The sequence below is a fragment of the Ruditapes philippinarum genome, unplaced genomic scaffold (genome assembly GCF_026571515.1).
Source record: "Ruditapes philippinarum isolate M1 unplaced genomic scaffold, ASM2657151v2 ctg1575_1_1_1_1, whole genome shotgun sequence".
Classification (NCBI taxonomy): Eukaryota; Metazoa; Mollusca; class Bivalvia; order Venerida; family Veneridae; genus Ruditapes; species Ruditapes philippinarum.
Window position 1 is genome coordinate 1,162 of NW_026855093.1, and position 144,179 is coordinate 145,340.

The 144,179-nt window shown below is 31.1% G+C and overlaps 5 protein-coding genes and 1 long non-coding RNA gene across 14 annotated transcripts; 3 read left to right on the forward strand and 3 right to left on the reverse strand.

The window, feature by feature from the left end:
• The first annotated feature begins 26,833 nt into the window (after positions 1-26,833).
• On the forward strand, positions 26,834-36,359 carry LOC132742075 (putative tyrosinase-like protein tyr-3). 2 transcript variants are annotated; one of them, XM_060730361.1, is made up of 10 exons: positions 26,834-27,255; positions 28,600-28,724; positions 29,279-29,387; positions 29,935-30,035; positions 31,624-31,900; positions 32,270-32,460; positions 33,148-33,587; positions 33,746-33,832; positions 33,992-34,104; positions 34,434-36,359. In XM_060730361.1, the coding sequence occupies exons 1-10, from the start codon at positions 27,145-27,147 to the stop codon at positions 34,539-34,541; spliced, it is 1,662 nt and encodes a 553-aa protein (XP_060586344.1). In that variant the 5' UTR covers positions 26,834-27,144; the 3' UTR covers positions 34,542-36,359. The 2 variants fall into 2 exon arrangements, with proteins under 2 accessions (XP_060586344.1, XP_060586345.1); XM_060730362.1 differs by having other exon boundaries at positions 26,836-27,255; positions 33,992-34,132.
• Positions 36,360-51,012: 14,653 nt separating this feature from the next.
• Positions 51,013-57,900, reverse strand: LOC132742076 (interferon-induced protein 44-like). The gene is made up of 6 exons (XM_060730363.1): positions 57,632-57,900; positions 56,846-56,916; positions 55,737-55,922; positions 54,400-54,540; positions 53,354-53,528; positions 51,013-52,779 (listed from the first exon to the last, which is right to left on the reverse strand). The coding sequence occupies exons 1-6, from the start codon at positions 57,648-57,650 to the stop codon at positions 52,493-52,495; spliced, it is 879 nt and encodes a 292-aa protein (XP_060586346.1). The 5' UTR covers positions 57,651-57,900; the 3' UTR covers positions 51,013-52,492.
• A 568-nt stretch (positions 57,901-58,468) lies between these two features.
• LOC132742077 (uncharacterized) lies at positions 58,469-62,514 on the forward strand. Its single transcript, XM_060730365.1, has 6 exons — positions 58,469-58,605; positions 58,986-59,051; positions 59,643-59,732; positions 60,187-60,358; positions 61,218-61,457; positions 61,703-62,514. Exons 1-6 carry the CDS (start codon positions 58,594-58,596, stop codon positions 61,918-61,920), a joined length of 798 nt encoding a protein of 265 aa, XP_060586348.1. The 5' UTR covers positions 58,469-58,593; the 3' UTR covers positions 61,921-62,514.
• Positions 62,515-64,253: 1,739 nt separating this feature from the next.
• Positions 64,254-84,329, reverse strand: LOC132742078 (interferon-induced protein 44-like). Of its 6 annotated transcripts, XM_060730368.1 has the most exons (7): positions 84,068-84,329; positions 83,305-83,456; positions 81,826-81,893; positions 79,486-79,671; positions 78,215-78,355; positions 77,559-77,733; positions 75,949-76,371 (listed from the first exon to the last, which is right to left on the reverse strand). In XM_060730368.1, exons 2-7 carry the CDS (start codon positions 83,333-83,335, stop codon positions 76,109-76,111), a joined length of 864 nt encoding a protein of 287 aa, XP_060586351.1. In that variant the 5' UTR covers positions 83,336-83,456; positions 84,068-84,329; the 3' UTR covers positions 75,949-76,108. The 6 variants fall into 6 exon arrangements, with proteins under 6 accessions (XP_060586349.1, XP_060586353.1, XP_060586352.1 ...); XM_060730366.1 differs by lacking the exons at positions 75,949-76,371; positions 77,559-77,733; positions 78,215-78,355; ... (1 more) ...; positions 81,826-81,893; positions 83,305-83,456 and adding exons at positions 64,254-64,553; positions 66,036-66,210; positions 66,701-66,841; positions 68,840-69,025; positions 70,881-71,032 and having other exon boundaries at positions 84,068-84,301; XM_060730370.1 differs by lacking the exons at positions 75,949-76,371; positions 77,559-77,733; positions 78,215-78,355; ... (2 more) ...; positions 83,305-83,456; positions 84,068-84,329 and adding exons at positions 64,254-64,553; positions 66,036-66,210; positions 66,701-66,841; ... (1 more) ...; positions 70,881-71,026; positions 71,651-71,916.
• A 1,890-nt stretch (positions 84,330-86,219) lies between these two features.
• LOC132742079 (uncharacterized) lies at positions 86,220-94,349 on the forward strand. 3 transcript variants are annotated; one of them, XM_060730372.1, is made up of 10 exons: positions 86,220-86,347; positions 86,852-86,890; positions 87,749-87,831; positions 88,256-88,312; positions 90,232-90,403; positions 91,128-91,250; positions 92,322-92,492; positions 93,070-93,179; positions 93,800-93,932; positions 94,136-94,349. In XM_060730372.1, exons 1-10 carry the CDS (start codon positions 86,335-86,337, stop codon positions 94,330-94,332), a joined length of 1,098 nt encoding a protein of 365 aa, XP_060586355.1. In that variant the 5' UTR covers positions 86,220-86,334; the 3' UTR covers positions 94,333-94,349. The 3 variants fall into 3 exon arrangements, with proteins under 3 accessions (XP_060586355.1, XP_060586356.1, XP_060586357.1); XM_060730373.1 differs by having other exon boundaries at positions 86,307-86,400; XM_060730374.1 differs by having other exon boundaries at positions 86,316-86,396.
• A 2,038-nt stretch (positions 94,350-96,387) lies between these two features.
• LOC132742081 (uncharacterized) lies at positions 96,388-100,820 on the reverse strand. The gene is made up of 2 exons (XR_009627389.1): positions 100,165-100,820; positions 96,388-97,385 (listed from the first exon to the last, which is right to left on the reverse strand). It is a non-coding gene; the product is annotated as an uncharacterized LOC132742081 (long non-coding RNA).
• Between the last annotated feature and the right edge of the window lie 43,359 nt (positions 100,821-144,179).

Consider the following 144,179-nt stretch of genomic DNA (forward strand, 5'->3'; position numbering starts at 1 on the left):
GTTTTACTTAACTGCTTTTCCTTTCTGAAAGTTAATATTTTGGCGCCCCGAAATGTCCTAAAGGGAATTATTTTTATTATGTCGTTAACTTACACTATAACTATTATTATCTACTTATTTGTAATGCATAACGACTCTACAAACGCCATTTGAAAACAATTCAATAGATTTTAAGTTCATCTTGACAATTTTCACTTTAAAAGAAAAATATGGAAAAGGTAGTTATATCACTTGTTTTGCTTGAGTCTGTTTAATACGAAAGATTATGGAAAAAACAACACCACTCACGCCCTTAGCACCGTCTTGACCGGTATCTGATTCTCAACAAAGGTCCAGAAAGACCAAAAATATTTAGCATCATTGCACTTATGATCCTCATAATAACGTAAGTGCAACCGCTCTACAACGAATACATGTACTTTCGTTCATATATCATGCAAAAATAAATTGTTTAAACCAATCTTCAAAAATCTATTTTTTCGATATTGAAGTGCATATTATTTTAATGATGTCTGGTGCAAAATACATTTTTCTTTAGATTATGAAACACACCCGGATTTAACTTTAGTTACAACTTTTATATCGAAATGTTGATATTTGCATAAAATATTTTGTTAGACAACAACACATCGCTTTGTTGATAATTCAATGTTTCAGTCAATAAACTTAATTACCGAGTTTTTATCAAAATAAACTCTTCAAAAACGTAATTAAACAGCACTTCTAGAAATTAAATCAATATTGTATTTCATAAAATACATTTATCTTCAACACTTTATTCCAAGTTATTAAAGAAGTAACAATTTATGTGTACAAATTATCATTAAATATAACGTTAAGTTATTTAAATAAAGTTGTATGACATTTTTGTTATCATCATAAACATTTTGATCGATTATCAAACGCACAAACGCAATAATAACCGTTTTATTATTCTAAATTGGCTTCAAATTAGATCGTTATCACAAGCAGTTGTTGGTGGTAGAATATTTTAAGTTGAGAACTGGCAAGAAGTGAAGTTTTTTTTGTTTTTTTTTTACTGCGTTTATTTAAGGTCGCCGCCGGAAAGCCCATATGGGCGACCGTACACTCAAGTCGGGCCATCCTAGAGCGTCCCGCCGAGATTTTTTCGTCGATTTTTTCCAGCTTTATTGGTTGAGGAAGACCCCAAATGCCCCTTCGGGCATTAGTTCAAGCACGAGCGGGCACCTGGGTAGAACCACCGACCTTCCGTAAGCCAGCTGGATGGCTTCCTCACATTAAAGATTTCGACCCGAGTGAGGATCGAACCTACAGCGGTGAGGGACCTGTGATCTCAAGTCAACGACCTTTACCACTTGGCCACGGAGGCCCCCGAAGTGAAGTTTATAATGTGATACCCTTTAATACTTTTAGCTAATAGCAAATACTGCATTAATTTTGCATTAAGCGCAAGCATATATGGATGGTCTTTTAGTACATATCGTGAAATTAGTTTTTGTTAACAGCTTTTAAATAAATGATATTTGAAATTTAATTCGTTATCATGACGGTGTAATTTGCAGTGACATTTCTGAATATACCTGATTTTTGTATACCTCCTGTGGATTGCATGACATCGCATTTTTTTCATGAAATAAAAAAACAACAACAACAACAAAAAATCATATCGCAATGGCAATATTCACAGTTTCAAAGGCTTGTAAGCAGTTACAAAACAGCGAAACTGACAGCAAAAAAGTTAAATAAACCACAAACTCTTCTTAAGACGACTTTTTTCTCAGATGAACTTTATGAAAAAGTAGGCAATAGATGAATTAAAATGATCTCCTAAAGAACAGATCCTTAGTCGTTGTACAAAGAAGATCGGTATCTCACATAGAGCTTTAAATGGTTTCATGATTTGATATCTATCAACCTGTTATGTTCATTAGTGTAATTCTTTTATTTTGTCACACAATCTGAGCATTTTTGTACGTTTAAATACAAATGATACGTTCCATATGTTGCTTCAGCTGTTATATATAGAAGGTAGAAATATTCCAAATGAATAGCAGAACTAAATATAAAGCGGACCATGTATACAAAATGAAATTGTTCAAACAGTAGTTTAGAGCAGTATCTGTGTCAAATACTTTCATCCATAACCCCGCGACCCATAATGAAAGCAAATAATGTCAAACTTAGAAATGCTTCAGGCTTTATTGACCTGCTCTTAAACGGCAGTGATTATTGCAAGCTTTCGTAAACGCCCCAAACACCGGCTTCAGCTGTATTCATTTTGTTTGCAAATGTAAATTTCATGTGTATATAATTTCGTGGCGTTGATCTCTGAGTGAGTCTCCTACATTCTATATATTTGATACTGTTGCTTTTTCTTGAAAATATAAATCACTTACATATAAAGATAATAGATACTTTCATTTAGCTACATGAATATAGTTACATGAATATATTTATTTTTGTAATCTTAATGTACACACGCACTCGTGTAATGTTTTTATATATTTTTTCTAAAATATTTAAATGTCTTAAAATGTTTAGAATGTTTTTTATGGTTTTATATCATAAATATAATGCTCAAATATAGATTTATCAATATTCTAAGTTTCAAAAAGCATTATTTGTAAATATTTAAGCGAATTTATTTCATGTTAATAATGGGAGGTAATTAGAAATTCATTTTCTATAAAATCTAAGTCAATTTTTTTTAATAAGAAATGAATGCATATATTTCAATGTACACAAATATTAGCAGTACATATTTAACATATTCTTCGCTCTTTGAAAATTGTTTTAGAAGCATAATAATACACATAATTATATAAAATTTTATTTCATGTTAATAATGGGAGGTAATTAGAAATTCATTTTCTATAAAGTCTAAGTCAAATTTTTTAATAAGAAATGAATGCATATATTTCAATGTACACAAATATTAGTAGTACATATTTAACATATTCTTCGCTCTTTGAAACTTGTTTTAGAAGCATAATTATATACATAATTATATAAAATTTTATTATTAAAGTGTTGTAACAACCTTAATTACAACATACTGGATATTTAAGCGCAAAATGTCAGTTCAAATGAAAAAATGCAGTGAAGTAAAATTTACATTCACCACTGATACTAATATTGTATTAAAATCGGCAATAAAGGAATTGTAACAGTGATTTATATATTAATCACGATACTTATTCACTTGACAAACTACCACCCTAAACTACAGAAAATAAATTATTTAAATGATGGTTTTAATTTCTCCTTATCTTGAATTAGATTCAGTATCATCATTTTTTCCCTTACTTTATTTAGTAACAGCAATTAATTTAAAACGATTGTACCACAAACCAACATATCGAAAGTCATAGCATTCATATCCAAAGATTATTTGCGTCTTTATTAAGCTCATAAATCAGTAGAATAACCAATGGAAATATAATAATTATGCTGAACTTGTCTATTTAAGCATGATTTAAAGTCGAAGTAACTTAAATTGTTAATGTGATTACAATTAAAACGTTGGTCTAAATATCTAAATATCTCTAACGCACACAATTAAATTTTATATGTGTTAGAACGAACGCAACCCCACACGAATGAGGAGCACAGGACCACTGGCAAGGAGCCCAAAAGGACCCAAAGACAAATGAATACTAGTAGTCTTGTACTAAGATGTCGTGATATCTTGGACGACCTAAATTTTTAAGTACAATTGTCGCAAATTAAAACAAATACATAGTTCTTTGCACATGTTAATAACATTAAAAGTAACACACGTTTAATATTAAATTTAACATTAAAGCAATGATGTCAATATCTTTTATCGGTTGGCCACGAACACTGTAGGTGGTATTTTAGTTTATAATTTTTATAACAGACATCATGCAATGCTAAAATGACCTGGATAGTGCTATTTGGTACTGCAGTGCATTATTCACTTAATTTGTAATGATAAAAAGGCTTACCTTTAATGGTATGCATTAACATTAAAATATTTTTTTTCTATTGAAGTGTAAGTGCATGATCAAAGACATATAGAAGAAATATTTTTTGCCGAAAGTATTAAACAGCTTTTATGTTTAAGCAGCTTCCGGAATAAGTATGCAAATCTAGAATTTTCGCAAACTAAACTAACCTTTCTTAAATTTTTAGAGCATAAATGAAGAGCCTAGTCAAAAATGGATATAAAAATCAACCACAACTTGCCTTTTAAATATCACATACCCATTACAACGATCGAAGATAAGTATCTCACTGAGCTTTTCCATGCTATAGTTGAGTTTTTGCCATATAGTGGAATACCCCATGGGATTCTACTCTCATTTTCATAAAAACGGGAGATGAAAATAATGGGAGAAGTAAAAAGGAAAGAATCCACTTTTTGCCAGTTTTCGGAATTTCTTCAGAATTGCAGCAATCGTTTATCCATACCTTGCAATGCTAAAATGACGTGGGTGGCGACTATACTTGTGACAGTTTTTATTATACCTATGGTTGGAGAAGCACTTTAAATCTAAATATAAAAACATATGAATTATTAAACAATTAAAGACCAAAATTATTTTTCAGTATTCTCAAAAATTCAAACATATGATAACTTTGCTCAATGAAATGAAATATACACATATTGACATCTTAATAGTCATATGTGACTTTCCAAGGGATTTTCAGAAAAGGGTAACATATGACAGGTAGTCTCTAAATACAGTCTCAAAGAAAATTAAATTTTAATACCATCTTTCTGTCTATATACCATTGTGACTTAACATACATAACTTTGTGAAGGAATAATATCTTATCAATTGCATATAAACTTAGTTATTATTAAAGCTTTTGATGTAAATGAAATAAAAATCCATGTATAACAAATACATTTGCATGTACGAGGGGTTATCAAAAATTCGTTAACCTTTTTTGTTGAGTAAAATATATTTGAGATATTAATTAGAAACTCCTTCACTGCTTAGAAGAAGTAATAACAAATAAACACAGAAAAATGCATGTGAGTAGCTTCTAAAATTACAACAATATTAAATTTTACATAAACACATGTCGGCGACAGCGGCGCACTCAAAAAAGCTATTGACGTCAACGACATAATATTAACGTACAACTTGTGCTTCAACGTTATGCAGTCAATGACGGTTACTGCTTCTCAAGGTAATGTCCATCACCAAATTTCTTATGCCACTTCAACACTAATGATCATGAAATTTTCTTTTCTCTGTTCGTCTGCTGATTTTAATTAAATGTTTTTGAAGGTTTCATGTCCAAATTACAACAAAAAATTATGATTATTTATCATTATCATAATAAACTTTTATTTTTTGTATTAAGATTTAAATTGAATCGTTATTGTATAAAATAAACTAGAATTTGAAATGTTGGTATGTGGGTGTATATTTTCTCATTTCTATAGCAATTTATTTGCACACTTGTATCTTTATCTGATCCCTAGTAGGAGAAAGTATAACTTACAAGATATATACATATAATTATATATTTTTCATGAATGATATTAGAAAGATATTTGAAATGACACTTTTAAATTATTTGGTTGTTTATATTTTATGAGAGCTATTATATTTTATCTAATTATAAACAAATTCTCCATGTTCTTTTGTAAGAATCACATGACCATACGTTGTATGTTATCGATATAAAATCTATTAATAGTAACAGATTGCGGATAAGACATACAGGGTTGGTAAAAGGTATGACGGCTGAAAAGATGCAAATCATTGTAATTTTGTATAATAAATTATAAAATTGTTTTAATTAATCAGTTTTATATTTCATAGCATTAGGGAACCTGTATACTCATATTAAACATATTAAAAAAGATCATTTTTTCTTGGTGAAGGGTTAAACTTGACCCTTTCTGTCAAACTTTTGACAAGAACGTTCAATAGTGTAGTTTAAGTTGAACATCATAAAATTATTTTATGCTTAAGATTCACATTATTGAAATATATAATGGTATTCGTTGATTTCATTATATTCCGTCGGTTTCCACCGCGCAGATTTCCAAAACGGTATGACGGTAGGGGTCCGGAATCGTATAAAATTCATAGAAAAATTATATATTACATATTTTTGTTGATATTTTAACGCACTGAAGGGCAATTAAACAGTAATGATATTGTATGAAACGATGGGATTTCAACTAAATTATTTTTTTTTTCGATAGCGCTTAATAATCATGGACAACACTTTAAAGTAGAATTGCATTGTTTCATGCATTAATAAAAACATATTATAATTATATATTTTCATAGTCACTTTGCAAATATTGGATGATCGGTAATTATTTAACCCATACGGATTTCAATGTATAGTTCATCAGTTTATGTATAAGGTAAAATTACAAGTAGAATTACCAGCATATCACTTGCCTTACAAGTCTCGGTGGCAAACATTGCTCAATATACATATTGCCCCCCTTTTATTTGTACTTGAACAATTAAACTGATATTTTCTTATGATGTTTATGATAATACAATTATTATTCTATCCGGCGACTTGATGCTTAATCATTAAAATCTCTACCAAATATACAAACTGTGTACAGTATGTTTTCCTTCACATGATTTTCCTTTCTGAAGGTTAATGTTTTGGCGCCCCAAAATGTGTTAGGGAATTATTTTCACCATGTCGTTAACTTGCACTCTAAATATTAATATCCACTAATTTTTAATGCATAACGGCTCTACAAAGGCAATTTGAAAACAATTTAATGCATTTATCTTATTAAGTTCATCTTGACAATTTTCCTTATAAAAGATATAATGTGCAAAAGGTAGTTACATCCCTTCTTTTGTTTGAGTCTGTTTATTAGAAAAATTATGGAAAATAGCAACAGCACTCACGACCCTAGCACCAGCTTAAACGGAATCCGATGCTCAACAATGGTCCTGTATGACCAAAATATGTAGCATCATTGTACTTATGATCCTCATAGTGACGTAATTAGTACAATCGCGCTACAACGAATACTTTCGTAAATTAACATAAATATATCATACAAAAATAAATTCTTTTTATCTAATCCTTTAGAATCTATATGTGCAATAAAGTGATTTGGAAGAGCATATTATTTTAGTGATGTCTTGTTTAGAATACAATTTTTCATTACATTATGAAACGCACCCGGGGTTACATTTAGGTTACATTGATAACTTTTATACGTTGATATTTGCATAAAATATTTTGTTAGACAACAACACATCGCTTTTTGATAATTCAATGTTTCAGTCAATAAACTAAATTACCGAGTTTTTATCAAAATAAACTCTTCAAAAACATTCATCTTCAACACTTTTTTCCTAGTTATTAAAGAAGTAACAATTTATGTGTACAAATTATCTTATTAAATAAATTTCATCTAGATTTAGATGATATATTTGTTGATAAACCAATCAATCTCTCTAAAAAGAAATATTTATAACATTGAACTAAAACTCATTAAATTAAACGTTAAGTTATTTAAATAAATCTTGTCTAACAAGACAACTTTAAGTTGTATGACATTTTTTTTATCATCATAAGCATTTTGATCGATTATCAAACGCACAAACACATTTATAACCGTTTTATTATTTTTTAATTGGCTTCAAATTAGATCGTTATCACAATCAGATGTTGGTGGTAAAATATTTTAAGTTGAGCACTGGCATGTAATAAATTTTATAATGTGAAACCCTTTAATATTGTTAGATTATAGCAAATTATGCATTAATTTTGCATTAAGCGCAAGCATATATAGATGGTGTTTTAGTGCATATCGTGATATGTGTTTCTGTTAACAGCATTTTAATGAATGATATTTGAAATTTAATTCGTAATCATGACAATGTAATTTGCAGTGATATTTTCTGAATATACCTGAACAGTTTTGTAATAAAATACAATCACATCGCAATGGCAATGTTCATAAACTCATCGAGCAAAACTTGTTAAGCACTTAAAAAAGTTAAATGTACAACTAACTCTTCTTAAGACCACATAACTTCAGATAAAGTGAATTTAAAAAGAAGACAATATGTATTTTGAAATGATAAAGGTCGTTGACTTCAAACCACTTACCACTTCTTCATCTTCTACATAAAGTGTAAATGATTTCTTAGAAAGCTTCAAATTATCTTTGGTTAATTATAACGTACAGAGTTTTTTCCACAAAAGAGACATTTTACAAGGGGAATTACAGCACTTCGACATCATCTCCTTTACCGAAACGTGGCTTAGCAACAATATAGAATCTGATTCGATCTCTTTTGAAAAATTGTCCTCACCTTTCAGAAAAGACAGGATTGTTGATAATCACGGTAGAATTCTGGTATATGTCAAAAGTAATATTCCAGCCATAAGAAGGCAAGACCTTGAGATAAGTGGTGTTGAATGTGTTTGGGTAGAACTAAGGATTCAATATACAAAATTCCTCATTGGTACTTTTTATCGACCTCCAAATTCACCATCACACATGTTATCAAATATTGAACCTTCAATTAACCTTGCCTTTGATACTGACATTAAAAACATAGTCGTTACAGGAGATCTTAATCTAGATATATTAAAACATCTAAAAAATTGTTAGATATAGCCACTCAGTACAATTTGTCACAAATTATAAACGAACCAACACATTTTACCGAATCATCTTCTCTTATCGACGTTGACCTTGTTTCTTCTGTGTGTACTGTCAATACACTAGGTGTTGGTGACCCTTTTCTTGACCAACAACAAAGATATCACTGTCCAGTTTATTGCTTACTTCACTGAAACAGACCACATGCTAAATCATTTAAACGTCTTGTCTGGAAATATGACCAATGTAATTTTGACAATATGAGGTGTGATGCAGCTGCATATAACTTGGATTCTCTAGAAAATAATCATATTGATACCTATGCCAACAATATAACACAGACAATTATATCGTTATCAAAGAAACACATTCCAAACAAAACAGTAAAAATTAAACAATCAGATCCTCCATGGATGCATAACGAAATAAGAAAATGTATAAGAAAAAAGAAAAGAGCGTATGATAAAGCTAAAAAATCAAATAATGAAGAACACTGGAATTAATATAAAACATTAAGAAACAAAATCTGAACATACCAAAAATTTGTCGGGAATTAAGAAATCAAAATCTAAACACATCTGGTTACTGGAAAATCCCCAAACAATTTATTAGGCCAGCAGTAAATAGTAATGTTAAAACATTAAATGACAATGGCAACTTGTTGACATCTGACACTGAAAAGGCAAACTTACTAAATATTTTTTTCCAATTGCAATCCTCACTTGATGATAACAATACATCGCCCCTAACTCTGATATTAATCATTAAAATAATAACAATAACTATCTTGATATAATACATATTACATATGAAGAGGTTCAGGACACTCTAAAAACACTAAGTGTAGGCAAAGCATCAGGGCCTGATAATATTAATAACAGCATTCTAAAGGAATTGTCAGGAGAACTTGCTGTACCTCTATGTCGTCTATTTAATAAATCAATTAGAACTTCAAAAGTCCCGTCACAATGGAAGATTGCCAATGTCTGTGCAGTAAATAAGAAAGGAGACCCAACAAATGTTTTTAACTATAGACCAATATCACTCCTCAGCACAGTTAGTAAAACTTTAGAAAAATCTATACACAAACACATCTTCAACTTCTTCGTCTCAAATAACACAATAACTGCATTGCAATCTGGTTTTCTTCCAAACGACTCTACGACTAATCAACTTGTCTCTATATATAACACATTTTGTAAAGCCCTTGATGATTGCAAAGAAGTAAGAGCTGTTTTCTGTGATATATCCAAAGCTTTTGATCGTGTTTGACACAAAGGTCTCATTTCTAAACTTGAGTCTACTGGAATAAATGGTGTGTTATTTAATTGGTTTCGCAATTATCTTGTTGAAATAAAACAAAAAGTAGTTTTTCCTGGCGGCTCATCACAAATTGCTTCTATTACAGCTGGAGTGCCACAAGAATCTATATAAGGTCCGCTTCTTTTCCTCATATATATTAACGATATTGTCCTTGACATAAATTCATATATCAGACTCTTTGCAGATGATACAAGTTTGTATATTATCGTTGACAATCCTGCTACCGCTGCTGCAACACTTAACTTAGATCTCGAGAAAATTACTGCATGGGCAAACAGATGGCTTGCCACTTTCAATCCAAATAAAACTGAATCTGTCATTTTTTCCCGTATGGTTTATAAACCTGTTCATCCTCCCCTTAGTATGAACGGAATACAAATAAATGAGGTGACTATTCACAAACATCTTGGAGTAACTTTTTCATCTGAAGGAACTTGGCATACCCATATACTGAATATATCAAAAATGGCATGGCAACGACTTAATATTATGAGGTCTTTAAAATTCATCACTGATCGCAGATCATTCGAAACTATATATCTTTCTTTCATCCGGCCTCTTTTTGAATACTCAGATGTAGTCTGGAATAATATTTCTCAACAATATGAATTCGAGTTAAAAAAGATCCAACTTGAAGCCTGCAGAATTATAACTGGTACAACGAAACTTGTTTCTTTCTTAAATCTGTTTGAAGACACATGTTTTCAACCCATAAAAGTAAGACGCTATAAACACAAACTAATTCTGCTATATAAAATGTTCAATCACCTATCTCCACAATATCTATCTTCCATAGTTCCAAACACAGTAGGACAAACTTCAGTATACAACTTACGAAATACAAGTAACACTATAAATATTTTCAGTCAAACTCAACTTTATTCAAATTAATTCTTACCATTTTCAATTAAAGACTGGAATGATCTCCCTGTCGAACTAAGAAATGCACCATCGCTTGCAATTTTCAATAAAAAAGAAGACTAAATGAAGATGTCCAAAAAGTTTCAGCTCACTATTATATAGGTGAAAGAAGATATCAAATAAAACATACATGATTAAGAACACATTGCAGCTCTCTGAAAGAACATCTGTTTTCAAAAAACAAAATAGACAGCCCTTTTGTATATATGGTGAAATAGAAAATACAGAACACTATTTGCTCCCGCTGCCCCATGTATCAAGATGACCGCACTGTCCTTATAAACAATGTATTAGTGAAATCACAAACTGTAACATTGAATAATTTACTATACGGCGATAATTCACTTACCGGTGCTCAAAACGAAACAATTATATCACATATATATAAATATATACAAAAAACAAAAAGATTTGATACATAATTATATTCGTTTGAAAAGAAAAAGGTCCTCCACCTCCATAGTAGTAAAGTGACTTTCTTTCTTTCTCTTGTTCCTTATCCCTTCTTCTCTTCTATTATTACTTCTCCTCCAATGTACATGTTTATAATAATTAAATTTCTCAACATATGAGTCTAATTAACCAATCACTAAACTAAGCAATATATCCCTTTAAAAATGAATTCATACTCGTGCTTATACCTCTTATCTAACAGCAATGTATCTTAAATTTAGTTCATGAATATAATTGACATAAATATAGTATGTATAGTAAGAAAGCAAGAACAAGTCGATATGATATGAATAGTTTAGTTTAGATATTTATACTTTGTTGCCATTTATTTGAAATTTGTTAAATACTGATTACGGAGAGAGTTTTCAAAAAAGCTTTGCAAGCCAATCCGTTCATTTTATTTTATGTAATTTATTACGTAAATGTGTGGATTATCAATAAAATATTGTTAAAACTAAACGACTTGCCCCTCACCGAAAAGAATATGTAAAAAAATGGTATCAGGGCAGTAAAATAAGAAATAAAACGATATCCTGAAGAAGCTTTCTTTTAAGTGAAATTTTAAAAGTATTTATTAAGGGTAAGTATTTTTTACTGTAAAGTTCAAGTACAATGACTTCTCATATTTCACACGGGAGGTTTAAATATATATTGATGAAATATGATATGGAAAATAAATCATGTAGAGTAACATGATCCGCAAACTGTGCTTCATAAACGATGTATCATAAAATTACAAAAGCCGTTGTTGAATATATACATTATACAACCAATCCTCGTGATTTAATGTCTTAACCCATTACTTCATATACACGCCTTTTAACGTCTTTTTCACCCCCTCCCGCCTTTTTGTTGTCTCAAATGATGAAAAATGCCTTATTTAGGCCCCAAACACTTGTTTTTGTTTGAGAAATGTTGTTAAAAAAGTGACCTCTTTTTCGGCGCGGCCCCCAACCAAAAGATATATCAGTGGGTTGCCAGAAGGGGGATGTGCCCCCTTCTGTTTGGGGGTTTGAAGGGGGGGGGGCGGAGTCCCCCTCATCGCCAAGAAAATTTTGGACTTGTGAGAGGCTGTAAATGGCCCCAGATTGATCATAAGGTAACGTGTAACCAACGCTGAAAAGCATTTGACTCTATCTCAATCCATTGAGAAGTTGCAGCACTTTGAAATCAATTTTGATAGAAAAAATCAACGCAAAATAGAGATTTTTGGCAATTTTGAGATGGCCCCTCGTTACCAGGTAAGAGAAAATTTAAGCCTGAGCATTTTGTTGCAAGGGCAATGGTCCAGTTAACATTTGTGCCAAGTTTGATTAGTGTTGAAGCAGTTTTTATAGTATTATAGCAATTTGAACTTGTAACGGGAGACTTTTCAATGAAAACAGCCATTTTTCACAAAATGCTCATGAAGTAATGGGTTAATGCTTCAGTCTGTAAACCGTGCTATATAGTAAAGTATGTGCTTGAGTATAACTGGACAAAATTTGCACTAACTTTAAACATAAAAAGAAAATATTTTACGAAAGTTTCAAGTTTGTAGACTTCAAAAACATAAAGTTCCAACAAAAGGTTTCCTCCCGGGAACCTCCAAAATCCAAGAATGTGTACAAGCGCGATTTCTTACAAAAACATCAATTTTTCTTTCAGAAATGTTTGAAAGAATCAAACATTTTTTCCTTATTAATTTCTCTAACTTATTGCTTCTCATAACTTTATATGACGCCCAAAATGGCACCCAAGGTGGCTTCTATATTCTATCGAAAATGCTATCTACATGTATGTATTTTATAAGCATTGTCACGTTTTCATTGTTTTAGTTTCATTTAATCATATTTTTGAAATGAATAATATTGGCTAAATTATCTAAAATAACATTAGGTGTGGATAGGGTAAACTTAAGCTAAGATTGTTTGCTAAATCTAAAATGGCATGTAAGATGAGTGGCAGCTAAATGAAAATAATTATTATTACTTAAGTTTACGAATCCTGGATTTTAGCAAACTAAACTTACTTATCTTTAGTAACTAGAGCAGAATTGAAGTCGTCACTCAAAATTGGATATAAAGGTAAGCACCGATTGGTCTTTTAATATTACATACTCTTAACAATACTGAGAAGACTATCAAAATTAAGTATCCAACTGAGCCTTAGATTGTGCTATCTAGTGGGATACCAATGGGATTTTACCCTCATTTTATTAGAACGGGAGATAAAAATAATGGGAGAAGTAAAAAGAAAAGAAATTAACATTTTTTATTTGCCAAGTTTTGTTATATATTCAAACGAGTACATCACACTTCTTTCAACTTTATCCTATGTGGCTTTTTGTGGAGTTTCTTATTTAAGAGTTGAGGCATCATAATTGCAGCAACCGTTTATCCCTACCTCGCAATGCTAAAATTACATGGGTGGAGCCATTATAGACTGCGATACTTACTAATTGACTAGGAAAACCTTTACAAATATATCAAATTCATTACATATTGAAGATTATTTTAGTTAATTCGTATGCAATATTAACTATTTAATAAATTCATTCTGTGATTTTAATTTTAATTCTTCCCGCTAATAACTTCACAAACCAACAAGTGGATGGATAAAAGAGCCCAAATTTAAAGCAAGCAACGTGAAAATTTCATAAAAAATTGCTTATTAATTTAATGTTTTGATTTTTTATCTTTCAATTTATTTCACTTAATATTCTTGCAATATTTAATAAGTACATGTTAAACAGGAAGTTAAGAGAAAACATTATATCATTGTATTTGTGTGTGTTGGATTTATTTACCCTCGCCACCGGTATAAAACCATATGGGCGAGCCTATGCTTCATTTATTTCAGGAAAAACTGTATCTAGTTAATATCTGCATATGTGACTAGTGAGTACAATATTTCCTGTCCCAAATATGCAAATAATTGCAGTAGATGAAGCCGGAAAAAGATGGGAATATATCCAACACTTAGATTAAAAAGCTGTATTTAAAATTTAAACTTAAAGAGGGGATGGACTCTTATACGCGTAGGCCTTCTATATTTGGACAAAAACAACTATGTTTATTGATTGCTTTATTTTTTTGCAAACCATATTTATAATATTTAAACCAGTATTGAAGTGGTTAGGGATCGGGAAAGGGGGCGGTAGGATGCTTATACGCGTACGCCTTTCTATAACAGGCAAACGCAGTAAATCACTGTTAATCTTTGACTATAAAACATTATTTCACATATTAAAAGTTTATTAACATAAACCATAGCAATACGCCTGAAAACATAGCTTTTACCTTTCAATTTGGCCATCATATCATATAACTTCTTTTAGTTAGGGAGGGCATTGCAGAAACGAATTTTGACAGATAGCGCCGAACCACGTTTAAGAGGTGAATTTTGATTGGCCAAAAAAAATTATGCGATTGTTATAGCTGATTCAGAAGAAATGAAAAAAATTTGATTGGACGTTAGTAAACAGATTTCATTGGCGCATTTACTATCCGATTTTGCTGTTCAGCTTGAAGAATTTTTATGATCTAAACCACGTGTTCTGTGTTTTGACATTTCTGCACTGTCTCCCTTATAATGTTAAAAATAGTAACAACGGCGTCTATTAGAGGCCAATCACTACACCGCTGTACTGTAATATAAAAACAAAATAGAGGAAAGTACTGATATAATTGGTACATGATCTTATAAGAATAACAATTATATTCAGTAATTATATTGTTATTCTAGATTCTCTATAGACTTATACAAAAAGAATATAGAGAGATATGAAAAAGTTTTAACCCTGAAATGGTTAATAACAATTTCATTGGTTACCTACAATGTGATGAAAGAAAGAAGAAAAGAAGAATAAAGCTGGCTCATACTTGTTCTACTATCAAGAAAAATAAAGTCTGTATTTATATGTGAAAAAATTACATAAGGTTTAGTGTTCTATAACCAAACAAACAAGCATTAAAACAAAAAATTGATTGTCTGCACTAAGCGAGCATTTATTGTGCTTTCAATATAAAAACAGTGTTTTATATGTGATATTTGTATTATAAAGAAAATAAACTTTTGTATGTGTACATCATAGTTGTATCAGTCATGCATTAATAAAAGGCTATCAGATATTCTTTTAAATATGTGCTTAAAATACTCATGTGATGCACTAAAATATATTGCTTTTAAAATAAATGAACCAACCATTATATGAAATGTATAAACATTAGAAAAGTATTAAAGTGTAAAATCCTGGCTTAAACTTTGTCCTTTAAACTTCTTTTATAATCCCTTATCAATAAAGTGTTTAAAGTAATTAAAGAAAGCAGAATGATGCTGGTCTTGAATTTTCTACTGGTGAACAGGGAACTTTGCATTTTCCTGAGAGGTTTAGCATTGACGTTATGAGATAGATTAATGTTTTTTTCGCTCAAAAAAATTTTCATCTTAACCTTGACACAATATTATATTTTCTGACATAATAACCAAATACGTTTTGGATTCGGTTTTACGTCGCACCGACACAATATTGGTCATATGGTGAATCGTCAGTTTTACGTGTCAAAAATGACCTCAGGTACCCAATCCGTACATTATTTCTGTCATAAATGAGCCGTGTAGAACCAACGACGTTCCGTAAGCTACCTTTATAGCTTCCGTACATGAAAGAATCCAAAGTCCTCGTTGGGATTCAAATCCATAGCGGTCAGGGGCAAGTGGTTTGAAGTCAAAGATCTTGATCATTTTAAATAAGTATTGCCTATATTTTTAATTATGATAGTTTTCCGAAATGTAGAATCTTAAACATCCATTCATCAGATTGAAAGGGGGGAAACATGACACGTACCACCCACGCCTTCCTTAGTATCTGCACAAGCATCAACAATCTTTTTACATAAATAATTAAACCTAGGACGAATCTAAATAACTGGAACGTTAAAAAGGATGTAAGTACCTCAGTACTTAGGTAAATTATATAAAAACAGATATTGTATTACTTTTTGTTAATCACATGTTTTTCCACAGTTGAGTTTAATTAATTAATAAATTTGCACGCTCCAGCAAAGCGAACTTAATAGATAAGCATTGAGTGCACTACTGAAATCGGGGTTTTGTTTTCGATTTCACACATATTTGCAATATTTCCGGTTTGTTATCAAATGTAAAATTATAGCTCTCACGTCTTATTGTAACGTAGTATATTTTCATTTAAAAAATAACACATATGTAACAACAATTACTGGTACAGAAATTCAATAAGCGATTATTGACAAAGGTGCCATCAATCTTATATCAACATATGAAATGCTGTGCATTTCCAAACATGTTTTAAGAAAAGATAAAAAACATTGAATAGATATTAATGTTTATGTAATACGATCGTATCTCTTGTGTATAGTGAATAATTGTACTTTAGAAAATGTGGATACAATAGATTTATTATTAATTATTTATTATTTATTATCAATTTATTAATATCAAAGAAAAGATGTTCACCAGGGCATGAGACTAAATTACGTTGTTTTGGGAGGGCCCCTCTTCCGATTAAAAAAAATAGATTGGTGATTTTGTTTAAAGAATAAATTGTTCCTTAGTATTTGTGAATTTACACTGTTTTATTGTTGAACATGTATTTATTGCGATGATGTTTTCATATGAATGAAGAAAAATGGATGCTGTTTGGTAATCAAACTCTTGGTGATACATATCCCTTGATTCCTCACAATTTTCCATTTGTTGCTGAAGGATTGTATGATATTTAGTTATTTGGTGACATTATATATTCTATATCAGGCTATACAGTATTCTGGCCAATCAAAATATTACAAAAAGCAAACAAAATTGTCAATTCAATGTGTATTCAAGTTCTTACTTATAACAACCAGGTAGGCAGGGAGGGGTGCGGGTGGAGTGGGGATGGACAAAAGAAATAACGTTATGATAAAGTATCATGGATTATGCCCTGAAAACCACAACAATAAGTAAGTTATTAAAGTTAGTAAATTGTTTATTATAGTGACAGTATGTATATATCGATTTCATTTACAGAAGAAATTGACGTTTAAGTGACCTTATTAGTCGCCGGTAGAAACCGGCGACTATATTTATAACAGTTTTATATTATACCTATGGTAGGAGAAGCCCTTAAAAGCTGAAAGTAACATTATATCAATTACTGATCAATTAAAGAACACAATTATTTTTCAGTTATCTCAATATTCAAACATATGATAACTTTGCTCAATTAAATGAAATATACACATATTGACATCTTTAAAAGCAACAATACAATTTTCATTTGATGAACAATAATGATTCCATAAGTATCAGTAATTGAATTTAGGGATACTTTTACCATTTTCTATGTGTCAAGCGTTGCTTAATTATAATATATATCAGGAATGATATTTGAAATGACACTTTTTAATTATTTGGTTGTTTATATTTTATGAGACCTATTATATGTTATCTAATTATAAACAAATTATCCCTTTTCATTTATGATTTTTGGCAGAGTTATGTCCCTTTTACTTTGAAAATAATTTGACATTTTCAGTTTCAGTTCATTTTATCCCCAACCGTATTACACATTCAACTCAAACTTGACATATGGGTATGTCAAAAGAATGCGGGGGTCAAGTTCGAATTTGTTTATGGTTCGATGATTTTGCCATAGTTATGCCCCTTTCACTTTGAAAACAGTATGAAATTTTCAGTTATTGTTAATTATTTCCTCAACAGTATTACGCATTCAACTCAAATTTTACATGTTGATACGTGAAACGAATGCGCAGGCCAAATTTGAATTGGATCATGGTTCAATGATTTTTGGCAGAAAAATGCTCCTTTCACTTTGGAATTAATATGAAATTTTCAGTTTCTGTTCATTATCTCCCAAACAGTGGTACATATTCAACTCAAATTTTACATACGGATATGTCAGAGGAATGTACAGGTCAAATTCCAATCTGGTCATGATTCGATGATTTATGGCAGAGTTATGCCCTTTTAACTTTGAAAAAAGAGGAAATTTTCAGTTCCAATTTATTAACTCCCCGACAGTTGTACATATTCAAACCAAATTTAAGATATGGATTTGTCATAAGAATGCACTGGTCAAGTTTGAATTTGATCATGGTTTGTTGATAGCTGACAGAATTATCCCTCTTGAACTTTGAAAAACTCAGAAATGATAAGTTTCCGTTCATTATCTCCCAAATGGTTGTACTCATTCAACTCAAATTTGACATACATATACATCTTAGGAATAGGCAGGAAAAGTTTGAATTTGGTCGTGGTTTAATGATTTTGGACAAAGTTATCTTTCTTAAATATTAGAAAATTTTGAATTTTCAGTTTCAGCACTTTTGTGGAAATGTATGTACCCTTTATTTTGGCTACAAATATGCATCATATTAAATTTACAAAAAGTTAACACTGAATATTTTCAGTGCCTTGAACTTTGTTTAACAATGGTTTGTGTTAACATTGAATAGATTTTTTGGGCTTTGAACTTAAAATGTAAAAAATAATTTGTGCAAACAAATTATGAACTCAATTTTAACATCTGAATTTTTGTTGCTTGCGGGGGCATCCGTGGCATGATGACACATTTCTAGTTAATTAATCAGTTTCTATCTTATTTCATTAGGAAAAACCTGTCTACTCATATTTTACACATTACACATAAACTTATATTTTACCTTTTCTCTTGGTAAAGGGTTAAACTTGGCCTTTCTGTCAAACTTTTGACAAGAACGTGCAATAGTTTAGTTTAGTTTGTCGGTAATTATAGGTGAACTAGTAACCATAAGAATGTCAATGTATGGTACAGCATTTTACATATAAAGTAGAAATAAGTAGAAATACCAGCAAATCACTTGCCTTACAAGCCACGGTTGCAAACATAACTTATTAATAACATATTGTTCCCCTTTCTTTATATTTTAACCATTCAACTGATATTTTCTTATGACCTTTATTATATTACAATTATTTTTCTATCCGGCGATTTGATGCTTTAGCATCAAAAGTTCTACTTGTTATAAATAAACAAATATACAAACTGTGTACAGTTTTTTTTTCTTAAAAGGATTTTCCTTTCTGAAGGTTAATATTTTGGCGCCCCGAAATGTTCTTATGTCGTTAACTTACACTCTAACTATTAATATCCACTTATTTATAATGCATAACGACTCTACAATTGAATGCATTTATCTATTTAAGTTCATCTTGACAATCTTATTTATATAAGGTTGAATGTGGAAAAGGTAGTTACATCACTTGTTTTGTTGAGTATATCTAATACGATTATATAAGATTATCGAAACAACACCACTCTCGTCCCAAGCACATGCTTAAACGGTATCCGATGCTCAACAATGGTCCTGAAAGACCAAATATATTTCGCACCATTACAGTTATGGTCCTCATAGTTACGTAATAAGTACAATCGCTCTACAACGAATACTCTTGTTCATATATCATGCAAATATTAAATGCTTTAAACTCATCCTGTATAATCTATATTTTTGATTTAGTCATTTGGAAGAGCATACTATCTTAGTAATGTTTGGTTAAGAATACAATTTTTTCTTAAGGTTATGAAATGCACCCGAATAACCTTTTGTTTAGATTGATAACTTCTATATTCAACTATTTATATTTGCATAAAATATTTTGTTAGACAACAACACATCACTTTGTTGATAATTCAATGTTTAAGTCAATCAACTTAATTACTGAGTTTTTATCAAAACAAAATTTCAAAAACGTAATTAAACAGTACTTCTAAGAAAACTAAATCAACATTGTATTTCATAAAATACATTCATCTTCAACACTTTATTCTTAGTTATTAAAAAGTGAGAATTTATGTGTACAAATTATCGTATGAAATAAATTTCATCTAGATTTACATGGTATACTTGTTAAAAACCAATCAATTTCTCTAGATATTTATAAGATTGAACTAAAACTCATTAAATTTAACGTTAAGTTATTAAAATAAATCTTGTCTAACAAAACAACTTTAAGTTGTATGACATTTTTTTATTATCATAAGCATTTTGGTCGATTATCAAACGCACAAACACATTTATAACCGTTTTATTATTCTTAATTGGCTTCAAATTAGATCGTTATCACAATCAGATGTTGGTGGTAAAATATTTTAAGTTGAGCACTGGTATGAAATGACTTTTATAATGTGAAACCCTTAAATATTGTAAGCTAATAGCAAATTATGCATTAATTTTGCATTAAGCGCAATCACATATTGATGGTCTTTTAGTGCATATCGTGATATGTATTTCTGTTAACAGCTATTTAATTAATGATATTTGAAAATTAATTCGTAATCATGACAATGCTATTTGCAGTGTTATTTTCTGAATATACCTGACCTTTTTTGGTAGAAAAGACAATCATATCGCTATGGCAATGTTCACAAACCCATCAAGCAACGCATGAAAAACACTTAAAAAGTTAAATGAACAACTATCTCTTCTTAAGACGACATAACTTCAGATGAACTTAAATTAAAAAGTAGGCAACATGTATTTTAAAATGATAAAGGTCGTTGACTTCAAACCACTTGCCCTTAACCGATGAGGTTCGAATCCCGACAAAGACTTCGGATTCTTTCGTGTGAGGAAGCTATCCAGCAAACTACGGACTCTTGGTGGTTTACCTGTCCATGCCTGAAAAATATGCAAGAAAAGGCACCTGAGGTCTTCCTCCACCAGGAAAGCTGTAACGCCGCCAAATGACCTATACTGTGTTGTCATGAGGTAAAAACAAATCAAACAAACAATTTGAGAATTTTTTGTACGTTCATATACAAATGAGACATTCCCCAATGTTACTTCAGCTGTTTTATATGAAAGGTAGAAATATTCCATATGAATAGCAGAAGTAAATATAAAGCGAACCATGCACACAAAATGCAATCGTTCAAACAGTAGTTTAGAGTAGTATCTGTGCCACCCACTTTCATCCATAACCCCGCGTACAAAAGTAAACCGTACTTATAGAATGAGACAAGTTAGTCATTTACATCATAAACTGAATGAAACGAAACATTGTTAGGTACATGTAATAAATATAAGTATGAGTACTAATTTTAAATAAAGACGATAAATCGCAAAGATTAAATGATATAAGCATAGTAAAATTAGAAATAAAGCGATATCCTGAAGAAAGTCTCTTTCAAATGAAATTAAACGAAGTATTTATTAAGGGTAAGTCATTTTTTATTGGAAAGTTTAAGTACAATGACTTCTCATATTTCACGCGGGTGGTTTAAATATATGCGGATGAAATATGATATGGAAATTAAATCGTATAGCGTAACATGATCTGCAAACTGCGCTTCATTACCGGTGTGTCATAAAATTACCAAAGCCGTTGTTGAGTATATACATTATGCAACCAATCCTCGTGATTTAGTGTCTTAATACTTGAGTCTGTAAACCATGATATAAAGTAAAGTATATGCTTTAGTATACCCGGACAAAATTTGCACTTTATTTAAACTTAAACTGAATATATTTTCCGAAAGTTTCAAGTTTGTAGACTTCAAAAACATAAAATTCCAATAACAAGTGTCCTCCCGGGAAACTCAAAAATCCAAGATTGTGTCCAGGTGCGATTTCTTACAAAAACATCAATTTTTCTTTCAGAAATGTTTAAAAGAAGCAAACATATTTTTCCTTATTAATATTTCTGACTTTTTGCTTCCCATACCTGCATATGACGCCCGAAATGGCACTCAAGTTGGCTTTTATATTCTATCGAAAATGCTGTCTACATGACTATTTTATAAGCATTATCACGTTGACGTTGTTTGAGATTTATTTTATCATACTTTTGAAATGGTTAATATTTGCTAAATCATGTAAAATAACCTAAGGTGTGGACAAGGTAAACTAAAGCTAAAACTGTTTACTAAAAATTTATAATGGCATGTAAGATGAGTGCCAGCTAAATGAAAATGATTCTTATTACTACATGTAGTATTTATTATATGTATTTCTTAATTTTTGGTACTAGGCAAAACTACTGCATATATTCCTTTTTTCTATAATTTTCATTACATGCGTTTCAAAGATTAAAGTTATAGTATTTGTTTTAATTAAAAAATAAATAAATATTTAATGCTCATAAACAGAAAATTATGACGAAAAATGTTTAAAAATGTTATAACTTATAGATATCCTGCATTTTTTTCTCTTGCAATTCAATCATGATTTGTTTTCTCCTGAATTATTTGGCAGAAAACAAGCTTCTTGCATTTGATGGCTCTGAAAGTTTCCATTTAATAATGATTCTCAGGTAAAATATATTTTAAGTGGTTTACGTTTAAACTATAAATGTACAAACTTTTTCATAATTCATTATTCTAGTAAGTACTTTTCCTGGTTATTTACAGAAAAACATCTGGCTCATATTACAAATTTCATATATATTATTGGACGTACAATTGTATATTATTGTGAAATATGAAGAGAATATATTCTTTAAAGCCATTTTTTAAAGCCGCATGCCTCCATATGAGCCAAAATATTCTAAGAAAAAATGAAATTTTCAAAATTGATGAACATGCAGATTTTTTAGTAAAATAAAAATATTAACAATTCAAGAATTCGAGTAACAAATTATCAAACAAACATTTATCAAAATGTTAACAAAATTCTTATTATCTTCCAAACCGTTATACAACAGTTATCATATTTGTGAAGTTCTTATAAGACCTTCACAATGGTGAATAAGTAATGTAATGGACAATAAATGGTGCATTTTATGAGATGACCAGTAATTGTGACCTGACTTAAGGGAAACGACCTATAGATATCCGTTTGGACATTGTGTCATGGAGATGATCATTTGTGCCAAAATATTTCTTAATTGTTTTAACTAACATATTTTGGATCAATGTCTTGTTATATCTGCCACCTTTTAAAACATCTCCTTCATTTTGCATGTCTATACATGATATCTTGTGATATCAATATGCAAACGCACATGAAAGATGAACGCGAAAGGACATCATCATGTCTATCTTAAAAAATATTGCACTAGATTTGAAAATATTCAAGATTCATTGAAGTTAACCATTTTATTAACAGTTTAAATATGCTGGTCCATTGTCCTTAATGAACTAAGACATGACTTTATTGACCTAGTATCACTTCTCTTCCAAAAGTTACCTTATGCCGTTAGCTTCCTTCAGACTGGACAAAGGCAATATTTTTTCACCATTTTAAAACAGGGTAATACTGGTGCTCTCCTTCAAACTTGTTAGCAATATCCCTTACATGTGTTCTATATTATTAATTAGAACAAATAGCATCCACCAAGTTCAAAAACCACAATATCTCTATGTGTTACAGAATGAATTCTGCAAAAGACTTAAGTCGACAATGTGAAGCACAAGCAGTAGATCATGAAGATAAATTAGCCCAAAATCTTGCTAATAGGTTACAGACTTGCTTCCTCTTGATTGATTTAAGTAAAGCAATTGAGAAAGCCAGTCACTTAGATCTTCTCTACAAAATTCAAATGTATCACCTCCATTTTCAACGACATATGGCAAATATGCCATTTTCGTCGCTCCTTATACAATTTTTCACACCTCTTTATCTCCAAATCAACCTTGATTGTACGACAGTGAGGCCCTCAAAAGTCACCATGTACTTAGAATCAGGAATGCTATTTTTTATCCTTGAAGATCGTTCAATTCTGTGTTTGAGTGAACTTTTAGTAATAACGTTGTGTTTCTTTTTTCTAAGCTGGTGGTTCCAGTATTCCTTTATTGAATAATGTTTAATCTCTTTTAATATAGTTTCTGTCTTTTGAATTGTCTTTCAACATCCTTTCGGCATTATAAACTTTTTTTCGTGATCATGTTCCAAAATTTAATTTTCTTTAGTTCTGCGCACTGTTATCTTTTTTATGGCATACACATTTTTTACTTGGCATTTATTCATTGAATGACACTTGACGTGTCATATGTACACATTGAAGGTTCTATGATCTCTGCCGTATAAACATATAGAAATTCATAATAATACCGTTTAGAGGTATAAACCTGAATAGAAAGAACTAGTTTGCATTTCTAGTTTCTATTATCGATAGATTATGTCTAATTATGCCACATAACCAACAGATAGTACTAATCTAGCTACATTTATATTTCGTAAATTGTATGAAATGTGGATTTTCAGTTTCCGTGTCCAAACTCCAATTGTGTTTAATTTAATAAAAAATTTCCACCCGTCACGTTATTATTTATATGCATTAACGCACATCATTGGTTAATCATCAACATGTCCGGTATTTGTATATTTTGAGTTACCAATTCTAGAATAGTTTACCCCTTACTCAACAGAAAGGTAAACTTTTTGACCTAAATGACAAACTTTTTTTTAAAGACAGAAATATGTTTAGCATACCTCTCTATTTAACGATTAACAACTTTTAATTGATTTAATTTGATTCCAATGTTCATTTCAAAGGTTAAATGGGCGAGTTCTTGTTAAAAATAGTATGGAAAATATCACGAGTATGATTATACGGTATTTATGACCATTAAACGAAGAAAATGTCGCATCATAATTTTCAAACATAGCCATAAATTTGCGGATGCACTTTAATAAATAAATTCTAAAATTAAAACTCAAAATGCACTTTACGTTTTATCGTCACATGCAGCTGTTAAAAGTGCATCACATCGTTAACGACTTGAATCTCTTAAGTTCCTATACACTTAAATTCATTAAATGTAAGTTCTAAACAATCTGCATTTTAAATGCTGTATGATAAATCGCATAGACATCTTATCGAAAACTTTTTTCAGAATTTCTTTTCGGAGAAAACTGAGCTGTGTCCTAATCCCCTTGATGGCTTTGGCGTTGATTAACCTTTTCGTTCAGGTGTATTTACTCACCAAAGCTAGCTATTCACTTCTGACTTGGTGTTTGCGCTCATAACCACAATGTGACACCTTTAAAAATGACAGATAGCAAACGTTTTTAATGCAGTTAAAGAGAAATAGATATACGGTTAAATTAGTTGTGTAATGGTTTAGCACGATTATTCCGTGTTAACTGAACTTAAAGTGTATATGTAATTAATAGATACGCCGCTCGAGGTTTTGGCATTGCATTTTACTGGTCGTATTGCCAACCCGGCCATCCCTTTAACCTTTGTCAGTCTTAGACGTTTTCTGACTTTAGATAGCCATTATTTATTTACTTACATCAAGATAAGTCAATTGTTTGAGAAGATACCTGGAGTAATTGAATAAGTAAAAACAAGTTTTTAACTTTATTGACAGTTACGCTTTTGATTCTTGCTATCCGTGGCAATACCGAGATGTTATTAATCAAGATAATAGTTTATTGTACAGGATGTGAGCTTCAATATTATTAATTCAGAGATTCAGCTTCCGAAGATATAGAATGTTATATATAATTATAACCGCCAATAAAAGAAATCTACTCTCAACCTAATTTTGTATAAGACGTCTGAAGACGTTAACGTTGTCTTTTACCTTGACAAATAAATGAAAAAGTTAATTATTCAAGAAATGTTGAAGATATATTAAAATATAAGGATAAGCTGGCTTAAATATTGCTTCAAGAGCAAGAGAACTGATATCTTCTTAAAGTGAAAATGTCCATTAAAAAGACGTGTCGTCATGTCCTGTCAGTTCACATGCTGGCATTCATGTAATTATTTCACTTGGTGAAATTGAGTTGCTATTATCAATTAATGTATTAAAATTAGTAAAATACTCATTATGAATCTAGCGAGACATTCGAGAAATCTTATAAACCCAGTCAAGTGTTTTTCTGTTTTAACATTTAAATTTCATGTTCAATCTTGTATCAACTGACCCTTGCATTTTTGTTGATTTTTGATAAATATCAGTTTTTATTCAATTCGTATAAACCATTATATGAAAATAAGAACTTGCGGTCATTATTTTAAATGGTATATATTTATAGAGTAAATGTAGGAAGTGCTATAGTATGATTATACAAAAATGAAACCTGGCTTTAATGTTAAATGAATATCGGTTTTTATCAGATTGCTCTATGCAGCAATAAAACGTCTTTATTCTCTTGCTAGTTTCAAAATGTACATTTCCTTAATTTTTAGGACACAAGGTTTTAAATTATTGTTTCACTACTTTATATTTGTTTGATTCGTTATTGATTAATTCATGACTACTTTTGGCATATTACGCGATACCATATATTCTTAATGTATATGAAAAATAAGATCATTGCGGTAGGGTGCCTGGGCGAAAAGCGATTTCACAATTTTGCACTAAAAAACTGAAAAACGATTTATATACTGATGTTGTATAATCTTGTTATTATAAGCAGAAAATTTGCTTTATTTACACAAATTGATACATTTTGAAAAATAATTGTACAACCACCCAGAGGTAATAAAGATGTAGTGGTTTTCACAGCCTATTAAATATTTTAGAAATTATATAAACGTATCATCACTACGATATAATTGAAGTTAAAATGCAAAAATTTATATATTAGGATAGAGAGAATTGATTTATGAACAAGTATAACATCATATATCGTTTTATATCATTTAAATGATCATATATATTTTATGTTTTTTTCGTGATCAGTATGAATACGGGTTTGTATTATTCAAATCGTATTTAAGTGTAATGATATTAAAAGTGAAGTAAAAAGACCCACAAAAACATCAAGGGTTGCTCTGTCACGGAAATAATTGCAAACGTGAGAAATTTGCAAGCATGTGTAACGGTTCATATATTACGGGACGAGTATGGTCACAAGACTTGTTCTGTAGATATATAAGGAGATACCTCACCGGTTTTGCGGGTATTTGCTGTCAAAATGATTCAAAAGATTGTGATAGCCATTGCGTGTTTTCATGTCGTAGCTGGTGACTTTGTGTTCCATGAAACATTACCGGACACGGTTAACGAATGTTTTGAAAATGCAAAGGTAAGAGTATATTGTGAAATAATTATATTTAATTTATCTAATGAAGTGCGCTATTCTTTTCATGAAGATTTATTTTACTTTTTATTTATTAATAAGGCAGCTATTAATTATATTTTGCTTAACTTTAGCATTTAAATGTTATTATAAAATTGAAACTTTAATCATAAGTTGTTCTTAAGAATCCATTAGTTATAGTCATTTTTAATAAATAATTTTAAATAAGCATTTGATAACATAAAACACAACATGATAATGATATAAATAATATTTTAAATAATTGTGCCTTTTAGGTAGTGACGTTACTAAGGTGGTGAGATCCTAGTAAAAGGTCCGATAATTAAGGCAATTTTCAGAATTAGATAATCATAATTTTTTCATCTTTCAGAAAATGAAAGTTCTGATTAATAATAATAATAATAATAATAATAATAATAATAATAATAATAATAATAATAATAAATTATTATAATAATGAGAATAAAGATAATAATAACAATATATTATTATAATTATTATTATTATTATTATTATTACCAATGATTTTTCATTTAATTTTGCTATCAAAACTGGAATTTTATTTGCCTGATATATATTTTTTTATTTTCAAAAAAGGCATGTACATGTATATATATGCGTAATGTTTACAATGAATCTTATTTTTCAATATTTCTTAGCTTTTTCTTTAGTATTTAATTAAGTAATTTTGCAAAATCTTTCTCAAATTCTAAAAGATCATGAAAGTATATCAATTAAACACTCCTACTCGGCATCTGTTAGCTAAATTTATAATTATCCATATGTAAATGAAAACTTCCCCATTGCTTAGTGAGCTTTTAAAACAAGTTTCAAACGCATTCTGTTTTCAATATCACTACGTACAACTCTTTTGGAAATCAGTCAAATAATATTTAACTCGCTGAAAGCGAATGGTGAAATAATGTTTCGAATTTTACATCGAATGGAATTTTTATTTCTTTTTAAATAAACCATATGAAGTCATGCAAAAAGTTTAAACCGAATTTGATATTCATTTTTATATAAAGTCAGGAAATGTTAGTATCGTAATCACAAGTCAGATAAAAAATAAATCTTGTATTGATACTTTTTTCCTATACGACCTACTAAATTTTGATGCAAAAGTGAAGTTTTACAACTAATTTAAAGTAAAATTGTACATGTACTTACAATAAGCCAATTCATGTTGCCTAAATGAGCAAAGTTCATGTAAACATACTTTCAAGACGAATGGTATATATTATATTATTTCTTTATAAACTAGATAAACTAGTTACACCATTTCGTATTGTCATAACCTAATATTTGATATTATTTTGCCTATTACAGAAAGAGCCAGTTAACTTCCACCGTGCTCAAAGAGCATGTATGTTGGCATACTATACCGAAGTCTTGCAACCTCAAAATCTAACAGACGAGGACAAAAGATTTTTTGCAGAACGACAAAATTCGAGGTATTTTTATTTCTCTATATTGTATATAGAAAAACGAATGTTCTTCGAATTAATTTACTTCATATATTTTTTTCTGATTCTAAGATTATTTTCTCTCTAACATGTTACATGTGAAGTGGTCTTTGTTTAATACATTGTCTTTTGATTAATATTTGATTGAAAAATTCTACAAAGACATTAGTTCATCAATTCAGTTAGTTCATCTAGAATAATTAAGGTCGTACTGTTTTAATTTTTTCTAAGTTATATATATATAAACAGAAAGCAGTAGTTTTTCTTTGTATTTATCAAGTTAAGTTTCAATCGTTCAATTTATATATCAAATAAAATAATTATAAAATGCTCAGTCAATTTGTATACAATAATAAACATTTCAGAACAATACAAAGTTTTTAAGTTGAATTGTCCTGCTGGGCTCTTTGTCGGTTGTCCTGTTTTGCTTGGTTGTGTTGGGGGATGCTTCAGTTTATTAAATGTCACACTTCCTTATTGATCATGTTTTTCATATTCTATCAAGTCAACCATGTTTGAAATGTTTAAAATTTATTTAATAGGTTTATGTTTACTCCTCCGAAGACGGGGTTTCGGCTGCGTCGTGAAATTCGGACATTGTCAAAGGAAGAGAGGCAAAGATTTTTCAAAGTGCTGCAAACTATGTACAAGGTTAATAAAAGTTAATAATTATTAAATTTGTAATTCTAATTTATGTATCGTTTCCTGACATTAAATAATGAAACGTTTGTGATAATGCCATAACTTATTCTAGTTTTTAAATATGCGCTTCATTTTAAATCCAAAACAATGTAATGATTGATATTATGTTCTACAATATTGATGTAATTTTCGTATTTCTTGGTTACCGATGCTTCAGCCCAGCCGCTGCCAGGGAGACTAGCAGATGATTAATGTTAATTATTTCTTCGGTCTTCTGAGTAGCCCCCAATTAAACCAAGTTTGCAATTTTTGTCCTTTTAATTTCATTTTCATTCTTCTCGAGAAAATCGCCATTCTAATTTTCTGTTTTATGTGCAGATCTGATAAACAATACCAGAAGGATCAATTAAATTTGTCTTTAAATTCCAGGAAATATAAAATTTTACAGTTTAAATTTTGCACGATCTGTCTAAATCTTTACCGATATACCAACTACTTTGAACATATTAATTGACAATGTTCATAATTTGTGAACATATATTGTTTTTGTCTGTAGGAAGGGACGATACAAAAATTTGGAAGACTTCATGGACAAACACGCAAGAAGGTCCATAAAGGAGCTGCATTTCTGCCTTGGCATCGTGTGTTTATATTAGAGTAAGATTTAATAAAACTCTTGCCATTCGTTCCTTTATACATAAGATGCTTTTCCAATATGAATTCGGCTTCAAATGCGTGTTTAGCAAAAGAAAATTACATAACTTTTTCTGATAAAATTGGAGTAACTTATAAAAATAAGATACTAATTGGCGTTACGAATCGTACTATTTATTCAGACACAGCTTGTTGAATACAAGATAAATGTAAATGTAAATTCGCTGTAGTGTATATAGTTACATTGTAGGTGCGATAATAAGATAATTAAACACTTGAACGACGAAACACAAAATATCATACCCTACGCTGTCATACAAAACACAATTTATCACATGTTATGTTTTTGATTGTTTTTTTCAGGCAGTATTATCAACAAATAACTATATTTTATTCCTTTTTATATTTACAAACCATGGCCCATAAATTAGATTAGAAAACTTTCTTTTCTTACAAGTTTTAAGTATCTTTAGATTGCCTTCTAGAATGATATGTAATGCATTACCGATGCAATGAATGGTTTTAAATGATAAATTGAGCAGTGTATAAACATTATTCTCAGTATCAAATTTCTCAACTTTCCATTTACATCTTTAAACTGCTCGTAAAAGTCATCGAAATCATTGGAACGGTGATTACCATTGCATGCGAACAAACCGGATACATACTGTTTTTACCCTATCTTATGAGGGCTTACTATTGCCATAAAAGCCAACATTATCATTTTCAAGTGCAAAGCCTTGATGCACACCATTTGAATATAAATAATTTATTCAATAAATTATTACACCACAAAGACCTTGCACAAAACATACCAAATACAATAACAATGATCGGTTATGAAGAACGATTGAATTAATACATTACGTACTGGGGTACAATGGAGGAATTGAAAATAAATCTTAAAGCTGCATGCCTCCAGATTAGTTAAACGAGTTCGAGAAAATCATATTGAGAAAAATAAATTATAAGATTATAGGATCTTACGAAAAGTGAAATAATTAAATATTCAAGTAATAGCTATGCATGTTATGTGTGATTTATGACTGAGTTTGCAGCATATGACTACTGCGTGACTAACGTAGTCACGGCTTTTCCCGCTTATTTTGTAACTTTATGTTGATTGCAATGTGTAAATTACTTTCTTTGTCCACTTCACGATATTTTACTTTTAAGTACATTTTGAAAATCCCAATGAAAATAAGCGTGAATCTAGAGGCACGCTGCTTTACACTGAGATACACGCTTTTAAAAATTAAAAAAATCAGTTCTTATTTGCTTGGTTTTTTGAGAACAATTATTTATTGTTTGAAAAAAATCTAATTGTCATAACCAAACATATAACATTTGCTTGACATCAAATCACATTGTCACTATTTGGATCGTATTTAAGCATTAAAATTTCATCTACTCTATAATGTCATATTACTGCTTTGCAATTTTATCTTTAAAGGACCTGTTGCATAATTTAAGGCACCAGAATCGTCTATTAATATTTCTCAATTCAAATCTGGAAGAAAATGAGAATGAAAGGAGTAAAAATACCAAAGGTCAGGGGTTAAATATAATTTATAATATTCTATTTTATAAGCTTTGAGGAGGAAATGAGGCGCATTGATGAACGTGTGTTCCTTCCATACTGGGATTACACAATAGATAATAATATCACAAAACCATCTGATTCTGTCGTCTGGTCGGACTGTTTCTTCGGCAATGGGGAAGGATTTATTAAAACGGGGCCATTCCGGAACTGGTACGGCGGACACAGTATACAGATGCAACGAGATTATGCGAGAGGTGGGCAATGTCCGCCGAGACTTATTAATAAGCTTGACATCAACAGAATCATGAAGAAGTGCCACTTTACGGTATTTATGTGACTTACGTATCCTTTTAAGTTATCTTATTTTAAATGTAAACCAGAAACTTACTTATATCTTCCTTTTACGTAAGGTTTCATTTGACCATTTCAAACGTGCCACTTAAATTGTTGCAACTGTATGTATACAGCCATTTAACTTTTGATGATTAAGTTAAGTCAATCGGTGGTATCAAATAATCGTCATTTCGGTAGCCATTTATATTATATACACAAACATTCACCCCCGATTTAAGATTGATTGATAATTCACGATTCATTCGCATATGAGATATTTTTTCAATGCTGAAATATTTTGAATTTACTACAAATCAAAGTGTGTAAAAGTAATTAGTAATGATAAGTACTTACAAAACAGGATGTGACGACCGGCAGTGAACCATTTTATGACAACATTAACAATATCGAGATGTTACATGATGGCGTGCATGACTGGGTCGGCGGAGATATGGACGAATTGCCGTTTGCAGCGTTTGATCCTGTTTTCTACTTACACCATGCTTTCATAGACTATATCTGGGAGAAGTTCAGAAATCGTCAAAGAAACAGGTATGAGAAATATTGTGTCTTCAGTTCGCTAGTTGCTTGTAAACTTTCATAGACTATATCTGGGAGAAGTTCAGAAATCGTCAAAGAAACAGGTATGAGAAATGTTGTGTCTTCAGTTCGCTAGTTACTTGTGAAAATTAAAGTTACATTATGGCCATTTTTTCGCTGGGTAAGATTGGATTATAATAGTGATTGACAAATAATTGCCAATGAAAGTATGTATAATACAATATAACTAAATTATATAAAAGGCTGCCCTACTCTTTTTCAAAGAAACAAGTAAAGCTATGTTTTACATTTATTTATGGAAAAAATACAGCGCATTATACTTTGTAATTATTTTCATTATTTTAGTATCATTAAAATATTAATCTACTTTTTTTCTTGATCACCTTTAACTACACATCAAATCTAGATGTAGTCGAAAATATCCTCCCCCAAAAAGAACTTGTTTTGAATCTATCCATTAATGAAAAGAAGCTTTAACATTTATTTTTAGTATGATATAAAACCTTTAACTTTATGGTTTCATCTATCGTACAATAGTTTGTAAACGTCTATATAGCGATAGTTTTATTATAGATCCCGATCAGTATAACGCTTATGAGACGTTAATTAATACACGACAAGAAAGGTCAAAGTAATATATCAGTTTAAGAATAATAAAAGAGCATGTTTTTCCCTCAGTTGTCATATCAATCCAGAAACCGACTGGCGACCGAAAAATGACCTTTGTCAGATTGGGCGTGAGGATCATGGAGCATTTGATACAATGTTTGGTTACCCACACCTCCGTAATATTGACGGAGCTTGGAACAACATGACACAATACTTCTATAACTACGAAGAACAACCGGAATGTCCACACTGTAGTCATTCTGAATATCTTTATTGTGACACAAAAGTAGACAGTGAGTTTCCTGAAGGTATTTGCTTAACAAAGACAAAGGACGTGTGTGAAAGTGGAGAGAGCATTTTAGACAACGAAAGTGAAAGGGGAACTCAATGGAACCTAGACAATCGCCCCGTCCCATTTACTGTTGAAAGGATCAAAGGAATGTCCGGGGATGGAAGAAGCAGGGACATGTCATTTGAAGATAGTTTCAAGGTTTTACAATCTGAAATAGGTAATTTGTTGCCTGTCAAACATGCTTAGAATTTAAGAAAGTTACACTGCTTAGATCACTTCAGTGCGAATTCAGTAAGTCTAAATATTTCCGGTTTTAAGCTTTTATGTGAATATCATTATTCAAATTTGGACGTCCGGGAACTTTTTTTATTCCAGGAAAAGGCACTCCTCGGAACAAGACAGGACACATGAGCGTGACTGCAAAGAACGCACTATTATTTCACTACACAGTTAAGACGTCAGGTTAGTAGTGTTCTTAATTTCTCTTTGCTATCAAATTTCTGAACAGTTTTCAGTAGAATTTCTTTGAGTGTTTTCTATCTTTTGCCATTTTGATAGGCAAAAATCTCTTAAAACATTAGTAGACCGAATTGATACGTCTGATGTGTCTTATAATTTCAGGTGACAAACACGACGATTCGAAATACAATATATCCCTGCATGAGTGTACAAAGGGATGTTTAGGTCTTACTGTCATCGGGGTAGCCTGCATTGCATTGCTGTTCTGTACAATCGTAGGACTCCTTTTCAAACGCTTTTAAAGTATAGAAGTCTGTACATTTGTATAAAATAAACTTAAGTTAAAGTGCACAGAAAATGATTAAAATGTAAAACTTGCTTTAAGTAAATAAATCTGAAAAATAATTTAAATTAGTGCACTGTCAAGGATGTTTGCCCTGAATGTTTTTTTTAAAAAGGATAGAACATTTTCAAGAATAATATAACAGCAATGGTTTTGAAAAAAATGTCAGATACGTATATATTTATTGATAACGAATTTTAAGCTTCTGCGTGATTTGTACAATCACATTATTGTTTACGATATGTTTTTTTTCTTTTTCAGATAATGACGAAAATGTGTTCAACTTCGAAATGTGAAGCAAATTGTTTGTTTCTTATCAATTGTGTAAAATGCAGCTATTATAAAAACAATAGCTATGATAAAATATGAATGCATTTTTCAAGTTAACATTTTTTGAACTTATTGATCTATGGGCTGTTTCACTATCAGAAGACAACATAATTTGGTATATTTTATACAGTATTAGCCACTATTGCCGTTTTTATCAATTTTAAGTACTAGTTTACAAACAACCAAAAATATTTTAAATTCATCTTGTTTAAATCATTGTTTTACTAAAATTATTCTTGAAGTTTATACAGGTTGCACATTGAACCCATTTTAATGTTTTCAATCAATTTTCTATGACCACCATGTCGCCGAAAACCACCATATTTTATATTTATTCATAAACATTATCATCATATATTTTTCATATGAATGCTTTTATTACATATTTACATATACAACTTATATATATATATATACTGCCAATGCAATGTTACTTGTTTTTTTGTAACTTTTGTATAGATAACAACATATTTTTTCCAATGCTTCTTTTTTAATTTGATTGACTTTGTTTCCAAATATTTGTTAAATGTTCAGGCCGATTATTTGCAATTGCATTTTGCTGTCGTTATTGTTTGCTGCTTAAATTTATCATTTTGAACTGTAATGGAGATCAAGTGTCATATTTTTTTTCTGTTATAATGAATGATTGTTAATTTGTTAAGATCATAGCCATAATATTATTACATATATATTAAAACAATATTTATTATATACTTAAAAATGAAATATTAAGAAATACTGATGAAACAAAATGCGTATTTTCATTTTCCATATTTTAACTGTAAATATTTTTTATACATTGCAGTGAAACATATTTCCATATTTTCATTTTTGTCTTGCCGGACTGCTTTCTTCTAAATTCAGCCGATAAATTAACAAAGTTAAGGGGAAGTCTTCTAAAAAGAGAAAATGTATATAATTAACAGAAATTTCAAGGTCTTTTCTATGCCATAAATACAGGATTTATTTTTATCTTGTGATAAGAAAATTGTCATATTTCGTACCACTCGATGAAGATAAATACTTTATTTATAGAAAAAAAGTTGAATATCCTCTATAAAGTATAGGTTATAAATCATATATATATGAATTGCGTATAAATGAAATAGTAGTGACCACTGCACCTTATTATATAAACTATACCCTGTTTATAGTTCACTCCGCCCCTTTTTGTCGATCCATTTCATGTTACTCACGCCGTGCCCATAGTAGGATATTGGCAGTTGCTAAATTTAAGTCGACGACGGAAACGTGTGAATGTACATGTATATATTAGTTACCAATACAAATCCTTACTAACAAAGTATGTAGATATAAATATGGTAAAAATAGTAAATTCATTAAAGTTTAGAATATTAGATGTGAAGATGTTTAAATTAATTATAACTGAATAAACATTTTTGTTCAACCCTTAAACTTATGTTTCTTAAACTGTTTTATTCTAAGGAGGTCAGCAACTTAACGAGTTTTCAAATTCTTAGTAAACTGCGTTTTATGGTTTGGTTTAAACATCATTATTTATTTGAGCTCGATTGCAAAAAAAATCTTGCAACTTATAATTATCCCTTTCGAGTCCGCTTCCAGGACCAAACCAGTACTGGTGTAATATGAAGAAACATGGTCGTGACCCGAGTAGGGCTCGAACCCATTATCTCTGGGTTGAGAGGCAGATACATTAACCACTAGACCACCGCTCCCTATCTGTGTTTTATAAACAATATACCTACATACATGTATTGTATATTGCACAAGCCTGACTACTAATATGTTTATATATTAACTTAGACTTATATTCATTTGTATTTTAATTCCTGTATTTACATATAAATAAATAATACATTGTACTCTAATTTGCAACTAGATGTTCGTTATTGTTTTTGTTTCATTAGATCATAGTACTTGTAGACCTATTCTGCCTACATGCCTAAGAAAATGTTATCATTCTGAATTCTTAAAAATTGTTTATTTTTTGTTATCTTGTTACAGTTTGAAAACATATACTCATCTACCATATATATATATAGCTATATATATATCCCTTTTTACTCTAATCATACCAATTGCTAAAGCTGCAAAAGAATGTTCATATACATATATATATATATATACCGGTTTTTGTTTACGGCAGTTTATCTCAATGACATCTATCAAACTATGAAGTTTCATGTCCATTGCTTTTATATTTAGGAGAAATTACCTTGACAAAAATTAAATATGTAGATTAACAAAGGACAATAACTAAATAATAAAAAAGCACAAAGTAACTATTCTTGTGATCTGCACTTCGAGTTATTAAAATATTATTAAAATTAAATCTGTTTTTCTGTTGTGATCAATTAGCCAAAAGTGTTACTTTTGATTTTTCGGGTACTGTCTTTATTATGCCCCCCTTCGAAGAAGAGGGGGTATATTGTTTTGCTAATGTCGGTCTGTCTGTCTGTCTGTCGGTCCGTCCGTCGGTCTGTCGGTCTGTCCGTCGGTAGACCACATGGTTTCCGCTGATTATCTTGAAAAGTATTTATCACAAAGTCTTTATATTTTACATAGTGATTGGTCATAACTAGTAGATGACCCCTATTGATTTTGGGGTCACTAGGTCAAAGGTCAAGGTCACAGGGACCTTAAATGTCAAAATGGTTTCCGCTAATTATCTTAAAAAGTATGTACCACAAAGTCTTCATATTTCACACAGTGATTGGTCATAATTAGTAGATGACCCCTATTGATTTTGGGGTCACTAGGTCAAAGGTCAAGGTCACAGGGACCTTGAATGTCAAAATGGTTTACGCTGATTATCTTAAAAAGTATGTATCACAAAGTCTTCATATTTCACACAGTGATTGGTCATCACTATTAAATGACTCATATTGATTTTGGGGTCACTAGGTCAAAGGTCAAGGTCACAGGGATCTTAAATGTCAAAATGGTTTTCGCTGATTATCTTAAGTATGTATCACAAAAGTCTTCATATTTCACACAGTGATTGGTCATAACTAGTAGATGACCCCTATTGATTTTGGGGTCACTAGGTCAAAGGTCAAGGTGACAGGGGCTTTAAATGTCAAAATGGTTTCCGCTGATTATCTTGAAAAGTATTGATCACAAAGTCTTCATATTTCACATAGTGATTAGTCATAAATAGTAGATGACCCCTATTGATTTTGGGGTCACTAGGTCAAAGGTCAAGGTCACAGGGACCTTAAATGTCAAAATGGTTTCCCCTGATTATCTTAAAAAGTATGTATCAGAAAGTCTTCATATTTCACACAGTGAGTGGTCATAACTAGTAGATGACCCCTATTGATTTTGGGGTCACTAGGTCAAAGGTTAAGGTCACAGGGACCTTAAAATGTGAAAATAATTTCTGCTGATTATCTTAAAAAGAATTCATCACAAAGTCTTCATATTTCACAGAGTGATTGGTCATATCTAGTAGATGACTCCGATTGATTTTGGGGTCACTAGGACAAAGATCAAGGTCACAGGGGCCTTAAATGTCAAAATGGTTTCCGCTGATTATCTTGAAAAGTATGTATCACAGAGTTTTCATATTTCACATAGTGATTGGTCATCACTAGTAGATGACCCGTATTGATTTGGGGTCACTACGTCAAAGGTCAAGGTCACAGGGACCTTAAAATGTGAAAATGGTTTCCGCTGATTATTTTGAAAAGTATTCATCACAAAGTCTTCATATTTCACATAGTGATTGGTCATCACTAGTAGATGACCCCTATTGATTTTGGGGTCACTAGGTCAAAGGTCAAGGTCACAGGGGCCTTAAATGTCAAAAGGGTTTCCGCTGATTATCTTGAAAAGTATTCATCACAAAGTCTTCATATTTCACCTAGTTATTGGTCATAAGTATTAGATGACCTCTATTGATTTAGTGGTCATTAGGTCAAAGGTCAATGTCACATGGGCCTTAAATGTCAAAATGGTTTCCGTTGATTTTTCCATAATTGAACACTGCCATGTACCCATTTTTGGCAAGTTTCTTTAATAAAATTACCAATTATGTGAGTCAATGGCTAGAAAGGGGGGTATATGTGTCGTTCGACATTCTTGTTATGCAATAACTCCATTACAATGCAATCATTTTCATAACTGTGGTATCTAATGACCGGAATGCGTTCGGTTTAATGAAACTGTAAAAAATATTCAAAAGAAATATATTTTCCTTGTAAAATGCAATCATCCCGACCGTGTGTTTTCATTGTCCTCAAGTATATATAGATATATTTACGCTTCAAGTCCGAAATATACAGATTTTATACAAAAATTCACGCTGGGATTTTAAGAAATATCAGTTTAGCGTGATTTGAGTACATAAGCTTATTTTAATATTTTTGTCATTTATTCGCAGAGCATAACTTGGTCACTATAAGTTTGATTGACTCCAAATTTGGTATGTTGACCTCAAGTGCAGTGTTTAAGAATCCATCACAGTCTTCTTTTGGATTTGTCAGTGTAAAACATTTCCATGGTATTTTTTTGCTTGCAGCCACGGCTGCAAGCCATCTGTTTTTGGAAAAGTTGTTCCGGTTAGGCGGTTTCCTGCTTACATTTGTTAGTGCATGATTGAACGGGAAACCAGCTGCAATCGTGCCAATCGCAACTTTTTGGCCTTTTCCGTCACTCTTCGTATTAAATGATTATAGCCGATGTAGTTCCGTTTGCAATTCCAAATAAAATAAACCATGACTTATTCTTTTCTCTTGTTATCGTATAACATTGTTAACAGTCCGTAGTACGTACAAACTGACCAATCCGATCGCAAAATTGTCCCAACAAAATGCTATAGTCAAAATAAATATCTGATGGGCATTGGAAGGTGACTTTCATAATATTATAGCTTTTCGTAATATATATATATATATACATATATAGCTTTTCATAATACACACACACATATATATATATATATATATATATATATATATATATATATATATATATATATATATATATATATATATATATATATATATATATATATATATATATATATATATATATATATATATATATATATATATATGAAAAGCTATAATATTATGAAAGTCACCTTCCAATGCCGATCAGAATACGCGACATTTTGTATATATATATATATATATATATATATATATATATATATATATATATATATATATATATATATATATATATATATATATATATATATATATATAATACATATATACATATATATATATATATACAAAAAATGAAAACAAGTGCCGGAAAAAAGTCACATATACATAAAACAAAAAACACAGTCCATGAGTTATTATTATTTTATTCAAACACCTGATATATTAAATTTAAATTACAAATATTATACGAGCTGTTTAATTATCTTGTAAACAATTTTTAACTTCCTTTAAGGTGTTTTATATCTTGAAAAAGTTACAAAGTGACCAGGTTATGACAGTGTTCACAATAATATTAACACACCTTTCACAATTTTAAAGACCTTTTTACTGTGAGTTTATGGTCTTTAAACTGTTGTTGTTAGTGAAACTTAATAATAAAATATAATTGATTTACTTTAAAGTACGCTATTTTATAAAAAAAACATGGCCTATGGATGCAGGCTTCTGTCTTTAATAGTTTTATATTTTTTTAGTAACAATACTTTTAGTTTGATTTAAGTAAGATATTATTATAAAAACGCTAAGAGAATCGACATAACAATATCATTGCATCATAGCAGGGATTTTCATGTGCTACGGAGGGCGAAAGAGGAAATAGAGAGAATAAGAAGCCCTAAAGAAAGCCCAAAACGACAAAATTGAAAATGTTGAAAGTCGTAAATTACTGCTTTAATTTAAGCATTACACATCTTTGACTATGACGTGAACATAAAAATGATATTCACAATGTAAAACATGCATTCTTTTAAACTAACTTTACGATGGAAAATCTCAAAAATAACAATAAAAAACCCAAACTCTTTTAAAGACACCTGACGTGTAAAGGGAGATAATTAGTATGAATATTAGCATAATGACATGCCAGGGTTGTCTCTCTTCTAATAGACTGCATTAATGAAATACAAGATTTTGTATAATGCTTATTATGTTTCTGTTAACTAGCCTTAAAGTAATTGCATGAAAAGTACCGGAACGAATATGATATCTTAAATACTGATGTTGTGGGAAGGGCTGCTGCAAATGTTGTAGCCCTAACCATATTCACTACATCTCTTTATGAATATTTGTTTTTGTAATTATTCATGTAATTTTAATGTATTTATGTAAATATTAGTTGCAATAGAATATTATTTAACTAAATCCGTCCTCGAATTCCACAGAATTACAGAGTAATGTAAATTAAACTCTGAGCTATATTCAGTCACGGCCCCACTTTGGGCACCAAATATATTCGAGTGAGAAAAATGTGCATCCTGATCGGAACTCGGGCTGGACCTTCTGAATGCCGTGAAATTGGTACATGACATGACAATTATGACCAACCAAGGGACTGCTCTTAAGTGGTCTTCATTGAGGGTGGTCTAATTAGAGAGTTTAATCATGATAGCCTGTCTAACTTGTTGACACTGTGTTCCGATATAAGGTAAATGAAATTCCAGCCTTATTTATTGGATGTGTATAGGATAACATAAATTTAAGGTTCAATTCATAAAACTTTATTGCAATTACTAAATAAATAGAAAAATATTCAAGTTTTTTTAAGTATAAATAGAAGATTTTTTTTTCTTCAAGTGGTATAAACATATATGTGTCATGAGTGACGGTAGCCACGAATGCGATATGATAATTTTCATATCATAAGATGGAAATAAATCCTGCATCTATAGAAAAAATGGGTTTTCTGGTATTAAATGCATATTACTCTTTTTACACGTGACTATTTGAAAGACTTCCACTTTAATTTTGTGTATTGACAAAATTTAAAAGTAAGTAGTCCGGCAAGACACCAGTGAGAATATTGAAAAAAAGTTTTAATTACAATTGCAAATAAACATTAACAGTGAAAATATGGAAATTAAAAATACACATTTTATATCAACCTTTATTCTCAATATTTCATTTATAAATATAAAATAAATCATGTAACTTAATAGGTATTAAATTGTCGGCAGGTACCATTCAGATATATCACACCCATTAACATTATGCTGACAAACAGATAAACACCTATACATACAAAGATAAAATCTCGAAACCAAAAGTGATAATCTTTTTCACGAAAACGTTATAGTATGTAAGATGATCTACCATGTACAAGACTAGTCTTGAATAAAATGTATGTTCTGTTCTATATTAAAGTATTGTGGCATATAACAAGAATTAATTCATTCGGTTTCACTTTCTACAATAATTATTACATTCGGTTTCGTTTTCTTCTATTTAATGAAGATTTATTTATATAACTCATAATACTGAAACAAAAAGTAATTATTCTTTGAAAGGAAACAACGTTACAGTATATTATTAAAATGTACACATAGTTTTGGTTTCTATGAAATCAAAAGTCTGATACAGTGTATTTCTATAATTCCCAATATTGAAAGAAAAAGTTATCTTTTAAGAAGCGTAACATATGTATAGTCTATAATTAGATTCATGTTAATTCAGTTTCGTATTCAAAGCAACGACCTAGAGAAACGCTATCAATGTTTTGATAAGTTTAAACCTTTTCAAGGTGAAACCAAAAGTTATGCTCCAAGAAACTAAAGTGTTGTGTACTCTATAATTAGAGTATGTTTCGTTTGACCGAAAGAAATGAAAAGACAAAAAGAACAAAAAGTAAACAAACAACAACAACAGCAACTAACAAAAAAAACAAAAACAAAAAAACACAAAAAAACATCGAAAACAACATCAACAGCAACAAAAGAACAACAACACAAATCAAGTCAACTTTGTGGAATGCAGCGCTATAAACGACAACAGCGTGTCTTATATCGTTTATAACGTCTGTCACTCATAACAAGTTAAAAAACTTAGAAAACATACAATTCATATGAACATTACATTGAAGGAACAAATATCCACAATGATTTATCTTATCTGAGCAATCGAGAACTATTGAAAAAATAAAATATTTATTTTAATTTTCCGTATTATCACTGTATTTTTTTACTGTTGTTTTGCCAAACTTCCTTTTTCTAAATTTAGCCAATACACTAAATTAAAGGGTGTGTATTTCGAATCGTTAGGTAAAAAAGTAAAATAAGTAGGTAAAAGTTTAAGTTGTTTATATGAAGATGTAGTATAAAAGTTATCATTAAACACGATTATACGAAGTATATGAAGAGCTATCCTACTCGCCCGGCGTCGGCGTCCAGATTTCAGATTAAATTGTTTTAAGATTTTGGTGCAGTACAATATTTTTCACTAAAGCTTTTTCAATTTTGAAGGTTTCAAATTCAAACTTCAAATATATGTTTCTTAACATGAAGTGTTAAAATTCGTAACTCTAGCACCTATATTATCAGATTTATATCCCCTTAAACTTAGTAGTTTCCTTAAACATTATTATTTTTACCATCATTATTTTTACTGTAAAAAAGGTAAAAAGAAATGGTTTAATCTATGCTTGCTGGATATATTTATCTTAGGAAAAAATGATAGCGTATGTGAAAACATTCTGTTATTCGTGAAATTAATACTTTTGTTTTTTATTAAATTACCTTATATTGGTTCTTTTGTGGTAGAACGGAAAACAAATCATTCTCTTGATAACAATGCTAGTTATTTGAACAAATTTTGTGATAATAACGTAACAAATGAACAAAAAATAATAATAACAAAAAAGAAAGGACAATTACATTGTAACAATAACATAATATTTATCATTTTACTTCGTTAAAGTAGATGCCCAGTAAACTAATGAGAGTAAATCGCATTGGTTAATGAAATTTGGTAGAAAATGAAAAGTGTTTATAACAATAGACTTGCTAAATAGCTGATTTCATACGAAATATTTTTTTTACAATATGTTTGCACATTTAAATTAAAATGTTTTGATGATTTAAATTTATTAATTTTATTGATGAGTTCTAAACTTAAGATAGAGGAGGATGTAATAAGAAAGTCTACATGATAGATTAAACCACGCATTTAATATCAAATATCGTTATTGTTACTGTATATAAAATTTTGAAAGTTTGTGAGTGTATACTTGGATGCAACACATACAATAACATAAAAAAACCTTCCTTCGGGTCTTGTTTAGTTTGTGTGCTAAATAGTCATCCAAATAGAAAATATAAATGTTACAATTGGTACATGAAGTAACAATTATGACCAACAAAGGGACTGATCTTAAGTGATCTTAATTGCGGGTGGCTTAAAAAGTGAGTTTAATCATGAAACATTGAAGCCTATCTAGCGTGTTTACACTTTGTTCTTATACAAGGTTAATGAAATTCAAACTTTATTTATGGGATATATGTAGGATAACATAAATTAAATATAATATTCAATTCATAAAACTTTATTGCAATAAATAAAAAAAATAAAAGATTAACAAGTATTTTCAAGTATAAATACATATATGTTTCATGAGTGGCGGTAGCCACGAATGCGATAAGATAATTTTCATATCATAAGTTGAAAATAAATCCTGCATCTATAGAAAAAACTTGAATTTTCTGTTATTATATTTATATAATATTTACACGTGACAATTCGAAAAACTTCCAATTTAATTTTGTGTATTGGCAAAAATGAAAAGAAAGTAGTCCAGCAAGACACCAGAGAGAATACAGAAAATATGTTTCACTACATTTGCAAATAAATATTAACAGTGAAAATATGGAAAATAAAAATACACATTTTATATCATCATTATTTCGCAATATTTCATTTATAAGTATATAATAAATCATCTAATTTATTTGTTACTAAATTGTCGTAGGTACTTTTCAGATATATCACAACCATTAACATTATGCTGATTAACATACAAACAACTATACATACAAAGATAAAATCTCGAAACCAAAAGTTATATTATTTTTCACGAAAACGTTACAGTATGTAAGATAATGTACCATATACAAGTCTTGAATAAAATTTCTGTTCTGTTCTGTTCTATAGTAAAGGATTGACGCATATAACAAGAATTAATTCATTTGGTTTCATTTTCTACACGAATGACTACATTCGGTTTCGTTTTCTAAGGAATCAAATTTCATTTTCTCTTAATAAAAAGGTTTATTTATATGACATATAATACTGAAACCAAAAGTAATGTTTCTAGGAAATATTAAACAATGCTGCAGTCTATCATTAAAATAAAGTACACATAGTTTCGGTTTCTACGAAATCAAACGTCTGTTAAAGTGTTTTTCTATAATTGAACCCAATATGAAACAAAAAGTTATCTTTTAGGAAGAGTAACATCTGTGTAGTCTATAATTAGATTCATGTTAATTCAGTTTCGTATTCAAAGCAAGGACATCAATTTTTTTTCTAGAGAATCGTTATCAATGTGTTGATAAAAAGTACATACTTTTTCAAGGTGAAACCAAAAGTTATGCTCTTAGAAACTAAAGTGCTGTGTACTCTTTAATTAGAGTATGTTTCATTTAATAGAAAAAAGAAAGAAAGAAAGAAAGAAAGAAGAAAAGAAAGAAAAAAAAAGAAAGAAAAAAAGAAAGAAAAAAAAACAACAACAAAAACTAACAAAAAGAAAAAAAACAACAACAGCAACTAACAAGAAACAAAAACATCGAAAACAACATCAACAACAAGAACAAAAGAACAACAACATGAATTAAGTCAACTTTGTGGAATGCAGCGCTTTAAACGACAACAGCTTGTATTATATCGTTTATAACATCTGTCACTAAATGAGATAGAAAACAGACAAAAGTTACAAAACATATGAACATAACATTGAAGGAACATTTATCTACAATAATAAATCTTATTTTATACATATAAATGAGCAATTGAGAACTATTAGTTAAATAAAATGCGTGTTTTAATTTTTGTATTTTCACTGTATAACTTTTTTTCACTGCAGTGAAGCATACTTTCCGTATTTTCACTGGTGTCTTGCCGAAATACATGTTCTCTAAAGTAAGCTAAAACACTTTATTAAAGGGCGAATGTTTTGAATCGTAAGGCAAAAAAGGTTTACAATAAGAAGGAAATTCATATCTTTATATTAATATGGAATTTATTTTCTTTTTGTAGTCTGAAAGTTATCATAATTTGGCTACTGCAGGTGAATTTTTTTCTTTTGCATATCGCTCTATCAAAATAAATCTCCTATATTTTTTTGGACAAATTTAGTATTTTTATGTTTTAAGATGCAGTCTTTATGATTACTTTCATTATCATTATTATAACATTATTATCATTATATCGTACTCATTAAGTTTCTTATTATCATAAATTATCATTATCTCCTTTAATTTATAATTTCTACTTCTTCCATAATTTCACATGAAAAATACACAATAACTGTTCTTAATTCCATTTCACTGTTTATTGCTGAAGATGTTCTAAATTTCTACTCTACAATTAATAATTAAAGTTACTGAGTTTTTCTTCCTCACACATGGTTGATAAGTCACTGAGAATTAACTCTCAAAAATACCTATCCCGACTCTAGCTCTTACAATCTCACTCTTGCATTTTGAATCTCGTTCTTCAATCTTCAATCCAGAATGCCCCTAGAAAATCTTGTCCCAGTATTTATATGAAATACCTAGTCTCTCCATATTTGGAGGTTACCTTAGTGTTAATTGACAAATTTAAGCCTTCTATTTTTATGACGACAATTGTTGATCAAGTAACTGTACCAGAAACAAACAGATTGATTCCTGGAATATTTATGATGGTAACAAATGATTGAGTTTACTAAACACAACAGTTGCAGGCCTCTTGTCCATAATGTATGGAGGTAACTGTTGACAGAGTTACTTTACTAAAATCTCCCAGACTTATACACAGTCTAACCCCAACAGATTTATTGTAATAAATAATGACAACAAATGAGGTCTCAATTATCATACAAACTCAATCATTAAATCAAATCTTAACCAGGTGCCTTGCTAAAACTACAACAGTACCTACATATTATTAACATGGCAGTCTCAAATCTTATACTTACGTCTTAGAACCCATTGTGGCATTCTAAAAGGAAGATCACGTTTCGAAAAACATTCTAATTGATGATCCTTTCTGCCATATGAGGGGCGTTCGTTGCTAAAATTCCAGACATATAAAGTGTTTCTTTTGGAAACTACCTTTGAAAATGTATAGCAATTTTGACTGTATCCGTGCACAGGAAATAATATGCCTCTTAATCCAAACGTTTTGAAGGCTCCCGTAAAAGACAACAGAACAGACGCAGAACAACAAGACTACGTTTACACTATAACATGTTTTATAAGACAAAAGTAGATTCTCAAAGTTAAACGATTTTAAGTCATGCATGACGCGCCGCCCCTTTACGACTGAGTATTTACGGAGTTCTGTTACGGAAATGACGGACAGATATAAATACCGGCGCCCCTCCCTCATGTCTTGTGTTATATCTTGATGTTGTACATAACTGTATAGATTTGGACTATATGAAATAAATACTGTTCAAACCAAACATGCATTTATGTCTTTGTTACTATACTTATTGCAAAATGCTATAAAAGTTGCAAGAAATATATTTTAAGATTTTCAATCGTTATTAGAACTAGTTTTCATATTTAACATTATTTCTATGTCGTTTTTGCAATATTTTTATGTCGACAGAAAATGTATAATTTATACCTGGCCAATAAGAAGTAATACCATAGACATTAAAAAATCAAATTTGCTGACATTTCCGAAGTAAGTTTTACAATAAATCTATGTGTGAACTATAATATTTCGTTTAACTTACCATATGAATACGCTATAATTATTATTTTGTAATGAGATCTAGTGTTTGCAATAATACTTATTTCTTTATCTTTTTAAAAAAATGATTCATGTTTTACATATTTGCTGTGTTTATCTTTATCTGAAATTCTGTCATAGTCATAGTGGCATGGTTAGATGCAAATACTTTATGTCATTATTACAACTAAAATCTGCAGGTAGGAAATATACTTGTTACTTAATGTACTACACGTTTGTATAATCACAGTTTCTATTGTTTAGTATGCGACTTCGGTGAGAATACAAAGAAATCTCATTTTTCTTCTTTAAAAAAAGACGTTTTGAATCTCATCAATTCGTTATCAATTTGTAACATGTTATAAGTTATACAAACAACCGTTTATATAGAATCATATTATCGCTTACTTAAAGTATAGGTTTTTGTCATGACTCATTATTTTCTGAAATACCTCTGGTATCGCGCGATTCATTGTTACCGAATGAAATGTGTTTACGGTTGTGTTTTAGGAATAACAGTCTGTAGTCTATAATTAGAAAAACGTAATTTCAGTTTCGATTTATCCTTTCCTAGAGCATCGTTACGTTATCGTCGCAAATGAAGTGTTGTTATAAAAACTTCACAGGTGAACCCCCAAAAAGATTTTAGAAAAATAAGATTTGTGTAGTCTATAATTAAAACTAAGTATGTTTCAGTTTTCAAGGAAATCGAATACTTGACATTTTTTTGTGGCCAAATCTCATACCGGAAGGGTTTTGTTAACATCAAATAATTTCTTTATTTGGTATTTTAGTAAGGAAAAAAGGAAGACAATAAGCAACATCTATCAAGTATCTATAGATAGTGTTCGTATGAGGCACCCGTAATTGTTTGTGGCATGTATGGTGATATTGTTCATGGCCTCTTTCATTCATATTAAGCTAAATGACACAGAAAACAAAAAATAAAATCAGGACGAATGAAAGGATCGTAAGTGTATAAAAATAGAATATATGTAGTCTTTTACATTTACTCACCTTTTGTCTTTTATCAAAATATTATTAAACGTTATAATTAATATTTCCGTTGTTATAATGTATTGACGAAAAGCTTACGATATGAATACAAAATTACGTTTAACGAACAAAATCTATGCGCTCGAATAATTTATTTTCTCACTTTCACGCTAAATGATTCATGATCTGTGCATTAGCTTTTAAAACGTTTGATAAAAGCAAACATATTCGCCATAAAACCTTAAATAATTATACCTCCAAAAAAGAAATTTCGGAGTTATTTGGGAGGGTTAGCTTGTCGGTCGGTCGGTCCATTTCATTGTTTCCATTCGATTATTAGAGTTTGGAATGAGTTATTGCAATCAATATTGGTATATAATAATCGTATTAGAAAAATCCTGGCATGATTGCTTTTGAACCCCTGGGTTCAAGATGACTGTTATAAAAATAGGAAAAAACAATTCTGGGCAATACCTGTAGTTAGGAGTGTGATATTTTAATCAATCATGGTTTATAGCAAGCTTATATGAAGACAAAAGTTTTGGTTGCTTTTAAATCCCTGGGGTCAAAATCATTGTAACTTTAGTAGAAAAATGGTTTACGGACAGTAACTAGGGTAAGAAATATTATATTGAAATAAACCTTGGTATATAGCAAGCTTACATAAAAAACTAGGTTGGAATTCGATTTTTATACACTTTATACACTTGGCTCAACGTTGATGTCACTGTTGCTAAAAACTGTAAAATGGTTCCTTGGAAATATTTTCAGTTAGGACCGAGATATTTTAACCAATTTTGATACACTATAGCAAGCTGAAGTAAAAGAAAAAGGTTAGGATTGCTCTTAGACAACCAGGGGTAAGGGTCAGTGTCACTGTTACTTTAAATTGAAAAATGGTTTTCGAAGATTAACTAGTGTTATGAATGAGAAATTGTAATCGAACCATACTTTGTATATAGCAAGCTTTAATGAAGGCCCAAGTTGGCATTGCTTTTGGACTACCTAGGATCAAGGTCACTAAAGATAAATAGGAAAATGGTTCCCGGAAAAGAAATAGGATCGGGAACGAGATATTTTATTAAATCTTGGTATGTAGCAAGATAATATATGGGCAAATATTACGATTATTTGGACAACCTGGCGGCGCATCCGAGTGGTTAACGAGTCGGACAAGTAATCTAAGGATTGCTGATCGCGTGGGTTCGACCCACGTATGGGACAAGCCGTCGTTCTTTGGGCAGGAAACTTTACATTCATTGCTTAGTACTGTTTGGTTTCAGGAAAAGATTCAAAGGTGTTTCAATAAGCTTATAGCTTCCAATCCAATCGAACTAAAATTTATTTGTATATACTAATCTGTGGTCAAAGTCAACGACACTGTTACTAAATATAGAGAGTGGCTTCCGAAAAATAACTAGAGTTAGGAATGTGATATTGTGTACATCAGTCTAAAAAGAAGATCAAGTAATGATTGGCTTTGGATACCCTAGGGTTAAAGTCACTTTTACTAAAATAGAAAAATAGTTTCCAGACAATATCTAGAGTAAGCAATGAGATCTTGAAATCGTACTTGGTACATAAAAAGCTTGTGATTGCTTTTCAACCCCTTGGAGTCAAGGTCAAAGTCACTAAAATAAATATGGTTTCACGGACAATAACATTATCTCGTTAGAATTACATATTTTTTTAAAACATGGCATATTTCACACTTATGAAGAGATGAAGCTTGAAATAGTTGTTGGACCTATTAGGTTTAAGTGCAAGGTCATTGTTACTAAAATAGACATCTTTAAAGTAAATGTTTTACAAAGATACTTCTTAACAGATAAATATACTCTTAAAACCACTTATTTAAAAAAATTAGGTGGCGGTAGGGGTTTGAATCACCTTTAGTGATAGATCTAGTTTCAATAACAGCAACATCAACATTAATGCAAATGCCATATAATTTCAGATTACCATAATCACATACATTAGGTAAGATATGCATTGTTTACGAAATTGCCTATTATAAAGTATGGTCATATTGAGAGAGGAAGAGTGCAGAAGTGGAAAAAATACATATCCCTTTAAAAAATATAGGCTTGTGGTCTGACATATTATTTACGAAATATCTTTTTGAATGGACCATTAAGTACTACCGACTAAAGGAACTATAAAGTCTTCAATGAATCAAATCGGACAGGGATTAGTAACATTCGAAAGGTGATGCCACTTTCTTATACAGAAACTTGTGATATTTTGTTCGTCTAATATGTTGTTGGTAGGGATAATGCAAATACAATTAAAGCTAGATGAATATTATAATAAATTGCATTTTATGTTATTTAAATATTTTACAGATAACACACTGTGAGAAATTACTTTTTTACATTCTTGGCACACGTAGTTCTTGACTACATGTTCTACGTGACATAACAGTGTCGCTCTCATTGATATAATAAAGGGCATTTTGACATAATTAAGGCGTTTCTGAGGGGAAGTGATTAACATTGTGATTAGCTTAGCTAATGTAAATACTGCTTTTATTCGGTTCAATCATGTTCAATTCTGTTAATTTCACAGAAAGAAAAGTTGCATTTAGACAACTTCTTGCTGAAAAAAATGACATCTATTCATTTGATTCCAATGAATAATGAAACAAATACGTTTTGATAATGAGTTTATTATAATCTGTAATAACATATCTAATCAACAAAGTTGAACGTATTTTAGTCATAAACATGTCAATTATTTGAAAACATTGTATTTCTGTTTAAAATAAAGCAACCAACGAAATACTGATACTTTCTTCCATGTATATTACCAATACTGATATACTGTACATCACATTTCATGTGATATACAACATTTATATAGTCAGTAATCTTTGCGTAAAATATTCTAAAAATCAGCATAATTCATTATTGATTAATTATAACAATACATTAGTTTAGTCAAAATCTTATATTTTGCAATACCAATCAAATGTAAATGTTTACATATCTTTAATGACAAAACAAAAATAATATGAAAAATAAACATAAAAGTGGGCGGAGTCAGAGGTCAAATTTATGTTTGGGACTAATTTCTCAGATGTTAAATGTAGCAGTCAGTAGCTTAAGCTATTTATTTGACTTTCAGATATTATTTGGTAATGTTTTCTTTCTTAAGACAGTTCAAGATTTTTTTTAAAACGCCGCACACACCTATAAATTGTTATCGATACCTGCGCGATGTTCATTTGCAACTACGTAGCTGTAAACAATATTTGAGCCGTTTCCCGACAAAACCAACATAGTGCGTATGCGACCAGCATGGACCCAGACCAGCCTTCGCATCCGCTCAGTCTTGTCATGACACGGCTCATTTATTGATTGTTGTTTTTTTCTTTTTTTTTCTTGAAAATCAGATTGAATAAAAAGTTGTATTTTTACGTTTATTGTGAAATATAAAATTAAATCAAGTTTCGTTTCGTGAAAATTTATTCCATATTTTACTCAATTGAGAAAATATCATATTAATAATGAACACATCACGTGCATGTGCATACTACAGTTTGGTTAGCCTTATATACTGACGTTTTAAGAAATAATTGACGAATTGGTATTTTAAACAAATTTGAAAAACAAAGTTTTCAAAAAAACAAAACACAACATATCTATAGATTATTCAAAGACACATATGTTGTGTTAACATCAAGATAAATGTCTTTACAAACATAACAATTGTATTTCCATCCATTTTATCATCATTATTATTGTTATTATAAATAATTATCTTTATTTTTGCTTAATTCATATCTAATATAATCATAGCTAATGATTATAATAATAAAAATAATACATGTTCCATAAAACAAAATATTTTATAAACCACAATTATTTAAACAAATAATTTCAGGAAGAGTTTTGAAATTTATTAAACTCACTTACAATGATTTAGATAGTACATACCTCAGTTTAGTTCATGTATGTACATGTAGTTTATGATAATTGCATAACGCAAGCATATCTAGAATGGTATAAGTTAAAGTCTGTTTAATGATATAACACAATGTAAACGTTATGTTTGACATGGTAGTCAAAGAAACGTTTGTTAAGAACACAATAATGCTAACACGAAATGATTTTAATAGTTCATTGTCTAATCGTCGTCGCTATCTTCCTGTAGAACATATTCTACTCTGTCAGCTGCATACTGCATTGTCTGTCTAAGGGCTAGTAACAGTGGGATGTTTGTCATTGTCTCTATATTTCCATCAACCTCATAGTTTTTAACCGGATGAATGGATGCCTGTTCGATGCCAAACACTTCACTTGCTGTTTTAACGGTTTCTTGAACTTTAACGCTCCTGAACATTTTTGTGATATCTCTGGCCACTTCTTCACATAGGTCATCCACCTTAGTCAGAATTAATATACGAGGAACATCTGAAGAAGAGATATAAATAAATGTTGAAAACTTGACATAGGAGCCTATCAAGCTAGCTTTAGTGAAAAGTAAAATCATATTGAGGCATACCTAGACTTATTGTAATGCATTGATGCTCAGCGGTAGGTAACACAAAATCTTAAGACACTTTATCACTGTGCATTTGTGACATAATACTAAATATGTCAACAAATCGGATCTTTACTGCCGACCAATATCAAAATAAATATTGACAGTTTTATGAAACTAAAAAAAAACACAACAACAACATAAATAAAAAAAATGTAAATGTTGTGAACAGCAAACTTTCATATTTCACTCGTGGCTGTGCCATTCGTGAAATATACCCTTTGGTGCTCACTCGGTGAAATATACTCAGATCTTACACTAAACTAAACAAATATCCTATATGTAAACATATCAACAAAAGCTTAAATAAATACTTGACACGATGGCATGTTTGAAAACTCTGAAACATGTTGAACCTCAAATTAAAAGAAGACAAGATTGCGTAGCTAAGAATCATTAGTATGTCAACAAACGATTTAGATAATAAGATAAAAAGAAAATTACGTTCTCGTCTAATTCTATCTTGTAATTGTTTTATCTTCTGAACATAGGCTGGCGGAATTCCAGCATGAATAGTTATTGCACTGACAACAAAGATGACGCAATGCATCTGATCTCGAAATGATGGTTCCTTTCTATATTGCGGGCTTTTCTCATCAATCGGACTTACAGGATTGAACTGCAATATCATGATACAATGTATATCTTATTGAATAACATAATTTATTATATAATCTATTAATATCTTTGAAATGCCTTTCCCTGATTGGCTAACAAGCAACATTTTGGAAATAATAACAGGTCAATATTAGAGTGTATTCACTGTTATTTTCCCTAAAAAGAGATTCAAAATTAGTCTTTTTTAATTACCGTCTTAACATTTTAAAGAACAATACAAATAAGCGTGCCAAAGCGCTCACTTAAAAGAACGAGCCAAATTATGGGAAAAGTAGACAAGCTGAAATATAATGAGTTCCGGCGTATGCAATGGCAAATTTGATAAGCCATATAAAGCTATTTATAAATTATATAGTAAATCAGATACATATAAATACAGATCAATATTATAATAATAATAAAAACAGGTACTTTTTAGCTGTTGAATATGATGTGATATGTACTGAAAAATTAATATTGACGGAGGCGAATATTTTTTTTTCAGTACATATCACATCATATTCAACATCTCACCTCGGTCAATATTAATTTTTCAGTATATGTCAATTCATATGCAACAGCTAAAACGTCCATAGTTGTATATTATTACATAAACCACGGCGCAAGAGTGCTATTTAAGAAAAAATATCGGTCTTAGTGGTGTAGCTATTTAACACCGTGTTGGAGTTTTGATGCGTAGGAATTGACCACGAAGGTCGTAGACCTGAGTGGTTAATTTTTCGGCATCAATACGACAAAACCAGTATATTTACGTCATAATGATATCAGTGCGGGTATGTGAACTGTGAAACTGTAAAATCATCTTCAACATAAAGCAATATTTCTTCAATGAGATTACATACTTGGCATACCAGTATCTTAAGTGTACTTACTCTGTATCCCTTTTTGACGTGCCCTTTGATCAAGAAAATCAAATCATCTGTATGGAAACCATGTCCATCTTTTGGCTCAATTCCCATCGAATCAAACAAACGATATTTCTGTAGTAAACTTCCTTTTGTATAACTCCCAAGCTGTTGATGACAAATTTTACTATTAGACGTACATTTTATATATACGATTTTTGAACACATTGAAACACTTTATTGCAAAAAGGGTTGTATTTACAATACTTTATAAATTTGGATGACATTTTGCTTCAAATCACACTTGCTGTGAAAAACTACGAATTTTAGTGATGTCAAACATTTTCATAAAATGATCATCATACAGTGTTTCAAACTAAAGGACTTTGATATTATGTACTCCTTTCATGAGTGCATATACAATATAATTACAGTCGACTCCACTTATAACGAACTCGCTTATAACGAATTATCGTAAATAGCGAACTAAATCTGACATCCCCGGCCGATTCCTTCTTTATTTCATATTAAATCACATCGCTTAATACGTACTCGCTTATAGCGAATTTTCGGCTATAACGAACCATTTTTTCAAGCCCCAAATGACGGAAAACGTTTAACTTTCCTCGGTTATAACACACTATTATAATTGAAATATCGGGGTGCGCTCGATTAGGATCAGTACATGAAAAACACTATCCGATAATTAAACAATCGAATGATTGCACAGGTTAGTTATTGCTTCAGGGAATAAAGATTTTGAAAAATGTTCTCACAACATAATTTCCTACTTGTTACGGAAAATTTGTATTTCACACCCTCATTTGATTGCTGTAAATACCCAATAATTGCCAAGTAATCGATTTTTTTTTGTGTTTGCAATATTAACCAAACGATAATAAACAAATAGCAAAAGAAAACAAATGGTAATAACTTCATAGACAATTAATACATGAATAAATATATGTACCATGTACATAATATATTGCTCAATAAAATGCCCCGCGTGCAGTAAAATACACCGGTAACCAGTGAAGAGTATGGCTTTTTCAAGGCAAATTTCCCCATCCAAACAAGTCAGCAAATTGTTGCTACTTCGCTTTTAGCGAACTTTGGATATAACGAACGATATTTTAATGTCCGATTGAGTTCGTTATAACCGGAGTCGACTGTATACATCTTGAAAAAAATTAATTTTAGACTAAGAGGAATGTTTTTTGACAACTATTTGTACATTTTTTTTGTATAAATTTCACATTTTGAATGTTACACATTAATACGTTACACGTTTGTTCATTACATGTTTACACAAGAGACATTTGTACATGGAAAATGTGTAAACTATATATTAAGTAAAACCTTACATCTAGTGTCCAGCTCGCATCCCCCGTATCGCCTGTAGATGCAAGTGCACATTTTCGTCCTTTCCCAATGCTTAAAATGGAATTGATATAACTAGATTTTCCTGCACCAACCGGACCTAATATTAACAAATTCGGCTTTTCCTCCGGTTCAAGTTGCCTGATCTCGGTTAATAAAGCTTTCTCAAACTGTAACAAAATACAGATAATTCTATATACGTTTAATGATCTTAAAGATGCATACCTCCAGATGAGTCTAAACATCTTCTAATAATAATAATAAAAACTATAAAAAACTCAAGAACAAATCAAAAACCACGAATATATGGAAGTTGTTGGCAAGCGTGAGATACATAACTTGATATTATATAGCATATTATAAAATGTTAATAAAATGTCGTAGAACAAAAAAAATGTTGTTGATCATATCAATGTTCTTTTCAAATCACTTAAAACGTTTTTAACATTTTTTTCAAGCAACTTTTATATGATAATTTTTTATTGTTTTTATCATCACTTGAAAAACAATTATGGAAAATATGCACATTGTAGACCTATTCACTTTAGATACATTTCCCAAATTTTCATGAAACTTGGCATGAATATTATCATTTTGTTTTTAAGTGTAAAGTACATTTTAAAACATGTATTGTACGTTTGATTCATATTACAAAAATATTGTTAAGTTAAATCATGAAATGTACACTTGAGAAACTGCATGATCACCTGGACATGGTTATCCAGTTTGTACTTAATGGATTAAATGAAATGGTAACAAAAAAGGTCATATGTTGACCAAATTACCATCACGTAATTAAAAAAAAAATTCTATGTTAAATTTATCATCGCATTATACAGTTAATTTCAGTTATTTTCTTCTTTTCTTGAAATTTATTTTGAAAAATATTCAATTAACTTGTGTCTTGTTTAAGACCATTGCAAATTACTAAACCGTCGTATAAAATTACATTGCTATAAAGAAATCAATAACAAGATTGATTTTTCAAGTTTAATAGCATACGGGGTCCTAAAAAGATAGACAACAGGTGACCGAAACAAATTAAATCAAATCTAAGCCTTCTTCGAGTTAGATATGTGTTAATCGAACTTACCTCTGCGCTCCAGCCCGAAAGTGTCCTCCATGGGTAATCAGTGAGTTTCTTCGGCGGTGGTGGTGGGGGTGCTAAAAAAGTAAATAAAAGTTAACTTTCAAGCTGAGTTATTAAAACATTTGACGTGAATTATAAACTCAATCACACGAGTAAGCTTGTATATATGTGTGTGTATGTTTTTCTATCATTAAAGAAAATTTCAGACTTAAGTAAGTACGAAATATTGAAATCTTGTCACATGAATAAGCCCCACTACAAAAGACAAAAAAAGAGAAAAAAAATAACTTTGCGAGATTTGCCAAATACGAGTGTATACCTTGTGCCAAAATATCTGTTTTAGAAATTTAGGAGACAGGTAATGAAAGTACACTTATTCCATCTATCTAATAATGTTATTTAAGAAATAAAAGCTACTTGCTTACCTTGTGTACCTCAGATATCCCCACCCGTCAAAAAAAAACAAAAAAAAAAAAAAAAAACAAAAAAAAAAAAAAAACAAAAAAAAAAAAAAAACCCAGACAAAATAACGTGTTATCTTTTATCTTTTTCTTAAATAGTTCTGGTAAGATATAAAGTTAGAATGACAATTAATGAATAAGAGATTTATATGAAAATATGAAAGAAAATAAGCGAAAAAGATCTATTATAGTTATAAAGAAAAAGATAAAAAAGAACAAAACGTAGTTCATCATTTATAAGTATGCTATACTTTTAACCCTATTTTTGTATTTGAAATTAAATATTAAAAACTCAGTAAATATTAGAGAATTAAATATAGTGCTTTACTTGATTCGCTACTTCCCATCCTTCTAATAAGTTGTGTTTTCGCTGCTCAGTCTTTCAAATATATGAACGATTTACAGGCGGTTCACACTATCAAGTCCCCAGTCTTGTGTCAGTCGACAGAATAAAAGCTATTTTGGCAGAATGTCCTTTTATCGCAAACACGTAAGAATTATCAATGCAAAACACAGCTGATCTTGACAATGTTTGTAAAACAATATGCATACAGTAGAGCTTATAAGCAACGCGTAGCTGTTGAGTATCAAAGTTACATTATTTCTGAAAATGAAGATACACTTAACACGCGAAACTGAAACTACTAGACGAAACCGATACATTCTAAGATATTCGGAAAATGTTTTGTTTTGGTTTCGTGGAATAAGAAAGTGAAAGTACAACCAGTTTTAAGAAATTTCTTCTAATGTAAAACCTAGCTAGGCTTCATAACATTCGAACGATTGGAACTGAATGAGGTAACAGTTTAATTCTAGATTTTTTATTTATTTAATAGAAAATTCAACATAAATTTTATAGATATAGTGTACGTTATATTTATGATTTTAAGACTTTAAATATAAAGTTCCTTTCGACAACTATTTCAAGCAATTATTTTAATATTAAGAAAATCTTCCAAGAACAAATAGGCATTTAACTTCAAAATTATTTTTTAATTGTGTTGAAAGGTAATTGTAACTTGATAACAGATAGTAAATCTTAACTAAAATTATTTTAAAATCATTGTAGTAAATTATCTGGAAAATGGTGTTATCTGCTACTAATGTGAATAAGGTTAATCAGTTTGGCCATATAAAACTGCAAAGCATTTATATTAAATTTGCCTTATGTTCTTTTATATTTAGAGAACGAACCATTGCGTGGTATTTGACAGACAAAAGAGTATTAAGTGGTTTCTATTTTGATATTTACTGAGAAGCGTTTATTAAGTGAGGTTCTTAAACAGGACTATGGATATCAAAGTAAGTAAGTTTTATATTTTGTTTCTCTGTAGGAGCACTGTCATTGAATTTTGATGTTTTCAAGAACAATTATCTAATTTTTTAAGCATCATTGAACGCTTTACCACCAAATGGAGACAATCTAAGCATGTTCTATGTAAGTTACTTTTTAGCTCAAATTTTTGCCGCTGACTAGTTTACAGCAAGAAATTTCTGGAAAATTCAACGAACTTTTACCGAAGGACTGGTTACCAAATTATCTGTGCATGTAAGCACTGTGCCAAATCAATTTAAAGATATTTGAACTTATAAGGACTCCATTGAAAGCTTTACATTTATGCTATATCCTCTTCCACAGCAACTTTTAGAGTTTTGTATAAATTATGTACTTTGTTTTACAGACACAATTTCAAATCATTTTGACAGAAATGACACAGATCATTAATCCTATTCAAGACGACAGTCAAGTAAGTAATGTGTAATTTTATGATATGATATTTTTCGGTTCATGCTTTAAACACAGTTATTATCGTGTTTATAAAACATGTGACTTTTTTTAAACTTGTTGCTCTTACACTGACATATCAAGCTGAAGGAAAGAGTATTTTTCATATAGAACAACGTGACCACGGGTAATTTGTAAAGTAACACTTTTTCCGGAATGTAATTACATACCCGTTCCATTTTAAAACGCATATCTTACATAAACTTTGCATCAGTATTGGACATGAAGATAGAGCGGCCTATTTAAGATTCAACCGCATAATGTTTAGCGTTTCTGCTTAATACTACCTTAAATACTGATACTGGTACTGGAATTACTTAATTTACAATGAAAAGTTAAGATTTAATCTACTTTTATAACAAATCTTTTAATAAAGGTAAATAAATAAAAGGTCTTTTGCGTAATGAAAATTCAAACGTAAAAATTGACTTTCATGACTTGTACTTTGCCATTGTTTGCAACAAAAAAGTAAATTCCTTGTTATTTCAGTTTAACTTTTTACATTTACAGTTCCCAATGATTTATCTCTTTTATATTTATCTCTTTAATATAGAATGGATCAGGGTTTAAGTCAGTGCATCTAGTTAGCGAGAATGGGTTGGTGAACGAAGACGCAAGATCTAGACTGGCTTATCTTGTTAACGTAAGACTTTTTCATTGGAAACATAATACATGTAGTAATACACAAATAAAACAAATTTGTTATGCATAAGATATTGACAAAGTAAAATCCCTTTTTGTCAATTTTGATTTTCATGAATTTTATTTTTGATAAAAATATGTAGATAAAAAAACTGTTTAAATACATGTATGGAAAAAGGAACATTGTCAGTTTTAAACTTATCAAGTAAAACAATAAAGGCAAGGCACTTTAAACATTTTTGCGATGAACGATTTTATCAAAAGGATTTAATATGAGTGGCTATGCTATATAAATGATTCTAAGTTGGCGATTTAAAAAAAGACAAAATCACACATGGTGTATTGAGGTGTATTGATCTAAAATTGTTTTGATATAAGATATTTCTATAAAATATTCCTGTCGTCACTAATATTTATAAATAACCTAGCGTTAATTTACGTTGCCAATTAAATAGGAATTGCAAACAATGACTGGCAGTCTTGGTAATAATCAACAACTAGGAAAGTATCAAGAAGGTTCTATGTCAACAGTGCCTACCTATGGGCAAGAAAACGCAGATGTTTCTATGAAAGGCAGGGATACAGAAGTGGCAAATGTCGGAAGGTCGGACCAATCATTCTTTGCATGTGAGTATTCAATTATTATTTCCTTATACTGAGTAAGACTTGTAGGGGGTAAGTAACTAACAATTACATTTCTTTATACAAGATGTTACTTTTATGACACATTATGTGACATTCACAATTTCTTTAAGCATTTTGGTGCACATCTATCATGCTTAGGTTTCATTAGAAAAAGATACTACAATGAATTGTTTCCCTCTTTTCGATGAGACATAGACGAAACATTGGATACATTATATTTTATGAATCATGACCTAAGGGTAAAAATACCTCTAGTTTAAATGTCATAAGGATAATTGAAATGAAACATTACTCAGATCAGTTAACTTATTGGAGTCTACCCTATTTGATAAACTACTTTTGATTACTCAAACTAATTAACATTTGGGCGTGAATTACCCCTCTATTGTGTTTTTTTATTATAAGCTCACTTGAGCTTTGAAAGTCGGTCATCTGTCTGAGGTCGTCCTTCGTCTTAAATAAGTCGTCCGTCCACATTTTGTTTCTTAACACTCTAGTGATCACTTTTTTGCCTCCATTGTAACCAAACTTATAGGAATATCCTGGAAATTAACCAAAAATGATTAGATGATTTCTAGCTCAAGTTCGAATATGAGGAAAAATGGTCAACAACTAGATCAGAGTGCCAAAAAAATTAATAACCCTCTTTATTTTAGCGTTTTTAGATAGGATGTTATATCTGCTTTTCATTTCATAATTAAAAATTTTAATTGTTTCTTTAAATAACAGCCTTTATTATAATTATCAAGTGAGTGATATAAGAGCAGAAATGACCCTCTTGATGTCTTTGATTAAATGTGTTTGCACTTTTATAAGACTTATTTTAATTTAATTTTCCAAGCTATTCCGCTGATTGGATCACGCTTCTCCCAAAAAATGGTGCAGATGTTAATACCAGTTCAAACACCGACGACAAAAGATTTCTCTACTGCAATCACCAGTTTGTGCAAGGATATATCGTATAAATGCATTATATGTTATACGATTGGAGAGTTATGCGACAAGTACCCTCTTGCTGTTATCTGCCCGGTATCTTCAAGGCTCGAGCCAGATGTTGACCTTGCACTTAATGAAATACGGTGTAAGATTTTATCATACGTATTCTTTTATCAATAAATTGAACATTCCATTCAGGTTAGGGTAATTTCTGGTTTGATGTTAAATCTATAAGATTTTTGTTCAATAGAAAATTAAATATAAATTCTAAGTAATAATTGAATTCTAAATTGTTATTTCTGTGTTATGTGCGGCTACAGTTAGAAAAGCATATCTATACTCCAGGTTGTAACTTTAGAATGTGTAATAATAAAAACACCTTTATTTCAGGGAAAGGCCCGTTTGTTGTGCTTCTACTCCATTCCGGTTTAGAGAGCTCTTTACCTAGACTACCATCAGCTTCTAAACTTGCAAATAGGGACAAATACAAGAGTATTGAATTCATTGACATCGCTTATACCATGGAAGCAAAGTTATACAAGTGTCAGATGAATGAGTCTGCAAAACTTCAATTGCAAACATTTTTCGCCAGATTCTACAAGAAGTAACCAAGCGTTTTGATCGCATGACTTTCTGATTTTGTCTACCAGATAAAATTACAATATATTATATGAATGTGACAAAACAGCAAGTTAAAGATGCATTTCTTAATTGTGACCACGCCGAATATTTTAAATAACTTGGTCCATCTTTTAGCAATCATTTTTAAGGAAATATTTAGGATAAGTATTGACTTAAGTACAGACTATGACCGACAGCTGTGTTTTCTGATCTTGGTCTTAACATTGGCATGTGTAGCGATAGTTATTACAAGTGCAAGTTATAAATTAAAATATATTCATTCCGGATAAGATTGAAAGTAAAGTTATTTGCTTACTTGCTGCAAACATGTATCAATGCAGTCATGTGATTTAATGCAGATGCGACACAGACAATGATATAATTCGTTGTTTCAAATTTGTATCATAACCGTTAAACATTAGAAACGTAATTACACTTTTTCGCGTGCTTTTTTTTACCACAATGGTAATTTAAACCTTATACATTATAGAGTGAATGTAAAGTTCAATTAAACTTACTTTGTACTTTGAATAAATAATTGTTGTTGTTTGCGAAAATATTACTAAAATTATTACAATTTATGAATTTGTTTGTTTTGCATGTTCAGCCATAAAAAAGAAAAATTACCCTCCGCATTTTTTGGGTGACCGCAACAATTAAAATGATAAATAAGGCGGGTAATACTCTTTTTATATTTGAATGTCCATAACAATTACGAAAATCACAAGGAGGGCACATCCACATACATGGGTTTTGGCAAAAGGTAAGATTGGTAGCATTACCCACGTTCTTATGTTTCCGAAGCAATATAAAGGATAATAAGAACATAATACCAATTTTTTACATAGGTATTGTCAACAGTAAAAATAATTATGAGGGTAAGACACTCCCTTTTCTTAGGTGTGCGCAACAATAAAAAAAACAATATTGTAGAGTGTATAACCCCTACCTTTACTGCCTGCATCCGTTTAAACAGCAATTAGGAGGTTAACACCATTCCCCTTTACTTAAGTGTGCGCTACAATTAAAACAATAATAGGGAAGGTGACATGTTATTGTATTTTCAAACAGTAAATGGAAATCCCTAAATAGCGTCTAAAGCACCTCCTTAGTTATTTATAAATAAAATAAATTGTTCTGATAAATGGAAATAAAAATGTATCTGACTAAGATTTAGTCATCTGTAAAGAAAGATCAATTTTCTTTGAATGGTATCTTTTCCTGTGTCGGACCTATAAATATCGAAAATTACAAAAAAAGAAAACTGTGTCAACAAAATACATATTTACTTTCCGCTACTTTTATAATTTTCAGAAAAATGATAATAGTATGACAGTGAATAGGTTTATATTGCAAAATCTTTAATTCCATCAATAATTATTTCAAAAGTATCTATTGTCAATTGTGAAATTATTATCTATGAAAAAGTCAATGCTGTTGTTTAGAAATAACAACTAATTCTTAATCTGTTTCAAATCGAAAAAGCCTCATAAGAAAATGACATAACCTCGTCAAAATGTGTCGACTTTGCCGTAATAATTTCTACAACACCACATAAACGGAAAAAACATAAACATAAAACTTTCCATTGACTGCATAGAAAATAAAAATAGGTCGTTTAAATTTTGGCACCAAGCATATTTGTTGTGATCAGAAAAACAAATTATTGTCTTTATATTGATCGTTACTTGCGATGGTAATTATGATAATAATCACAATATATTAACGTTATCAATGTACCCTGTCTTGCAGGCTCATACAATATATTGTGGTCCCTGTCTGTCGATGACAAGCACGTGTAACTACCAATCACTGTACCTTACATATATTTTAACTCGAACCTATCTTGTGATAACAGGAAGTAGACCTGTTTTGGGATAACAGGAAGGAGACCTGTTTAGATACTGTGAATATAATACATATTAAAAATAAACGGCACACAAACAGTTGCTATTCTCGTAGACTTTCATGAAGGTTAATCACAGTTTATTTAAATCCATACTCGATAGAAATAAAAAATAAAGGCACCGCCATATTCTGTGATCATAAGCAAAAAAACAAATTATTGTCTTATATATGTTACTTGATTAAAAGAATTAGATCACAATAAAAAAGAGTATCTTGCGGCTCATCAATAAGTTCCTGTTTGTCATGAAAGCATGTAATACCAATGCATACCTTATATATAAGTCGCACCTATATTTGTAACAGTAGTAGACTGGTATCATATATTTTTCTTTTAACAAATAGCTCAGTATGAATGTTGTAAGACAAATAAGTCTTTAATAAGAACACAATAACGATATAACACGCATTGGTATTTTATATAGTGTTTGTATTTATATTTAATCATCGTCGCCATCTTTCTGTATTCTGTCAGCTGCATACTGCATTGTTTGTCTTAGGGCAAGTAACAGCGGGATGTTTGTCTGAGTTTCTATATCAAAATCAACCTCATAATTTTTGACCGGATGAATTAATGCCTGCTCGATCCCGAACATTTCACTTGCTGTATTTATGGCATCCTTAACCTTAACGCTCCAGAACATTTTCGTGATATCTTTCGCTACTTCATTACACAGCTCATCGACTTTTGTCAAAATCAAGATCCGTGGGATATCTGTAAAATAAATCAGTATTCTTACTTTAACGGATAAGTGTAACTAGCTTTAATAGGTTTTGGCATCACTTACCATTTTACCAGACTAACTATAGGTAACGATGCTAGGTGGATGTGATCACATAAAATATGAAATGAAATATAATGAGGGGAGAGAGTAATTTAATGAACGCAGTCTTCATAATATATTTGATACTTCAATAAAATATAGAAAAATGTAATCCCTTAAAAACTTCGAAAGCGAAAAAAAATGTTGCAGGCTCGGTTTGATTGAGCATGTTCATGGACGGTAATGAAAAGTGCAAGTTACCGTCCAAACCCCATGGTACCGACATAAGCAGATTTCAACATTTTAACAATAAAATGTGAATTTTGAATTTAGAAACATTCGCAGATGTGTTCATATGGAAGTTTTCATTGCGCGTGCCCTATACGAGAAAACAATGGGCGAAACTTAACAAAATGGAGTTTTAAAAGGGAATCAGAGGTTATGAAGCCCCCACGTGTGTTGTCGAATTTATAATAAAAGACAAATATAACTTATTTAGCGTGTCTTCCTAAACCTAAAAAGAGAAACATTAATTAAAATAGCTTAAAATCTAAAATCATTTATATTATTTTCATGAATATTTCTCACACATTTCTGTCGTTTGTTTACTATCCCTTTGCGATATAATTCATGAATCAACATTGCATTTAAGGTTTACTATTAAATAAATTCGATTACGTTGTTAATAAACCATACTCGCAAAATTTTGTAGACTCTCTTGAAAAGTATCAAATAATAATGGCTCATGTCTTTTGGTTTGACCTGTTTAATTAATTTTCTGGCACATATTTAAGAAAAAAAACAAAAAAAAAAACAAAAAAAAAAAAAAAAAAAAAAAAAAAAACAACAAAAAAAACAAGAAAATAGATAAGAAATAAAAAATAAATAAATGAAATTAAATAAAAAAACAAATAAAAAATAGAGGACAGTGATGTCGTTACATTCAACTGATTTGTAGATTGAAAGAAAAAGGAAACACTCTGCTAACTTCACTACATAATGATAGTTAAACATGTACTTGTGTGTCAGTGTCTAATTCGTGGATACGATTCAAGGAACTCCACTGTGACTAAAAGCATATAATTTGAATTTCTTTTTTAGATCGAATGGGGCACTTAAAAAATATATACATAAAAAAATAACAATATACATAATATAGATCAGAAATCGTATTTTGTGTTATTCTTAGCCCGAATTAAGTGAAAAGCACTGCAACGCTTTTAAAACTTTGGACATTTTTTCGCAATTAGAATAATTGTTAAGGTAAAACGGAGTGATCGAATAATCTAAAAAATTTTCACACAAAGTAAATGGTCTAGACCTTTATCCAATGGAGCATTTATTTTGAAAATATAAATTCTTGTCTCGTCATACCAAAAAGCTCAGTGGAATGTAAGAAATGAACACAGTTTTAAAGTATACAAAATACGTACGTTCTCGCGTTATTTTTTCTTGTAATTGCTTAATCTTCTGTTCATACGCTGATGGAATTCCAGCGTGTATGGCTTTTGCACTCATAACAAAGGTAACGCAATGCATTTGGTCTTGAAATGTTGGGTTGTGTCTATAATAGGGGCTAGTCTTATCGATTGGACCGGCAGGATTAAACTGCAATAATATCATAATGTTTAACTAAATGACGTCATTCCTTTATCAATGATATATTTTGTTCATAAACATATGACCACAATATAAATGATTCAAAATATAAAACACTATTCATATCAAGACTTTGAAATAATAGCATATAAGAGCATGACCTTATGTTAAATGTTACAAATGTTAAGCGTTGGTTTTCTCAAAAGACGGACGCTTACATTAACAATTAGTTTAGTCATAGCGATATAAAAATTCAAGTACTAAAAAAACTGTTAAAATCTTCCGCCAGTTAGTTTATGTATCTCTTATCATTTCCTTATGCCCTTTCACAAAGATCAACAAGATAAAATTGCGGCACGTACACCTTTCTAGATCTAGAGGGTCGAACACGATAATGCTTCTTTATTTCCGTTTGCTGTCCTAAATGTTACCAATTAAATGCAAGTGTACAAGTTTCTAGATTGTTAATAATGACAATCTAAAATATACGACTACTAACCCTGTATCCATTTTTGATATGCCCTTTTATTAAGAATGTCAGGTCATCTGTATGAAAGCCGTGTCCATCACTTGGCTCAATTCCCATTGAATCAAACAAGCGGTATCGTCTTAACAAACTCCCCTCGGTATACCGTTCGAGCTGTTAGGGGTAAATCAGATTTGAGTATACAATCTTGAAGACTTTTAGGTAACTACTAAAAATGGATGTTATATATTTCACAAACAATTATGCTTTGGAACATCTATTAAGTATATAAACCCCTGACACAACTTGTTCCTTGGTATATTACACAGGTACTTTTCCACACTGCATTTACCCTATTTATCGTTTTGTACACAACAGATTTTTTTACACATTTTTGTATATGAATACGAATATTAGTACAACCAATATAGTCAACACACTATTTAAATACATACTTCATATACAGTCATAAATTACACGACACATTTATGAATCATATATTAAGGTTTGTTTGTTTAATTGATTTGGTTTAACGTCACACCGACACAGTATAGGTCATATTGCGAGATTCATGCTTTACTGATGGAGGAGCATTATATCAGACACGCGGGCACCTGAGTAGAATCACCGAAGTTCCATAAGCTAGCTTGGTAGATTCCACACATGAAATAATCCAAAGTCATTGTCGGGATTCGAACCCAAGTGGTTTGTAGTCAACGACCTTAACCGTTGGGCCACGGACGCCCGATACATTTATGCATAATTACACATGTACGTATCATTGTACATTGTAATTACATATTTGTATATAGAAATGTGTGCGTTACACAATAGTTCTTACATATTTGTGAATAACATACTTAGACATTACAGCAGGGCTCACACTGGCTCAAATAAAATAATAGCCAATAATTTTAACTTAAAAAAAATAATAGCCAAAAGTTCAGCGGACTATTCACGAATTAGCGATTAACAACATAAGCAGTTGATTAAATAAACATTACATTTATATCTTTCAGTTTTATAAGGATTCTCAAATAAACTGATACATTTGTGTATATTGATAACTATCTGTTTTTAAATAGAACCACAACTTTAATTGTTATTATAGAACAGAAAAAAACGTTATAATTAGTATAATTACTGTATAACAATAATATTAAAGATTCATTATAACTTTACATAATGCTGTTATCAGACAACTTTTTTTGTTTGTTCTAATCAAATTTTGTCAGCTATTTTGTAACCACTGTCAATTTCCACATTTCACTCAGAACTGGAGTAGATCTAGGTCATATTATTAGCCTATAGAAATAATACAAGTTTGCAAACTCATTCACAGAATGCAGCCTTTTTTTCTGAATAATTTACTGAAAAATATCATCTTCACCAATGTAATACAAATTTTCTGCCATAGAAGTAAAGATTTTTTAAGAGAACATAGCTTATTTCACCTTTAAATAAATATCAAAATTATCGGTGTCGCGAAAATATGTGACAATCGGATTTTTCCTGTTTTCTGAAGAAATAATCACAATTTTGGTTGTTGTGCAAATGGTTGTTTGGAATTCAATACTTTTTAAATATTTTACCATTGTTTTCCACTGGCGATTTAGTCAAGTAGATTAAAACAAAAAAAATATTAAAATTTGCAATTACTGTTTACTGGAATTCACGGTAAATTTTGGGTAAGTCAATATCCAGTTTATCAATTTTAAAACGATTTTTATGGCTAATTTACGGATATTTGACGGCTTTTATAAATGCTGGACAATATCTTCAAAGTACTTATACAATTATACATCTTGCATGTATTTTATCACCTCGGGCAATCTAGTTAGCAGCACGTGACCTGTAAAAAGTTGACACTCAATTAAATGCACCCCGCTGGTGTTAATTGGGTCTACTGCATTCATTATCGATTTTTACACCTTATATAAACACTGTTGGAAGTAAAAAATAATCGCCAGATTTTGTAGCCAAAATGCAAAAATAATCGCCAATCTTATAAAATAATCGCAAATGGCGACTATGGCGACCGACAGCGTGAGCCCTGATTACAGGTTTGAACACAACACGTTATACATTACACTATCCATCGCAGCTGACACGTTAGACATAACACATTTGAAAATGACATAATATACATTTTGAATAAAGATAAAACCTTACATCTAGTGTCCAGCTCACATCCCTTCTTTCCCCTGTTCCTGCCATTGAACATATTCGTCCTTTCCCAATACTTATAATGGAATTGATAAAACTGGATTTTCCTGCTCCCACTGGACCTAGAATCAATAAATTTGGCTTTTTCTCCGACTGTAATTCTCTAATTTCGGATAATACGGATCGTTCAAGCTGTGATAAAATGAAATATTTCATACAATTGCACTGCTCTGTAATCTATATCTGCACGTGATCGTCAATTAAGTTAATGTATCTTCTAGGGTAACTATGTTAAGTCATATCTTAATTTGAACTCAGTTTCAATTCATACATGTATATTCTGCAAAATTTATTTATACTTCCTTAAGCTTTGACTAAATGTGAGATTTCTTTACTGCATTACATTCTTCAAAAACCCACTTTCGTTTTGTAACATCAAATGTTCATATCGAAAAGTTGTGCTGTATATAATATTGAAACAAAAGTAAACTTAAATCAAAAATTGAATCTAAACCACCTGGAAGGTATCCTTTCTATTAAAAATGACGAATACGTATAACGCATACCAGGCAAGCTTAAAATGACATTAAACCTATCAAAATGTAAATGTTGCAGGTCACGTAAAAATGATTTCAGATCTAGCCATGTAACTGGTTTCAATTTCATAGTATAATTAATAACCCATGTTACGACCAGCAAATGCTTAAAGATCCTGTAATACAAATTTTTATGGTCTTATATCATAAATATGTACTCAAATCAATTTTGTAAGTTCCAAAAAGCATTATTAAGAAAGATATTACCGAATTTAACATTTCATGTAAATTAAAGTAGGTAATAAAAAAATATTTTCTATAAAGTCTAAGTCAATTTTTTTCAATAAGAAATGAATGCATATATTTTAATGATTACATATAATATGTACAAATATTTGCAGTACATATTTTACATATTCTTCGACGTTCGGAAAATTGTCTTATAAGCGTAATTATATACATATATATAATTCCACTTAAGTGTGGTATACAACCTCAACATACAGGACCTTTAAATAACCTTCGGAATGCATAGATCCCTGGCCTGTTAACCGTTATCGTTCAATACAAAAAAGAGCTGGAGAGTCTTTTCATATATCAGGCAGTAGTTATATTTCATTCTATCTTTTATTGTTCAATGCATGCCCACTGTTTTAAATAAATTGCCAATTTAGCTTAAATCGACTACAAAAATAATTAACATTATGTCACTTTAACAAACGGACCAGTATTGTTGTATTAAATGTTTTATTTCAGATTATAGTTTGAAATTGAATATCGGAAAGGCGTGCTCATATGAATCATACTCTCCCAATGGAAATATAGAAGACAAGATTAAAAAATTCTGACCCCATAACAATTATTAAAAGTTTTTTGTTTAAAATATTAAGAATATTGGTCTTGTAATTTGCAGGATTACATTCCAGTCAATTACGCTAGTATTATCTTTAAAACACTCGTACCTTAGTGTAATCATTTACGGGGTTACAAATCCTCTAACTTTCGAATACGGACACGACGAAAATATCTTTAAAAACAATTAAGAATCAACTAAGGAAAGTGATTATCCTTTTTCCGTTTTGAGTAAATTTCATTCAAATGAATTGCGTTATCCCCACTGCTTATAAAGCAATTGGTTGGTTAAGTCCGTCTTATTTTTCCAAATGAATTTAATCGGCCGAACCAGTAGTAGCACATAACAAAATATGTCAATAGAAATCGGTAAACGACCAGGAAAAAGTATTCTATGAAGAAAGTTGTGCCCATTATTTTATGATATTATTTCAGAATCAAAAGTATATTAGCAAAATAAACGAACAAACTAAACAAAAACTAATAAAATTCAATAAAATCAAATAAATAACATTAATAAAAAAAAACAAAAAAACTTTCAGTTTTCTTTGATTTAAATTTAGCGAATAGTGATGTATGAAAGACGATGAACATCCAATGACATCATCTCAGAGTACTTTGTATTCAGGTGGAATGACAAACATATAAAAGAAAGTTACCTCGGCGCTCCAATTTGAAGGTTGCCGCCATGGGCCAGTAGCACTGAACATTTTGGCCCGATAAATTTTTCTAAATATGTGATGTCCTGATAAAATTCCTAAAAAATGTTCAATCTCGACTGCTGGCTGTCGTGCCGGAGAAGCATCTAAAACTTTTATCAAGAAAAGTGTCAATACAAAAGGAGCAATAGGGGAATGTTACACTACATTATGCATACTAAATGTAATATTGGAATCTGTAAATTTATTAATTTCTTAATGTTCATTGACTAAATCGTATTTTGAATAAGGTATCAATTAAAGATCTATAATTTACCGTTGATCCAATGTCCAAATGTAGAGTGTTGTGTTAAAGTATATATTTACATATAGTGCGTAGTGCAAATATAATTAATAATTTATTAATTAATACTACCGCAAACTATAGCTCTTGTTACTATTCCTTAGTCTAACTTTACCGAACAAACTTGTACATGAACTCTTCTTATACATGGTTCAATATATTCTTTCAATACAAAATATTCTATTTCTATAATGCGTATTAAAATGATTAAAATAAAGAAATAAGTCCGAACAAATGTACATATTCCTTCATTATTTGTTATCTGAACAATTTCACTTTTTGTTAATTAACAAAATAATATAAGAAAGAAACCGCAATAAAACATACTGTTTAATAATCTTTAAACGATTATTGTATATGAAATTTAGTACCTATTTCAGTATAGTTGACTTCAGAGAGTAACTGAGAAAGAGAAATAGTGCTTTACCTGACTGTTCTTATCCCATTGTGTTCTAAATAAAGGTATCGTTCGCTGTTTGTCACTCGTAAAATTTACAAGGAGTTAAAAAAACTAAACTTTACTTTCTAAATGTGTGTTGGCAAATTAAGAATTAGTTTTAAGCATTTTTATACTCATATTTCTTTAGAAAGTAATGTCATAAAATAAAAACGCCAAACTTATCGTTAAATAAATTGTTTAAAATAATCAGTGAAGAAAATTTCTAAACGAATTGCATAATTCAAGATGCGCATTAAGTTATGAACCAAATGCCGATGAGTACACCCTGCACGAAACTAAAAGTAGAAGGCGAAACCGATAAAGTCCGGGATATTCAGAAATTTTCGTTTTTTTTCTTTTCTGGGAAGTAGAAATTGAAAGTAAAACACAAAGTCAAAAAATGATTTCAACGAAATAAACATGATCAAACCAGAACAACGTTAATCTAAATGTTTGAGAAAACATTACAAAATAATGGTAATATAGGTTAAAGTAATATTGTTTAACTTTAAATTGTATAGTTAAAGTATTGACTTAAGTACAGACCATGTTTTCTGATTTTGGTCTTAACATTGGCATGTGTAGCGTTAGTTATTACAAGTGCAAGTTATAAATTTAAATATATTCATTCCGGATTAGATTAAAAGTAGAGTTATTTGCTTACTTGCTGCAAACATGTTTCAATGCAGTAATGTGATTTAATGCAGATGCGACACAGACAATGATATAATTCGTTGTTGCAAATTTGTTTCATAACCGTTTACCATCAGAAACGTAATTACACTTTTTCGCGTGTTTTTTTTACCAAAATGTTAACTTAAACTTTATACATTATAAAGTGAATGTAAAGTACAATTAAACTTACTTTGTACTTTGAATATATAATTGTTGTTGTTTGTGAAAATTATTCCTAAAATTATTACAAACGTTTCGTTTATGAATTTGTTTGTTTTGCATGTTCTGCCATAAAAAAAGATAAAATTGCCCTCCGCATTTTTGGGTGAATGATTAATAAGGCGGGTAATACTCTCTTTATATTTGAATGTCCACAACAATTACGAAAATAACAAGGAGGGCACATCCACATACATGGGCTTTGGCAAAAGGTAAGATTGGTAGCATTCTCCACGTACTTATGTTTCCGCAGCAATAGAAATGATAATAAAGAACATCATACCAATTTCTTACATAGGTATTGTCAACAATTAAAATAATTATGAGAGTAAGACACTCCCTTTTTTAAAGTGTGCGCAACAATTCAAAAACAATAATGTAGAGTGTAATAACCCTACCTTTACTGCCTGCATCCGTTTAAACAGCAACTAGGAGGTTACCACCACCCCCCTTTACTTAAGTGTGCGCAACAATTGAAACAATAATAGGGAAGGACACATGTTTTAGTATTTTCAAACAGTGAATGGAAATCTCTAAATAGCGTCTAAAGCACTTTCTTAATTATTGATAAATAAAATAAATAAATAAATTAATAAAAATACTGGAAGAAAAACATCTCTTACAATATGTACACATCCTTTGTTTAGGGTTGTTATTGTTTTAATATGAATTAAAACTATATTGATATGTTATACTAATTGTTCTGATAAATGGAAATAAAAATGTATCTGACTAAGAGTTAGTCATTCTGTAAAGAAAGATCAAAAAGTTCGGCTGCACGGTCCTTGACAATTTTCTTTGAATGGTGTCTATTTTCTGTGTCGGACCTATTAATATCGAAATTAAAAATAAACGAAAACTGTGTCAACAAAATACATATTTATTTTCCGCTACTTATATAATTTTCAGAAAAAATGCTAATAGTATGAAAGTGAATAGGTTTATTATGCAAAATTTTTAATACCATCAATAATTATTTCAATAGTATTTAATAAATCAATAACGGATTGTCTATGAAAACTTCAATGCTGTTGTTTAGAAAGAAAAATATTTCTTAATCTGTTTCGAATCGAAAAAAATTTATAAAATCCTCATAAGAAAATGACATAACATCGTCAAAACGTGTTGTTTTTGCAATAATATTTTTCTTCAACACCACATAAACGGAAATAATTTAAAATTATATGGAAAATAAAAATAAGATCGTTTAACTTTTTGCACCAAGCATATTTGTTGTGAACAGTAAAGCAAATTATTGTCTTTATATTAAGCGTTACTTGCGATGGTTATTATGATAATAATGACAATACATTTTCGTAATCACTGTACCCTGTCTTGCAAGCTCATACATTATATTGCGTTCTCTGTCTTGCGATATCAAGCACGTGCAACTTCCAATCACTGTACCTTACATATATTTTAACTCAAACCTTTCTTATGATAACAGGAAGTAGACCAGGAAACTGACTTGTGTACATACTGTGAATATAATACATATTAAAAATAAACGCCACGCAAACAGTCTTCATTTTCTTAGACGTTCACGAAGGGTATTGCGTTTATTTAAATAACTCGAATACAGTTACAAAATAAGCACCGCCTAATAAGACACTACAGTTTATTTAAGTTAGAAGAACTTAGATACAATAACAAAAGTGTCACAAAGAAAACAATTTCGTAAATGCTAAGAAGTGTTTTCAGTCCTTTGATTTTTGTAGTATTCTATTTTCCTGCCAAACCACAGCACAGTTTTATACCAAATCCAACGTAAATTATTGTATCATATTTTTGTAAAATTCAGAGTTATCGAGTGAAATTACTTATTTCAGTATTTTTATAGATTGCTTAAGTTTCTTGGTATCATTTCAAGCATTTTAACATATTCCTCATAAAATTCGGTCAAGTAATAAGAAAGTTAGATTTTTGTGATAAGGTGCAAAATTTTTTATGTTCTACAAATTTCATATTACGGGCCTGCATATTTTGTTATACACGCGTTCTGGAATGCAAGAAAATCGTAAAAGTTATATTTCACGCTTTCCACTCAGGGTAACTATGCCTATATAATGAACGAATTTTAAATCTTCTTTGGGGACTCGTATATAGATGTTTAAAATCACACAAGGTCATTTTGACAGACATATTTATTCTTGTTGTGTAAAATTGTTAAGCTTGTGCAAGATAAATCTTTCTTTTCTTGTTGTTTTATTTAGTTAATTTTTGTTATTTCAGAAGATCGTAATTCAGTTAATTTGAAAGAAATTCGTTTTATAGAAGTTTTATTTTGCATTTTGTCGGTAATTTTTCGTTCTCTAATTTTTCGTCTTCTGTAGATTTATGGCTCTAGTGTTTCAGTCATTTCTTGAATATTGGTAATCTTTTTATTATCATTGATAGTTGTTGTTATGTATGGAAGGCCGTTAACGCATTGAGTGCACGTTATTTTATCATGCATATGTTTCATTTATATTTACTAAATAAGTTTTCATGTTCTCGTTTCACAGTAAAAGTTAATTATAATTAAGTCTGCTGCAGATGTTCTTTTTTTATATAATTCTTATTTCTTTAAGTAATTTTCATATTACATTATCAACATTTTTTTGTACGAAATTATAGGGATTCGATTCAATGAATGATTTCGTCGATATTTATGTGGTATCCGGTCTGGCTTCATGTTTTATATCTAAAAACGTATTTTATTTTACCTGTGTGTATAGGATCCATAAGGGACATTATATTTTAGAAGCTTTGGTTTTAGAAATCCGACAAAGGTCCGGCTATTCCGAAGGGAGATACTTATATCTTTATATTTGTGTACCATGGACATTTACCATGTTTTATATTTTGTAGCTTTCACCCTCAAATTTGAATCACGCATGTGTTCAACATAGCGAGGACAGTGGAGATTGTGACGTAGTGACGCAAGCCCACATCCGCAGTATTGGATCTACAATCTGTAGACAGTACAGAATCGATCTTTCTGCTTTGGATGGGTCACATCTGGAGATTGTGACGTAGCGACCACACATCCACAGTCTTGGATATACACTCTGTAGACAGTACAATATCGATCTCTCTTCTTTGGATGGGTCACATCTCGAGCATCATTGAATATTTGTTTTGAGATACGCCACCGGAAAAAATGCTATTCGTCAGGACATTAGAAACGTGACACGGAACTTTTTTTTTCTTTTATTCATTTCATACCAATCACTTTCACTATAAATATTCATTTATTTTGTAAATAAATGTTAAATAGTTTGTACCGAGTTGTGCTTTATTTTGTATGGTAGTTGTGGTCAGCCTGTGTTCCATCGTAGTTCATATTGTGACAAAAAGGAGCACCGCTCAATAAAGTCTCTGTATGTAGAAAAATGCATAATCCAAATATATCTATTTCGGCATAAGTCCACGACAATTTTATTATAACATGGTACCATACATTATTCTTTTAACAAATAACTCAGTAAGTATGTTGTAACACAAACACGCTTTTATTAAGAACACAATAAAGCCATAACATGCATTTGGTATTTTATTAAGTGTTTGTATTTAATCTTTCTGTATTCTGTCTGCTGCATACTGCATTGTTTGTCTTAGGGCAAGTAATAGCGGTATGTTTGTCTGAGTTTCTATATCAAAATCAACCTCATAATTTTTGACCGGATGAATTGATGACTGCTCGATCCCGAACATTTCACTTGCTGCTTTTATGACATCCTGAACCTTAACGCTCCAAAACATTTTTGTGATATCTTTCGCTACTTCATCACACAGCTCATCGACTTTTGTCAAAATCAAGATCCGTGGGATATCTGTAAAATAAATCAGTATTTGTTTTACTTTAAGGGATTAGTGTAACTAGCTTAATAGGTTTTGGCACACTTACCCTTTTACCAGACAATCTATAGGCAACGATGATAGTAAGACGTGATCACATAAAATATGAAATAAAATATAATGGGGGGAGAGAGCAATTTAATGAACGCATCCTTAATTATATTTTTGATACTTTAATAAAATAGAGAAAATTGAATCCCTAAAGAACTTTAAAGCGACAAAAAATGTTGCAGACTCGGCTTCATTGAGCATGTTCATGGACGATAATGAAAAGTTCAAGTTACCGTCCAAACCCCATAGCACCGGCTTTAGCAGATTTCAACATTTAAGCAATAAAAATGTGAAATATTGAATTTAGAAACATTCGCGTGTCTTCCTAAACCTAAGAAAAGAAACATTAATCAAAATAGCTTTAACACTAAAATCATTTATATTCTTTTCATTTATATTTATAACACATTTCTGTAGTTTGTTTACTCTTTGCTTTATAATTCATTCATCAACATTGCTGCATTAAGGTTTACTATTAAATAAATTCGATTTTTGTTGTTAATCAACCATTCATGAACAATTTGGTAGACTTACTTGAGAAATGTCAAATAATTTTGGCTCATGTCATATGATTTGACCTTGTTTAATTGTTTGTCTGGCGCATCTTTACTCACACGAAAATTAACAAAAATAAAACAACAACAACAAAAGTAATGGTGGACAGTGATGTCCCTACATTCAACTTATGTGTGAGTCGAAAGCAAAAGGACATAATCGGCTAATTTCACTATATAATGATAGGTAAACATGTACTTTTGTGTCAGTGTCTAATTTGTGGATTATGGATTATGTTAAAGGAACTCCACTGAGCCTAAAAACATAAAATTTGAATTTCTTTTATAGAAGTCCAAAAAAAGTGTAAAGCGTTGCTACGCTTTTATATTTTAGGACATATTATAGCAATTAGAAAAGTTATTAAGGTAAAACGGAGTGGGCGAATAATCTGAAAAAAATTCACACAAAGTAAATGGTCTAGACCTTTATCCAATGGAGCATTTATTTTGAAAATAAAAATTCTAGTCTCGTCATGCCAAAAAGCTCAGTGCACGTGGAGACCCTATAAGGGGAATGTATGAAATGAATACGGCTTTAAAGTAGACAAAATACGTACGTTCTCGCGTTATTTTGTCTTGTAATTGTTTAATCTTCTGTACATACGCTGATGGAATCCCAGCGTGTATGGCTGTTGCACTCATAACAAAGATAACACAATGCATTTGGTCTTGAAATGTAGGGTTGCGTCTAAAATAGGAGCTTGTCTTAGTGATTGGACTGGCAGGATTAAACTGCAATAATATCATAATGTCTTACTAAATGACGTCCTTAATCATTGATATATTTTGTTCATAAACATATGACCACAATGTAAATGCTTCAAAATATAAAACACTATTCATATCAAGACTTTGAAATAATAGCATATAAGAGCATGGCATTATGTTAAATGTTACAATTAGCGTTTGTTTTCTCACAGGACGGATGCTTATATTAACAATTAGTTCAGTCATAGCGATATAAAAATTCAAGTACTAAAAAACTGTTAAAATCTTCCGCCAGTTAGTTTATATATCTCTTATCATTTCCTTATGCCCTTTAACAAAGATTTACAAGATAAAATTGCGGCACGTACAGCTTTCTAGAGCTAGAGGGTCGGATACGATAATGCTTCTTTATTTCCGTTTGCTGTCCTAAATGTTACCAATTAAATGCAAGTGTACAAGTTTCTAGATATTTAATAATGACGGTATAAAATATAAGACTACTAACCATGTATCCATTTTTGACATGCCCTTTTATTAAGAACGTCAGGTCATCTGTATGAAAGCCGTGTCCATCACATGGCTCAATTCCCATTGAATCAAACAGGCGGTATCGTCTTAACAAACTCCCCTCGGTATACCGTCCGAGCTGTTAAGGGTAAATCATATTTAAATATATACTATCTTGAAGACTTTTAGGTGTTTACTACAAATTAATTTAATTTGTTTCACAAACAATAATGCTTTGGGACATCTATAAAGTATATAAACCCCTTACACAATTTGTCCCTTACGACACAGGTACATTTCCTCACTGCATTTACCCTATTTATCTTTTTGTAAAAAAATTGTAATCTTTTTATACCATTTTTGTATATGAAAACAAATATATGTACAACACGTTTATTCATCTATATATTACAAACAGCCGACCTTTAAGTATCGAACCCATAAAGTAAACACATTATCTAAATACATACTTTACATACAGTCATAAATTACACGACACATTTATGAATCATATATTTAGGTTTGTGTGTTTGATAGATTTGGTTTAACGTCACACCGACACAGAAAAGGTCATATTGCGAGGTTCAAGCTTTACTGATGGAAGAGCATTATTTCAGGCACGGATGGGCACCTGAGTAGAACCACCGAAGTTCCATAAGCTTGCTGGATAGCTTCCACACATGAAATAATCCAAAGTCTATGTCGGAATTCGAATCCAAGTGGTTTGTAGTCAACGACCCTAACCGTTGGGCCACGGACGCCCGATATACATTCATACATTTATGCATAATTACACATGTACGTATCATTGTACATTGTAATTACATATTTGTATATAGAAATGTGTTCGTTACACAATAGTTCTTACATATTTGTGAAAAACATAGGTTTTGAACACAACACGTTATACAATACACCATCCTTTGCAAATGACACGTTTATTTGTTTGTTTTGGGTTTTACGTCACATCGACACAGTATAGGTCATATCGCGACGTTCCAGCTTTACTGGTGGAGGAAGACCTCAGGTGCCCTTTCGTGCATTATTTCAGGCACGAACGGGCACCTGAGTAGAACCACCGACGTTCCGTTAGCTAGCTGGATAGCTTCCTCACATGGAAGAATCCAAAGTCCTTGTGGGGATTCGAACCCACAGCGGTAAGGGGCAAGTGGTTTGACCACTCGGCCACGGACGCCCCCAAATGACACGTTAAACATAACACATTTGCAAATGAAATAATATACATTTTGCATAAACATAAAACCTTACATCTAGTGTCCAGCTCGCATCCCCTGTATCACCTGTTGCTGCCAGTGCACATTTTCGTCCTTTTCCAATACTTAAAATGGAATTGATAAAACTGGATTTTCCTGCTCCCACTGGACCTAGCATCAACAGATTTGGCTTTTTCTCCGGCTGTAATTCTCTTATTTCGGATAATATGGATTGTTCAAGCTGTGATAAAAGGAAAATAATTCCTACAATGTCACTGTTCTTTAACCAATATCTGCATGTGATCGTCAATCAAATTTATGTATCTTTCTTGTTTATTTAGGGGAACTATGTTAAGTTATATCTTAATTTTAATTAAGTATATTCTGCAACATTTATTTACACTTCCTTGTTTACTGCATTTATTCAACAACCAACTTTCGTTTTGTAACATCAAATATTCATTTCGAAAAGTTGTGCTATATATGATATTGAAACACAAGTAATCTTAAATCAAAATCGGATCTAAATCATGTGAAAGGTATTTTTTCTATTGAAAGCGGCGAATACGTATACCGCACACCAGGCAAGCTTAAAATGACATTAAAACTATCAAAATGTAAATGATAAGCGTGCAGGTCACGTAAAAATAACTTCAGATCTAGCCATGTAACTGGTTCCAATTTCATAGTATAATTAATAAGTTAAATGTTGATGCTCCACATCAAAGACACCGCCAAATGATTGTGAACAGTCAATCAGCATTGAAATATGTTCTTTATTACAGTTGAATATCCGAAGCACATGTTCTTTGTATGTGCTTGTTGTTTAATAATTAAGTTGCATATTTTTGTGAAAAAGTAGAAACTAATGCATAAATTTACAAAGTAATGCCATGTCTGAAATTTCTTTAATGTTTGTGTGTTGCGACAAAGATTGAAACGTATGGTCGAAGCAAAATAAATTGGATAACAATTAAAAATGAAATGATTGGTATACTTTAAATAAATTCAAGACAATATGTGCCGAGAATATGTCCATTTACATATTGGTACGAATTGCATAATGTTCGAATGATTTGAGAACGAACTGTTTTGCAGTGATCTCCCCTTACTGGTCGTAGCGTAACCGCGGCGCAGAGTTTGGCGTACTTTCTTAACGGTTATGGGAGAACCCCCTTTCTGATAGTGGGCGTGCGTGGTTTAGGCTTTTTAACTTGTAATCTAAGGATTCGACAAGTGATATTAATCAAAGATGTCCTGATTTCCTTCCGCCCCGTCAACGAAGACTAAATGCTAGCATACGGAGAATTATATTAAATTTGGCGACAATTTAAGGCGGAGCCGAACTTCAACAGAGGCGGAGCAAATGAAGTGAATAACACTGCCTCAGTCGTTACCTCTCTCAACGGTTAAGTGTCAGAACGATCGACTATAGTCTGGCTCATTGACACGTTATTTATTATGATGAAAATGATAATAAATTAGATGATGATAAAAAGAATATGATATTCAAACATGGCAATATCATTTCAGTTAAACGTTTATTCTAATCCCTTAAAGCTGTGTGACATGTTTTACATCAGAAAAGCTATTTTTATTAGAAAATTTGGAAACAATATAATTTTGTTAAAATATAACCAAAATACACAAATCATGTCTAAACTTTCCCGATTGCTGTATAGACAAATGCATATCTACTAGACGTGCTTGAGGCGTCTTAAAACCCATGTGACGCACAACAAATTCTTAAATATGCTGTAATGGTTTTAAATATCATAAATATGATGCTCAAATAACATTTTTATATATTCTTCGACGTTTGGAAAATTGTTTATAAGCGTAATTATATATATATATATAAGTTCATATATATGAAGTTCACTTCAGTGTGGTATACAACCTCTACATACAGGATCTTTAAATAACCTTCGGAATGCATAGATCCCCGACCTGTCCAATCATAATTATAACCGTTATCGTTCAATACAAAAAGAAGAGCTGGAGAGTTTTTTTCATATACCAGGCAGTAGGTTATATTTTATTCTATCTTCTATTGTTCAATGCCCGTTGTTTTGAATAAATAGCCAATTTAACATAAATCGACAACAAAAATAATGAACATTATGTCACTTTTACAAACGAACCATTCTTGTTTTATTGAATGTTTGATTTTAGATTATAGTTTGAAGTTGAATATCTTAAAGGCGTGCTCATATGAATCATACTCTCCCAATGGAAATATAGATGACAAGATTAAAAAATTCTGACCCTATAACAATTATTAATTTTTTTATTATTTAAGATATTAACAATATTGATCTTGTAATTAACAAAACTTTATAATTTACAGAATAACCAATCAATTACGCTAGTATTATCTTTAAAACACCCCTACCTTGTAAGTGTTATCATTTACGGGGTTACAAATCCTCTCACTTTCGAATACGGACACGACGAAAATATCTTTAAAAAAAACAACAAGAAACAAATAAGGAAAGTCAATATCCTTTTTCCGTTTTGAGCAAATTTCATTCAAATGAATTACGTTTTCTCACTAACCAGATAGAAAAATCCTTAAATGTTACTAAAAATAGCGGTGTTGGAAAATCTTATCTCACATGGGCTTATCTCACACTCAACGTGCAGCACTTCTAAATAATACGCGATTCACTCCTATTTTAATAAAAATGAAACGTCAAAAGGTCAAAATGTATTAAATATTTGTGAGGTAATCTATTTAATTGTCTACGGAATCAAAACAGATTGATATTAACTTTCACACTGCAATGAGTCCTACTCAACCTAGGTCCGCCCTTTCCAATATCGATTTGTTACTAAAAATAGCACACTTTAAAATATCGAAACATTCTTCCTAAAATAATCGGATATTATGACGCTTTGCCTGAAAAACATTCATGTTTTTTGTTATGATAACGATGTTTCTTGATGACGAATCTTATTTTGATATATTTTAATTGAATATTCGGCCAAAATAACCGAAAAAGTAGAAAAATCTTTGCAAACGGTAAACGCTTTTTTGTCAACCATTGAAGTATGGACTGAATTCCTTATAAACACTTATATTATGGCACTTTCCGTTTTTAATATCGATGTGTTTTATCATGACAACCTTGCTCTTTGATGAGGGATCTTATATGAATTTATTTTCATTAAATTTTTCTCACATAAACTTGGTCAGAAGAATTTTTTGCGGACGTACATAATGCTTTTTAATCCTAAGCCCCGCCCCCTTTTCAAAAATAGGTACGTTGTAATGCGCGTAGCAAGTAGATTCACTGATATTTGTGTGTCCAAATGAGTGAGAAAAATAATCAACCATTGGGTTAGCTAGAGCATAGGGAAATTCCAACCCTCGGGCAATCGGTTCCATCGGGAACTCGCCAAGGCTCGTTCCCGGTGGAACCGATCACCCTCGGGTTCGGATTTCCCTATCCTCTATCAAACCCAATGATAGATTCTATTAATCCCCACTGCTTATAAAGTTAATTCCGTCTTATTTTTCCAACTGAATGTAATCGGCTGAACCAGTAGTAGCACATAACAAAATATGTTAATAGAAATCGGTAAACGACCAGGAAAGAGTATTCTATGAAGAAAGTTATGCCCATTATTTTAAGATATTCTTTCATAATCACAAGTATATTTGCAAAATAAACAAACAAACCAAACAAAAATTAATAAAATTCAATAAAATTAAATGAATAAATAAATAAAAAAAAAACAAAAAAACTTTCAGTTTTCTTTGATTTAAATTTAGCGAATAGTGATGTATGAAAGACGATGAAAATCCAATGACATCATCTCAGAGTACTTTGTATTCAGGTGGAATGACAAACATATGAATGGAAGATACCTCGGCGCTCCAGTCTGAAGGTTGCCGCCATGGGCCAGTAGCACTGAGCCTTTGGGCCCGATAAATTTCTCTAAATATATGATGTCCTGATAAATTTCCTAGAAAAGATTCAATCTCGACTGCTGGCTGTCGTACCTTGAAAGCATCTAAAACTTTTATCAAAGAAAAGTGTCAATACAAAAGGAGCCATAGAGGAATGTTTCACTAAAATATTATTACAAAATTTAATATAGGACTATGAGCATACATTTAGATTTATTAATTTCTTAATATTCATTTACTAAATCGTATTTTGAATAAGATACCCTTTAAAGGTTTATAATTTACTGTTCATTATCCAGTGTCCAAATGTAGAGTATTGTGCTATAATATAATTACATCTTGAGCGTAGTGCAAATATAATTAATAATTTATTAATTAATACTACCGCAAACTATTACTATTCCTTAGTCTAACTTTACAGAACAAACTTGCACATGAACACTTCTTATACATGGTACAATATATTTTTTCAATAAAAAATATTCTATTTCCATAATGCGTATTAAAATGATTAAAATAAAGAAATAGATCCGAACTATGTACATGTGTCTTCATATATCGTTATCAGAACAATTATAATTTTTGTAAAATAATACAATCATGTAAGAAAGACACCACAATAAAACATATTGTTTATTAATTTTTAAACGACTATTGTATATGGAATTTAGTAAGTATTTCAACATAATTAACTTAATGAGAAAGAGAAACTGTGCTTTACCTGACTGTTCTTGTCCCATTGTTTTCTAAATAAAGGTACCGTTCGCTGTTTGTCACTCGTAAAATTTACAAGGAATTAAAGAAACTAAACTTTACCTGCTAAATGTGTGTCGGCAAATTAAGAATTACTTTTTAAGCATTTTTATTCTCATTATTTATGCAAGTAATGTCGTAAAATAAAAACGCCAAGTTTATCGTTAATTAATAATCAGCCAGGAAAATTTCTAAACGGATTACATAATTCAAGAAGCGCATTATATGTATTGAAACAACTAATATAATCAATCCAGACCAAATACCGATGATGTACGAAACTAAAAGTAGAAGACGAAACCAATAAAGTCCGGGATATTCTGAAATTTGCGTTTTTTCTATTCCTGGAAGAAGAAATTGAAAGTAAAACACTCTATCTTAGAATAAATGTTTTCTAGAAAATAAACATGACCAAACCAGAACAACGTTAATTTAAATGTTTATCCGTTAATCTAGAGAAAATATTACAGCGTGATAGAAATAAATGTTTAAGTAATATTGTTTAACTTTAAATTGTATAGTTAAATGACTAACACATGCTCATTGTTTCAATAAGTTCGTTGCATGAACCATGACAGTCAAGTAGGAAAATTTGAAAGAGACCTCGGGCGTCAAGTAGAAAAAATGTGATAAAGACCTCGAGCGGGTTGAATTTTATCAGAATACCTGATTAAAATCATGGCTTGTGTAAGAAACCAATATCGTTAATGGCTTCCCCGATGATTTGCGAAACATGAAAATTAAATTGAATCGAAGTTAATAAAATTGTGAATATAATTGTTTTATGATTTTTATTTTGTTTTGTCAAATCTGATTTTAAAATATAAACCATATACTTTTATTGCCTTTAAGTAAATATTGAAGTTATATTTAGATACTGTTGTCAAAATTGAAATTAATTTAAGATAAGCCGAAATTTACATCGTCGCAAGTAAAATATGCATAATGAGTTACAACATATAAATTTGTACACATGTCAATTTTAAAATGTTACAAAATTCGATAATTTTTACAGAATTATTGTTTCCATCATGAATACTGTGACGTCATGTTATGATGATGTCTTCAAAAAGAGCGCATAACGTTAATCGTCAATTAATATGAAATAAAACTGTTAAAAACCCCATGAAATAAATGTTAATTTTGTTTGTTAAGTGTTCCGTTACAGATTTCAAACTGTTTTCATTTGCCATGTTCGAACTATGTTTTCCATTTTTTTCTTTAACAAAAAAGAAAGAAAAGAAAAATTATAACAGCAACAGAAAAAAACAGCAACAAAATACAAATTATTATTTTTTATGTACTAATAAATAAAAAAATGACATATATTTATGAAATAAAATACGTATTTTCATTTTCCGTATTTTCACTGTAAAATATTTTTCACTGCAGTTAAACATATTTTCCGTATTTTCACTGGTGTTTGCCGGACTACTTTTTGCTATATTTAGCCAATATACAAAATTTGAGGGAAAGTCATTCAAATTCTGATGTCAAATTAGAGAAATTGTATAAAATAAACAGAAAACTCAAGTTATTCTATAAATACAGGATTTATTTTCATCTTGGTATGAAAATCATATCATATTTCACTCGTGGCTACCGCAACTCATGAGCTTTGTTTTTCCTACCACTCGATGAAAATCAATGCTGTACTTATCGAAAAAAATGAATATCCTCTATATATTTGAAACTCTATAATATATAATGTACTACAATAATAAGTATTATTCTGATATACTGATATAATATATGATTAGTTTTTATAACGAAAGAACATTGTAAGTTAGATAAAAAAAAAGAGAAATACGTTCGGATGCATCAAGAAGTACTCATGTAAGTTCCTTTTTTCGTTTCATGAAATTGTTAATGAAATGGCAACTCATAAAATATTCTTTTATCAATACATTGTCATGTCTTGCTTAAAAATGAAAACGTTTGTACAAGCTTTGTGTGTATTTTGAAGTATATAAATATATTTTTAAACATATTTCTTTGTTGACATTTGCTTGGTAATTGATTGTCTACAAAGATGACACTTTTGATTAAGAATGAAAATTGTTTTAACAGACTGATTGTGAAATTTAAGCAGTTTAGTTTTATACGATCTTACTGATACCTTATCAGAAAATAGATAAAGCGATATAAGACAATAGGTCAGTATTCATAATTGTTTCTCATTCATATTATCTCTCCGACAGAAGACAAATCATAAGCTCAACATACAGGACTATAATGAAGATATTAGGTTTGAAGATTACTTTTAAGGATTTCCATATAATATTTACAAACCATTGGTACGTAAGAATGTTTAAATTTATATCGCAACGCGTTTGTCACATCGATTTCCACTGGATAACCGTGAACTGTATGTTATTCAAATACACAGCCGATGTACATTTGAAAAGTGTCTGTCAGTTTGTCTGTCTGTCTGTCTAATGATATAAGGTCGCTTTGAGACGAAACATAAGCTGATACATTTTGTACCGAATGCTCAACAAGTTTATTTGTGTTTCTTTTCAATAAATTGTACATGTTAAGTTATGACATTCTATACTTACATAACCATCATGAATATTAATTTTATAAAACTTACACATTGTTCATAACTTAATAGATTTTTTGTAAATCCAATTACAAAGGTAGTATTTTAGATGTTAATTTTGATTCTATAATTATGAAACATTTTAAAATCTCTCTTAAAGTTAAATAAAATGCATACTAATATATTTTATTTTCATTTTCCTCATAGGTGTCTCCCTACGTTTCTTACTTTTAATAAAAACTGTCGGTACGTATTCTCTTTCTCTAATCACATACATTTATATCAAATTTGTAGGTCACCAGGACTCATTTTGTATCTCTAGTTTATTTTGTAAGCAACAGAAAAGGAACGCCATAAACATATAACTGATTAATGGATACATCTAATGATGTTTTTGTTGTAAGGGGCTAAACAACTTTGCACATCAATAACATCTTGTTTTATTCTAGTATTCTTGATAATAGTATCAGGTATTAAAAAGTAAACGTGTCGCTGATTCATTTTATGACCATCACAAAATGATGTTATGCTGCTTATTTACATAACAATCTGATTGTTTTCGATTATGTTTAATTACAATTGATTATAATTATTCTTACATATAGTCGACCTCTATTATAAAATTCCTGGATAAAACACTCAGTTGCAAAGGAAGTTCGTACTAGATTATTTATATATTCTCTTTTCTTACCGAAGCATAATAGTGGCCAGCTTTGTATAAAATATTGCCGGAAAGTGATGGCAATAAAATGCTTTACTTGGTGAAATTTGATAATCTCTTGAATTTATTCAATCTACTTTGAAACATTATTTCAAAAGGCAAACAAACACATTAATAAAAATGCACTTATGCAATTTCTATTGCTCACTATTCTGCTGTTTAAACATTACAAAAAGTCTGATTATTTTACAAGTTTCATTGTCAACCATTGTAAATTCAATACATTTTTGCAAATTTTGAAATCAAATATGCGAATATCATCTGTAAAAAATATATCGAATCTTCGTGCAGCCAACAGCACATTTTTCTTTTGCATCTTGTAGTGCATTCTTTAAGAGTTGTTATTTTTTAGACATTCATTCTCTTTAAACACTTTTTATCAGATGCTTTCCAATGTTTCTCTTGTAATCAAATTGATGACCCGTTGCTATGTAACAAGACAGTCACTTGCTCCGGAACACAAGAGGTATTGTGCATTATGTTAATTCATGATAAGATTTATCATATAATCGGCTTTTTTGAACACTTTTTTCTTTTCAAATATGAATACATTTGATCAATTTCACTTAAAACAATGTGCAACAAAATACTTTGGATAAAAGTGAGTAAATGTCAGACACGGTAAAAGAATAGGACATATTTAAAAATTGTGGTCTATATTTTATGTAAATTTCTAAACAAAAGGTTTCTGTACTATACATTTTGACATATTTCTATATGTATTTCATACTGGACAAGACTACAGCACATTCAATCGTTTATACACATTTAAAATTATACTTGTATGAGAAGTTTGATAATTGTAAACTTCATTTCTGTCCTTATCATCAAAAACGAAGTGATGTTTAAGGTATAATATAAAATTTAATGTCCTATGTTCCGTTTTACAGTTTTGCTACATGCATGTACAAGAGGGAATCTATGATATGGGATGCTCTGATAATAAGGTTAATCTTTATTGTTTCAATAATCAATTAAACGAGCAGGAATCATGCCTGTAAATTTACTTTTATAACAATTCTTATGTAACACCATAATAGATATCGTTAAGTAGCAATTTAATGTATTTTTTCAATTGAATGTACATTCTTTCCAGCTTTATAGATAATCTGGCATTCTTGTTATGGACAATCAATGAAATATATCAAGTTAGCTAAATAAGATTTACAGCGTAGAAACAGTCCGAGTGAGTCTTGGCCAACAATTTTTCATGGAAAGTGAAAAAAGAACACTTAAGAAAAAAATAAAACAACAACAACAATAAATCAACAACAAAAAACAACAACGACAAACAAGAACTTCAAACAAATTAACACAAACAGTAAATATGAACAAGAAAATCTACATGAAATTTCTAACAATCTAACAATGCCTCGAACGCATTAATTTGCCCTAAGTTATTAATATTTAAACTACCTAGAATAATTTAGGAGTAAATGAGAGGCATGTCCCATTGAACCCCTAACCAAGAATGCGGCTTACACATATATTTAACGCAGTAGCCAGCCGAACGGCAAACAGCAAACTAAAAAAATATGACGCTAATAGTGCATATTATCAATGAGACAACTGCTAGGCATTTATACTCCGGTTGATTGGGATCAGTGGAGAGAACTAGAATATTGCGTTTTCTTAAGTCTATACAGAATACTCGCCCCTGGGGAGAATACTGGGACAATATATTGAATGAAAATACAAATAAATTTAAATATTATAAAAATGAAATAATTGTTATGGATTTATATTTAAAACATAAAAAAGATTCATCTCGAACATTTTTAACGGGTTCTATAAGTTGGTGTCCGTTAGTCGTGTTTTGCTTACCATTGATTATCGAATGCAGCGCAACTGTTTTGATAATATATTCATATAAGATCGCTTGAAGTTAGACTATGACAAAATAATTTTAATAACTATAACATGTCAACCAAGAAATAATATATCCCAAACAGTGATTTTATCGCTGAATAAAATCACTGTTTTGAGTTCAGATGTGACAAATTATATCACGAGGGCATAGCCCGAGTGATATAACGATGCGCATCCGAACGACCAACAATGATGTTATCAAGCAATAAAATCACCGATTTGGATTCTAACACGACATCAACAAATAAAATTACTGCTGCCGTACCTGATGTCAAGCAAAATTGCGCCTGATTGGTTTGCGTACTTTTTTTTAGCGCGTCGATCAGATTTCTTAGTGGTTACGTCACATGTATAATGATTACGTCACAAATCTACAAATCTAAGTATAGAATGTCTGTAACTTTATTGCATAACAACGCGCACTTTTGGTTCTTCTAATTCAATATTTAGTGAAAAATGAGGGTCGTGTTTGAATAACAAATAATTTACATAGGCTACCGATCTAATTGAAGGTAATTTTATTTCTCATAGATTTCTGTCACTTGACATAATATTAGGAATAACAATATTAAGAATATCTGAGTGTAAAATTGTTAAAGACATATATGTCCTCTCTTTATGCAAAAGTTAATTGATACGCTAGTTATTGACTTCATCCTTGCCTTTTTTCATAACTGAAAAAAAGTACAACGACTGTCGTTGATAGTAAGTATAAACTTGCCGCACTCTTTGGTTAGCAGCACGGACCCGAACGTACAGCCACTTCCTTAATTTAAACAAACCTATCCATTGACTAACGGAATGAAGTAGTAATACAAAATTGGCTACCTTATTCATTCGAAAACACGAACATATAGCCCTATCGCATAATGCAATGTGGGTAAACAGAACTTATACACAAATCTTTTTTATGATATTCAAATATATATGAGCCATTGAATATTCCTCTTTTTCTTCTATACACGTTGTTTTATACGTATATCATGATTTGGTTTAGCATTGCGGAGGCGTTCCTGACATAGGCATCGTTGGGCGGGGCTTAAAATATGTCCAACCTTACATACGCAGCGAATACGATACTCGTATTTTATTGGACCGCAGATCTTCGTATTGTGCTGAGTGCTGCTCTATGGATAATTGTAATATTGATCTTTGTCAACATTTGAAACGTAAGTAGAATGTCGTTTATTTTCATTTACTCCTTTCCCATAAAAACTAATATATAGTATAATTATGATGGTAATAGAGCTCGATTTAGAAACGTGACATCCACTAGTGGTGATTATTTGATATTATGATCGTATAATTGACTACATATGAAAATAGCGAAACTAACATATTATTTAAGTTACTTTTACGGTCAAAACTTGCATGTATTTGTTTTCACATTGACTGCCAGTATGCTTTCAAGCCATTTGCCATCGTTCTCGCGGTATTTGCAAATATTAAACAAGTTAATTAGCTTACATGATTTGATGTTATATTTAAGAATATTCTTCAAATTTACAACTGGTTGTTATTCATGATATGTGAAAAACAGCTATAAATTATTCGTCAAGATTAGAATATTTTGTATCAAATTGTTATCTTTAATGTTTTTTTGTAACATTTGTTTTTTTTGTGTTTGTTCAATATATTGTTAAACAAAAAACCTGACTTCTTTACGTTTCCCTTTAATGACAATACTGTGGAGTCAGCTACTTCTTTCCACTTAATTTAATTGTTTGTACTGGACATTGTAAGCTATTTAGCAAGATAATTTGATAAACTGTTAAGTTAGAAAAAACCTTTAAAATATCCTTCTAAAGATTGAAACTTTATAAAACTTAAGACATTTTTAAGTATTTTCATTCATTGAGTAAAATGAGGAACACGAACTAAATATCGTTTCAGCAACACAATGTGTTGATGATGAAACTGTTGATTGTGCAAAGATGAACTCGATCTTCCACATCTGCAATGACACACATCAAGCCAAACTTGTCTGTCCGAAATTCTGCAACTTATGCAAACTTGGTAGGTACACGATACAGATGTTTGAGTAGATATATTGAAACAAAACATGTTTCAATATTTTCTGTTCATGTATGTTATTTGTATGTGTATTTCATTGACAAACACTAATAATGACGGGTTAAAATTGTATGTGTGTCAACACTATGAATAAATCTATGAGAACAACAGTTACTTGCAATAATGGTGAAAAATATCGTATCCTATTAACATCATTCGATTGCAATACATACACAGTTCAACTACTAATGCATACACTATTTTAATATAATACATTTAATATGTGATATGCAGGCTTCAGAACCTCAGATCCCCTTTCAAAATTCCATTTTATTTAGTTCCGCCCATTGTTTTCTCGTTTAGGGCACACGCATTTTTTTTTAACTTAGGGACCATATGCCGCTTTTCATGGAATGGCACTCACGTGTCACATTGAAGGTTCCATGATGACGCCATATAAACACATCTGCGGATGTTTCAAATTATAAATTTTACCAGTTCATGTAAAATGTTGAATTCTGCTTAAGCCGGTGCTAGGGGGCGTGGACGGTAGTTTGCATTTGACAGTACCATTCATGAACAGGCTCGATCAAACCGAGCCTGAAACATTTTTAATTTCGCCATGTTCGGCTTTCCTTAGGGATTCTTACTTCATTCTGTTAAGCCTTACATTTGGCATCTTATGTACATGATGTCGTGGTAAACTTGAGTTGATTTAAACAAAGATTGTATAAACACATACGCAAACACATTTCTTCAGTCATACATCATAAGTACTGTCTTTACACGGACGACACTTTTTTGTAAAAGTAATATGCAATTATCTAATTACCTACTTACTAGATATTACAGTTATTACAATTTCATCTTATTTATAAATCAGTCATTGTAACAATCCTATTGTAATTCACAATGATGGCGTAATGATATTCTTTAAAAGAGATAGTTCAATGTAATTGTTTTCTTAACGTCTAAAGTTTGGACAAAAATGGCAGTATGAAGATGATATCATTCATTTTAAATTGTGAACAAATATATCAAAAAGTTTTGTTAAATATCTTATTACATATTCAGTTGATGGCATATGGGCAGAATGGTCAAATTGGGGTACATGCTCGCTTAAAAGTGATGTGTGTACGCAATCGAGATTTCGAACATGCACCAATCCTGCTCCTGCTTTTGGAGGACTTGGTTGTGAAGGAAGGAATACTGAAACCAGAAAATGCTCAACCCACTTTTGTCCTGGTAATACTTTTTTCTTAGAATATACTTTTCAATATACTCTATTGCATGTTTGTCTAAAATGTTTTTCTTCTCCTTTCGGTATGCATAATACATAATATATCAGTGGGCTGTTTATATTTTGTCCAGAATAATATAAAAAGTAAAATTATTATTATTGAAAATTGTTAATTATGAGACATTTGGAACAGTATACCTTGAAATATTCGCAATGTAAGAAACATTCAAATAACCCATCTTGATGAAAACATAATGAATCATGCAATATACATATGTGTTCAAATTAATTGTTGAGTGTCAGTTGAAAGTATATGCATGAATCAATGAGATAATTCAGTTAAATAAACTAATTGAATTATCTTATTCTAGAAATTATAAATATTATACTTGTTTAAATCATAATATTAGTCCCTATATATGCATGTATTGTTGTTTTTACTTCTTTTTCAGGCCACATTTGAAATATATATCTATATGACTGCTCTTGTATATTCATAATGTGTTACCTTATCTAAGTAAAGATACGTTTGTCATTGTAATAATTATCTTTTAATTATTCAAATTGATATTTAATATACAGGAGTATGTGCTGGAAAAGAGTACTTGAATTCAAGTTTATCAAACGTTGCTAAAGGTAAAAGCGTCACATTGAGTTCATTATTCGACTCAATTTCTCCGAGATCACTTATGGTAGGTATTTCATAAATCTATGCACTTAGAACTTATTTGCATTTAATTGATTTATTTACTAGTAAATAATTAATAATTTAAATTAGATTATTAAAGTATTTTATAGTAAGTTGATAAAAAATCAAGGTATTGATTAACATGTTATCATTTATTAACGTATATTATGTTAATATGTAAATCATCCAATTTATGAATACGATAATAAATTAATTTGTTTTGTATTTTGTTTATTTATAAATGTATCCGTTAATTGATTTATCTTACTAAATTAATTTATTGTCTTTTTTAATTTAAGTTTAATTGATACAATATTTCAAGTTTTAGTTCAAATTTAAACTCATGTACTCATGCGCGTTATAGGAAAATGCCACCCAAACTTAACTTGGTGATTCACTAGTATTAATCATATTTCGTCTTAGAAAATCACACAATCATACTTTATAAGTAATACTAAATAGGGTTACACAAAAACACTTGGAATTTATTTGTTACTTTTTTATGGCAATGTTCTGTTAAAGATAATAAATATATCGACTACTGGACCATATGTTCTGTTCCTCTTACTTTACATTTCATCAGTACTGCTTTATTATACTTATCATAATTTATTACTTTAACAGGTGGATGGAAATCGTGACAGCTCCTGGCCATGTGCTTGCACTTTAAACAGTGATCATCCGTACGCCATTGTCGATTTGCAGCATCCGTTTAACATACTTTCCATGTACATTGTAAACAGAGGAGACTGTTGTCGTAAATAACACGAATACATTTTATCATCTGCTAAATTTGGATACAAATTAACTGTCTTTCTAGATCCAAAAGTACTTAATTTATGTTGATCTTTAATGTACCTTAAATAAGCAATCGGAAAAGTTACAGTATTTTCAAAAGTTATCTTTGGAGACGGAATATTTGTTTTTCTTTTGGCTCTAATAAACATATATTGCTTTCAGCTGAACGGCTCAATAATTTGGCTGTGTTCGTTGGAAACTCAACATCAAGTTTGAGCCTTGCTGCACAACACCCAGGTCCTATTGGTGCAGACTGTATCTTAGTATTCGATTCAGCAGTGCACGGACGATATGTAAAACTACAAATACAAGGCGTGTCGTATCTAACAATTTGTGAACTCGAAATATATGCTGAATAAAAATTTTCATCCCAAAACTGTTTCTTTCGAAATGTTTCTCCATACGATATATCCCCCTTACCGCTTCAGGGCGAAAGTCCCGTAAGGAACCATGGGTTATTTCACAAAACAAACAAAAATCAATACAGAAATTTATTGCAATAAAACCAACAATTTTCAAGAAACTAAACTAAATCAGTTTGGATCTGTTTCATACAAAAAGCAGTAATATGTAATACTTGTGGTAATCATTAAATGATTATTACAAATTTTGCATACAATACATTTTGTTAGTATAACTTAGATAACAAACACATGAAATTAAATGTTACTTCAATGCGACTAAATAAGCGACTGAATATAGAAATAGTAAAATATATTATAACATACTCCAAAGAATCAAACCTTTTCTGATGGTTTAATACTGCTTATACCGAAGCATGAGGAAAATTCACTCTTAATAGCCGCTGTTTATAAGGCCCGATCAAATCGAGTCCACATATTCCTCCTGTTTCTTTTTCCAAGAAAGCCTTTTTTCTGGCATGTTCATACATTTTTTTCATATAAGCACATAAAGAAGAAGCAAAAATGGGATACTCGTAATTAAACGATCATGAACATTGCAGAGAATTGAAAACAATTTTTATGAAGACAGACATCAAACAGTTCTCATATCCAAGAAATTTTATACTCTTAAAATTTGAGTGTGTTGAGAATTTCAAAAGACAATATGTGTATGTATTGCATAAGAAAATGGCTTGACATTATGTGTATCCCTTACATAAACTTTTTAATAAAAAATAATGTCAGATAACGTATTTATGACGTTGGTGCATGGGACAGATTGCGTTAAATGGTAGTGATATAATTTGTTTTATTGTATTATCAAATTAGATTATTTCATGATGGTTGTTGGCATGTTTTTGCAGCAATAGCGATTTGAATATCAATGATTTTTTTCTTAGAAGAGCGCTGAGTATTTTGTATTTAAACGCTGTTGTCCATGACCTATTGGGTCCAGCCCTTGTATATAATGGGCAATAAAACTGACATTTTCTTACACACACCCATTTACTGTTATACATGATTAAGATGATACATAGCAGAACATTAAATGATAAAGCAGATTAAAAGCATATAAAACAGGGACTTGAGTGTATTGATGGCTAAAGAGAGAGGCTGAAACAAAGTTTCAAAAGCATAAGAAAGTAAGAAAGAAAAGCTAGCCTAAAAAACGTTACAGAATAAAAATGTCTAGTATATCGCTGCCTGAATCGTCCATTTCTTACTCTGACAAGTCTCAAATAAAGATTGAAACTAATCAAAATATGATATTTTTCTAAAACGTTTATTCCATCGACTTTTTTTATCTATATGTTCGTTTTGGTGGCCGGTTGTGGCAATTTCAAACCCGCAAGAATTTGTATTGTTTTAACATAAAAAGTGGCGGGCAACCTACAAACCCAAGAGATTTTCGTACAAAAAGTCGAAAGGAACGTATCAACCTCGGTATTTTATAACAATTGTTTGAAACAGCGAGTGACATTTTGATTTCACTGGCCGGTAGCGTCAATAGTTTAGCATTATATCACAGTTTGTCTATAAAAGAGTTGAGGAACAGAAAGAAATCCGCTACATCTTTTGCAAGCGTTACATAAATTCTACAAATGTCGAGGGGAAAAATTATAAGCTGCGATATTTTGTTCCTCAACAACGTTCTCATAAAATATCGCTGCGAATAATAACAATTTTCAGTCGCGACTGTTTGAAAGAGACAGTTCACGACGTAAAAACTCGAGGCTTTTTACTGCTCAAACCTAACTTTTTACAAGGTATGCATCAAAACAAAATATCGCGGATTATAATGGACGCAATCGGTTACTTTTTAAATAAGGCATATGTTCTCATGGCTTTTGTTATATTCCTGGATGTAGTGGGTAGTGTCTGTTGAACATCACAAATTAGTGTTGTCACACCTTTAGTTCGAACTAAAATCTATTATTTGTGGAACATTGTTTTTGTATGCAAGTTGGCAATCAAGTGAAACCGTGGTGGAAAACAAAATAAAAAGATCAATGACTTTAAAATGACTTTTAATATAATTCCCCAAATACTAAGAAACACAACACTTTGTCTACTAAGTACACAGTAAAAGCCGCAGTTTCATTCGTAAAACTCGATAGTTGACGACAGACGTGTGACAGAAAAACCTCAAGAGTTTATATAAGCCGCGACATTTTAAAAAATGTCGACATAAAATCTCGCTGATTTAAAATTGCACGCTATACTTTATAAACTGACCATAAAATGTCTCGCATGTTTCAAATGGAGCATAGTACGTTGAAAAGGACTCTCAACAGAACTGCGGTAAAATGTGTCAACACTTATATTAAAGTGTATAAAGCTATATATTTGCTTCAAAAAATATTGTTTGAATTTTACAAAAGCATACTTCCAAAAGGCTTGTATGAAATAAACTGAAATTGTAGATAATTGCCTTAAAAGCGAATGACACATGCACAAAATCATAACTAAACGGATAAAACCCTACTTAATATAGTAAATTATATTTGTTCAGGAACACTTCATTCTGTTTACGTACAATATTCATGTGTTATATAACAGAGACATTCTATGTTACAACTTTTTCGGGAATCAACCATGTAATAATGGCACCAATATAATTTTACTGTTGGTAAACGTGATAAAATATTTTTTAAGATACAGATTTATACCCTTCAAAACATTTTTAGAGGAAATAATTCATTTGAATATTCCAAAGAAATGAAATTTGAAATTGTGTATTTTCTAAGAAACTTGTTCTTTACAGGTCATCTTTTAAGGTACAAAACAATTTATGATACTCCCTACGTTATGGTCACAATTGACTTGTGTATTAAACAAATATCCATCACTACACTTAAGTAAAATTGTTTGCATCTTTTTTACAGATATATTGAAATTTGTAAAACTTGAAACAAGGATAGTCATTCCACATATTATATGGGGATTCAAATCCCATAATAACGCAGTTCTGCACTCTTCCTCCATTTGGCTCTCCTGATCTAAAGTATCTGAAAAAGACAAGCATGTAATACATACAAAATTTTTCAATAAATTGAATCATTAACACACCTTTATCAGACTTCCTACTTTTGGGCTGACATCTCAAATCTAATACCTCTTTAAACATTTCTCAAGTAAACAACTATTGCTAATATGTCGTTATAACAATAGGGTTCGATAAACGATTTGCAATTTGTGAACCCCTGACCTCGGATTCATTAAAATAATGTAACGAATCAAGATCAGAATGACAATTAGTCATTCAAAATCAAGGTATAAAAGGTAGTTTTTCCTCTCTTATTTTACATTTTCTATCCACCGTTTTTAATGTCCCAAAACCATATATACAGCGGTCTAAGGTACAAAAATATTCCTTATTAAAATCCATTAATTTTGAACCTTGACCAACATGGGTCAGGTTGGAGATTTATCATGTGCTCTAAATGTCGTAGTGAACACGTGACACCGTAAAATACACACGAAGTGAACAAATTAGACTTGTTTCACTTGCACTCTCCGCCATGTTTGTAATAGTAACTGCAAAGGCATGTTCTTGTCACATGATGTCTTCAAACATAAATTGGTGATGATATCTGCATTTCAATTTTTGATAAACGTAAGTTTACATATTTTACATTCAAAATTATATCAAGCCAGGCAAACTGTCTCTCCGTTGAATCTGGTGATGCTCCCCGAATAGGGTTTGGACACAGAAAAGTACACCTCTTGTAGATTAAGAGTTAAGTCCCGGATAAAGTTTAAAGTGCAATTATTCAAAAATTAGGCAAGGAAGAGTAACTTGAATGTTCTTTGTACCACACTTTTACTCGATGCCATCTATCTATCGGCAAAGTTTCTTGTTGATATCTCCTGTAGTTTCACTGTTATGTCCCACACAATGTTTACAGTTTAAAATTGAAAAACGGCAATAACTCCAAACATAGGCAAGTCAGACTTGCGTTTCTTTGCACTGCATATATAAGCTATGAGATCTATCTACTTACAAATTTTCATGTTGATATCTCATAGTTTCAGCGTTATGTCCCGGAAAAAAATCATGGTGTAAACGTGAACAAAGGGCAATAACTTCAAAATAAGGAAAGGCAGAGTTATGGTGTTTTACACTGCACAGTGTCTTGCTGAAATCGCTTTTACTTTCAGCTTTATGTCCTGGAAAATATTCTTAGTGTTAAAATGAACAAAGGGCAATAACTACAAAATTAGCCAAGCAGAATTTTACTGCATTGCAGTTTTACTCGATAAGATCTATCTTACTATTTAGTTTCTTGTTGATCTCTCTTATGGTTTATAGTAATGTTCTGGACAAATTCCAAAGTAAAAAAGTAAACAAAGGGCAACAACTCAGAAATTATTCAAGGCAAAGTCATTGTTCTTCTGCTATGCATTTCTACTCAATGATATATATATACCTGATATTTCGTACAGTTTCAGAGTCAAGTTCAGTACAAAGTTTATAGTGTCAAATTGAATAAAGGGCAATAACTCAAAAATCAGGCAAGCAGAGCTACAGTTCTTTTGATTTGCATTTTTACTCAAAAAGATCTATCTATCTTCCTGCTAAGTTTCTTATTGATATCTCTAAGGTTTCAGAGTTACGTCCCGGACAAAGTTCAAAGTGTAAAAATAAACAAAGGGCAATAACCCTATACTTAGGGAAAACAGATATACGTTTTTTTGCACTGCATTTTGTCTCAATGAGATCTATCTACCTACACGGTTTCTTGTTGAGAACTTTTGTGGTTTCAGAGTTATGTCCCGGACAATGATCAAAGTGAAAAATTTAAAAAATGCAATATTTCCGAAATTAAGGCAGTAAGACTTACGGTCTTTAATTGTGGTTTTTCGTTGAGCATTAAAATCATATAAAATTTATTTCGGAACCCATCAAGCTTTGTTTTCATTTTTGAGGGTCCAAAATAGATATCAAATGCTTTTTGTAACTAAAATAACAAAGTTCTGCCAAAATGTCAAGAAAATGGTGGTATGAAATATAGAGGTCTTCTGACATTGTTGAATACAATATTGATTATATTGGACTCATAAAAGCTACAAAACCTATATCAAACTCGGCTAGAACCTCGTCCAATATAGTATTTACAGCTGTGTACTGTAATTACATTTAGTCTTGTACTGAAAAATGTATAGTTTAGATATTATCCATATGATTAACTCCATATCACCCAAAGTAGGCCTATATCACCAAAGAAGTGAGTTCCGTAAATTTAAATAAATGTAAGTTAAAAATGGCATATTTTTTTAGTTTGTCTTACAATTAGCATGACATATTTTTCTGTAATTATCAAAATTTGTTTATTTTAATTTACTTAATGTTATCATTTAGATGAACAAGAGCCACAGCCGGGAGGTTGCAAACACGACTTTTAAAGGTTGGAATAGTCTGAGTTTTCCTTAGAATTTTATGGTATTAATTAATCTTAAAGTACAAACCAAATTTATTGTTGTGTTATGTGGTCATGTCTCACTTTTGTCCTTTTGTTATGGGTCATTGAACTGGTTTAAAAACAGAAAACGTGCTTTCGCCTCGTGTTCGTCTTCAAATGAAGAGTACTTCGGCAATGACTACGAAAACGGCTGAGAGCAAAACGAATTGTTACTTAGTCTCTAGTTATAATATGTTTTCATAGATATTCATGGGCCAAAAGAGCGAGATCTTAATTCATTAATTAGAATGAGAATTTGTGGTTATTGATCATTCAATCATTCAATAATAAAAGAAGTAAAACTAATTAAAATGAGCATACGTACGTAAAAAGGCGCAGTTTGACCTGTTCGAAATGAAACCCTGTTTTTTTTCTTCTTCCTCATCAGAGTATCCAATCCGCGTAGATCTGGTGATCCTAAACTTTTCGGCGACAAAATTATTCTCTTCTAGACTTTCAAAGTCTGCAAAAGTTGCTCCAAGAAGATTACAATCGACACGTGCTTCACTGAACGTGTTCTTATTTTTTATAAAAAGATAACAACGTGCTAAAAATTGTGTCCAGCCCTGTGGACATATTTTGATATCATTAAGATCATTAATCACTTTTACTTGGGATTTCTTTAAACTTCAAGTTCTGCCTTCTGTGCATTAATCAAAATATTTTGACTTTCCATAAGCTTCTTATTTTGAATTAATGCTTCGGTCATTTCTCTTAGCTTCGCTTGGATTTTGTCATCAATATCTGTAACCATCGATTCAAAATCAGATTTCACATCTCCAATGTTGCCTATTACTTCAGTTTTAAACTTAGAATAATTCTTGATCAACAGGCTGTTTTGTAAATTTACTTGATTTGTTAAGTCTGAGAACTGTCCGTTTAACAGATCAGTTTCTTTACTGAACTGAATAGTAAGTTTTTCAACTTGATCCCTAGTCCATTTTTTCTCACTTTCGATTCCAAGCGACACTAGCATTTTGCTTTATTACCCCTCACTTTTTTCGTAATGCTAATTTCCCATAGGCCTCTGGGTGTTAGTCTTACTGTTAATGCAAGTGTACCACGTGACTACGAATTTTGTACTGTTACATAGGTAACAGTATTTTTTAACAGTATAAAATCTGGTCACGTGGTCTTTTTTCTAAATAAAATGAAATAAAACGGCCGCCATTTTTTTCTCGATTCATTCTTATTTTCGACGATAGGGCATCGCCGAAGTAACTATTACTCTGATAAAATTTAGTTCTTTGCACCCTAGAGTCCCTTTCGCGTATTAAATATCTTTTTGTTGAATAGTCAACAGGAAACATCCGTTTACAACGGAAGTAATTGTAATGTAAATAATTTTGTGTCAAACTGGAACATGCAGACAATTAAAGCATACAACAAAGGATAATTTAACAATTTTAACCAGTGAAACGTTACAGATAGAGTTGGTGGACAGACATCTGTAGGATATCATCGTTATTTTCTAAATGCACTTTGTCAAAAACCATGCGAAGAATATTCTGGATGCAGAAGGATCAGATTTCACAGATCATATTCTTATAAATGGGTTAGTGTTTTGTTTTCTGAATAAAACACAGCTTATTTTATGTTTATGACTGGTAGATATCATCACTTGCCTAAAGAATAAAAGAAAAATAGCTTCTCAAGTAGGCCTACAGTGCACTTAAAACTTGCAAGGTAAGGACAGTTTAGTTATTGCTTCTCGTGGCTTATTTTTGTTACAGTTAGATTTAGTTGCCAAATTCAGATCATCACAGTATTTGTTCGGGTTCGGCTACGCCTCGGGTAACAGTATTTTCCTCGGGATGATATTTTTACTGTTACCCACAAACCCATGTGTTATTTATATAATGTTTATCAATTTTGAAAATTTCTTTTTTATTTTTGTGTTCTCCTTTCTGTTTTAAAATCTCGAATTTAGGGCACATCTGTTCCTTCATGTGTATGACAGTATTATTAAGCTCTTCGTAATTTTGTTGCAAGTTTGTGAACATTTCATTCGCCAGTTCGTTGTCATTATTCATACGCGTTTCTACAAAACCGATTCGTTTTTCGACCATTGTTAATCTCTTCCTCAGAGTTGCGTCAACAAACGACATTGCAGAAAATACAACAACAATTGTAACGTATTTGAGATAAATTTCCATCACCATATTTTGTCTTATTTAACAAACTTTAAGGATGTAGAAAACATTTATGAACACTTTTTTTTCGTCGTACACTAAAACACTTAATTTTCTTTTAAAACATTTCTTAAATGAGGAAAAAAACTTTAACAAATTAGATCATGCGTACCACTTAAGATAAACATGTTTGTAATGAAACTTATATTTTGTGTTTCCGGTACTTAATATATCACTTGAATAGTGAATGCGTTTTAATTTATAGTGTTTCGTGAATATAGCTCTCTGAATTTGACCTTTGCTCTACACATATTTTACAACGCTTAATTTTATTGTAAACGTTGTTAATTGGAGATCTTTTTAAAGATGCATTGTTTTTCTTGTTTATTTGATGACCAGTTCAGGCACTATAATAGTGCTATATGTAATGGTGTTTACATACATACAAGAGGAGAGGTATTACAAACGGGCATTATTTTTAAATCATTTTGCAATAAAAGTCACATTATTATGGTAATTCTTATTTCAATGCCATATCAGTTCAATATTTTAAAGCATCGATTGCTAAGTGATTTCATTTATTCAATTTTGTTTTGGTTGGGTTTAATTTGAGGTCATTTGGCGACTTTTCAGTTTTAAAGGTAGAGGAAGACATCAGGTGACCCTCCGTATATTATTTCAAGCACGAGCGGAATCCTGAGTTCTTTACTCATATGAAAAAAGTTCCTGGGGGGACTTCGAATTGACACCAGTAGGAAAAACTAGAAAACTCATAGAAGTTTAGAAATGACCCGATGACAAGCGGTTTTTAACCAATGCAGTAAACTTGTTTTAATTTTAGAAATATTAATAACTTTGTCATATATTTTTGAATTATGGGCGTGTTTATTCGACCGATTATTTTCACACATTAATTATCTAGATAGAGAGAATAATAATGCGCGTTTAGGCAAAAAAAATCACAATCATTCCCTAGAAATTGTTGGTTCTAGGAACGAATTATAGAGAGTGCGTCTATAACTTTTTAAGGATTAAAACCATTAACTTAATGCAAAATGTAGGTTTAATTGAAAAAATGTTTGTTGAACAAAGCATTGTTTGAATATGTTCCAACATTAGTTGAAATTATCTTATATCTACTTTTTATGATATCAGAAACTTCTTGCCAATGTAAACACACTTTGTCACTTACCAAATATGTCATGGTATTAAGTTTGTTTATTTTTCTCTTTTCTACAACCAGGCAGCTTTTCCGTAAAGGCAGATATTCTATATAAAAATGTAAAGATTTATATTTATATACATGTTAATATGTTCAGCGATTAAAATTGTATACTGACTGAAATAAATACAATACTAATATAAATAAGTGTGAAGAGCACAGATATGACTTTTGAAAATAAAATATAAATAATTGAATGTGCATGTTAACAATTTAATAAATACATTGAATGCAAATAAAGTCATTATCAAAACTGTTATTTGGTGATAAGTACACAAAACAAGCAGATATATTTCTAAAATATAAATTATAACAACAAGTATGAAAAAAACAGACATGTTTTATTGTGAAAAAACAGATATAGACGTTTTATCTTATTATAATATTATAACTTTTCTTTTTTGCGCAAAATGTGGCGTCTATTAACGTAGACGTTTGTTTTATACGTTAACGTCATTTTCTTTATGTATCAACTGACGAAGCCAATAAAGCGAAACATGTTTTGATATTTAAATTTGTGTTGGTTTTGATCTATTTGTCCTATAAAATATAAATACTACAGGCTATGAATGTAGACACTGAATATATCACATATCTTTCTGCTTCTAAAACAACATCCTGATTTTTTAAAACTAAAATAGCTTCAAAATATCACACTTTACGAATGTACCGATACTATTGTTTTTTTTTTAATTTTACGCTCTTTATTTTAAATTCAAGAACGCGTCAAAGAAAGTCAAAAAGATTTTGAGAAAAAACACCGTATTACTTCCGTTCTCTAACAAAGGTAAAATAGTATCATACAATATACTAATGTACAGAACTAGCAAATCGATTGTGCTAGTAACATTTTGTACTGCACTCTGAATCTATCTTCGTTTTAAACCTTTTCTATAACAAATATCTACCTGTGTCTCCAGAGATTTAGAATAGATTGAAACACAAAGGAATGTCTCATCATTTATGCAGATGTGACACCCTTTTGAAAACTCATTGTATTGCGTTTTCCCTTCTTTATGCAATTGTCTGACAAAAGGCCTAGCTGGTAACTTTCAAATTGTCATTATCCTCTTGGTAAAATGAACAACGGATAAAACAACAGATGAAAAATTACGTTCAAATGTATTTGAATATAAATTATAATTAAGCTATATTGGGTTTTTGAAGGGAAATTGAATTTCATATATGAGATATTTGATATAAGTCAAGAGAACAGTACATTATTTGCAGAAAAAGTGGTTTATAAATAGTTAATCAAATGGCAATGGCTGTTCATGCCCATAAGATGCATGGATCTATAGGCATTTCTTTCAGGCGCGATCAGTTTTTTTTTAATAATTGTAAATTTCAGCCTTTTAACGGAAATAGGTGAAGTTTAAATACAAGCAGAAAAAAACGCCATAATAATTATAATTGTTCATCAAAAACGACTGTCAGCAGAGATAATACGTGCAATGTGAAAAATATCTTTAGAAAACTAAATTTAATGTCTTCAACTTCGTCATGTCTTAATCTAAGAAGCACCCTTTTATCAAGAATTATGTTTTAAAATAAAACAATAGCAGCGTTACGAAAACTTATTTTGATATACAAATGTATAACAATTTTAACATTTATGACACGGTCATATGGATTATTGCTTATGTAAGTAATTTGTGAAATAGTAAAAAATCAAATTCAGCTGATGAATGTATCTTTGACGGATTATTGAGTAGTACATACGTTTTTAGGAAACTCTGATTGATGAAAAACATATATTATTTAAGATTTGTTCCATGCATTAATTTTTTTTTTATCAAAAACGTATTTATATAAGGAGAAAAATAAATGGCCGTATCTTTCGGATGAGCTTGACTGACTGATAAGATTATGCAACTCGGTCTGATACCTGACACATGTTCTCCATATGCATGACCGACATTCACGAGCATTCTTTCCAGCTTTTACAGGTGAATTTAGAATGATAACTCTGGATCATCCCTCAAATACTCTCTAATTATTTGGATTTATTATAATTAATGAATGGTGTATTATACCACTTTATTAACAAAAACGATAACTAAATTGTGTCCAGACTCTATACTGCCTGTGGCTCAATTTTTCATATTAAAATGCCTTATGCTTGAACGATCAAACTTCAACGCAGGGAAATTTCATTGCACAATATCAACAAGTTGGGGAAAAATTTCTCCTGAGAAAAAACCTTTCTTGATCTTAGAATATGCCACACAAGATAGTAATCCGATCTAGCATATTTTCCCTACATTTCATTTTGATGTCTTTCATTCAACTTATCGTACAAAAATTGGTTATGGGGAGTTTTTAAAAAAAATATTTCAAGCTATACTAGATTTTAATATTTGAAAAACAGGACACTTATAAGAATGTTCAGTTTGGTTTTATGGTGCAGCAACACAGTTAAAAATAAGTTTAAATAGTTGTACTGAATAAAGCGTACGTAATTCTTTCATCGAAATAGATGTTATTTTGTTTTGTGACTAGCGACACAATAGACAAAAACAAAAAAATATATATTTACTACACGAAAATGTAGACGGTAACCCCAAATTTATTTTCACTTATACACCGAATGTTTTGTTTTACTTACTTACATATAAGTATATATAGCATATTTTAAGATCATTCGTAGTTCTGTTAATTTGAAATCTCTTATGTAGTTTTCATTATGCTATTTGACCAAACACTTATTTTCAAATCATTGTAAACACAACAATAGAATGTTGCTTTGTCATTTTTATCGTTGTTTTCGTCTATTATGATAAAATAGAGAAAAACGGAATCCCTGAATAACACCTATTAAAGAGGCAAAATTAACAATGTTGTAGACTCGGTTTGACCGGTTTTGTCATGGACGGTTCTAAAAAATGCAAGTTACCGTTTACACATCCTAGTACCGGTTCGATCAAAATTTAAAAAGTTTAGCATGACATAGTGAAAGTTAAACCATATAAGACTTTGAAGATTCTTCGTGAAAGACAAATGTGATAACAGTCCTGTTTAGAGCGGGAACTAAAACTTAAACATCGCTTTGCATGTCCCTCCTGTTTGATCAGTGGAACATATTAACCAACTCTTCTCCCATCTGTCTTATATTGTTGATGTTTCACAAAAACATTTCATCAGTTGAACGTTTCAACCAAATATTTTTTTATTTGTCTTCTGTCTTTGATGAAACACAGCCAAATTAGTTTTATGACATTGTAAAATAAACAAATGTTAACTAATTATTTAGATTCATAACAGATGTCTGTTTTAACGAAATTAAAATTACATTTTCTTAAATGCGTGATGCCTGCCTTGCTTTGCCTGTCAAATTGATGGTTATTCATACAATATATTGTTTTTCTGTAGCACGTTCTATAATTATTGCTTTAAATTTACTTTAACAAGCAAATACCACGCCCTGTGCAAACACTTGAAGAAATTTAAATTAAATGATTTGTTCACGCCCCTGCTGTCTCCTTAGGGCTTTAGCAGTTATATATATACAGTCGAGTTAACAAACGACCGTATATGTTGACGCAGGTTCCAGAGTAACACCTGTAAGAAAAGATGATAACTTTCAGGTTTGCTTCCATGATTTGGACTTTGGAAGGTATGTTGTTAATCATATTTTATTTTCCTTTCATATTTTTATCTGTTTATGTCTGGAGGTTAGTACGATGCGTTTTGCTATTGTTTTTATTTTTTGTCTTGATTTTAGAAAGAGAGAACACTTCCAAAATGCGTTTAAAAGAAATATGTTAGTATATTTCTTGAAAGGCAAATTGCGCGTGCCCCAAAACATTGCTTACCGGTTATAACCATACATTGAATAGCAACGTACTATTTTATTCTGGAACATTTTTTATTCTGTTTACGTATAATATTATGTGTTTTAAATGAAAACAGAAATTCAATAGACCAACCATAATATTATGGAAACAATTCTTATAATGGAACAAATGAATTTTATAAAAGTTCTTCATAATGCACAACTTTATACCTTTTGACTAAATATTTACATCGGCTTAACATTGTTCAAAAATAATCGTAAGCCCATCCTGGTGTTGACGTGTATTACTCTTTAAGCTTTAACTTATAGTGGTCGACTGTTTTGTTTGTTTGACTGTTTGAAGAGTAAGTGTCCAGTCAAGAAGTCTTTCTTCGTGTATATTAATTCAGCTGAATTTCAGAAATGCTTTGATATTACCTGTGGTGCCCGTTTCCTTTTTGTCTTTGACTCATTTCCACTCTAAGTGATCTGCACGTGTTATTTATATTAATTACTTATCTTATCTATAGACCAATTAAAGACCATTCATGTCAAAGTTGGTTAAAGAGATACTGTTTGAAGAAAAATAAGACATTATTGTACTGAAGATTGTATCAAGTAAGATCTAAAATCGTTAAAGTTTGAAATTTGTAAACAGAAATAAACCAAAACTATCTTTACATTTAGCGGTCTGTTCCTAAACTTGAACACAACTTGTATAAAATGATGTTACATTAGTGTACAATACGTTTACTCCTTTGATTTTTAGATATTTAACAGACAATATTAAAATATTAAGTGATCTGAATACAAATTAAATTTCAACCTGTATTTCATTTGTTTAAGCCGTGTTCTGATTTCTTTTAAATCAAGTGACCCCTCATGTGCAAACCATTTCTTTGCAAAATCAGAGATGAAAAGGAGCTAAACTATGTAAACAATTAGTGGCCTAGACCCAAATTAAAATTCAACCTGTATTGAAACATGTTACATCTGCGTACGAAGTTCAATCCTTTGGCTGTATGAAGAGTAATCAAGTAGAAGCAACATATTTTTTTTGCTAAACTGAAGTTGAAAATGGGCGAAACTATTTTAAAATTTAATGGCGTTTATTCATATTTGGTCTTGACTTGTATTTTATGATGTTTCAACAAACTACCAAAGCCAATTTCATCGAATTGCCTCCTTTAAAAAATATCATCTAAAAACATTATTTTGTGCAAAATTGAAGATGAAAAGGGGACAGAACTGTAAATGGTTTGCAACCAAGTTTGAACTTGACCTGTGGTTTTTGATAAAACACCTGTGTATCAAAATAATAACAATCTATTGACTTCTTCAGGAGTTATCACCTGAATTCTTTTTGCGAATATCTGACGATGAAAAGGGGCATAACCACGTAATTTTATACTAGTCTGAACCCAAATTAGAAAATGATCTGTTTTTTATAATGTAGCATATGTGTACCAAATATTATAACGATCTGTTGACTCCTTCAAGAGTTATCGCCCTGAAACCATTTTGTACCAAATTCTGAAAATTAGAAGAGGCATAACTTTGTTAAAAATTAGAGGTCTGAACCAAAATTCTAACTTGACTTTTATTTTATGATGTTACACATATGTACCAAAAATTCCTTAAATTTCTCCTGTTTTTTATATTATAAATACCTCTGAATTAAGGAAATTCTAAATATTGAATTCCGAACGATTTTCTGGTAAAATTTGGGTTCTTAAATTTACTTCCAAAATCCGGAAATTGAAAAAGGGTGAAGGAATATAATACTTGTGAAACCATAAAAATGGCAATATCTTCCAATTAGCAGTTAACCATTTATCTTTGACACCTATTAGAATCACAACCTGTCAACCATGTCAAACACATGATTTAAGTGTGAAAGTAGCATGATGTGATATTATTTAAGATTAATAGCAGACAGGTACTTCATGAAATGTACTAAAAGATAAATTGTGATAATTAACATTATCCTATAATTGTTTCAACCAATCAATTAGTAGGTGATAATGAAATTAAAAAAAGACAGTTTTTTAAAGTCCTATAACTTTGCCACTTAATAAATTTCATGAACTTCATATATTTTTCGACATGCCTTACTGAAACAATTTATGTTTTATGTTTCTAGTTGTTCAGATAATTCTAAACTTCTGAATCGCGGAATTCGAAATTCCGTTTTTTTTGCTAGTCCCACATATGTTCGGTTTTCTGTAGTTATACTGTACTTTTGCGCTTAAAGCAATACTTGCTGCTTTATTAAGATGGAGTGAAACAATTTTAAGGTTTTTAGCTGCTATGTAAGGATTTATTAGATTGGCCAAGTAAATTTTGGAGTCAAGCTTCGACATATGCATCATATAAAAAGCTGGAATCCAAGCTTCTGCTTAAATTGGGATGGGTTTGGTGTTCTAGGTTGTTTTCTTTTGTTTCCTCAGTTGCGATTGTTCCGTATTTGTAATACCCTGCCGACTATCATTGTTTTTCTTTCAACGGCTACCAACAGAAATTGATACTGAAACTTCCACTATTTTTACAAAATCTATATGTTTTGTAATTGTTTTTATTTTATTTTCTTTGAAGGCCACATTCATGTCCAATTTGAAAAATCTGTTTCATATAAGAAATGAGGATATTGTTATGTTTTTTTATAGAAGAAATAAGGATATGTTTCTGTAATTTGTTTTGTATATTTGGTTTTTTTATATAACTACTGTTGGGGCACCTATGTTTTGCGGATAAACATTTACCATAGTTATACGTTAATCATCTGAACTTGACAAACTATGAAAGAGACATACATTGAAGTTGTGAATGTGACAAAATTACCTGATATTAAATAGATTTGATAAAGAATATTATAAAAGTACTAAAACAAAGTAATAGCATTCTGTTTGTATATGTTCATTTTAAATCATTTAGAATTTTATCAACTTTTGTTTTCAGGCAGCATTTTTTATGCAAATCAAAATGATACATTGTTATATTTTTCAATAATTGAAATAATTATATGAAAAATGATTCCATTTTTGACCTATCAATCTAAATTATTTGTATTTTCTCTCTGCATCTGGTCGCTGTCAAAATGTCATAACTGCTTTAAAACAAAATAAATATCTTTGCCAAACGTTTTTAAATCAAAGTCGAATCAAAATTTTGATAAATGCTGTTGACAATTTAAATCAAAACACTTTTTATTTTCATTTTTAAAACAGCCTAGACGAAGGCAATAATTTTAATCTGACTGTTTTTTTCCTTAAAAATATATTGCTATTCTCACTAGATCAATTTGAAATAAAATTACTGATGAAAGGAAATGACAGTTCAATTTGTATTATTATATTAAATATTTTGATATTATTTTGTATCGTTACGTAAATAAAGTGCAATGTAACCATACATACATGCATCGACCTCAATAAAACATAAATGTTTACCACAGTCATGCAAGAATTGATCGCACTTTACAGAATAGTGCAATATATGTTGAGAAAAATTGGCGCGCGTTTAAAAATAACGGAAGTCACCGAAATATTTGAGGTAAATATTTCGGTTATTTCTGATTGTATTCTACTGTAACTTATAAAGTTCTTGGATAGATGAACTTGCAATTAAATGATCAGGATGGGGCGGTAAGCATTTATATGTATGCCAGTGTAATTTGTGTCCATGTGCGCTGAAGTTCTCGGAACAGATCCTGTTTACTTTTTATTTGCTCTACTTGTCTCTGGCACATTCTTTCTGTCAGAAGCGACATATTGTCATTGGTATTGTTCCTGTATTTCACTTATATGAATAATTGTTTTACATTCTTTTAACAATTGACTAGCGAAGAGACTGCTCCGCCGACTGATTCACGTGACCCGGCCATTTAGTACCTTAGACAAAAGACGGTACCGACGTTAATGGGAAACTATTCTGCCACTAAATTTACTAATGAATTTACCATGATATATAATTTGGTATACATAAAATTTTAATGCTTTTTTGAATTGTTCAATGTATTATGGTATTTAAAAAGTAACACATAACTGAATTCATGCATTACTGATGAATAAATTTTAAACGTTTGGCAAAATTTAAATGACATGTCTTTGAACGAGTCTTCGAATGCGTTAGAAAAATTATAAGTCGTCATTATTTTACCGGAACAAAGAATCGTACCTTGTTTGGTTTTGATAAAACAGAACAAATTGAATTTCTACTTTTGCAATCTTTTTCTGATATATAAATTTAATATTCTGTTGTTTTTCATGTGCCAGATTCTTGTCAGAAAAGAAGAAACGATGTTTCAATTTAAGATTATGAAACGGTCGTTCAATATTCATATCAATTGTAAAGCAAAAGGTTTCATATAGCAGTAACAAAACAGGTACATTTTTGTATGCTTCAGTCATTTATATCAGGAGTAACTAAACAAGTTAATCATTTAATTTTCATCTACAATTTTTACCATCGAAAGCAGAACAGATAAGTCATAATACTATAAAAGCATATTTAATTATGATAGATAAAATTAAATCAGTTATTTTCCTATTTAAACCTCATCACTATAAGTCTCTACACTGCCATGATCCTCGTTGTGTAATACATATTCAACTCTATCTGTCGCGTAATGCATTGCCTGTCTTAAGGCAAGTAATATCGGGATATTTGTAATTGGCCCTACGTTGAAATCCTCTTCATAATTTTTGACCGGATGAATTGATGCCTGTGATATCACAAACACTTCACTGGCTATTTTTACGGCTTCATAAATTTTCTCACTCCTGAACATTAGGGATATGTCTCTCTCAACCTCGTCGCATATATTTTCGACCTTTGTCAGAATAAGGATCCGAGGAATACCTGTAAACATATTTGAAATCAATATCACTTATGAATGGAGAACATATATTTTTTATCTAGGAATTGTTATGACTTTTACATGCTATCTCCCTAATGCGGATGCACCAAGTTGCATAACTGTACGTCTACTTGCTCTTGGTCGTGACTGACCACTCAAAGCAAACACTGTAATGCATTTTGATTGTATTTCTTAAAGTAACTTCATTACTATCAAGATCTTTTAGTATTTGAGACTTGTTGAACTGACTATTGTTTAAGTTACTTTTATAACTTTAACAACTGTCTTTTGTTGACAAACAATTTTTCACCAATAACTTAATACGTCAATACTTGATTGGAAATTTCATTGCTACAAGAGCCAGTCAAACAGGGTGATTTTATATTTCCGATCTTTAAAGATCGTTCAGCGCGATATCATTGTTGTGCTTGTTGTTTTTTTAGTTTTTTTCCTATTCGGCGGCTATTTTCCTCACTTGAATACTGTTTAATCACCATAAGGCTATGTGGCCTGATATTTAAATTTTTCTTTTCACGTCACTGTGATATGCAGGCTTCATAACCTCTGTTCCCCTTTCAAAATTCCATTTTATTCAGTTCCGCCCATTGTTTTCTAGTTTAGGGTACACACATTTTTTTTAGGAATGGCACAAACGTGTCACAATGAAGGTTTCATGATACCCGTCATATGAACACATTTGAGGATATTTCTCAATTCCAAATTTTACCAGTTCATGATAAATGTAAAAACTGCTAAAGCCGGTGCTAGGGGGCTTGGACGGCAGTTTGAACTTACCAGTACCGTCCATAAACAGACATTTTCAATTTTGCCGTGTTGGGTTTTCTTTAGGGATTTTTATTTCTCTCTCTATTTGAACAAAGAAATATAGTTTGTCATGAAAGTGTTTACCAAATTCAGCATAATGATATTATGTTTTGGATAGTTGCTTGAAAATGTTTAAATGTTAAATATGCAATGCAGAAATAATTAATCTTTAATTGACAATTTCTTTTGCACTGAATTTCTACTCAATAAGAACTTACTACCTACTAAGTGTCTTATTGATATCTCTTGTACTTTCTGAGTTAAACGTGTAAAAAGGAAAAACAGGAATTTGCGTTCATTGAACGCCGCCTTCCCTTGTTGATCTTGTTTATCATTTTTTACATTAGACGTTAGGCAATACAGGCTGACAGTTCTTATGCACTTCACTCCTACTCAGTAATATGTCTACCTAATAATCCGTTGTGATATCTATTGTAGTTCTAGAGTGTTGTCTCTGACACGAATATGCGGAAGGGCGAATTGACAGACTAATCGACATACAGACAGAAAATGCGGCAACTATATGCTCTCATTTCAGAGAGCAAAAAAAACTTTATATATTAACAGCAAGTTTTGTTATCCCCCGCCGATGGAATCGGAAGGGGGGGGGTATTGTTTTGGCGTTGTCCGTCCGTCCGTCCGAATTTCGTTTCCGCGCTACTTCTCTGCAACTACTGGCTGGAATTCAACAAAACTTTATGGGAATCATCAATATCAAGAGGAGATGCGCATATCGTCGGCTTGTTCCGGTCCGACACTTTAACTCAGAGAAATGGCCCTTGATTAGTTATGCAGTATGCATATTGAGTAAAAATCGTTTCCGCGCTACTTCTCTGCAACTACTGGCTGGAATTCAACGAAACTTTCTGGGAACCTTCAATATCAAGAGGGGATGCGCATATCGTCGGCTTGTTCCGGTCCGACACTTTAACTCAGAATTATGGCCCTTGAATAGTTATGCAGTATGCATATAGAGTAAAAATCGTTTCCGCGCTACTTCTCTGCAACTACTGGTTGGAATTAAACGAAACTTTATGGGAACCTTCAATATCAAGAGGGGATGCGCATATCGTCGGCTTGCTCCGGTCCGACACTTTAACTCAGAGTTATGGCCCTTGATTACTTATGCAGTATGCATATAGAACAAAAATCATTTCCGCGCTACTTCTCTTCAACTACTGGCTGGAATTCAACGAAACTTTCTGGGAACCTTCAATACTAAGAGGAATTGCGCATATCGTAACCATATTTTGGTCAGACACTTTATCTCAGAGTTATGGCCCTTGATTAGTTATGCAGTATGCATATAGAGTAAAAATCGTTTCCGCGCTACTTCTCTGCAACTTCTGGTTGGAATTCAACGACACTTTATGGGAACCTTCAATATCAAGAGGAGATGCGCATACCGTCGGCTTGTTCCGGTCCGACACTTTAACTCAGAGTTATGGCCCTTGATTACTTATGCAGTATGCATATAGAACAAACATCATTTCCGCGCTACTTCTCTGCAACTACAGGCTGGAATTCAACAAAACTTTATGAGAACCTTCAATACCAAGAGGAGATGCGCATATCGTAACCATGTTTTGGTCAGACCCTTTATCTTAGAGTTATGGCTCTTGATTAGTTATGCAGTATGCATGTAGAGCAAAACTCGTTTCCGTGCTACTTCTCTGCAACTTCTGGTTGGAATGCAACAAAACTTTATGGGAACCTTCAATACCAAGAGAAGATGCGCATATCATTGCCTTGTTGGGGTCAGACATTTTAACTCAGAGTTATGGCCCTTGATTAGTTATGCAGTATGTATATAGAAAAATATTTGTTTCTGCGCTTCTTCTCTGCAACTACTGGCTAGAATTCAATGAAACTTTATGGGTACTTTCAATACCAAGAGGAGATACACATATCGTCGCCTTGTTTGGGTCAGACATTTTAACTTAGAGTTATGACCCTTGATAACTTATGCAGTATACAACCAGAGCAATACTCGTTTCCGTGCTACTTCTCTGTATCTACTGGCTGGAATTCAATGAAACTTTATAGGATACAAAGAGGAGATGTGCATACAGTCGCCTTGTTGGGTCAGACAGTTATAACTCAGATTTATGGCCCTTGATTAGTTATGCAGTATGCATACATCTCATTGGCATTTCCAGATATTACTATTTAACACAGAGTTATGGCTCTGTTATTGCCCTGAATATTTATCAAGTTCAAAGAATATTACTGTTTATGCCATGATAAATATATAAATAAAGCCTTATGTCTTCAGTTGTTATGTTAGTGATAACCAGTACTAGGCGGGGGATATAAATTCAACGAATGTGCTTGTTTCATTATGCATTACATCAGTTGTTCTTTTTACTTACTGTTTCTTCTAAATTTATCAAATATTATTTTAAAAAGGACACCTATTTGCACACAAAACCTCTGCATCTAATCGGTAGCAGTATGTTCCGCTTTAGCAATGCAGCAATCACCCAGATATATTTCCAAGAATTTCAATGTGAATTGATGATTCATAATATTGCGTCTATAATTCTTTTAACAATTCTCTAAATTATATTTTTTTATTGCCTTCTGCCACACTTTTATAACATCTTATGTTTTAACTAATGTGTTTTTATTGTTTAAGTTAAAAATGTATAAAATGTGAATTTAAATAAACAATGCCTTATCCTTAAACGCACTTTCTTTCAAATGGTAATTATATACAGCGGACAGAACAATAAATATAAGAAACCATAACTTACGTTTATCTTTAATTATTTTTTGTAACCTTTTCATTTTTTGTACGTATGCTCTCGTCATACCAGTGAGTATGTTTTCTGCACTCATGACAAAAATGATACAGTGCATCTGGTCATACACATTTGGGTCGCGATTATAATACGTGCTTTGGTCAGATATCGGCCTGTCTTTAATGAACTGCAAAAAGTAAAGGCATAATAATACGTCAAGTTTATTTCTCAAGCAATTGAATAAGTCAATCGGAACACTTAAGTCGGAAGAGGTAAAATATATCTTAGTTCAGCACGGCCTGCTCTCATTAGACATTAAAGAAGTTTTGATATAATGGTAAATATTGGTACTTTAAGTGCTAAGAAGATATGAGGAAATGTTTGGGCATAGAAAGTACATAAGATGAGGAACAAGATCAACCAGGATGTGTGACATTTTATAAACGAATCACAAAAGTAATAACAAAAAGGAATTGGATTATAAAACTATAAGGTAAAAAGATGAAAATTTATCAAAATACCTACAATAAAAATTGGTTGTAAGAGAAGGTAACAGAAGAACGGGGTATGGAAAAGGGGGAAGGGTAAAATTGAAAATATCCAGCGGGAAAGTGATATACTTACCAAAGACGACAAGCAAGTAGTGACACAAAAGTCACTAAAACTTCCCTGCTATGCGAAATTATATCAGTTGTTACGGTAAATCGTAAAATGAGTAGCCCAAAAAAATGCTCATGTAGATAAACTTAAAAGTTAAACCAAATGGCCACAACAAAAGAATCCAAAAAGAAAACAGAGCAGCAATTATCACACCTTCAAGGACAGAAAGGAGCCAGACATAAGACGCAAATAAAGAAAATTAAGAACCAAATTGGTTTAATGAACTGTTCATTATAGAGTCTTTCATTTCTTCCGTCATATGTAATCCAAGTTGGAAAGCGTGGTGCCCAATTGTAAAAATAAATAGTATGGTCCTAACATTAATAAATGTTAAAACATTTCATTATTTAAAAGAGACAAACCTTGTCCCTTTTGTATGTAAATATGCACGTCCTTTCGACAAGTATAGGTATAAAAGTAATCCTCTTTCTGTATCTAATTTTGCTTCAAAATAATTATTCAAGAGCTGCTACTAATATGTGACATTACTGAGTGAAAATCAAGGTGGTGAATAGGTTATACGTCGCACCAACACATTATATGTCATATTGCGTCTTCCAAGCTTTACTGTTTTGGATGTTCTCGAATGCTCCTCTCTGAATTATTTTTGCACGATCTTGAAAAGAACCACCGACATCAGTAACATAACTAGATATATATCTCACGTGAAATAATCCAAAGTCACTTGCGGGATACAATTCCGCAGAAATGAGGGGGTAAGTGATTTTAAGTTACAACCTTAACCTTCGGCTACCGACGTCCCTGTGCAGAAAACTGGACATGGACACATATCGATAAATAATTTAACGATATGCTGTAAAATGTAATTTTAGTAACTTGCAAACTGTTTATCTCTGAGGATAATATAATATATGACCTTTATTGATTTACGAATGTCAATATTGTTTTAATGCCCTCGGGCATATAGTAATTGAACCGTCCGTCCATCTGTCCGTACAAACCATACACATACATCCTTCTTTAATGAGTCTGACACGGCGTCGCAGTATCAACAGATTCATCGTTGATGAATTCAGACGATATTCGGAGTCAGTAGTAATGTATGAGTTTAGGAAGCACGAAGGAGTATTGGAGCAAAATGTGTTGCCTTTTACTAGTGGATACTCGTGCAATCACAAAAGTCATAGACCAACCGGAGGCAAGGTCATCAGAGACATAGGTAGAGATATCAGTATTGATTGTTCTATATGTCCAGATTTAGAATCCAACGAGATTGAAACAACTTCAGCATTAGAAGAATGGTTTCAAGGTAAAGGATCGATGCCTATCGTTCCACCTGGTTTTTCCATCTCCTTCAACCTTTCAGAAGTTTTCTCAAAATATTGGGACAGATTGGGAGTTGCTTGGACATGCACTTAAAATACCAAGGGTAAAGTTGGAACACATTAGAGATGAAAATGGAAGTAATGTCAAGCAAATATTTAAGATATTGGTTGAGTGGCGTGACATGAATGATGGTGATGTGTTTCTACAAGTGTTAATAACAGAGATTCAGAAGCTATCGGAAGTAACAGTTAACTGGGATGGAATCAGAAATATTGTGGATGAATTGAATGCCAGGTGAAGGTCGGTCAACACAAATGTAAATCAATGGTTAGTTAACCTGTAATTATATCGAGACAAGATCTGAATGGTCGTGACTTGGTTAAATGTTTAATTACCGTAACCTACAGGTTTTTAAATCAACTAGCATGTGTCAAATTTAATGTACATTTCTTAATATATAAGTTAATAAGTCTGTGGATTTGGACTATTTGCAGTCATTTATTACACAGTCTATTATGACGGTTGTATTCTCATTGTCATAATTTCTTAAGTGTAGAGAAGTGTTTTATCTAAATTATCTATATTTGGCAGATTATTTAAGTGGCATTTTTCTTAAGTTGGGCAGTTTTTGAAGGTTCGTGATTCAAACTGCTTGGCAGATGATTTTAAGCAATTATCTCGAGGTAAAGTCTAGAAGATTTTAACAACATAAATAATGTCCGTTATTACAATCTACAATTATATCTATATCTGTAACGCTTTTTTCTCTAATTTTAAAAGTAGATAAAGCATATCCTTGTTTTATTTTTCTCTTGATAACGAAATTCATGATTTATGATATTGTTTTAATTTTCATATTTCTTCTGTGAAGAAGTTTATTTTTATTTTCAATAACATTTTTATGCCCCCGTACATATAATGATTGAACCGTCCGTTCGTCTGTCCGTACAAGCCAGAGCTACATTATGGGGTTTGGTCTATTGTTCTCATAACAATAGATGTCTTTGTTGTCATTCATTCCGTTTCTCTTGTGTTTTTTCTGCATTGTTGGGTAAAAAGAACAAAAGAAATAACAAAAGAAAACCCCCATTATGTAGCTCTGGTAAGAACTTCCGTCCGTCCGGCTGTCGTACGAGGTTAACCTAGAACGGCAAGTTGGAATTTTCTTAAGTTCTACCTGTACCAATGGCTTCTTAGTTTACACTCTTACTAATCAATACTAAGAACATGATCTGGTCAGGTTACATAACTATGTCTTCATTGATGCCAACACTATAAAGTGTTGAGAATTGAGTACCGCTCAAGCCGGTGCTAGGGGGCGTGAGGGATGTTGCACTTATTCATTATCCCTCATGTACAGACTCAATCAAACCGAGTCTGCAATTCTTATGTTATTTTGTTGTGATTAATGCTTCCGAGGGATCACTTTGTTTCCAGAATTCCATATTTACCAAGTTATTGCCATTTTCAGCAGTTAGAATATGAAAAATGGTTAACCTAAAACGGCAAGTTGGAAATATTTTAAATTCTATCTATACTAATGGCTTCATAATTTCCACACTAACTTATCAATTCAAAAATATGATATTGCCAAGTTATATAACTGTGTCATCCATATTTCCCAGTTATTTCCCTTTTTTTCACTATGAAAATAAAGCCTTGTCTGGTTAACCTATTCATGCAAGTTGGATTTATCGTAAATTTCTCTTAATTGCTTAATTTATTTAATGATATCTTGCATATTTGGTAGGTGGATACCTTTAATGGTCCTATATTTTTTATAGAGTAAGTGGTCTCTATGGACAAAGTCAAGGTCACTGGTTAAGAAAATAAATTTAAACATTTTTGCTCATACAGCCTTTATATTTTGGTTGATGTCTTTCATGTTTCATACAAACAAGCCAAGGGAGGTCCTCCTTCTTTGGGTATAGTAAGGGGTCATTTGGGTCAAGGTCAATGTCACCAATGTTTAAAATAGATTTTACATTTTTTCAGGTGGTTTAATCATATTCTATAGACAGATGTCATTTATAATTGATAGGAACATAAAATTTGATGGAGTTAGTGGTGAGTTGGGTCAAGGTCACCAGTGCTAAAAATAGATTTTACCACTTTTGCTCATACAGCCTTTATTTATTGAGAGATATATTTCATATTTTGTAGGAAGATAACTTGCATGGTATTCATCCTTTTGATTAGGGTAGGGATCAGTGGGTCAAGGTCACTTGTGCTAAAAATAGATTTTTACACTTTTGGCCATACAGGCTTTATTTATTGACAGGTGTAGGTGACTGCCAAGAATTGGAGCCGGGGCATTTGTGTTTAACAAACACGTTCTTGTTTATAAATAATATTAATATGTTAGTACTTACCCTGTATTTATTTTTGATATGCCCTTCAAACAAGAGCGTTGCATCGTTTTCGAGCATACCAATGCTGCCATCTGGTTCAATTCCCATACAATCATACAAATTAAATCCGCGTAGAAATCCCTCGTGAGTGTATTTAGTAAGCTTTAAAAATAAATTGTTTTCAAAAACGTAAATATTCGATCGTTATTTGTTCAATCCATTATGTGTACTAAATGGTATACAATAATGTGTGCTAACATATAGTCTGTTTATGTTAAATAATAACAAAAATCCCCCTGCATACCGATTTAAGTGGTATTCAGTCTTAAGAAAAGTCTAGAGCAATATCATTACTGAAGTAAAGAACACTAGGAAAACAATATTTACTTAAAGAAGCAATATTTTTATTAAATTTATCTAACGCATGTTCTTTTTCTTTAAATTACTAAATTTGTGTAAATAACAAGGAAACTTTTCTAAACTGAACACACTACAAAATGTTGAATTTCAGCATCTTCCGCGGAATAAAAAAACTGAATGTTTACAGACTGTTTGATGGAGTTTGTTAATTTATGCGGTGAGTAGTACACAACAAAGAACCTCTTTATTTAAATCCAACATTACAATATGAATTTTTTATCTTACTTCTACTGTTGTGCTTTCTATTCCGGAGAATGCTGTGTCTGCCATGGCATATTTTCGTCCTTTTGCAACGCTTAAGATTGAATTTACGAAACTAGATTTTCCTGCACCTACTGGACCTAACACTAACAAATTATGTTTTCTCCCCGGCCTCAATTGAGTTATTTCATTTACAAGAGACTGTTCAAGCTGAAAATAAACAGTATGGTACTGATAATGAACGAAAATTGAATTTAAATGATGAAAATATATCTAACTTAAAAACAATAGAGTTTATTGACTGAGTTACATGTGATAAAAACATAACAGACTAAAAATAATTCTTTATTAAATGCAACTACATATAGTTAGAGCCTTAATTGAGTTGCAATTCTAATATAACATCAAAACCAAAAAAGTACTAACGCCCAGTCATTAACGTTTGTACTATATCAAACAAATTTTCATTCCAGTTTGTGTGTGAAAAAAATGCCATTGACGATGGTTAATTTTGCCTATGGCGCAAATATATTGTTTTAGCTATATTTTGAATAAATTGATTTAATAAGTTTTTGCATTTCGCTAAATTATCTTGTTCTTATAAAAACTATTTGTCCAGCGTATGTCATTTTGTCTTAGATTAACTGCGTCACATTTAACATTTTCACCATTGCTAGAATTGTATTAATGTTATTATTTTGCTCACACTGAATACAATTCGTTGTCTCAATCATGAATGATTTGCATGCATGTAGCATCGACTTATAGACCTCTGTGAAGTCCCAGCTCTGCCGGGTCATTTTGTCTCAACAACCAGAATAAGGAAAACTGTTTGGTGGGAAATATTTAGTGTTCGAGCTGTCAAATGTAGCATGTAACATAGCTAAAGGCACCTGCAAAATTATTTAAAGAATGCTTCTTGTGTAAAAAAAACCCAAAATTAGGATCCCCTTTTTCTATAAAATTATGGCAAAGCATCTTATTTTTCGATATGGCTTTCCAGGGTTAATTTTAAAAGATGAATCATTTTTGTATTCAATTTAAATTTCGAGATAAAAAAACGCCTGGGACGTGAGTTAAAATTAAAGGGGGTATTTTCACACTTGCCACAAATTGTATTCCGGGGTTAACTCAATTTCGAAATAAAACCAAATGCCAATGCCATTATAAATAAACTACAGTAACTAAATGTTATTAATTGACTTGATATAATCAAACTTCAACTATTTATATGCCAATCAACTTTCTCAACTTTTGCATCATATGTTTGTGTGTCATTATTATATGAGGTAATTTAATTAGTTTTCAATGTTGACTTACTGTTTTATCAAAACAGCTGAAGGACGAATTAAACCCTATAAATGAGGTGTACACAGATTTTGTGCTAGAGAATTGAATGACCCCCCTTTCCAGATTTCAGAACATGCAGCGTGTTTTTCAAATTTATATTGGATTTCTTGTTAAACTTCATACCATGTGTGTGACCCGTGACTATCAATGACAGCTTTGCAGTGCCTTCTTATACTCCCTATTAATTTTCTCCTTTTTCTTAATAATCTTTTAACTGGTATGGCTGCCCATCCGTGACCAACATTGCTACAAGCTCCTGGATGTTTCTGAGCTGCACCTTATGGAATAATTTCAAACCTGCAGCTCATCCCACAGGTGGTATATTCGATTTAAGTCAGGTGAGCGAGCTGGCCAGTCCATGATCTCAATAGACTTTCTCTCTAAGAAGTCCTGGACCACCCTGGTCCTATTGGGGCGAGCATTTTCGTCCAATAGAATGAAATGATCGCCGACTTCTTCAGCATACAAGCTAACCCGGTTGTCTAAAATGTCTTCTATGAATCGCTGACCTGTCAATGTGCCTCTATTTAGTACAGCCAGGTCGGTTCGTCCATCCCAGCAGATGCCTCCCAGCACTTAAATTGACCAATCTCCGCAGTGGTCATGCTCAGCAATATTTGCAGCCTGAAACCGTATATCTTGTCTTCTCTCGACTCTAGTATGCCTATCTGTGAGGTCATCAGTGAACACCAGTGTTGCGTCAACCATGTTATCCATCCATTCAAAACGGGCCTAGCAATGTCCTCACGTCAAGGTCTGCTTGACCGAAAATTACCTTATGCAGCCTTCGACGTACCGTCTTCGTGGAAAACGGACCCGCGCATCATTAGCAAGGTTATTTCCAAAAGAAGTTTCTGTCACAAACCTTGCACGACGTGCCTAAACGACCAACGACGTCGACCGATCCTGAGATGGTGTTTTGACTCTTTGCCGACTTCCAGCATTCTTCCCTTTGGGTGTACCATGTAGTCGGTATCTCTCCCAAGCTCTGGCGGTGATGTTGACCAAGCGTCGCACCAACCTGGCGGAAGTTGGTCCCCTGCTGCACCATCCATACAGCCCTCTATTACTCTCTTTCTCTGAAATGCTGCCTAATGTTAGCATTTGCAATATCTAGGTGACAGATGTAAGATATGTAAGATACTGAATGAGAATAAGTCGGTAATGTCGTTGTATAAAAAAATACATGTGAGTGTACAGCCTATCAAAAACATGATAATTTTGGGGTGCATGCTTTTCAGTTCTACCTAGACGAGTTGTGACGGATTGGTCAGCACGGATTCATGTCAGGTGACTCAAATATTGCTGAATCTGAATTTTCAAAAGTGGAAAAATATGGAGGGCGATCGTTGCCAAAATTCCAGACATGTAATGTGTTCCTTTTGAAAACTACTTTTGAAAATGCGAACATGTATGTCTAGCATTTTTGATTGTATTCGTGCACAGAAAATGATATGCCTCTTAATCCAATCTTTTAATTGAAGGCAACCGCTTTTAAATAACAAGTTTACATGTAAATCTTAACAACTGACCTAACATGGAGAACAACAACAAATTTACAAGTTCGTATCTTCCATTGCATATAATACATAAGCATGTTTACACACTTGTAGATATCTATCTGTACCTGAAAAATACAAATGAAATGTAAAACTCGAATACAGAAATTATAATTTAATAAAACGTGTTTGCAGTCGTAGAACTACAACAGTACGTTTACACAGTAACATGTTTAAAATGACAAAATTAGATTCACAAAGTTAAACGATTTTAAGTCATGCATGACGCCCCGCCCTCTCTGAGTATTTACGATCTTTTATTAAGGAAATGTACGGACTGGTATAATAACCGTCGCCTCTCTCCTATTTCTCAATAAAGTGAAGGAAAACACGGCGTCCATTCTAACTTTGGTTTTTTTATTTCTATAAAAAGTCAAATATTTTTGGTATCCAATGAAAGATTACTCCATTCGCTTTCTATGAGTGCCTCGGAAATAAAAATGAATTAAATAGATGTATTGAATTTTTTGTTTCAAAATTTATCATTTTTTCCTCTAAAAATAACACTCTCGAATTGGTAAGAAAAACACGGCGTTCCCTCCAAACCTTTTTTTATTTCGTTATCAATTATGATAATTTTGGATTGAAATAAAAGTGTGCTTCATACGGTTTATGATATATGATTATATAATACCTAGAAAAATAAAAATGAATTAAATCAAAATGAATTAACTTTTCGTTAAAAAGTTTATCATGTTACTTTCTGTAAAATAGAGAAAATAAGAATCCCTAAAGAACGCTCAAAACGATAAAATTGAGAATGTTGCAGGCTCAGTTTGAATGAGCCTGTTCATGGACGGTAATGAAAACAGCAAGTTACCGTCCATGCCCCCTAGCACCGGCTTAAGCAAAATTCAACATGAACTTTTACAATTTTGAATTTTGAAACATCCGCAGATGTGTTCATATGGCGATTTTCATGGAACCTTCAATGTGACACGTAAGTGCCATACTATGAAAAACGGCATATGGTCCCCAAGTAAAAAAACAAAACATGGCGCCCCTACTTACTTTTTTCATTTGTTGGTCAGTTTTGATAATTTAAGGGGCCTAATTATTTATTTATGGGCCTAATATTCAATTATTTATTTGTTTTCTGTTAGTTCCTTATCAGTTTCTAATTATTTATTCTTAGGTAGTGGTTTGCCTGCCCGTGCTCTGTCTTGTGCCATTTCCTGTTTTTGTTTGGGTTCCTCTTGGGGTCCTTGCCGCTGGCTCTTGTTGCTGGGTCGGGTGGGGGCTGCGTTCATTGAACGCCGCCTTTCCTTGATGATCTTGTTTATCATATTTTTTGATAATTTTAGACTCAAGTAAAAAAATCCTTTATGAACTTTCTAGTGATGCCTTAAACATGAATATTAATTACGTAGAAGTATTAAAAATTTTGTTTCAAACTTATCGTTGTTTATTTTTTCACTCTTAAAACCACACTCATATATTCGGAAAAAAAATCACATCGCTTCCTTCAGATACTTTATTCAAAAAAGAAAATGAATATTGAATGACAGTGAAGACGTAGCTTTGAACAAGTATATTAAAAATCTGGAAACAAAGTGATCCCCCGGAAGCATAAATCACAACAAAATTACATTAGAATTGCAGACTCGGTTTTATTGAGTCTGTACATAAGGGAAAATGAACAAGTGCAACATCCCTCACGCCCCATAGCACCGGCTTGAACGGTACTCAATTCTCAACACTTAATAGCGCTGGCATCAATGATCCCGAAGGACCAGAAAAATATAACAACACTGAAGTGAAGTACGGGACAACTTTTACAGCTGCCACACGGCTGGCAGCACTTGACGCCTGCTGTTGTGAAGTATAAAAATCTGGAAACAAAGTGATCCCTCGGAAGCATTAATCACAACAAAATTACATTAGAATTGCAGACTCGGTTTTATTGAGTCTGTACATAAGGGAAAATGAACAAGTGCAACATCCCTCACGCCCCATTGCACCGGCTTGAACGGTACTCGATTCTCAACACTTAATAGCGCTGGCATCAATGATCCCGAAGGACCAGAAAAATATAACAACACTGAAGTGAAGTACGGGACAACTTTTACAGCTGCCACACGGCTGGCAGCACTTGACACCTGCTGTTGTGAAGTATAAAAATCTGGAAACAAAGTGATCCCTCGGAAGCATTAATCACAACAAAATTACATAAGAATTGCAGGCTCGGTTTGATTGAGTCTGTACATGAGGGATAATGAACAAGTGCAAAAAGTTTTTATTCATACTGAAAATATCTTATTAAAGATTGTACATATGTGCTACGAATAATTATTTTCTTGATTTCGGAAAGGAAATCTCGGTGGCCGCTTTAAAATCCTATTTTTGCAAATACTTGCATAGTTTTTGTTGAAAATGAAATTTGTTTCAATACATTTTTCAATGATACCAATAAAAATATTGGATGGTTTTTAGATTATCAATAAAATTTCTCCCTTGAAGTTGGTCATAGTTTCCCCTAAAAATTTCCTAATCGCCGATGTTTCTCAGAAATATATGATAAACAAGATCAACGCTCAATGAACGCAACCCCACATGACCCATTAACAAGAACAAGTGGCAAGGAGCCTAGGCGGACCCCAAACAAAACACAGGACAGGGCACTAGGCAGAGCAGGCTAATCACTAAAATGATAAATAATTTGTAACTGTTAAGAACACGATGTTAAATAATAAGTTAATGTATAAGTTATCTTCATCATAAATGATAAAATCAGCAATTTTAAAGTGATGTTGTTAAAGACAAAACTTTTGTAACAAATGTAACAACTATATGTTATGAAAAATGCCGTATTTTGTCCTTCAGTTTTATTTAGAAATATGGGAGAGACGCTGTTTTATACCTGTCCGCAATAGAAGTTCGTAAATACTCCGAGAGGGGCGGGGCGTTATGCTTGACTTAAAATCGTTTAACTTTGTAAATCTACTTTTGTCATTTTAAACATGTTATCGGTTAACGTACTCTTGTAGTTCTACAACTGGTAACACGTTTTCTTAAACTCTATTTTCTGTATTTAAGATTTACATTTCATTTGTATATTTCAGATCTATAAGTGTGCAAACATGCATATGTATTGCATGCAATGGAAGATACGAACTTGTAAATTTCTTGTCGTTTTAGATGTTAGGTCAGTTGTTACGATATATATGTAAACTTGTTATATAAAGGCGGGAACCTTCAATTAAAAGATTGAATTTAGAGGCATATTATGTGCTATGCACGGGTACAATAAAATATGGTAGGCATACAAGTTCGCATTTTCAAAAGTCATTTTAAAAAGGAACACTTTACGTGTCTGGAATTTTTGCAACGAACGCCCTCCATAGCAAAATATCTATTTTATGCATGTCAAAATATAAAAAAACTAACTTATGGTGCTTAGCAAAGGTTGAGAAGTATAGCTAAAGTTAGTGAAAAAAATGTTGAAATTCAGCGCTTGTTAAAAATAAACAGATATTACCTCGATTTGAAAACGAAATTTCGGCAATTCTGTTTTGATTTAAACCGTTAAAATGGCATAAACTTTTAATTATGGTGTTATACTATTGTCATAGTAGTGTTTATGTGAATAACTTGATTTCAAAACGAGCAAAATGTATTGATCAATTTAAGTTGTTTAAACTGTCAGTCAAAGTATTTTGCATAGTTCTAGTTCTTATTTTTTTATTTATTACTGGTTTCACATTGCAGAATTAAAACTGTATCAACGGTGCAAATGTTTCACTGAAAAGAAGTATTTTAAGTTCACATATAGTTCACATTTTTTCCAGTGAACAACAACGAAGGGCTGATGTTTTTTTCACTTTTGGTTGTTTGAGTTTTGAAGATTTTATTCTGATCACATCTATATTTTGTTTCTGTTACGTTGAGAGGTGAAATGAACAAGCCTAATAATCAATATTGCTTTTTCAGCAACATCTCCATTTACAATAGCTTTCCTGGTGTCACTGTGCAAACTTGAGAACTTTGCATGCATGTTTGCACACATTGAACATATTTGGTATAAAATAAAGAGAGTGATATGATTTTATTTCGCCCAATCAATTAAAGTAATTGTGACATGACAATAATACCCATCATATGATACAAGAACTTATACTGTTGTATTTTTTCTGGTAAGTATGTATGAAAATGTTCTTTCATGTACAGGGTGAATATATTAGTGATGGACCATTCATTTTGTTTCTGAAATAACTAAAGTACACCCTGCATAGGCATTTTTACTCATTTAAGGTAGCATCTTCTTGCTTTGATATAAATACATTCGCGGCTCTTGATCATATGTGGCATTTACCCCGCTAATCAGGTACAGTTTGGAATTTACCAAGATTTACAGCTTGAGTTTTGTATAATGCACCAGTCACAAATTTTTGAAATTGTGTGGTGATACTCCCCTCTTATCCACATTATATATGACCTTTGGTTATTTAAATTATTATCCCCCGCCGAAACTTTTCGGCGAAGGATATAGAAATAGTCTCCGTCCGTCCGACCTTCCGTCCTTCCGTCCGTCCTTCCGTCCGACATTTTTGTCCGGAGCATATCTCTAAAAGTATTTGAGTTATCAACTTGAAACTTCATAGGTATATAGACCTCATTGAGGAGGAGTGCAGTGCACAAGAATGATAACTCTACCTTGCATGATTTTTGAGTTATTGCCCTTTGTTATTTTTCAAAATTGATTTTTGTCCAGAGCATAACTCCAAAAGCCTATGAGATATTAACATGAAACTTCATAGGTGCATAGATCTCACTCAGGAGGTGTGCAGTGAACAAGAATGATAACTCTACCTTTCATAATTTTTGAGTTATTGCCCTTTGTTATTTTTCATTCCTAATTTTTCACCTGAGTGGAGCATAACTCAATAAGTGTTTGAGATATCAACATGAAATGCCATAGGTGGATAGATCTTATTGAGGAGGAATGTTGTGCGCAAGAATGATAACTCTTCCCTATACAATTTTTGAGTTATTGCCCTTTGTTTTTTTAATGCTATTTTGTCCAGAGCTTATCTCAAAAAGTATTTGAGGTATCAACTTGAAACTTCAAAGGTGGATGGATCTCATTGAGGAGGAGTTCATTGCTTAAGAATGATAACTCTACCCTGCATTATTTTTGAGTTATTGCCCTTTGTTAATTTTCAAAATTAATTTTTGTCCAGAGCATAACTCAAAAAGCCTTTGAGATATCAAAATGAAACTTCATAGGTGCATAGATCTCACTCAGGAGGTGTGCAGTGCACAAGAATGATAACTCTACCTTTCATAATTTTATGAATTAAAATTCATATATTGCCCTTTGTTATTTTTCATACCTAATTTTTAACCCGAGTGGAGCATAACTCAAAAGTGTTTGAGATGTCAACATGAAATGTCATAGGTGGATATATTTTATTGAGGAGGAATGCTGTGCACAAGAATGATAACTCTTCCCTGTACAATTTTTGAGTTATTGCCCTTTGTTCTTTTTCATACTATTTTGTCCAGAGCTTATCTTAAAAAGTATTTGAGGTATCAACTTGAAATTTCATAGGTGGATGGATCTCATTGAGGAAGAGTGCAGTGCACAATAATGATAACTATACCCTGCATAATTGTTAAGTTATTGCCCTTTTTTATTTTTCAAAATTAATTTTTGTCCAGAGCATAACTCAAAAGGCCTTTGAGATATCATTATGAAACTTCATAGGTGCGTAGATCTAACTCAGGAGGTGTACAGTGCACAAGAATGATAACTCTACCTTTTAAAGTTTTTGAGTTATTGTCCTTTGTTATTTTTCATACTTAATTTTTCAATTCAATTTTTTTTCTCAAACAGTATTTTAGGTATCAACTTGAAACTTTATAGGTGGATAGATTTTACTGAGGAGGGATGCAGCACACAAGAATGATAACCTACCCTGCATTATTTTTCAGTTATTGCCCTTTGTTTTTTTCAGCCATCAGTATTCACATAGGTTTCAAATCTGTAATCACTATAGCCATAAGTTTTCATTACCAAAAGACCTCTTAAAATGGAATTATTCTGCTGTACTACATATACATTCTTCTAATGAGCAAACACATTCGGCGGGGGATGGCCATGTTGACATGGCTCTTGTTTAAACGTGAATCTGTCATGCAGATAAAATCTTAGAAATTCTATTGTTAATTTGATTTGTCATTTTTGTTTAGATTATTTGTTGAGTGGAAAAGACGTTATGTAACATTTTAATAAAAATATAATGTAATTTAATGACGGAAACATACTTAATCAGTTAAAGAAATTAACTAGACAACACACAAAAAATGGACAAAACTTGAATTTATCCGCCATTTGGAAAAACGGATGACGGTACGAGTCGCTTCAAGTTGATATCGAAGTTTGTATGAAACAAATGATTAAAAAGTGAACATTAATATATATGTGAAATTATTAGACCTTTATTTTTAATAATAAGTGCGTATGCTTATAAATTACAACTTTTAAAATTGTAGTATCGGTTAAGGGAAGGATTTCGGACAATGTGACCTATTTTTCACGGAAATCGGCTATTTTCGATTACAGATAAATGTTAATGTCAGCCCAGTTAGAAATGAAATAATGGACAAGAAGCAAACTTTAGGTAAACACCCTTGACATGTTTAAAAGAATTTATTTACACGACACGAATGTTATACTTTCAGAATTTTGAAGTTTTTTTTTTCAAAATGCCCTACGAATGATGCAAATATTGCAATTTTGCTCAATTCCACGCATATTTGATAGAAAAAAAGTATTGTCAGGTAATTCAAAGACGTACAACAAAACAATTGTTCAATGCTGAAGATTAATTCAAATTCAAGCTTTTTTTTCACAACGCCACAATCATGTTATAAGTGAAATTTTGCTTAATTCTCATAGTCAAGTTAAACTGAACTGACTATATATTTCAAAATATTTACTATTAAAATGGTGATTGACCAACAGTTCATATTAGATAATGTTAAGGATAAAAACTTAGATATGCCTAAAATATGTAAAGACTGTCCCACTCTTTTTACAAACTGAACGTTGCAGGTAAATACTTATGTATAATTACGAAAACAGAAGTTTTGATCCATGAGTTGTTTATTGTTAATGTGAAATAATTGTTTATATTAAAATGAAAACTTATTTTGACATTCGCCTGTTCACTTATTTATACACTTTATGTATAATATACAATATATATACACATATTATAATTTTAACAAGAGGTATCTTTAAAAAAGATACCCGGCCGAAGTCAAACTTGTTAATTTGCATAGGATGAGCTACCACTAACCATGCTTACCGCAAACAGATCAATTTATTCGTCCTCAATAGTTTTATTTCAGGTCATTCTTACCCGCAATGTTTTTTTTCTCATTAATTGTCATCTTTAACATTATTACTTACATTATTTGATTTTACTCAAAATGGAAATTTATTTGAATATTAATTCATAATTAAACATTAAGCAAATATTGTACACTAATTCCATGGATAATTTAACAGCTGTAAACTCGAGAAGAGAATATAATGAGCAAACAGCTTAGAAAAGAAACCAAATCAAACACAAAAGTAACAAAAAGGTCATGTGTCATATCTAGTTTCATATATTTATTGAAAAGCTGTAACAAACATCTAGAAAATATCAATATTGTGAGTTTATATTATTCTGACTTATATCTTCTTCCAACAATTCTTGCCATCGACCAATCGAACAGTTTGAAAGAACACTACTTATAACGGAAGCTCCTTTAAAGTATAAATCGGACCGGCTATAACTGTTATAAAATGACCAATGAAAATTCTGCCTATATTCATTTTTACTGTTAATTTTAGCGCAAGCCAAGGTAAAATCAGACGGCCGTCGGCCGAAAAGACAACATGTATAAACCATGGACGCGACACTGGCTTTAGCAGTATCTAATACATCATTAACAGTTAAATCATTTACTTCTTGAACAATGCAAAAAAGAACCCACACAGAATAGTTCGGGCAACCTTCCACATCTGCCACACAAAATCCCGAGTCATTGGTGTTAAGAATGCCCTTTTGATATGTGTGTCTATTTTATTATAATAAAAAAAATTGTTTTAATTAGGAAAGTGATTTAGTGTATTTTGTATCACTTAATTTATGACGCAATTATTAGCAGAGATATGTTCATTTAAAATGCCCAGATACAGTAAACATATATACCAGTGACTATTCCGAACATTTCTATCCGCACTGTATTAAAAGTAATTATAATTGTCATGAACAGTGAAACATGTATAATCTTAGCCTTTTTCAAAAAACATGTTCTTCACTTATTTACTCGTACTTCCATTATCACTTAGTGTTTACACTGAATGAAATTCACTTTACATATAGCAAATATGCATGCTTTTCTACTTTTGTTTTTTCATGACTGAAAAACCAATGTGTACGAAGCTTCTCTAAAGAACCGAAACATGCAGACTTTAAAATTATAAAATTCAATGAAGAGCATTTGATAAAGAGAGTTACCGTTCTATCCCAGTGGGAAGGCTGCCGCCACGGGTTCGCTGTTAACTCTCTTCTTTTAAACAGACGCATCAAGAATTCAAACATATTTTCTTTTGTTTTCCTTGTGTATGTTGAACAGTACTATTTCAACCTGAAAATTTTATAAGGTAATGTAAAAACGAGTGACATGTCATCGATTTCACTCAGACAAGGGGGATTATTTAGATTATAGTTCGGCAAAATAGTTATTAAAAATTATTTGACGCAACAGTTTGGTCCCGCACGAAAATGTTATAATATTTGTACACAAACACACATAGATTTTGGTACCCGAAACAATCTAAAATATGCAAAGTTTTAAAATATGATGGCCAATTAAATTGATTTTCACTCAGTATGCTTAACGTGATAAAAGAAAGAAAAAACGTCAAAAAGTTTTGATACTACATGCGATAACAGAAAAGAAACTGTCTGTTTTCTATCATTCAATTTTTGTTCACCACTGTTCATTTAGCTAAATAGATCTCCATCAGAAGCTACAAAAAATAATTTCGAGTCGCTGGGCGAATTCAAAGAATAACATGGATTTGACATTTTTGATCATGCACAATACAATTTCGCCAAATACCTATTCACTTTTGAGTTTTCAAGATGATAAGCTTGCCTTAGAAGGCGATATAGTTAGTTCTGCGTCTAAAAGTTCTACTTCTGAACTATCTTTCTAACAGATTAAATATTAAACTATCTAAAGTAAGACATATATAAAGTTTCTGTGATTTACACATTTGAATTGTATAATTTAGGAAGTTCAATATACATTTCAAAAAACACAGTTGTAGATTTTTCATGTTAAATAAAAAATGCTCCAATCCTTGGGTTCGTTAAGAATCATTCTTACAATCAAGATTAAACATGTTTTGTCATGGATATTTTCCTTATCAAATAATTACCTTAAGTTCCTCAACATATATTCTCATTCGGACGTGTATTGCCAAGTCTTGGCAGTGCTTTATTTTTATTTATTTATTTATTTTTTTTTTTTTGGGGGGGTAGTTTGGGGGTCATTTTAGTCGATGTGTTTAATTGTCCTCGTCAATTAACGCTTAAGAGTCAAGAGCATGCTAAATAGCACTTTTCAATTTCATTACATGTACAATTATTAATTTGTATACAATGACAAGAAAAAATAATATAAGATACATGTGCTCGTATAACAAAATTAATAAAATTTAATCAATAACAAACTTGGCATACTTTGTAACAATGGTCATTTTGGAGTTTTCAGTGCTAATAGGAAAAAAGTTTAATCTAAGACGTCCTGAAAAATATTTTTGACTATTTTCCATTCTTTTTCTAAATCAAATAATGTGTTTCCTTTAAAACTTAGTTTAAATTGTATTTAAGTTGAAGAAAAAAAAATGAATTGAGCCTAGGAAATGTCAAAAACTACTTTGAAAAATAGACATTCTTATTAATAGAAATTCGTTAATTAGAGTTTTAATTGTATATACTTATAAATGAAATATTGAGAAATAGTGGTGAATTAAATGCGTATTTTCATTTTCCAATGCAGTGAAGCATATATGTATGTTTCGTATTTTCCAGAATACTTTCTTCTAAATTCAGCAAATACACAAACTTTATAAGGAAGTCTTTCAAATTGAAATGGAAAAAGAAAACTGTATATACTATTCAGAAAATTCACTTGTTTTCTATAAATACAACACTTACGTTCATCTTGTGGTATGGCAATAATCATATATTTCACTCTTGAAATATTTATTTGCATACCACTTGATGGAAATAAATCCTGTATTTATATAATAAAACTTAATTATCCTCTATGTCTTTATCAAAATGTCAATAATATATGTAACACCGTTTTTGTACAAATATTTTAAGTTTAGATTTTAAGGCATTGAAATAACCACGTGATAAGTTGATTGTGTTATCAATCGTGACAAGGTCCGAGTGGCAAGTGTTCTTTATAATCATCTAATTTGAGTACTTAGGGATAAGATAGTGGCATGAATGTATACATGTGTTCCAGTTTTTTCATCATCGTCTAACGTGTAAGGATTGAAGAGCAAAAGCTGTGATTTCAGTGACACATACATAGCTGTAGAGTTTTAATTTGAACTTTTCTGTGTCCCTATGAGCTCTAGTTGGTGATTCTTCTTCGTCATATAGAGATACAGTTATTTCAACTTGTGCTATTGATTTTTTTTTATTTACCACAATTACTCTTCTTCGCGGTTTTTCACAAGCTTTATTTTATAGTAATGTTCACAACTTGTTAAAAACATCTTATCCAAAACATGTTTCAATAATCATTTCTCACATGAACGTTAAAAACTGAAACAATATTAAAAGGAGTTACAGTGGAGTGAACGTTTCGGTTGTCAAAAATAGCGTTTTTCGTGCGTCCGTTTTTCGTGAAATGTGCGTGCGTTTATCGTGCAACGTGCTTTTGATGAAACGCTTTCTCAAGCGTGCATCGTTTACAAGCTATGAACGTTTATCGTTTTCCGTGTTTCGTTTTTCGTTTATCGTGCGTTTGAGAATATGAGTTTGCTATCGTTTAGTGTGCGTATCCGTCCGTTTATCGTTTGGTCCAGAAAGTTCTGCTTCTGTCATTAGTTTAGAACGTATAGTGTAAGCAAAATGATGGTAAGCTTTATATGATAATATTTGTCAGTTCTTTTTTAAGGAAAATCTTTTCTATAAATAGCATAAATTTAGTGTTATTAACTCTAACATTCGATCTAGTTAGTGATCCTATGATGAAGTATAATGAACACCGTACGTCGACGCGCGTTATTCACACATAGATTTCGCACTTGTCTTGAAAATATGTTGGGCTGCTGGTCTGCAATGTCTGTTTTCCTTTTGTTACAAAATGTCATATTAATTCCGTTTGCTTCTGTGTATTTGACTCCATGATTTGATTGTTGATTTGCTAAAGTTTCTACAATTTTTTTATCTACGCCGGAAGCGGTGTTGACGTTATGAACGTTTATCTAGAGATTTCTTGGCTAAAGTAATTTTTTTAGAAATGCACATAAAGACGAACCCGTTGAATGTTATGGCGTGTGGAGTGTTTATAAAAAATATTTGTTCAATAAATTATATTTATGTTGTAAAAATACATATTTATGAGGTAAAAGAATAATATATGGACAATAAAAAACATATTTGGACACCAAAAATATATATATATATGGACAATAGTAAAAAATATATATGGACAATAAAACAATATTTATGGACAATAGATATATATATATATATATGGACAATAATTAGAAAAAAAAAATGCTCACAAAGTATATTTATGTTCTTAAAAAATATTTATGGTCTTAAAAAATATTTATGTTCTTAAAAAAATAAATATGGACAATAAAAAATATTTGTGGACAATAAATGGAAAAAAGAAATTGTTCATAAAATTACATTTTTGTTCTAAAACGTTAAAAATATTTATAAGGACAATAATTAGCATTATGGGATAGTTAAATTAAGTTTGTAACAACGAATCTCATTGGTTCCTTCGTTTCAATATGGCAGCGCGCTTCGGAATGCGGTAAGCGGAAAAGGGATCGGGTGAAAGTACACTATGCATATTTTAGCCCCGCCTATAAATTAAGCACGAATTTCTGATAAAGCGTTATCATCCTTAAAAGAATAGACTATAAATCTATGGAAAAGATCAGTACCACTGTGAAATTGTGCATATGCCTCATCCTCTTAATAAATATATGCGTGAATTACATGTCTAAAAATGGAAACAGGCTTTTAAGTCATACAATTGTACAATAATGGTTTTTCATTCATATGCCTAATAACTTAATCAGCATATTAACCTATGTGAGGATATCAAGTAAGATCACTCAAGTATCATCTGAATGTACATACAATGTATACTTAATGTTCATTAGAGGTATATGAGGAAACAAATTATAAGAGGACAAACAGATCATCTACATGAACATATATACTATTTTAGATAGAAGATGTATGAGAAAGCAGGGAATCATCTAGATGTACGTATGGAACATATATGAAGGATCGCCTGGTGTTTTAGATGTACATGCATAAACAGTGTAGTTCTTAAATAACATATATGAGTGGATAAGCTAAAATGACAATGGATCTTCTAGATGTACAAATACTGTTTTTTGTTAAGGGGCAGGTATAAACTAGGGGATCACGCAAGATAACCAGGGGATTATCTAGATGTACATATACTATAGTTTTCATTGAACAGATATAAGGGGATCACGTAAAATTACAAGGGGACCACTTAGATAAACAAAAACTCGTTTTCATTATGGAACAATTATGAGGATGTCCTGTAAAATGACAAGGCCATCTCGTTGAACATATACTATAATTTTCATTGAACCAAAATAAGGGATCACGTTAGATGACCTGGCATCATCTAGATGTACTCATACACTTTTTATTATGGAACAGATATAAGCTTTGGGATCACGTAAAATGACCAGGGGATCTTCTAGAATAACATATACTATAGTTCTCATTGAACAGATATAGGGGAATCCCCTAAGATTACATGGGGATCATCTAGATGTACATATACTCTTTTTTATTAATGAACAGATATGAGAGGATCAACTTAAATGACAAGGGATCATCTAGATGTACATCTACTATAGTTTTCATTGAACAGAAATAAGAGGATCTCGTAAGGTAACAGTCTTCTATTATATTAATAAATACTGTATCACCATGTAACGCGTGTATAAAAAAACAAACTTCCTGAATTTGGTCTTTTTACAATTCATCCATTTTTTTTTCATTCCAGAGTGTGTTTTACTTTCAGAATTGAAAGAAACCTTTTTTTTTAATTTGACGTGAAAGAAATGCATATAATATTACTATAGTATAATATATGTACGTTTTGTTACTATTTGTATATGTGTTACAATTATAATAATAAATCAAAGCACAGAAGGCGCTGAATTTGTTTGGGTCTCAGAATGTCAGAAAGATGAAGGTTGTGAGATTATAAACCGATTTGTTTTTCTATAGTGCCATCCATACTGTTTCCAGTGTTATAACTGTAGTACTACATCTTACGTGATCCCCTTATTCCTGTTCATTCAATACTATAGCATATGTAAATCTAGACGATCTCCTTGTTATCTTACGTGATCCCCTGATTTCAGTTCAATAAATACTATAGCATATGTAAATCTAGATGATCCCCTTGTCATCTTACGTGATCCCCTTATTTCTGTTCAATGAATACTATAGTATAATTATGTAAATCTAGATGATCATCTGGTTATCTTACGTGAACCCCTTATTTCTGTTCAATGAATACTATAGTATAATTATGTAAATCTAGATGATCATCTGGTTATCTTACATGAACCCCTTATTTCTGTTCAATGAAAACTATAGTATATGTACATCTAAATGATCCCCTTGTCATTTTACGCGATCTCTCATATCTGTTCCATAATAAAAAAGATTATGTACATCCAGATGATCCCTGGTCGTCTTACCTGATCCCTAGGTGATCACCTTATTTCTTTCTGTTCTGATAAATGAAAACTATATTATATGTACATCTACATGATCCGCTGGTCATCTTACGTGATCCCTTTATTTCCTTTTAATGAATACTATAGTATATGAACATCTAGATAATCCCCTTGTATTCTTACGTGATCCTTATATCTGTTTCATAATAAAAAAAAGTTTATGTACATATAGATGATCCCCTTTTCGTTTATGTGATCCCCTCATATCTGTTCCAGAATGAAAAAGAGTATATACATCTTGATGTCAGCTGGTCATCTAACGTGATCCACTTATTTCTGTTCAATGAAAACTAAAGTATATGTACATCTAGAATAAGATGATCCCCTCGTCATTTTATGTTTTCCTCTTATATCTGTTCCACAATGAAAAAGAGTTTATGTACATATCTAGATGATCTTGTAATCTTACCTGATCCCCTTATTTCTATTCCATGAAAACTATAGTACATGTACATCTAGATAATCCCCTGGTCATCTTACGAGATACCCTTATATCTGTTCCATAATAAAAAAGTTTATATGCATTTCCCTCATATATGTTCTTTAAGAACTACAGTGATTATACACCTTAAAGACCAGATGACCCTTCATATATATTCCATAACTACTAATGTATATTTACATCTACATGATTCCCTGCTCATCTTACATTAACCTCTCATACATCTTCTATCAAAACTAGAGTATATGTTCATGTAGATGATCTCTTGGTCCTCTTATAATGTGATTCCTTATCTATCTTAAATGAACATAAGTATACATTGTATACATGTACATTCAGATGATCCTATAGTCCTCTTACTTGATATCCTCACATAAGTTCATGCATATGCTGATTAAATTATTAGGCCTATGAATGAAAAACCATCATTGTACACTTGTATGTCCCGAAGACTTTAAAGCCTGTTTCCATGTTTTAGACATACGCAAAAATTTAATAGGAGATTAAACATATGCATTATTTCACAGTGACGCTGATGATTTCCATAGATTAAGAGTCTATATTAATCAGGATGATAACGCTTTATCAGAAAATCGTGTTTAATTTATAGGCGGGACTAAATATGCAAAGTGTACTCTCATCCCTTTTTCCGTTGCAAGCTGCCATGTTGAAATGAACGAACCAATAAGATAGGTTGTTACAAATTTGATTGTTGTATCCCATAATGCTAATCATTGTCCATATATATTTTTTAACCTCATAAATATGTGTTTTACAACATAAATATAATTTTGTTAACAAATATTTTTTTTTCTAATTATTGTCCATATATTTTTATTGTCCATATTTTTTTTAAACACATAAATGTCTTTTTAAGAACATAAATATATTTTATACTACAATTAATATTTTCTAATTATTGACCATATATATTGTTTTGTCCATATATATTGTTTTATTGTCCATATATATATTTCTATTGTCCATATATATATATATTTTCATTGTCCAGATATATTGTTTTATTGTCCATAAATATATTCTTTATTGTCCACATATATATATATTATTGTCAATATATATGCTTTTTTAACTTCACAAATATGTGTTTAGAACAGAAATATAATTTATTTAACAAATATTATTTATACAATTTTGCAACACTCCACACGCCATAGAATGTTTCGTTTTAATTTAAGCACGTGATAGCTTATTATTTTAAAAATCATTTGTATAGGCACGCCATAAAGGATTTTTTGCCAGGTTGTGTGCATTACAACTCTAACATAAACATAAACCCGTTAAAAATATATGTCTATCTATCATTTAATCAAATCGCTAAACGATCTGGCTAATTAAGTTGTTCAAATCTTAGAAGTTAAGGATATTTTACTAAACGTTTTGAAACCTTTTTTTTTATTTTGCGTGCGTTTTAGCGTGCGTATATCGTTTAGCGTATTTGGTTTAGCGTATATCATATTGTGTTCGTCTGCGTATTTCGTTTGGTAAAGCGTGCGTGTAACTTCCGTTCGTACAGCGTGTAACGTGCGTGCGTTTTTCCAGAGCGTGCGTTTTGCGTGTAAAATTAAACGTTCACCCTACTGTATAAAATGTCATTATCGCAGTATGATTTAGTAAAAGAGAACATTTGTATAAGCTTTTATTTTTCATGTTATTTGAACCAGCAAAAAATATGTAAAAACCTACCTATCCAAAATTCCTTTTCTCTTCTGTCCAATGTTGTTGCTAAGTAACTAAGAACAACAAAGGCATTTATTACTGATTTTTGGTTTACTGTTTATTTTGTTGTCAATATAAGAAACACTTTTATTTAATTAACTAAACACAAATAGTTGTCGTTTTAAAGTCTAAACGCACGTTAATGTCATCTGTGAATTAATAAACTCGTAAGTTCGATTATCTCTGACATCCGTGATCGTATGACCGATTTAGCTGTTCAAAGGTAGTAAGTCACTTGATAATATTAATAAACTAGAACATATCATTACACTCATCAGTTACGCAAAATCTATATTCAAATTAAGTATAAGTAACATTTTAATATTAAAACTTTTTTTCTTCTAATTGTGAAGTGTTTATTGTTTTTTTTTAATTAGTTCTAGTTATAAGAATTTAAAGAGCAGAAGAATAACTAAAGGTATGTTGCAAGTCATATTTGATATTTATCATTAAAAGTAATGTTGATAGTTTAACGCATTATTTTATGGACAAAAATGTATAGCGATTTCTGTACTAAGTAAGTGCTATTTTATCATAGCATTTTTAAAGAAATGTAAATAATTGGTGACTATTTGCATGCTTTGAAAACTTGTTTCATGGTTGGATATAAATATGTTTATTGCATACCTGTGCCGCTTTGCGATTCAACAAAAGTGACTTTGACGTGACGTTCTTTGCATTATACATACATAATATGAAGACGTGCTAAATGTTTACATTACACTATGGGCGCGTCCATGACGAAATGATTCGATTTCGCTTTAAAGTGTCTTTATTTTAGGTATGCGATAAAAAAATTTGAATTCGTGTACTTTTAATGAAGGTCAGCAGAGAAAGGGTTTTAAATTCTATTTATTATTTACCTTTCTATTTTCGTCAGTGAAAAAGTGTTTCCCCTAGATAATTATACATTACAACAGCAAATGTCATGTGCTGTGTGACAGTACAGCCGAGAACTGTTGTCGTACTTTATTTCAGTGTTGTTTTATTTTTCTTGTCTTTCGGGACCATTAAGTCAAGCACTTTTAAGTGTTGAGAATTGGGTACCGTTCAAGACGTTGTTAGGGCGAATTTTCATTTTGTACATACTCAAACCAACCGGGTCTGTAATTGTTGCCAAATTTTGCTGTTTTTAATGCTCCTGAGGGATTTTTCCAGATATTAATTCAAATTTTAACATGGCTGTTTAAGCAAATTAATTGAAAGCGCAAAACTTTACAGAAATTGTTTACATAGTTTGTTGATTTATCAAATAAAGCGTGCTGAACGTTTTAAATTGATACTTTTGTTGGTGTTTTGAGCGATGTATTTGTTTATAAGCATAATACAATAAACATATTGAATACATTTTATTGATACAAACTGTACTTTAAAGTCAATTAGAACCGCTTCGGCTATAATCAATTAGTTCTTCCACGTGGTTTAAGATGTAAATAGAAACTGCGAGTGTATTCTCTGATACTGTAAAACGAATGTATATAATCGACATCCAAAGGAAACTAAAGTATGTCTGGTACAACTATGATTGAAAATATGTTTGACAACCAGTTTTAATTTGAATTTGCCCACTTATGCACAATTTTTAACAAATCCGACTAACTGTCAACAAGATTGCATGTTGTACATTCGGTTTCTACAACCATAATAATAAGTATATAAATAATGTATTGTTTACCTGTATATCTATGAATTTACTCATTTTAGGTGGAAATTTACATAGTGTACTGGAAAAAACTTGTCAAAAACTATTTATGTTTAGTTTCCTAGCGTGGGTAAGACCGATAAACCGTCATAAAATTGTCTACGTCTCTGTGACAAAAATTGATAGCTTTTAGAAATCAAAATATCCGCTGAATACCTGAACATGAACCCCACCTCATTTAAGTAGGATAAAGGTAGTGCATATTACTTCATATTTTGATGCAAACCGTTTACATGTACTTTTTTCGGCAGACAAATACCTTGTTACTTAATGTTCTTTAAAACTGCCAGAAATAATGTTAACATGAAGACATCATGCGTTAGTATTGAATGCAAAATATATCTTATCCTGTAAGTCAATTTTGTACATCAAGCCTTACACAGTCTACAAAATATGATTTACAAAGCACCTTAATTAAAAAACACACACAAAAAACGGAGGTCAGAAAAATAATCTCTTGAACTGAAATACAACCAAAGCCAACATTATACCAAATGTTTGTGCAAATGATATGGGTCCTATGCTTCATAATGATTGAAACACTTATTGACTAATAAAATACGCTAAGACATGCCGTTATGTACCACAAGAAACACACTGACAGTAATAAAAGTTATCATAAGGATATCTTCAGAGGTATCACAAGAACACTCAGTCATTTGAAAACTCGGGTATCCCTAAGTGTGGACATTACCTTTGCAACTTTCCATTATAAATAGGTAATTAAGTATGGCAAAGTACCAAATTGTTCCATATCGTTGAAATGCAAACACAAAAGTTGTATCTTTAATTATTGCCACTTAATATTGATTAAATTGATATTTCAAAAGAAAATTTTGTATGAAATATGTTCAAATATGATCATAGATAACTTTTGATTTGAATAATATTTTACGAGCTTTCCAAAAAAAAAAAAAGAGACCGCTCAGTTTACTAAAATATAATTCATATCATTTACATACCCTACATTTCAAGCAAGAGCCATGTCCTATCAGGTGCACAAAGATTCAAATGGCTCTGTTAATAGTACTGGGGAGCAAGGAAACAATGGGAGGCAATCAATTACTGAAGGTAATAAAAGATTGAAAGTGTATATGACAACGTTTTAATTAAAGACATTGTCTACAGTTTTATGAAAAATTAATCCTTTGATAGAATTTTCTAAATTTTTTGTATGATGAGTAAAATTTAATGACGAATTTAAAAATAAAAAGAAAAATATAATTTTATTGTTGACGTGTTGGATTTCATGGTAACCGTATATCTAAAAACTGTCAAAATAGCCAAACTGTGTTATAACGAATAGAAAATGTATAAGATAGCTTAAAACACACAACGAGCATTGTTTTATGCAAAGATAATCTTATCTTATGATTCTGTATGAAACAAATGATAATCTGAACATATTTCTTTAAAAAATGAGTTTTCGATGTTCCTCAACCGAACAAAAAATGAAAAAAATATAAACATGAATTCTTTGAATAATAAGAGATATTGAAAAGTGTTTCATAGGATTTTCTATTTTTTTGTATGTTGTGTAAAATTTAATGACAAATTCAAAAAGAAAAATAAAAATATATGTTGGCGTGTTGGATTTTTTGAAAAATGGCAGTTTCCATGGTAACCGTATATCTAGAAATTGTCAAAATAGCCAAACTGTATTATAATAATGTATAAAATAGCTTATTACACTCACAATAAACATAATTTTATACAAAGCTTGCTTTATCTTAGGGTTCTGTATAAAACAAACGATAATTGGAACAAATTTCTTTAAAAGATAAGTTTTCATGCATCTTAACTAAACTGAATTCTGTAAAAAAATAAAGCTATCAAGAAATTTCTTTCATAGAATTTTCTACATTATTGATATATCAAGTAACATTTGATGGTGGATTCAAAAATAGAAATAAAATATATCTGTTGACGTGTTATTTTTTTGTAAACGAGCAGTTTCCATGGTTACCGCATATGCCAACTGTCAAAATTACCACGCTTTCTTAAGAAATATCAGTGTTATACTAAATGTATTGTCAAATATACAACAAAAACATGTTGTAATAAAATTTCTTTTTCTTTTGATGTTATATTAAGTAAATGATACTGAATATCTTTTTAAAACATATATAGGGCCACTAGACTAACATACCCGAACAGTAAGCAAGTATTCAGAAATTTACAGAGAAAATAATGAAATTCGAACCATTTCTTAGATATTAATTTTGTTTTTTTATTCAACACTTTTAAAATATATCATTTTAAACTTCTTTGCCCAGTTGTCTGCCGGTAATCAAGTCGCGACGCACTTTCGTCACTATACCACAAGTGGGTGGGGTAACGCGCGCAGAATTATCATCAATGCTGTCGTACTAATGCTTGGAGAAATCCTTTATGTGATGTTGTCTAATCGACCTCTCATTATTTTGAACCGATCTCCTTTTGAACATTTAGAAATATCTATTCTGTATTATTTACTCATTATTTGCTTATAGCCGATATTTAAACTCTTATCCGAATACTATTCAACTTGACCTTCATTTTTGAAGAGTAATTATCCGTGATTATCTTTCTTGGAAGCGCATAACGATGCGCACAGAAAACTAACGAAAACATCTTTAAATCCACTTACTTTCTCTTCATTTGTTTTTTTACTTTTGTTTTTTCATTAAATCACTTTTCAGTAGCCACCTACCCGTTTTACCGGAGGGGACTTTAGATTAACCCTCAGTCAGTCGGTCCGTCCGTCAGTCAGTCTTCAAAACTGAATCATGTGATAAGGTAAAAATGACAGAAAATATTGTAATGAAAATTGATATTTGGATAGATGGCAGTCTATACATTATGCACGTCTTTTTCTTTTCTTCATATGTTAAACACTTTGTTTGCTATGTTATTAAAACAACGGACAAGGCATTTTTGAATGGCAGCTAAATGAACTTCCGTCGTGAATATGTTTGGGTATTTCTAGACCTTTAATCAACCATTACCTTGATGATGTGTTATG

Coding starts and splice junctions, on each gene's coding strand:
- LOC132742076 (XM_060730363.1), bottom strand. Junction 54,541..55,736: donor ATGCGAGCTGGACACTAGAT/GTAAGGTTTTAC, acceptor TGTCATCAACAG/CTTGGGAGTTATACAAAAGG. Junction 53,529..54,399: donor ACGTCAAAAAGGGATACAGA/GTAAGTACACTT, acceptor ATGATATTGCAG/TTCAATCCTGTAAGTCCGAT.
- LOC132742079 (XM_060730372.1), top strand. Junction 86,891..87,748: donor ACTTTTAATAAAAACTGTCG/GTACGTATTCTC, acceptor ACTTTTTATCAG/ATGCTTTCCAATGTTTCTCT. Junction 91,251..92,321: donor CTGCAACTTATGCAAACTTG/GTAGGTACACGA, acceptor TTACATATTCAG/TTGATGGCATATGGGCAGAA.
- LOC132742078 (XM_060730366.1), bottom strand. Junction 66,842..68,839: donor ATGTGAGCTGGACACTAGAT/GTAAGGTTTTAT, acceptor TACCCCTAACAG/CTCGAACGGTATACCGAGGG. Junction 64,554..66,035: donor AGAAAAAATAACGCGAGAAC/GTACGTATTTTG, acceptor TTTATTTTACAG/ATATCCCACGGATCTTGATT.
- LOC132742077 (XM_060730365.1), top strand. Junction 59,052..59,642: donor CTATTCAAGACGACAGTCAA/GTAAGTAATGTG, acceptor TCTTTAATATAG/AATGGATCAGGGTTTAAGTC. Junction 60,359..61,217: donor GGACCAATCATTCTTTGCAT/GTGAGTATTCAA, acceptor TAATTTTCCAAG/CTATTCCGCTGATTGGATCA.
- LOC132742075 (XM_060730361.1), top strand. CDS start 27,145: ATGATTCAAAAGATTGTGATAGCCATTGCGTGTTTTCATGTCGTAGCT. Junction 28,725..29,278: donor GCAGAACGACAAAATTCGAG/GTATTTTTATTT, acceptor TTTATTTAATAG/GTTTATGTTTACTCCTCCGA. Junction 33,833..33,991: donor CTACACAGTTAAGACGTCAG/GTTAGTAGTGTT, acceptor TTATAATTTCAG/GTGACAAACACGACGATTCG.